The sequence below is a fragment of the Notamacropus eugenii genome, chromosome 5, assembly GCF_028372415.1.
Source record: "Notamacropus eugenii isolate mMacEug1 chromosome 5, mMacEug1.pri_v2, whole genome shotgun sequence".
Lineage (NCBI taxonomy): Eukaryota > Metazoa > Chordata > Mammalia > Diprotodontia > Macropodidae > Notamacropus > Notamacropus eugenii.
Window position 1 is genome coordinate 4,256,760 of NC_092876.1, and position 144,179 is coordinate 4,400,938.

General features: G+C 41.2%; 3 protein-coding genes, 1 long non-coding RNA gene and 3 pseudogenes across 5 annotated transcripts in view; 3 read left to right on the forward strand and 4 right to left on the reverse strand.

Annotated features, from left to right (window-relative positions):
- Positions 1-2,441: 2,441 nt before the first annotated feature.
- Positions 2,442-5,203, forward strand: LOC140508169 (uncharacterized; annotated as a pseudogene).
- Positions 5,204-16,609: 11,406 nt separating this feature from the next.
- Positions 16,610-33,088, reverse strand: LOC140504790 (ubiquitin-conjugating enzyme E2 Q1 pseudogene; annotated as a pseudogene).
- Positions 33,089-34,459: 1,371 nt separating this feature from the next.
- Positions 34,460-63,024, forward strand: LOC140508150 (uncharacterized). Of its 2 annotated transcripts, XM_072615917.1 has the most exons (6): positions 34,460-34,528; positions 35,287-35,363; positions 37,816-37,968; positions 51,313-51,439; positions 52,772-52,867; positions 60,989-63,024. In XM_072615917.1, exons 1-6 carry the CDS (start codon positions 34,522-34,524, stop codon positions 62,656-62,658), a joined length of 2,130 nt encoding a protein of 709 aa, XP_072472018.1. In that variant the 5' UTR covers positions 34,460-34,521; the 3' UTR covers positions 62,659-63,024. The 2 variants fall into 2 exon arrangements, with proteins under 2 accessions (XP_072472018.1, XP_072472019.1); XM_072615918.1 differs by lacking the exon at positions 37,816-37,968.
- A 286-nt stretch (positions 63,025-63,310) lies between these two features.
- On the reverse strand, positions 63,311-64,478 carry LOC140508177 (protein MEMO1-like; annotated as a pseudogene).
- Positions 64,479-74,179: 9,701 nt separating this feature from the next.
- Positions 74,180-77,383, forward strand: LOC140508198 (uncharacterized). The gene is made up of 2 exons (XR_011968330.1): positions 74,180-74,345; positions 74,471-77,383. It is a non-coding gene; the product is annotated as an uncharacterized lncRNA (long non-coding RNA).
- A 10,945-nt stretch (positions 77,384-88,328) lies between these two features.
- Positions 88,329-117,544, reverse strand: LOC140508151 (uncharacterized). The gene is made up of 5 exons (XM_072615919.1): positions 117,435-117,544; positions 116,148-116,299; positions 100,159-100,285; positions 98,711-98,806; positions 88,329-90,601 (listed from the first exon to the last, which is right to left on the reverse strand). Exons 1-5 carry the CDS (start codon positions 117,439-117,441, stop codon positions 88,854-88,856), a joined length of 2,130 nt encoding a protein of 709 aa, XP_072472020.1. The 5' UTR covers positions 117,442-117,544; the 3' UTR covers positions 88,329-88,853.
- A 14,779-nt stretch (positions 117,545-132,323) lies between these two features.
- LOC140508144 (uncharacterized) overlaps positions 132,324-144,179 on the reverse strand; it is a 24,111-nt gene continuing 12,255 nt past the window's right edge. Inside the window, exon 5 of the mRNA XM_072615907.1 lies at positions 132,324-138,234. Coding sequence (XP_072472008.1) covers positions 135,764-138,234 — 2,471 coding nt within the window. The 3' untranslated portion in view covers positions 132,324-135,763. The remainder of the gene's footprint in view (positions 138,235-144,179) is intronic.

The window sequence follows — 144,179 nt, forward strand, 5'->3', positions numbered from 1 at the left end:
CTATTAAAGAAAACGGTAACATAATGCATTATGGAGCCAGAAATGTTCTGGCTACCCAGTGCAGAAATCTTCTGGCTTATATACATTTTGCTGTGAGAAAGGAACTCTCCTAGTTGAACAAATCATAAATTTAGTAAGACAAGACAATTAACAAAGTAATGTTGGTCAGGCCTTGGGATTCCAGCTGGGTAAACACATGTCTCGGTGATAAAGAAGGAAATCCCACCACTAGTGAGTGGCAGGCTTCCTGCCCTAAACAGATAACTGACATAGGAAAGGGTAAACAAAGTTCAATAGAAATTACGACCTAAGATGTCTATACTTTCTTCACCATTAATATGCCATAACATAGTATATGTCTATAGATAATAAGATACAAAAGAAAGTCTCATTATTCAAGATATAGTGTCTTAGGTTAAAGGTCTCCTTAAGGAGTGTAGAGTCGGCCTTGGCTGGCTTTTGCTGACATAGGAAGAGGCACTCTCTGAGTTTACTTCAGAGAGAACAAAGAGATTATTCCAAAATTTTATATTAAACATTATCACTGCTTAGTACAGAAATTGACTGTCTTAAGTACATTTTGCCAGGAGAAAGGAGTTCTCATATTGTAAACACATTATAATTAGGTTTTGTGATCCCAGGCTATGGGCATCTTCCTTTCGTAGCATGCCTTGGTGATTCAAGGTAAGGAAAAGTCCCATCACCCAGATTGCAGACATCCTGTCCTAAACAGGCCTTTGAAATTGTTTATTCACAACCCAAGGTGTAGGCATCCTCTAAACAAAGGAGACTATTAGGTCCAGACTCTTCTTAATTCAAACTTTAGCCCTTATTAAAGTCTAAAAATTATATTAAATATTAACAAGGGACATGCAATTGTGCCCTTAGAAAAGGAATGGGACCATCCGAGGGCCTCCCCAAACCCTCTGGAGCCCCCCTCACCTGAGAAAGGCCTGAAGCCTTCATTGGGCAATCAGGAGACACATTGTTGCCTCTCTGAGCTTAACCTTCCACAATGCCTTGTGTTCTCTGGCATAACAGACAGTGAACTCCCCTGCATGTCTCTACATGCATGATCCACCAGCTTTGAGGGAAATAAACACGTACATGCCACCTAATTTTGTTTCTCCCTCACACTGTTGACTCTGATACAAGAGGATGCCCTTCTGCCGAGTTTTCACATTTTTTTCTCCCCTCTGTCTTGGGAGGCTGAGACAAAGGGGGAGAGGCTGCTAGGAGACTGCTAGGATGGGAAATTCAGGGGAGGAGATCTTAAGGACAAGCCTCTAGTGTTGTGTTGTAACACAGCCTGGACTCAACATAATCTAGAAAAGTGATTTGTGAAAGGATTTCTAAACCAGACAAGCTTAGTGAGAAATTGGGCTTCAAGCAAAATGAAAGACATTGTCATTGACAAAGGTAATGAACAAGTTTCCCTATTGGTCAACTTGGAAAATTCCAGGGAACCTGTGAAGAAATAGATTAGGGTGATTAACAGCTTCAGTAAAGTAGTGAGATACAAAGTAAGTCGAGGGAAACCATCAGCATTTCTGTACACTATTTAAGAAAACCAGGTGGAAGAGATTGGAGGAATTCCATTCTAAGACTTCACTTACCACGGGAAAAGAAAGACAATCAAATGTAACTACACAACATTTTTAATTGAATTAAAGGAAGACAAGTAATTACAGAGACTCAGTGCTTTTCCAGATTGTGTGGCTTGTGCTGAACAATTTTCCACCACTGTGTGGCCTTGAGCAAGTCACTTATGTACTCTTATGTCACCTTTTACATCCCTAAAATGAAAGATGATCTCCAAGATCTTTTCAAACTGTAACCTTGTTCTAAGATTTCATGCCTCACAGTGCTCAGACTTTAAACTGCATTTCTTTTATTCTTTCTGTTCAAATGCCCTTGACTAGGAGCTAGAACATTCCTTCCAGAGGTTCAAGTTAGACATAGCTAGTGTACATAAGAGGAAATTTACCAGAATGCAATGAATGGACATTTCATATCTCATTTTCCTTGAATATTGTTGATCTGAAAACTTTGTTAGAGAAAAGGCAACAGGCTAAATGCATATATTTTAGGATTTAATTAATTAAACAATTTCCTTTAAAGTAACAGTTACATAATATTATGGAGCTAGATATTATCTGAGTGACTCAGTATAGAAATCGATTGTTTTAAATACATTTTACCATGAGAAAGGAACTCTCTTAGTTGAACAAATTGTAAATTTTATAAGACAAGACAATTAACAAAGTAGTGGTGACTGGGATTTATAATTCCAAGCTGTGTGAATTTCCTCCCTGTAGCATATGTCTCTGTGACATACAATAAGGAGAAAATCCCACCCCTCTGATGACAGGCAGCCTGTCCTAAACAACTCCTTGATGGAGGAGACAAAAATCTAAGACATTTTGAAGCATGTTCTTTTTCCCAGTTCAGAGGACCATGAATATTGACACTTGTTTGTTTCTTTCAGATTCACTTAGTTTGGAGATTAGGTGTGAAACAAAGGACTCAGCAGCAAATCAGGGTGATTGTGCTGAGGTTCAGGGGTGCTGGGGACCCTGAAATACTGACATGCCAGATTCTGCTCAAATGAATTCGACTCAAGTCTTCTTAAAGCCAAAGATAAACAAAGTTTATTAAAGATTTGCCATATTGGGTTAGCTCTTAAGGAGCCTAAGCATTTGTAATACTTGTATTCACAAATGGGCCAGATAGAATCTGAGGTAGACAGAGTCTGAGCTGGATTAAATCTGAGTGCATTTGTGAAGGCAAGATGGAACTTAAATGCAGAAAAAACTATAGGAGGGATCTGAGGGTGGTCTGGGAGTCTAGGGTGATGGGAGAAAGGGTTTAGGAAGGGTCTTGAGAAGTCCAAAAAGGACCTCAATGGGACTGGGGTGACTGGTCAAGGGTTGGAAACAGCTGGAGGCAATCAGGAGATATCAGGCAATAGAGGGTTTGTGTGGGAAGCAAATGGGGCAATCCAGAGGTAACAGACAATGGAAGGCCAGGCTAGGCCAAGGGCAACAGATTTAAATATGAAAGGCTAGATTAAGTGGGAAGATTCAAGGGAAGTTCAGGGAGGTTCCCAGAGTCTGAACTCCATCAATTGTACAAGGGTATCCTCTAAGAAGAAATTCACAAAAGAGGGTCCTTGAGATTTCAAGATAGAAGAAACTTGGGAATTTGATGTCAGATTAGAGAAAGAGAAGGACATGGGGGAGAAGCAATACAGACAAATAGCAGTTTCTGACAGAGAATCTTCTTAGGTTAATGCCCAGGAATGTAAAATATTTGAGGAAAGTTTCAGTCTGGTCTCAGTCTTTGTACCACAAAAGTACTTCTACAGAAATTAATCAGAGTAAACACTTCATGCAGTTTTCGGACCTAACGATTCATAATGTAACATCCTTAGGATTCAGAAAGCCCTTCAGTTACCATTCAGATCTTATTGAATTCTATACAGTATACTTTGGAGACCAACTATATGTATGTAAAGAATGTGGGAAAACATTCAGGTACAGGGGAAGCCTTAACAAACATCAGAGAGTTCCTACTGGAGGGAAACCTTTTGAGTGTACTGAATGTAGAGATACCTTTAGCCAGAGGAGAAATGCACAAGAGAAAATTCATACTGGAGAGAAACCACATGAATGTAATGAACGTGGGAAAAGCTTCACCCAAAGATCACATCTTACTCAAAATCAGAGAATTCATTCTGGAGAGAAACCCTATAAATGCAATGAATGTGGGAAAGCCTTCATCCACAAGGGAAAACTTAATAGACATCAGAGCACTCATACTGGAGAGAAATCACAGGAATGTGTGTGGGTTAAAAAGACCCTTACCCAAAATTTTAAATAAATTAAGAGGCTTCTCAAGGGAAGAACAGAAAATATTTTATTCATTTCTCACAAGAAAGAGGCATCCCTCCACCAGGATGGGGCTGATGGAAGGAGGCCACTTACAGAGGAAAAAACACCATTATATATCCTAACGCAGAGAATCCCACCTCCCCACTATCCCACCTCTCCATTGGCTAGGAGGCTGCCTTACAGTCTAAGTGCGAAAAACTAGACAAACCCCAGGAAATAATCACCTATCTCAACACATTTCCTTATTTAATACATAACTAACTGCTGATGTGACTATTCTATAACTAAAGTAAAAAGGAGGGGAGGGGGAAAAGGGGAGCTTGTACTGTCGATGTGGCAACAGTATAACAAATGAAGGGGAGATCAGAGTAACTTCCAAATTTTGACTACAATCCACAGCACTTTCACATAGAGAAGGGAAGGGAAGGGCTCAATTGCCCACAAGGCTGGATTCCTGGACATCAGGTATCCAGAAAGAGAGGCCTTATGGAAAAGAAATTTTATTTAGAAAATACAATATTCCTCATATTTTATTTTGAAAAGTCTTCACAGTTTCCTTATTTCACTCAAATATAATGAATGGGAGAAAGCCTTCACCTGAATACACACCAAAGAATTCATACTGGAGAGAAACCCTTCGAATGTACTAAGTGTGGGAAAGCCTTCAAGCACCAGGGAAGACTTAATCAGCACCACAGCATACATACAGGAGAAAAACCCTTTGAATGTAGTGAATGTGGGAAAGCTTTCAGACAGAGGGAATATCTTATCATAAGACAATTCATACTGGAGGATAACCCTATAAATGCAATCAACACAGGAAAGCCTTCAGACACGAGGGGAAACTTAGGGAACATAAGAAAATCCATATGGGAGAGAAAACCTTTGAATGTAATCTTTGCATGAAAGCCTTGCCAAATGCCTCATGCCTTTCTCAGCATCACAGAAGTCATACTAGAGAGAAACCCTTTGCTTGCAATGAGTGTGGGAAAGCCTTCAACCATAGGAAAAACCTTAATGGATATCAGAGTGTTCATACTGGAGAGAAAAATTTTGAATGCAATGAATGTGGAAAAGCTTTCAGCCACAGAGGAGACCTCAATGTAAATCAGAGAATTCATACTGGAGTGAAACCTTTTGCATGTAATGACTGTGGTAAAACCTTCAACCAGAGGGGACACCTTAGTGTACATCAGAGAACTGAAACTGGAGAAAAGTCCTTCAAATGTAAAGAATGTGGGAAAGCTTTCAGGCATAGGGTAAGCCATAACCAACACCACATAAGTCACACCAGAGAGAAGCTCTTTTGAGTGCAATGAATGTAGAAAAGCTTTCATATGTACAAATATATTAATGAACATCAGAGAATTCATCATGAAGAAAACATCAAAGTAACGAACTGGGGAAAGGCTTCATTTGAAACCTTAGGAAGCATCAAATGATTCATATGAATAAAAAGCTTTATGAATGTAATATTCTTTGGAAAAAAAACTTAGGGTACTCTATCCCTTTTCAAACACCAGAGATTCCATAATGTGAACCAACAGTGGGGATGTAACAATGTGGCTTCTACTTGATAAAGACTTGTTGCTCTCTTGTCTCTCTTATGATTTGGATCTCAGGACCATTTCTATCTCAGCAGGTATTTCATAAGATGCCTCTATTTTCATTTTTGTATATAGTTTATGTCATATGGAGTCTAATTGTTCTTTAAGTATTTGATAGAATTCACTTGTATGTGTACCTGACATTGTTCTTGTACCTTCTCACCCTCACTTTGGGAGTTAGTTTATGGTTTATTCAAATTCTGCTTTTGAGATCAAATTTTTCTAAGTTCTCAGCATCTTGTTCTGTTAATCGGAGTATATTATATTTTTTGCAAGTATGATTTCATATGTTTTCAGGTTTTTATCAAACAAGTAGATATAATAGTTTCTGAAACTGTGTTTTATTTGTTGTGAATTCCTCCTGATATATTTTTTAAAAAATGTGATGTGGTTTTTCTCTTTTATCAGTTTAGCTAATGGTTTCTGTTTTATTCATCCTTCAGAAAACGTGGTGTACTTACTATCTCAATAGTTGTTTTTATCTGCAGTTTTGTTCTTCTGTTTTCAGAATTTCAGTTTTTGTGTTCATATAAGGATTTTTACTTTGCAGTTTTCCTAAAATACTGTTCTGAGTCACTCCCCTAATCAATGAGCCCCAGGGGCTCTCTGTTGCCTCTGGGATAACATCTAAACACCTCTGGCCTGCCTTCCCATCTTTCCTGTCACTCCCCTTCCCTCCTGGCCCCCTGCTTGTTCCTTACTTAGAACTTGTCCCCTCCCTTATTTGTGCTTTTCCCCCTACCCCAAAGGTGCTCCTGCTTTGCCATCACCTCTGCCTTGTGGGAGACTTTACTTCCCTCCAAACTACTGCAGACATGTCTCTACTTGGAGCCTTTCCTGATCCCCTCAGTCACTGAGGCTCTCTCCATCTGCCATGTACTCTCTACTTATTTATGTAATTTGTGTCTCTCTGATAGAATGTAAGTTCCTTGAGGACAGGGATGGTTTTGTTCTTGTCTTTGTGTTCCCAGTACCTAGCATAGTGTCTGGCAGTTGGTAGGCAATCACTAAAGACTGTTGATTGATGAATGTGTTTCTAGTGTAGTTCCATGCTCAATTCATTTGATTTTCTTTTCTTTCTTTTGTGCTGATGAGAGTATATCTTTATCTCTACATATATTTATATCTGTCTCCCCCTAGGGACCACCTTGGCTTCATCTCAGAAGTTTTACTATATTGTGTTTTTTCATCATTTTCTTTGGTATAATTACTATTCCTATCATTTGTTTTTGACCCACTTATTTGTTAGTACTATATTATTGAAGTCGGAATACTTTCTTTAGATTTCCCTCACTAATTACAATTTTTTATTGGATTGTAGTGTATACCAATTTTTTTAAGTCAACCTTTTAAATTTTGTTTATGGGGCAGAGCGAAGATGTTGGAATCGAAAGGTGGACCTGTAGAAGTTCCCGCACATAGCCCATAAAATATCTGTAAAAAATGACTCTAAACAAATTGTACAGGAGCAGAAGCCACAAAATGACAGAGTGAAAGAGATTTCCAACCCAAGGCAGCCTGGAAAGCTGGCAGGAAAGCTCTATCACACTAGGCACAGAGCAGAGCCCAGCATGGACTGCACAGCAGGGACAGGACCCAGAACAGGCTTCAGGGAACCACTGGCAGTAGTTCCCAGATTGCTCAACCCCAAAATGCAAAAGACAGCTTGAAAAGTTAATGAGAAAACTCCTTCACACAGGGGAAGAGAATGTGGTCTAGACTGCTGGCAGCAGTCACTGCAGCAGCAACAGCGTCCATTTTTGGAGCACTCCTCCTAAAGCCTCTGGGGAAACTGAGCAGCTGATCTGAATCTCAACCCTGAGCTTGTCCCTGGAGTGAGGAGGAGCAATGACAGTGGTGGAGCTGGAGGCAGTTGGGCAGAGGGAATCCTACTCACAGATTCTGGGCAGAAAAGTATTTGGTTGCTCCCAGATCACAGCACAGGCCAGGAAGGAGCAAATTCCTCTCCCTTCATTGTGCCACCTTGGAGGAACCAAAGACTTACAGGTCCTTAGAGTACAGGGACCTCCTCTTGACAAAGGACTCAAAGTCAAGTAACTGGCTAGGAAAATGTTGAAAAGGGGGGAAAAATAAGAATGTTAAAGGTTACTTTCTTGGTGAAGGTGTATTTTCTTCCACCCTTTTGGATGAGGAAGAACAATGCATACCATCAGAAGAAATTGAGACTTCTGCATGCAAAACCTCCAAAATAAATATGCAATTGTCTTAGGCCATGGAAGAGCTCAAAAAGGACTTTGAAAATCAAGTAAGAGAGGTGGAGGAAAAACTGGGAAGAGAAATGGGAGTGATGCAAGAAAATCATGAAAAGTATGTCAATACCTTGCCAAAGGAGACCTCCCCCCCCCCCAAAATGCTGAAGGAAATATCACCTTCAAAAATAGGCTAACTCAATTGGCAAAAGAGGTCCAAAAAGTCAATGAGGAGAAGAATGCTTTAAAAAGCAGAATTAGTCAAATGGAAAAGGAGGTTCAAAAACTCACTGAAGAAAATAGTTCTTTAAAAATTAGAATGGAGGAGATGGAAGCTAATGACTTTGTGAGAAATCAAGAAATTACAAAACAAAACCAAAAGAATGAAGAAAGAGAAGATAATGTGAAATATCTCTTTGGAAAAACAACAGATCTGGAAAATAGATACAGGAGAGACAATTTAAAAATTATGGGGCTACCTGAAAGCCATGATAAAAAAAAAAAAAGCCTAGATATCATCTATCAAGAAATTTTTCATGAAAATTGCCCTAATATTCTAGAATCAGAGGGCAAAATAAATATTGAAAGAATCCACTAATCACCTCCTCAAAGAGATCTGAAAAGAGAAACTCCTAGGAATACTGTAGTCAAATTCCAGAGTTCCCAGGTCAAGGAGAAAATATTGTAAGTGGCTAGAAAGGAACAATTCTAGGATTGTGAAAATACAATCAGGATAACACAATATCTAGCAGTTTCTACATTAAAGGACTGAAGGGCTTGGAATATGATATTCCAGAAGTCAAATGAACTAGGATTAAAAACAAGAATCACCTACCCAGCAAAACTGAGTATAATACTTCAGGGGAAAAAATAGTCATTGAATGAAATAGAGGACTTTCAAACATTCTTGATGAAAAGACCAGAAGTGAATAGAAAATAGAAAATCTGACTTTCAAACACAAAAATCAAGAGAAGCATGAAAAGGTAAGCAGCAAAGAAAAATCATAAGGGACTTTCTAAAGTTGAAATCTTTCATTCCTGCATGGAAAAAGATAATATTTGTAACTCTTGAGACTTTTCTCGGTATTTGAGTAGTTGGAGGGATTATACACACACACACACACGCATATACATATATGTATGTATATATACATACATGTATATATACTTACATGTATATATACATATACATATATGTATGTATATATACATACATGTATATATACTTACATGTATATATACATATACATATATATGACAGAGACAGAGAGCATAGCATGAGTTGAATCAGAAGGGATGACATCAAAAAAATAAAATTAAGGGGTGACAGAGGAATATATTGTGAGGACAAAGGGAGAAATGGAATGAGGTAAATTATCTCTCATAAAAGAGGCAAGAAAAAGCTTTTTTAATGGAGGAGAAAAGGGAGGAGGTGAGAGGAGAAAAAGTGAAGCTTACTCTTTTCACATTTGGCTTAAGGAAGGAATAACATGCACACTCAATTTGGTATGAAAATTGAAAGCAGGGGAGAAGGGGACAAGTGGAGTGAGGAGAATGAGAAGGGAGGCCAAATTGGAGGAGGGAGTAACTGGAAGTAAACATTTTTGAGGAGGGACAAGGTCAAAAGAGAGAACAGAATAAATGGGGGGCAGGATAGGATGAAGAGAAATATAGTTAGTCTTAAACAACATGACTATTATGGAAATTTTTTGCAAAAATAAACATATATAGCCTATATTGAATTTCTTGCCTTCTCTATGGGGATGGGTGAGGAGGGAGTTCCTGGGAGATAAGCTGGAACTCAAAATTTTAGGTATGAATGTTGAGAACAGTTTTTGCCTACAACTGGGAAATAAGAAATACAGGCAATGGGGTATAGAAATCTATCTTGCCCTACAAGAAAAGAGAGAAGATGGTGATAAGGGAAGGGAGGAGTGTGACAGAAGGGAGGGCAGATTGAAGGAAGGGGTAATCAGAATACAAGGTATTATGGGAGGAAGGGAGAGATGGGGAGAAATTTGGAACTTGAAATTTTGTGTAAATGAATGTTGAAAACTAAAAATAAATAAATAAACATTTAAAAAATTAAAAGAGAGAAATGGTAAACCACTCCAGTACCTTTGCCAAAAAAGCCCAAATGGGGTAAGGATGTGTTGGCTGTGACAGAAATGACTCAATCATAACAAATGTTTTCTTCACTTGCACAGAAACAGTTTTATACCACTTAGTTCAGTTGAGATTGTGATTAATATTGGGTAAGAATCATCCTCCTGTTTTCATGTAGATAAGACTTTACTTCTGACTTTAATAAATTAATTAGAAGACTCCTTGATGAAACAAAAGATTAGGGTTTGCAGAAGACAAAACAAGTAATTTTGATTACATAAAATGTAAATGGTTTAATGTAAACAAAATAAAATGGAGCCAGAATGAAAATAAAATCAGGAAACTGGAATTTTAAGTTTCTTCAAGAAAGTCTCATTTCTCAAATATATAAAGAACTGAGTCTAACTTACTCATTCCCTAGTTGATAGATGGTTAAAATACACAAAGAGGGATTTTTTGAAGGAAGAAATCTAAGACAGTAATAGTCATGTGAAGAATTTATCTAAATCACTAATAGAGAAATGTAAATGAAAAACCACTGAGGTTCCACTTCCCATTCATGAGACAGGGTAAGATGGGAGAAAAGGAAAATGACAAATGCTGGGAGTGGAGGTGGGAAAGTAGCTGCAGTAATATGTTATGGTGGAGTTGTGAACTACTCTATCCAATCTGAAACAAAATGTGGCTTTTTGCCCAAAGGGCTACGTAACTTTGCTTTCCTTTGGACCAGCAAGGCTGTTACATGATCTTTTCTCAAAGGAGATAACAAGAAAAGGAAAAAGCTCTAGATGTACAGAAGTATTTCTAGCAGCTCTTCTTGTGGTTTCAGAGAATTGGAAATGGAGGAGATACCAATCAATTGTGGAATGACTGTGTTATGGTATGAGAATGTGAGGGCATGTTATTATGCTGTAAGAAATGACAAAGAGGAGGTTTAAAAATTACCTGGGAGGAATGATGTGAACTGCTGCAATGTGAAGTGAGCAGAACCAGGAGGACAATGAAGACAGGAAGAGCAGTCTTGTAAGGAAACACAAAGGGAAAGGACTGTTTAATCTTACTTTGTATCCTCAGCAGTGAGCATAGCACTTGGCACATAGTAGGTGCCTAAAAATGTTTATTGATGGATGTGTAAATGCTTCTTGAATGAACGTCATCAAATCCCCCAGTTCAAAAAAATGTGAGGCAATCTCTTATTTTCTGCCCCTCAAGATCTGACAATACCACCTCTAGTGAGGGAAGAAGGCCCTTTTGGAATCAAAGTTCAGGTTTGTTGAGAGTAAGATGACTCAAAGATGTCAGTTCAATACATAGTGTTCCAAATGAGATTTATACTTTTCAAAATCAGTGGACCAATAGATAGTCCATCAGATAAAAGTCCCTTCTATATTAGATACAAACTTGTAAATGACAGCGGGGAGGTTTAAAGTAAAGCCTCTTTCCTCTGGAGGTGGTATGTCTCTGCCCTCCTCCCCTGGGCCACAGCTCCCTCTGCCTTCCTTTGGAGCTGAGATATCTCAGCCTTCTGGAAATCAGCTCTGCTGATGTAGGAACCAGCATGGGACCCTGAACCACACACAGTTCCTGCCTTTACTTATTGCCCTTTCCACCAGGTCTCTCCTGCCACTCTGCTCCCCCTTCCCCGCCTTGAGCTGTGAGAGGTCTTGGTTACTCAGTGGAGCACTTCATCACTTTAGAACTGGATGCCCACTTTTCAGCAGCTTCTTCTTGAGGACCAATAAGATTTAATGAGCTTACCCAAACAGAAGGGGCCAAAGCCCTTGCTAAGTTCCCCTAAAGCTTTACAAAAAAGAAAAATTGACTTTGTACTTTTCTCAAACAGTAAGTTCATATTATTAGTTGTTTTAAAGTAAAATATGCCCAGTTAAATACTTCAGATTGCTCTTCAACTTCAGGTTACATATTGTAACCTCCTTCTCTCACAGCTTAATTCATAATTTCACAGCATCCAGACCAAGAGAGGAGTTCATGATGTAAGGACACATTGTGTCAGCCTCTAGCACTCATTTTTCAAATTAGCATTTTTATACCAGAGTTTCCCCAAAATCCCAATCTGAGAAAAATTAGATTCATAATAATAGTAACATAAACAAAGTTATAGATTTAAAACATGAAAAGAAATTCCCACAGAATGACATCCATTCATTTCTGAGCAATCTTCCATAGAAAAATCATTTTATTCTTCTGTCCATTTGACACTCAAGAGTGTTTGCATTCAGAGAGTAGAATAGAGTAATTCTCATTCAATGCCTTTTAGTTCTTGTTCTTACAGTTCCTAAGCATATCACCTTAATGCTAAATTCTAAGTGTCTGATCTACCTGTGGAGGGTCAGCCATTCCAGTTGTGGCTTTGGTAGAACACAGCACTCATCATAAGGAGAAACAGTGCAATCAAATCTGGATTTACAGTTGCAGCTGCCATATAGAATTTCAAGTTTCCTAAGGGCCATTTGCCTCCAGCACCTCAAAAGTATAGCGCCAGCTACTTTCTTTTTTTGTGATTTTATATTTTTTAAATTTAATTTATTTATTTTTAGTTTTCAACATTCACTTTCATTAGATTTCCAGTTCCAAATTTTCTCCCCATTGCTCATCTCTCTGAACCCCAAGTCAGCATGTAAATTGATATTGGCTCAACATGCACACTCATATTAAGTCTATTTTCACATGTCATATTGTACAGAGGAAATTAGAATCAATGGGAGAGACCAAGACAAAGAATAAATTTTCAAAAAGAGAGAGACAAAATTATATGCTTCAATCAGCATTCCCATTCCATAGTTCTTTCTCTGGAAGTTGTAGTGCCAACATGATATTCACTGTGGTTACAGCTATGAATATGCTGCCACAATTCTGAAGCATGAAATAAAAGACTCTTCACATGGAACACAGAGCCAAAACTTTTATTTAGAAATCAGAAAGCCAAATCCACTATAGTAACAAAGAAATCTGTACACAATAATCATGCAGAGGGCAACACCATCCCCTAGCCTTCCTTCTAATAAGTTTCCCACAAACCACCTCCATTATACCAGTCATAAACAAGCTCTCCCACTCATGCTAATCAGCTGCCTTCCCCAGCTGTGTGGGCTCTCTGACCAACTTCCTCTCAGTTCTGCTCCACTCTTCTTTCTCCACCCCTTCCTGTTCCACTCATTCAGCAAGTTCCTCCCACCACAGACTCATGTGACTCAGACTTCCATGTGAACCAGGCAGGTCACATGGGCTTATTAATGAATGGGAAAAATCTTCCCATTTAAATTACTATTATATTCTTTAAATTACCATTACAGATGTGGAAAGCATTTTCCATCATGAGCCTTTTGGAGTTGTCTTAGAACCTTTCATTGCTGAGAAGAGCCAAGTCTAGGAAATTTAGCCATCTCACAATGTAACTGTAACTTTACAATGTTTCATGACTCTGCTCACTTCACTCAGCATCACTTAATATAAGTCTTTATAGGTTTTTCTGAAGTTTGTCTGCTCATCATTTCTTATAACACTATTACATTTCATTCATATACCACAATTTGTCTAGCCATTTCCCAACTGATAGACATCCCCTCAATTTCTGATTCTTTGCCACCACAAAAAGAGCTGCTCTAAGTATTTTTGTACACTTGGGTCCTTTTTCCATTTGTATGATCTCTTTATGATACAGACCTAGAAGTAGTATGGATGAGTAAAGGGTATGCACAGTTGTATAGCCCTTTGTGTATAGTTCTAAATTGCTCTCCAGAATGATTGGATCATTTCACAATTCCACCAACAATGCATTAGTGTTCCAATTTTCCCACATCTTCTCCAGCATTTATCATTTTCCTGTCTTATCATGTTAGCCACTCTGATAGATGTGATGTGGTATCTAAGAGTTGTTTTGATTTGCATTTCTCTCATCAATAGTGATTTACAGCATTTTTGCATATGACTATGTAGATAGCTTTAATTTCTTCATCTGAAAACTGCCTGTTCATATCATTTGACCATTTATCAATTGGGGAATGACTTGTATTCTTATAAATTTGACTCAAGTCTCTATATATTTTATAAGCGAGGACTTTATCAGAGACACTGGTTTCTTTCCCAGTTTTCTGTTTCCCTCCTAGTCTTGAATGGATTGATTTGTTTGTGCATCTGAAAGAACAAAAGGTCCAGAATATCAAGGGAACTAATGAAAAGAAATGCTAGGGAAGGTGGCATAGCTCTACCAGATCTCAAATTGTGTTGTAAAGCAGCAATTGTCAAATGCACTTGGTACAGGCTAAGAAACAGAAAGGTAGACAAGTGGAATATGCTAGGTACTCAAGACACAGTCTCAATGAATATAGCAATCTATTGTTTGATAAACCCAAAGACCCCAGCTTCTGGGATAAGAACTAACTACTTGACAAAAATTGCTGGGAAAAGTGGATAACAGCGTAGTGGATGCTAGGCATAGACCGAAGCCTGACACCATATACAAGAATCAAGTCCAAATGGGTACATGATCTAGGTATAAAGATTGATACTGTAAACAAATTAGTGGAGCCAGGAATAGTGTATTTATCAGATTTATGGAGAAGGGAGAAATTTAATTTATTTTAAGTTTTCAACATTCATTTCCACAAAATTTTGAGTTCCAAATTTTCTCCCCATCTCTTCCCTCTGCTCACGCCTAAATGCCTTGCATTCTCATTACCCCTTCCACCAATGTGAAGGGAAGAATTTTCGACTAAACAAGAGATAGAAAGCATTATGAAGTGCAAAATGGATAATTTTGATTACATTAAACTCAAAAGTTTTTGCACAACCAAACCCAATGCAACCAAGATTAGAAGGGAAGCAGAAAAGTGGGAAAGAATTTTTGCAACTAGTGTCTCTGATAAAGGCCTAATTTCTAAAATATATAGAGAACTGAGTCAAATGTACAAGAATTCAAGTAATTCCCCATTTGATAAATGGTTAAAGCATATGAATAGGCAGTTTCAGAGGAAGAAATTAAAGCTATCGATAGTCACATAAAAAATGCTCTAACTCACTATTGATTAGAGAGATGCAAATAAAAACAAATTTGAGGTACCACATCACACCATATTGACTAACATGACCAAACAGGAAGAGGATAAATGTTGAAGAAGATGTGGGAGAGTTGGAACACTAATTCATTTTTGGTGGAGCTGTGAGTTGATCTAACCATTCTGGAGAGCAATTTGGAACTATGCCCAAAAGGGCTACAAAATGTGCATACTCTTTGACCCAGCAACTGTTTCTAGGACTGTATCCCCAAGAAATCATAAAAATGGGAAAGGGTCCCACATACACAAAAATATTTATAGCAGCACTGTTTGTGGTGGCCAAAAACTGGAAATCAAGGGGATGCCCATCAATTGGGGAATGGCTGAATAAATTATGGTATATGAATGTAATGGAATACTATTGTGCTAAAAGAAATGATGAACAGGAAGACTTCAGAGAGGCCTGGAAAGACTTATATTATCTGATGCTGAGCAAAAGGAGCAGAACCAGGAGAACTTTGTACAACAACCATAGTATATGAGGATTTTTTCTGGTCGACTAGAAGAAATGACAAACAGGAGGACTTCAGAAAAGCCTGGAAAGACTTATATGAATTGATGCTGAGTAAAATAAGCTTGGCATGCTCTGGCATAACAGACATGCTTTGCTTTGCTCTCTGAGTGAAACAAAAATGTCCTTTCCTGTGTCAGCAACTACAAGGCCAGATGAGGCCAGACCAGGAGCATTCTTCTGTTTGTGAGTGTGTTGAACTGGACACTATCTTGAATAATCAGGCTTTTTGTTATCTTTGTATTTTATGGAAACGTTATGCTATCCATCTATCTATATCTATATACATTGTCATGTTAATGATAAAAGAAACACAGACATCCTGGATCTATAATTTCAATTGATAGTTTGCAACTTATTTTATTTGTAATCTATACTATTAAAAAATTCCTTCCTCATATTTTGGCTAACACATAAGGAAAGTATAACTTTGGGTTGACACAGGCATCCTGATCTGGAATTGCCCTAAGCGTAAAAAGGGTCTTTTTCGGCTTGTTTACTGTGAGTTGAGAATCATTTTCTGACTCTGATGCAAAGCATGATTCTCTGGTTTAACGAGAATACATAAGGACATTAAAGCCCATGTACAGCCTGATTCTGTTTGTTCCTTGGTCAAACTTTTGGTAAGGTGAATCCAATTCTGTTTGTTCTTGAACAAACCCTTGGTAATGGGGAGTCACATTATTTTTATTCTTAGGACAAACTTTTACTTAACAGAGAAACTGATTCTGTTTCTTTTTTCCATATTTATAAACTGTAATTGTTTTCCCAAAGATACATTTTTTCCCCACACACATCCACCGTAAACTGTAACCAAAAGCAACAGTGTACATGAAAGAAGAGAAAACAAATTAAAAATCCCTAGCATAGGTGAGGAGGCTGCTCTAATTTGGAGCACAACTGAGTTCTAGGAATAGGAGAAGGCTCAAAAGTTTTTTCATAAGGAAACCTGCCCTCAAGGGTTCCAGCAAGGTGGTTGGTTGGTTTGTAAGTCAGCCTTGAATATCTGAAACATCTATGTTTTCTTTTATTGTTGTTTTTACCTCAGAGTTTAGAATAGCCATCATTCTCCTGCAATTAGCAGACCTATACTATCCAGAAAATGAGTGAAGTAGAGAACCACAGAGGCAGCATAAGATCCAAATACACCATTCTAACATCATTGATCCAGTGGTGCCTGGTGAGGAAGGAGGGAGAAACTCTGGGGTCAGCAATATTCTTTGGGGATAGGGGATGTACCAGTCATTTTTTCCTGGATCTACACCAGGGACTTGTAGCACTACTGAGCTCTTGTCAGACTGTATTGAGTTGTGTTGATTCCAAACCATACTCATGCTTTTCCTTTCACCAGGGTGGCACTGACTTGCACAATCGCAGACTCTATGGAGTAGGTACTGCTTCAGCCTTGCTTGGTGAGAAGTTCCATGATGTTGGCACACCCACCCAGAACATACCCTCCTGAGAGGACTAAAGAGACAAAACTGACAAATGGTGTGTCAAAAGGAAAACTGCCTTTAAAAGAAAAGTCAAGGAGAATTAAGTCAGCTTCTTCCTTCTCTTTGAGGATCTGGAGATCACTGTGCAAAATGCTGTCCTGGTCAGCCTTGAGGAGTTTAATGTTCCAGTCATATAGGCTAGCATTTACTAATTTGACTACATAGTTTCTGCCTTTGAAATTCTGTGATTGGTAAATATCCCTGAGCTGCTTCATCAGTCAGTCCATGGCCTGCACCAAGTCAGACCCTGCACCACTTAAGTAATCTTGCCTTGGGTTCTTTTTAATTTTCTCTAATATGGCCAAGTTCTCCTTCCAAAGGTCATCATCTTCAGATGTTTCCCCCTCAGCTGGCTCTTCTTTCATTACATAGTGATCTGGGTCCTCTGTATCCTCAGGCATCTCATCATCTTCACCTTCAGAAGAAAAATCTTGTGTGCACTTCCCTGCTGTTAGGGGCTGGCCCAGCATCTCAGCATCTGGATTCTGATGGAGGTTGTACAGTTTGCACAACTCTGAGATGATCCTTTTCAGATGCTGCAACATTAGAGTATTCCCTGTCTTTATGTCCACAAGTCTCTCCAGAATGGCAGCCAAGTTAGGGCCATCAGAGTACACAGAACAGATTGGGGGCACTACAGGATAAGAGTGTGTGATGTTGCAGTGGATGTGGATGGGCTTCCTGGGCATGAGATACTGTGAGTGGAGTGGGGAGGAAGGTGCTGCCCCTGCCATCCACCACCGTGGGCCCCAGCCCTGGCTAGCAGGAACTCACAGCTTAGCTCCCCTAGGCAAGTGATGGCAATGCAGAAGCTTCTGTTTCTTTCTTTGGGCCAAACCTTTGATAAATGGCTGACAAAGGTTAGGAGGAGATGTCTGTCTCACCTGGGGAAAAGTAGAGCACAGTCCAGTGCAGGCCATTCCAGCTCAGCCCCAGCCCCAGCAAACCAGGAGCAGGCCTTGGGAGTGACTGAATGAGGGCCAGCCATGGAAGCACCAGCAGCTGCCTCCAAAGCTATCAGCCCACAGATGGCAAGGGGCTTGAAAAACTTGTCAGAAGGAGATTGCAAGGGTCCTTTTGCTGCCACTGAGGCAGGACTCTGTTGCTTTGCCAGCACTCACACCTGGGTCACAGTTCTGGGTGGCAGTCCTGGGGCAAGGAGGACCACTGGCATAGTAGAGCTTATGGTCACAGGGGAGTGGGACCCTTCTTACATGTCCAGAGCAGAAGAGAATGCTTATGGGTCCTCACAGAGCAGAACACAGGCCAGGAGAGGAGTAGCACCTCTCCTCATACCACCTTGGAAGAACTGAAAATTACAGGTCCCTAGAAGTATCTCTGAAAACAGCTGCACAAAGGCCCTGAAGCTTGGAACAGTGAGCCCTCCACCCTAGAAGCAAAGCCTTACTTTAATGAGGGGTTTAAAATCCCATAATAGGTTGGGAAAATAAAGAAACAACAGAAAAAAAATTACTACAGAAAGTTACTATGGTGGCAAGGAAGATGAAAACACATTTAGAAGAAGATGACCAATTCAAACTTGTACATCCAAAGCCTCCAACACCATGGAAGAGATCAAAAAGGAATTTGAAAATCAAGTAAGAGAGGTAGAAGAAAAATTGGGAAAAGAAATGACAGTGATACAAGAAAATCATGAAAAACACATCACCTGAAGATAAAAATAACTCCTTAAAAAAAAGAATTGTCTAAATGGAAAAGGAGGTCCAAAAGCCCAGTGAAGAAATTAATTCCTTAAAACTTAGAGTGGAGCAAATAGAAGCTAATGACTTTATGAGAAATAAAGAAACAATAAAACAAAGCAAAAGAATAAAAAAGAGAAGACAATGTGGAATATCTCATTGGAAAAATAACCTGGAGAATAGGTCCTGGAGAAAGAATTTAAAAATTACTGGACTACCTGAGAGACAGCATGAAAAAGAACCTAGACATCATCTTTCAAGAAATTATCAAGGAAAACTGCCCTAATATTCTAGAACCAGAAGGTAAAATGGAAAGAATCCACCAATCACCTCCTGAAAGAGATCCCCAAATGAAAACTTGCAGTGAAATTCCAGAGTTCCTAGGTCAAGGAGCCAGAGGAGCTATAATGAGCCAGAAACAATTCATGTATCATAGAGCCACAGTCAGAATAATACATGATTTAATAGCTTCTACATTAAAGAATCCAAAGCCTTGGAATTTGACATTCCAGAGGACAAAGGTGCCAAGATTATAACCAAGAATCACCTACTCAGCTGAACCAAGTATTATCTTTGAGGGGATAAAATTGAAACTCAATGAGATAGAGGCTTTTCAAGAATTCTTGAGAAAAGACCAGAGCTGAATAAAAATTTGACTTTCAAACATAACACTCAAGAGAAGCATGAAAAGGTAAACAGGAAAAGAGACATCATAAGGGACTTAATTCCTAGATGGGAAGATAATATTTCTAACTCATAAGACCCTTGTCATTATTAGGGTAGTTAGAAGCGGTATATATAGACAGAGGGCCTAGGTATGCATTGAATATGAGGGGATGATGTCTAAAAAATAAAATTAAGGGATGCGGGAGAGGAATGTACTTGGAGAAAGAGGAAAGGGAGAGGTAGAATGGGGAAAATTTTCTCACCTGAAAGAGGCAAGAAAAAGCTTATACAGTGGAGGGAAAGAGAGGGAAGTGAGGGGGAAAGAATGAACTTTACTTTCATCAGGATTGGCTCAATGAGAGAATAACACACATACTCAATTAGATATAGAAATCTATCTTACACTACCAGGAAAGTTGGAGGGAAGGGGATAAGAGAAGCGTGGATGGTGATAAAAGGGAGGGCAGGTGAGGAGTGGTAATCAAAAGCAAAATACTTTGAAGGAGGGACAGGATGAAAGGAGAGAAAGAGAATAGAATAAATGGAGTTATGATGAAGGGAAATACAGGAAGCAATAGTAACTATGAAATAAATTTGAAGTAAGTTTCTCTGATAAAGTCCTCATTTCTCAAACATACAGAGAATGTAGTCAAATGTATAAAAGTAAGAGCCATTGCCAATTGATAAATGATCAAAAGATATAAACAGTTTGAAGATGAAGTAATCACAGCTATCTATAGGCATATGGATAAACATTCTAACTCAATATTGATTGGAGAAATGCAAATTTGAAGAATTCTGAGGCACTACCTCATCAGCTTGGTTAACAGGACAGAAGAGGAAATTGATGAATGATGGAGGGGTTGTGGGAAAAAAATGAGACTTTAATGCATTGTTGGTGGAGTTGTGAACTGATTCAATCATTCTGTAGAGCAATTTGGAACTATGTACAAAGGGCAATAATACCACACATATTCTTTGACCAAACAATACCACTTCTAGGTTTGTGTTCCAAAGAGATAAAAAACAAAAATGAAAAGGACCTATACGTACAAAAATATTTATAGCAGCTCTTTTCTAGAGGCAAAGAATCAGAAATCGAGGGGATGCCCATCAGTTATCTAAGGGCTGAACAATTTGTAGTATTTGAATATGATGGAATACTATTGCACTATAAGAAGTGATGCATATATTTATAGTGAGCCATATAATGACAGCCATTGTATCATAATGTTTAGAGAGCTAGCCTTTGGGTCTGTAAGACCTGGGTTTACATTCCATTATGACATATGACATTATGTGACCCTGGGCTAGTGAATTAACTGCTCATTGCTTTAGGTAACTCTTTATACTAAACTACAAAACAGTTTATTGGTTGAGTAAGTTCCTCTCTAGGAGCTTTCTACCCTGATAAAATTGCAGGTCAAATTAAAAAACAAAACAAAGCCCCAGGTTGCCCAGAACCCGTGGTCTGTGTTCTCTAGGATTTCCCCCAAAATCTTAGTTTTGTTTTAAGCTTTAGTATCATAAGATTGAGCAATAACTTTTGGAACACACTGTATAAATGACTTAAGAAAGGCCAGATGTTCAAATGTGTTCTGGTAATTTTGAGACATCAGACAAGGCATAACTTTTACCTACTCTGCCTTCAAGTACTGAACTTTTTTAATAAAAAGCACTGAAAAAATAGTATGGAAGTAATTTCTGGAGAAAACTGCCATGGATTTAATTTTGATTTTATTTATTGCATTCCTACTATATGCAAACCACAGTATTAGGTGTTATTGGGAATACAGAAAATTATGTTGCTCAGAATATATAGCTTTCCCCTTAAACCTGCCCTTTGTTTTGATTTCACGATTTATGGCCATGGCAATACCAATTCACTCAGTTCTCCCATGACTAAAATTTGGTGGTGTCTTTGACTTTTCCCTTTCCCTCACTTTTCCTATCCAATTCCAAGTCTGATTGATGTTACTTCTTTAATTTTCTACCCTCAGATAGTGTAAACTTTGGACTTACCTGCCATATTCCTGCCTCATATTTTCTCTCCTTTCAAACCATTGTAGCTAGATTTACTTAAATAATAGATCTTCCATTGGTTTCCTTTTGTCTATTTAAAGTTATCTTCTTTCATCCTCTATCTAATTCAAGACCCTCTATGATCTGATACTGTTCTTTTGCAGCCCTATCTCATATTATTTCCCTGTGCATTTGGTGTTCCAGTTAAACTGAATTACATGCTGTCTCTGCAATTAATTCCTGCAAATAATTTTGAAGTTTTTTTATTTCTTTAACTTTTAAACAGCAGCCATTCCTGGATTTGCTGCCTGGTGGGAGATGAGACCACCTGTTCTTCCTCCATTGAGCTCTCCTTTATAACATTCCATCTCCCCATAATTAAAAACCCCAAACCTATCAGTTAAGCACAACAAACCAAACCAGCAATTATTATGAGAGTTATGCAACAGTCTGCACCCATACTTCTTCCACCTCTCTATGTGGAGGAGAGATATTCATTTGTCATCTGTTCGGTACCAAGTTTCATCATTACAATTATTATTTCCTTTCAATGTCATTTTCACTTACACTGCTGTAATCATATGAATATTGTTCTGTTTATTTTACTCTGTATTTTTTCATACAAGTTTTCCCATTTTTCTGTGAATTTCTCTTTCATCATATCTTGTTGAACAATAATACTGCATTTCTCTTAGCAGTTTTTCCTCTAATTCTAGCTGCATTGATTTTGTTTCCCAAAAGAACCTTTAAAATTTTACATAATCTGAGTTGTCTGTTTTATGTTTTATAATTTCTTCTTTTTTCATGTCCTGTACTGTCCTGCCTTCTGACTTTGTTCATATTTTGCAAGTCTCTTTTAATTTTACCCATTCTTTAAAGATCTTACCTATCAGTCAGACTCAGTTTCCTCCTCTTTAAAATATCCTTCCTGACTCAAAGCAGTGTCAAGATCATATAAAATTATATATGCCCAAGCACTTTTTTTGTTTTGTTTTTAAAATTAAATTAGTGGGTCAAGTCTCATTCAAGTTAGAGCCAGAAAAAGGTACCTTCTTATAGGTGAGAGGAGGAGACAAAAAACATGACTCAGACCAGGGCCTGCAGCTGACCACTGGGAGAGAGACTAGATTCCATGAAATGGGGTATGAGTTAGGGCCTGGTATTGGCCCTGGGTTTAGACAGTCAATCGATAAACATTAAGTGTCTACTATGTTCTAGGCACCATACCAAACTGTGGGGATTGGGAGAAAGCCATAACACAGTTCCTGTTGTCAAGGGCTTTAAAATTGATATAAAAACAGGAAAATAGTTTGAGAAGAAGCAACAAATCATGAGCCTCAGTCTGAACTGATTTAGGTAAAAAGGGGTTTTTTGGTATGGAGGAACATTAAGTTCAACAGGGATATAAGTAAATTGGTTGGTTGTTGTCCTTCATCTTCGAAAAGGACCAAAATGACATCACCATTTTAAAGTGAAATTTCAGTGTGTCCAACTGTGGCTGATCAAACCAATAAGAAAATACAGGGAAAGAAGAAGATGGCAATTCAAGAAGGGGAGCAGAGTTCAGGAGGAAATAGTCAAAATAATAACAATATTAAAAATAATAGCTCTGTTGCTCATGACCCAGTTCCCAGTCAGAATTTCAAGTTGGGAAGGAGTGGTCAAAGTTGTGATGGAGGAGAGGACTGAGCTGTATAAGTGATGGGTTATGAGCCCAAGCCGAGGCCTTTGTCACTTGGCCCAGGAAAGTTTTGGGCCCATTTGTCTAGGGGGCCCTGAAGAGCCTCACCTTGAAGGCTCCTTGGATTCCCCTTATTTGATCTAGCATTCTCTTCAGGTTCATATCGCCATAGCCAGATACTCCCAACCCTTGATCCTATCAAAATCCTGTTCTCAGGCAACTGGTCACTCCCATCAGGATCCTCCCTAGATTTGATCTTTATACTAGTCATTTGGATCAAGATTATATCTCTAGACATTCCAGGCTGACCTCCCCTATCAGGGACATCCCTGGAGCCCCAGACTACTTGACGACACTTGGATTCTTCCTTCAGTCTTTTTGTATATAAATTCCTTTTTGTCCCCATGAAGGTGCTCAGATTCAATCTAGCTCAGATTCAGTCTAGCTTAGATTTATCTGGCCTGCTTGTTAATACAAGTGTTACAAATGCTTAGGCTTTTTAAGAGTCAACTTAATATGGTGAATCTTTAATAAGCTTTGTTTTACTTTGGCTGAAAGAAGCTTGTGTTGAATTCATTTTAGAAGGACCCAACGTGTAGGTATTTTGGGATCCTCAGCACAAGGACCAGAGTGCAGACCAAGAGAACAACGTCCAGACCTTTTCCTAGACCACAGCATTTTGGAAGCACCCCAACGTAGAGGCCCATAGATCTAACATAAAAGAAGCAGAATATAAAATTCTGAAAGTCAGACCAGATGTTCCCTCCTCCTTGCCCCCTCCAGTGGTGCCCAGACTTCAACTCTAATATGCAGTACAAAGTCAGAAATAGTCTGGGAAATGAGAAAACAATATCAACAACATAGAACCTGACCATAAGGAGCTACGTTGGTGACAAGGAAGCTCAGGACTCAAATACAGAAGATGACAATGACTTGAAAACGTCTAAAAGCAAAGCCTTAAAGGGAGTGGGTGGGGATGCAAGATTGGACACAAATCCAGAACATCTGAAGAGCTAAAGAAAGAGATTTTTTCAAAAGAGTACAAAATCGTTCTTTAAATTAAAATGAGTGTTACAGGAAAAATTGGGGAAAGAAATAAGGGCAGCGGGAGAACATGATGTTAAAAAATAACAGCTTAGCAAAAGAGTCATAAAAAATACTTAGAAATATCCCTTAAACATTATAATTGGCCAAATGGTAAAAGATGTAAAAAAAAAAATTCACTGAAGAAATAACTCCTTTAAAATTAGAATTTGTCAAGTTGAACTGAGTGAGTTTTTCAGAAATCCAGAAATAACAATAGAAATTTGTTCGACCTAGAGGCCGAGGGCTACCTGAGTCTTCTTACCTTTCGCACGTCTTTGGTGATCAGCTGGATAAACGTATTGAGAGAAGAGACTTTCCAGAGTCAAACAAGGGTTAGGCTTTATTCAGGGTCTTTGTTATATATCCACATGCAGGGCGAGTTCTTCCCCAGGAGAAAGGAACCCTCCTCCTCCCAAGGGGCAAGGATCATACAGCAAGAGGATGGGAGTGGAAGAGGGGAGGAACCCTCTTCCCTCCAAGGGCCCCGCATCAAGAAGAGGGCCTTCAGGCTTTCCTGTCCCTACTTAAGCTCCCCCAGCCGCATAGTTTGCATGTGAATACCATGCATGCTCCCAGCCCCTAGCTAATTAACAACAGGTGTGCTCAGACCATGGACCAATCTCAAGGGTGGGATGCTCTCCCCAGCAAGTTTCCCACTGAGAAGAGGTGGAAAGACACAAGATATCTCGTGTTTCATGCCTCAGTCCCCAGCTGTTCCCTGGGGAGCCTCGTGAGAACTCTGAGGTTTAGAAGTCCTCACTTTTTACCTGCCTGAGACTGTTCACGTGAAAACTGAGCTTACACCCCCAACAGAAATTCAAAACACTAAAAAAACAAAAACAAAAAAAAAAGAAAAAATATGAAATATCTTCTAGAAAAATGTACTGACCTGGAAAAGAGATTAAGGAGAGATATTTTAAGAATTCTTAGGTGAACTGAATGCCACAATAAAAGAAAAAGAGCCCAGACATTCTATATCAAGAAATTATAAAGCAAAACTGCCCACATATCTTATAACTTAAAGGAAAAGTAGAATTTCAAAGAATTTATGGGTCAGCACCTGAAAAAAAATCTCAAAATGAAAACTCCCAGGAATATTATAGGCAAGATTCAGAGTTCTTAGGTCAAAGAGAAAGTATTGTAAATATCTAGAAAGAAAGAATTCAAATATCATATATATGTGTGTGTGTATCTATATGTACTTATATATATAAATACCCACATATATGCATACGTGTATAAATTTGTGTCTGTGTGTCTGTGTGTGTACACACACACAGTTGAATGTAGAAATTCATATTACCCAACAAAGAAGTAATGGAGGAAAGGACCAAGAAAAGATAGGGTAAGAGAGGTTAAATTCAGGGAGGTTACCAAAACAGACTTTTGAGGAGGGAATAGAGTAAGAACAATTGAAGGATAAATAGAAAAGAAGATGGAAGGAAATGCACATTTAGCAGTTATAATTGTGAATGTAAGTGGGATGAACTCACCCATAAAATAGATGAGGGTAACAGAATGGATTAGAAACCAGAATCCAAGAACGTGTTGTTTATAAGATAGATACTACAAATGAAAAGAAACTCAGAGTTAAAATAGGAGAGTGGAATAAAATCTATTATGCTTCAGCTGAAATAAAAAAGGCAGGGGTATCCATCATGATCTCAGACAAAGCAAAGGCAAAAAGAACCCTAATTAAAAGAGATAATCAAGGAAAATATATTTTGCTAAAATGAACTATACTAAACATTTATGCATCAAAAGACAGAGCATCCAAAATGATGAGGCAAATGAATTGCAGGAGGAAATATAGTGTAACAATGCTAGTTTTAGTGTGTGTACACACACACACACACACACACACACACACAAAACTAAATTCTTTTAGCAAATTTAGGGATCTTCAATTTACACCTCTCAGGCCTAGATAAATCTAACCATAAAATAAAGAATAAAGAAACAGAATGGAATTTTAGAAAAGTTAGATAAGATAGACTCCTGAAGAAAGTGAAATGAGAAAAGGATGGAGTATACCTATTACTCAGCTGTGTCCAGCACCTTCACAAAAATTGACCATATATTAGGGCATAGAAACCTCACAAGGAATGCAGAAAATAAATGTATAAAATGCACTTTTTCAGGTCCATAAGGCAATCAGTGTGGGGGAAGGCATCACCCAGTCCACTACTTTGGCACTCCCTGCTATTCTCACATCATAAATGTTGAGGAATGTTGAAGAGTCCCTTGAATTTGTCTTTTTGAGTTGCCATATCCCAAGTCATCCCCTATCTGTTTGTACCCATTAGCTCTCATGTGTTGGTGATTGTTCCGGTTCTGAGATGCAACACCTGTTTTGCTGATGTGGGGCTATTCAAATTGTCTTTTATTTCTGTTCCAAAAGTACCAGTTAAAGCTGGCTCCATCTTGAATCCCTTGCTGATCTGCCATGATAAGCCCCTCAATGAGTCGCCACCTTGACATGTTCTAATAAACTTTTAATTCTCTTAGTTGTAATGTTTCTCTAGTTAATCTGGGTGAAAGCCTGAATGAAGAACTGTCCTTTTAACAACGCAGGGAATTTTCAAGGTCCTTTGGACTTTCCTTGAAGAGTAAGTTGTTGTTCTTGTTCATTTTATCATTTAAAAAAATAATTTAATTAATTTATGGACTAAAACAAACATTTCCATAGCACAGTACAACACAAAAGATGATTGTGGATGAAACTGCGAATCTACTGCAAAGAACTGCAAATGGCACAACTTACTATTCCTTTCAAATACACAACAAAATTATCGTGTAAATTTCTTTTTTTTCTTCCCTCAACCCTCAGGCCTAGAAATGGCTACCATTAGACACAAATGTACATATGTATGTATGCAAAATTATTCTATATTTAATTCTATTTCTCAGTTCTTTCTCTGGGTGTAGACAGCATCTTCCTTCATATGTCCTTAAAGCTAATTTGGGTATTTATAATGGAGAAAATAACTTAGTTGCTTAAAGTCATTTTTTAAAATAACATTGCTGTTACTGTATACTGTGTTCCCTTGGTTACACTCTTCATTATGTTGTACAAATCTTTCCGTTTTTCTCAAATCATTGAATTCATCATTTCTTAATGCAGAGTAGTGCTCCATCACAATCATATACCACGACTTTTTCAGCCATTCCCCAAGTGATGGGTGTCCCTGTAATGTCCAGTTCTTGGACACCACAAAGATTGCTGCTATAAACATTTGAGCACATATAGGTTCTTTTCCCTAATTATCTTTGGAAATAGCCCAAGTACTGGTAGTGCAGAGTCAAAGGGTACAGGTAGTTTAATAGTTATTTGGGCATAATTTCAGATTGTTCTCCAAAATGGTTGGATCATTTTACAGTTCCACCAACCATACATTAGTGTCCCAGTTTTCCCACATCCTCTCCAACATTTATCACTTTCTTCTTTTGACATTTTAGCCAGTTTTTAAAAATTTTATTTATTTTCAGTGTTCTACAGTCACTACCATATAACTTAGACATTCCCTCTCCCTCCCTTCTTCTTCCTCCCTCCCTCCCTCCCTGAGACAGCATACAATTTTTTACAGGTTCTACACATACATTTCTATTAAATACATTTTCACTATACTCATGCCACATAGAAGAATTAAAATGAATATGAGAAATCATATAACAAACCAAAAGATAATACACACACACAAAAATGATCTGCTACACTTTGGGATTGAATTCCATAGTTCTTTCTCTGCATGTGGAGACATTTTGCCTTAAAAGACCATTGGGAATTTTTTTAAGTCCTTGCATTGCAATGAAGCTCCAAGTCTACCAGAAAAAACTCTTGCACACTGGGTCGTTGCTATGCACAAAGTTCTCCTGGCTCTGCTCCTTTCACTCAGCATAAGATCATATAAGTCTTTCCAGGCTCTCTGAAGTCATCCTGTTCATCATTTCTTATAGCACAATAGTATTCCATTACATTCATATACCATAATTTAGTCAGCCATTCCCCAATTAAAGGGCATCCCCTTGATTTCCAGTTTTTGGCCACCACAAACAGTGCTGCTATAAATATTTTTGTACATGTGGGACCCTTTCCCATTTTAATGATCTCTTGGGGATACAGTCCTAGAAGCAATATTGCTGGGTCAAAGGGTATGTACATTTTTGTAACCCTTTGGGCATAGTTCCAAATTGCTCTCCAGAATGGCGGGATCAGCTCACAGCTCCACCAACAATGAATTAGTGTTCCAACTCTCCCACATCTTCTCCAACATTTATCATCTTCCTGTTTTGTCATATTTGCCAATCTGATAGGTGTGATGTGGTATCTCAGAGTTGTTTTGATTTGCATCTCTCTAATCAATAGTGATTTAGAGCATTTTTTTATATGACTATAGATAGCTTTAATTTCTTCCTCTGAAAACTGCCTGTTCATAACTTTTGACCATTTATCAATTGAGGAATGACTTGTATTCTTGTACATTTCACTCAGTTCTCTATATATTTTAGAAATGAGGCCTTTATCACAGACACCAATTCCAAAAATTCTTTCCCAGTTTTCTGCATCCCTCCAAATCTTGGTTGCATTGGGTTTAGTTGTGCAAAAACTTTTATGTAATCAAAATTATCCATCTTGCACTTCATCATACTTTCTGTCTCTTCTTTAGTTAAAAATTCTTCCCTTCTCCATAAATCTGATAAATATACCATTCCTTGCTCCTCCAATTTGTCTATGGTATCAATCTTTATACCTAGATCATGTACTCATTTGGACTTTATTCTTGTGTACAGTATCAGGCATTGGTCTATGCCTAGTTTCCGCCATACTGTTATCTACTTTTCCCAGCAATTTTTGTTGAACAGTGAGTTCTTATCCCAGAAGCTGGGGTCCTTAGGTTTATCAAACAGTAGATCGCTATATTCACTGAGTACTGTGGTTTTGCTAATTGCTACTTTACAATTTGAGATCTGGTAGTGCTAGGCCACCTTCCCTAGCATTTCTTTTCATTAGTTCCCTTGATATTCTGGACCTTTTGTCCTTCAGCCAGTTTTTTTAATCTGCCTTTTTCTAATCAACAGTGATTTAGAACATTTTTTTATCTGACTATAAATTGTTCTGATTTCTTTACTGGATAACTTCATATCCTTTGATTTGGGGAATGACTTATTCTTGCAGATTTGACAAAGCTCTTTCCATACTTTAGATATGACTTTTATCTAATAAACTGTCTATAAATTTTCCTTCTACCTTTTTGCTTTCCTTCTGATCTTGGCTAATTTTTTCTTTGTAGAAAAACCTTTTGACGTAATTGAAATTATCCATTATACATCTGATTTTCCTCTGTATCACTTATTTGTTCATAAGTTGTTCACCTATCCATGTCTGATAAATAATATGCTCCATGTTCTTTTAATTTTCTTGTAAGAATCTCTGTTTTTATCTTTGTAGGTCATGTATCCATTTTGAGCTCATCTTGGTAAATGGTGTGAGATACCAAATAAATGCAATAACTTTATATTTGACAAGTGTAAAGACTTAACATTTTGGGATAAGAATTCATTATGTGGTAAAAAAAAAAAATATTCATTTCAAAGCAAAATATGCCCACTTAAATATGTAAGTTTTAAACATTGTAAGTACATGTTTACAGTAAGTCCAATTCTCTCAATTCTCTTGTCACTAGGGAACCAAGAAAACTGTGGATGATCCCTTTCCACTGCACCCCAATACTCCATGTCCCCATGCCCATGCCTGCAGGATCTCCCTTCTCTCCCAGCCTGCTGGCCACCTGATCCTTGCAGCTGGACTCAGCAGGACTTCCTTGAGTTTCCCTTACGTTAGCAAAAAAAAGGTGAATTTATAGATAATAATCTTTTCTTTTAAATTGCTGAGAGTATTGGGCCTTAGTGATTATGAATCCAGATCTGATTTGCTCATTCAGCTAAGTTACAATCACCTGACTGGTAATTAATTGGTTCTGTTTCAAGTTTTACATACATGATATTTGCTTGTGCTATCGTTATATTGCTAAATGTTCTTATATAGTGCAATTTGGTTAGTGATTGTATTACCTATGTTGTTAGAAAAGCAATTTCTCTTATAATCTAGATTATAAGATTATAATAATGCTAATTAAGAATTGTACTATCAGATTATGAAGTTGTTAACTAAAACAAGGATTTTTGGAACCATCTACTCATAAATTCTTATCAAGCCCGTGTAAAGTCTTCTGTGTAGTAGAATTACTACTAAGTAAATTTTTTAACGTTTTTATTGTGATAAGGCTAGTTTAATTGGGTATGTTCTTGCCCTAGGAAAAAAAAAAAACTGAACTTCCTCCCCAAGGTCAAAACCTTTTTCTTTAAGGTTTCCAGCTAATTAATAAGTTTAGTCATTATCCCTTTTAGCATCAGGATGAATGTGAGCTTTTTTGGAAAGGGAAATATTTTACAAAGAAATGCTTTGCAAAATCTTTTTTTGTGTGTGAGTCTAAAAGCCTACTAAATTTCCATTTGCTAATTTGTTGCAATAATTTAATACTGATAACAATTATATCCAAACCTTTCTAAGTTTCACTCCTAAGTCTGTTGTGTTCTTGCATTAGCCTTAAATAGGTGCTTTCAGAGAAACAGTCATTGGTTCATGGTTCCTAAGAAAGGGCATTCTCATAAAGGTCGGTCTGAAAGGTTCAATGTCCCACTCTAAATTTTAAGGGGTGGACATAGAAGTGAAAAATTAGAATCTTAACAGATTCTGGAAATTTTGACACTGATCATTAAGGAGTTTTGAAACACCTCCTTACAATCCTAGTCACTCTTTTCCCTGAGTCAAGAGGGCGAAGGGGGATGGGTCAAGATAAAGAAGCCAGCCAGTCACTGTCTACACTTGGTAAGACAGCACATTCTTCTGTCAATAGTTTTATATCATCTGGAAATGCAACTGATGTCATGTGAAGTTTATTGTTTGTGATTACAGCTAAAACAATTTGGTTATCACATGAAAATTGTAAGATTGCTGGTTACGTTTTAATGATAAATAATCTGTAATTGATTACTGTGTTTGTGCGTATGTGGAAAGGAGCAGTCCTTAGGCTAGTTAAAAAGTACAGCCCCAGCAGTTCTAAGGAACTTGTCTGAGTCATGGAGTTCCTAAAGACGGAATCTGTTTTGGTGAGAATTTGAAAATATATAGAAATGATCTCTAGTAATTGGCATTTGCACAAGGACAAATTTGAAATTTGAGATGTGAGTCCAAGTAAATTTTTTATTAGTGAGACTTGCCATCTGAGGTAAAAGCTGTTAGGACTATAATGAACTATGTTTTGAATTATCTGATGGATTGTAAAAAATCCATCAGTAGTCAATAGTAACCCATCATCTAAGAAAAATGCCACAAGCTACTCAGAGAAAATGTGACTATTACAGGTGGAGAACTTCTTCTACAAAAGCCGAGGGAACAATCCTATTCTCTGCCTACAATGGGATCCTCCTGGCTGTTTCCCCTTTGTGTTCCTTTGGAAGGGAATGCTTCCCACCTGACTATTCCTGAGTCTGGCTATGGGGTGGAATCGATACTATGTCTTTGCAAAACGGTGATGTTTTATCTGGTCATGTCCTGCTTTTCCTTTCCATGGCAAATTTCTGTAATCAAGGCAAGAGGCCAATCTGAATGGGTAATTATTCTATACTCCGGTTGGGTAAATTAGTACTCCTGCATAGCCATGTGAAAGATTATATCTCTGGAATAGAACATTCCTTCTGAATGATATGGAAACAATTAGACAAAGGGAAAAGAAAACAGTGAAACAAAGGTACAAACACAATGTGGAATCTTTATCCTAGACTAAGGCTGGGATACATCTGAGCTACTACATTAAAGTGTGTCCTTAAGATCTGAGCTATTCAGACTAAGATTATATTCCTTTTTATACCTGAAACAACTTAGTAAATGTGTACTTGGCCTAGTCATCTGCCTGTTACTAGATACATGTCTGTATGGAAGAAGGTCTTTAAATGTTTTACAATGATGTTAGAATAACTGGGTACTGGTCCAACTGCTTGAGGCATCTACCTGCTATTCTATTAATTACTGAAACCAGATCAGAAACATCTTCAGTTTGAGGAAAAGAATTTCAATGCAATCTTCTTAGAGGGAGGTAACATGGAATATTTGTGCATTAATGGAAAAGTTAACTTCATTCAAAGTTGGTTATAAGCAGGTAACCTGCTTATATACCTGCTAATACTGTGTGTTCTGTAGTACAAAATTATGTTGTTATAAGCAGCTTGTTGATATGCAGATTTGGAATTAATTACTTATGGATCCTCCCAAGTCTTTTATGGTAACTGGAGTAAAAGTCAGTCTCTTACAAGTAAATTCATCTGTGTAACTACTGAACTCCAGGGTAGAAAGCTTCCACCTGCAAAGCGTTGTTACTTATATTTACATGTACAGAGCTGGATCTTCAATAGCATCGGATCCTCCAAAAGGAGTTGGAATCAGTGGAAATTTTTGAGAAAATAACAATATCAGAAAATCCTGTATGTCAAAGGTAAAGAATACCATCACAGGGTTCTTGGCTTCTTTGTGACATCACTTCTAATGCTCCTTCAATATGGGTCCTACATATTGAACTTGTCCTATTGGTGTCCCTAGACTACGCTGTCCACCTGCAGATGGTCATGCCAGGACAGGCCACACCTGTTCTCTACTCTCCTCACCCCTGGACTCTGCTTCAGCCTCATTTGACTCTCCTCTCCCTCCTCACTCCGCAGGGACACTGCCTTTGTCCCTCTCCCGAAAGCGTTTGGGTGGATGGTGAGGCAGACAGAGCAGCTCGCAGGAGCCGGGTGGGAGATGGGAGGTAAGAGCCAGGAAAGGCTATGCTTGGAAGCCCTCCCCATGGGGCTTGCCTGTGTGCTGTATTGGGGGCCCCTCCTTGAACCACCTGTTTCCCACCCTGTGCCCAGGCTTGGAGCTGCTTCCCCAGGACTGGGAGCCTAATACCTCCGTGGGGTGGTGGACGTGTCACCATCACGCCCAGAACACTCGCTTACTTCCCACAGCTCTCTGCCCCTTTGCTGAAGACCACGAGTGGGATTTTCTCGAGCACGGAAAGGCTATCGGGGCGGATGGAAGGCGTCCTCTGCAGCCCGGCATCTCCCCACCCTCCTCCCGGGTCCTGGTTTCTCTCCCTCCTTCCTCACTCCGACCCTGTCACTGGTCACTCTACCCCTCCCAGACGTGGTCGGTGCCCGCTTAGCCTCTCCCACGGTGACGTTCCGGCTGCCAGCCCTGCCCCTGACGCCGCCCTGGGCTCGGCTGCCCCGCATTCCGCACCCCAGCCGGTCACCCCAACCTGCTCCGGGCCCGTGGGCAGGAAGCGGTGACTGCAGCCCACGGCCTTCGCCCCTGGTCCCCGACATGCTCCTACCTGGTGGTGGAGGGGGACGACGTGGCCACGAACGGCGCCCTAAGAGTTACGATGACCCCAAGGGCTGGCTCGGGGGGCCCTGGAGTATTCTCTAACCTCAAGTCTGTCCCCCCATTTTGAAACACCCTGAAACTTCCCCCTTATCCTGGACCCGAAGATTCCTTGTCTCCCCCTCCCGCGTCGGGACGTTTCCCCTGCCCCCTTGTCCTGTGGGGTCCATGGTCCTCCTCCCCGGGCTGCGGGTACAAGTGCGGCCCTTGTGCCCATCCCGGGGCCTCCTTCACCTCCGGCCGGCTTCCCCGTGCCCCCCTCAGAACCCACAGGCCGGCTCCATGGCCGGGGCTGGGGCGCTAAGGGTCCCCCGATGTCTGGGGCGGACGAACGAAATACACGGCCAGAGCACCGGGCTGCGGGGCAGGGACTCGCTGCCGTCCTGGCTCTTGCCCCGCTCCAGGTCACCCGCCAGGCCGTCCATCGGGCACCACGAGGCGCGATCCCCCGCTCCGGCCCCCGAGGGTGCCCGGTGCCCGATGCCCCCCGGACTGGGCACGATGAGATGACCGTGTCCCCACGGAGCGCTCTAGGGCTTCCTGAGGAAAGGCCACGTCTTCCCCTACCCTGGGCGACCTCAGCCATGGAAAAGGGACCAGGGCCAGCATCCTCCCAGCAGGAGAGTCCGCGACTTCCCGTAAAGGGACCAGATAATGGAGAACCGACCAATCAGGAGCTTGGGCTGGGGGAGGGGATAGGAAGTTCCGCCCCTTCTGAGAGAAAGGACAGAGGGAGCGAGGCGTTCTGGGAAAGAGCCTAGGAGACCAATGACCAGGCGGATCTGGTAGACGCAGGGGCCGCCGGGAAATGGAGTTCGAAAGTGCCGCCGGCGAGGGCACGCCCTGAAAGGGAAGGTGTAGGGAACCAATGGGCAAGTGGAGACGGCGGGGCAGGGGGCGGGACTTCCTGGTACGGTCTGGTTGTCCGGAAGCGGCCTGGCTGACGGGAGGCTGGGCAGGGACTCCGGGAGCCGAAGCTCGGGGATGGCAGGTGAGCTGTGACCCCCTCGGAGGGAGGGAAGGGCCCCGGCTCGGGACGCGGGGAACGTGTGGAAACGGCCCTTCCCGGGGCGGCCCAGGAGGGGGTAGTGAGGACCCAGCTGCCCCTGGGGCGGGGCAGCAGGGGGGGAGGCCGGGGCGGGGGGCGGGGAGGGAAGGAGGGCGCAGCTGTCCTGGGCACGGCCCGGCCCCGCTCTGCCCCATTCCCCAGCACATCCAGGAGCCCGATCCCGTCCAAGTCAGGCCCCTGAAATGGCCAGCCTGGCCCGGGGTGGCCACGGCCTCCACTGGGAGGCCTTCCCAGGACACCCCCATTCCTGCCTCTCCTCATTCCTCCCCCTAAAGTCCCTACTCTTTCCTCCAATAAGGAATCTGGTGGTGGTGATGACCAGGAGGGGCTCAGAGAGATGCCCAGCCTGGTGGGTGGTGCCCAGGTGGAATAGGAGCCCGGGGTGGGAGGGGTCTGGGGCAGGGGAGGGGTCATCCCATGGAGGAAGGTAATTGACATGACGGAGGCGGGGCTTGGGGCGGAGCTCCTGGCTCTGGGTGTGATTGGAGGAAAAGGCCCATCCTTGGGTCTCGGAGGGCAGAGGGTGTGTGTGTGGTGGGGGGAATCCTCCCCAGGGGGCTGGGCAGAGGGTGGGGGGACCCTCCCCAGGGGGCGGGGGCAGAGGGTGGGGGGATCCTCACCAGGGGCCTGGCTGAGAACACGAACTTGGACTGACATCGGTCTGCTTTCTTCCTCCCCAGCTGAACTATCTCTACCTTCCCTGGGAGCTGAGATCTCTCTGCCTTCTGGACACCACCTCTGTGGGCGCAGGGCCCAGGTAGGTCTGAGTCGTTATTTGTTGTGTTCCTCCTTTGTTGTAAAGAAGACCATGCAGTCAGAGAAATGATGACGACTTGCACTGGACTTTGCTTTGAGTGAGGGAGGGCTGTGCACATCACCAGCCTCACTTTCTCCTCCTGAGCCATCTGGTTCCAGTGACCAGATATTCATCAGGATGACTGGAGATGGCCCAGCATGCAATGGGAGACTTTGGCCTTTTAGGCTAAGGCCTATTCAGGTACTCACAGAAAGTGTAACACCTATTCAGTGAATAGACCTCTTCAAGAAGTAGTCAGGGAATGACCCCTTTAATGAGCAAAGGAAAAAAACATAACTAAGTCAAAGGAGACATCTGGAAGAAGCATTAGGAGCACTGAAGAGAGGTCACCCCCAGAATCTGAGAGTACATGTGGGGAGAAGTGGTGACATCAAGGAGGCCTTCAGGGAGAACATGGCCCAACTGAGGTGAGGCATGAGAGAAAGATGGTCAAGAGATAGTACTGAAAAGGCTATTGAGGGGGTGGAGGGAGGGGAATAAACAATTCCAGGCTCACAGTGGTGGAGAATCTTGAAAGCATGTGGGAGGTGGCACCCAAAAAGGAGAATGCTATTTCTGCCCACAGTTCAGTCTTCTGCTGGGTTCAGAGCTCCCCTGGAGTACCGAGTTTGTCAGGCCTAGAGGCCTAAGGGCTACCCGAGTCTTTCCTTACCTGTCGCAGGTCTTCGGTTGGCCAAACCAGATAAACGTATGAGAGAAGAGACTTTCCAGAGTCGAACAAGGGTTAGGCTTTATTCAGGGTCTTGGTTACATGTGCAGGGGGAATTCTTCCTGAGGAGAGAGGAATCTCCCAAGGAGGCAAAGATCTTACAGTAAGAGAATGGAAGCGGAAGTGGAAGTGGGAGAGGGGAGAGGGAAAAGAGAAGAGAGGAGAGAGGGAAGAGGGGCCTTCTGTCCTCTAAGGGCCCCTCAGCGCTAAGAGCACCTTCAGGCTTTCCTGACCCTACTTAAGCTCTCCCACCATGCCTGTTAGACAACAATAGGTGTGCTCAGACCCCGGGCCAATCTCGAGGGTGGGGATGCTCTCTCCTAGCACGTTTCCCACAGGAAGAGGTGGAAATGCACGAGATAGCCCAGTCTCACACCTCAATTCCCTGCTGTTCCCTGGGGGGCCTCATGAGAACTCTAAGGTTTAGAAGTCCTCACCTTTACCTGCCCGAGACTGTCCACATGGAACTGAGCTTACTCCCCCAACATGTGTTGAAGGCTGGGAGACATGGTTGAGGAAAGAGAAAGTGTCCTGAGATCAGAACATTAAGGGACCCCAGTTCGTGCTGTATGAGGAGGAATTAAAGCAGTGAAGCTCAAGCATTTTGGTCTCAGCACCCCTTTATGCTCTTAAAAATGATCAAGTCCCATCCACAGAAGAGCTTCCCAACCTGTTCCCCACCTCCTGGCTTCTATGCTGCTCTCCCCATGGGATCTCATTCTCCTCATCTAACCCCATGGTAAGTGTCCTCCAGGTCTACCTGGAATAATCCTCCCACCAAAGCCTGGCTACTGGACAAGCTTCCCTCTGCAGAATCTTGCCAGACATGTAATTGCTTCCCAAGTGTCGGTACTTACCCTCCCCAGACCCCAGAGCTCCTGTCTGACCTTCCCTTACCTGGACCCTCCACTCCTGGGCTGCTTTCCTATCAGACCCCACCCACTGGCTCCCTGTGTCTGGCCTCCCTGGGGGGATTCCAGCCCTGAGCTCTCCCAGAGTCCTCCCTAGCTCCTAGTTAGACCCCGGGACACAGGCCTCCTGCTCTCCCAGGCTCAGTATCCCCCTGGAGCCCTTCTGTCCCTGCAGTGTCCCTGACCTCCCTGCCATGAGCTGGGGTAGAATGTCTTCCTGCCAGACCCTGCCTGGGCTCCCCTTCCCCAGGCCTCCTGTTTCCCTGCCCCCTCTTCTTTCAGAGCCCTCATGGTCTGAATTGGGTGTCCCAACCTTAGACTTCCCCTGGACATTCCCTGGGGTCTCCATCCCAGAGCCCTCCCCAGTCCCCACCTTCCTAAGCTTTCCTCCTCCCTCAATCAAGTAGTCAGTCTGTTGTCTGGATAATGTGTGTGTGTTAGTTGGGGAGAGGGGGTACAGGGAGGGCAGAGGACCAGCTGAAGGGAGATCTGTGATTCAAGAGCCACTGAGGCTCTGACATGTCTCATCCCCCCTGGGATCCCAAGCCCCTTCTGACTCCTGGTTCTCTGAAGGAGATTGGGTGAGGGGAAGAGGATAGAAGAGAAGGAGTAGGAGAGGGAGGGAAGTAGTCTTCATGTTCGGACCACCTTCATTTCCAAACTGCCCCTGCCTGCTTTTTCCCTGCCTCTGTATGTTGGGATCTCTGTCCTGAGGGCAGAACCAAGCTCATTGTAACTCCTAGGGGACCTCACCCTCTGTAAATCCCTGTAGGCCAGCCTCCTGCCCAGGAAGAGAAAGGAAGGACCTCTGCACCTCTGGGATCCTCCCTTCCCAGCTCAGCCTGCAGAGGACCAAGGCCTGACCCAAGCAGTGAGCCTGGAGCCTGAGGGAATGTCCCCTGGGAGCCACAGACCCCCAGCCCAGGTAGACCATTCACAGACTTGGCCATCATCAACCAAAGAGACCTTTTTCCACAGACCTAGAGGATTGTCTATAAGACTGGCAATAACTTACCTTAGGATTGCTTCATTATAAAAACAGGCAGGAAATTGAAAACAGTAGTAACAACACTGTCCTGCTTCCTCCTTTGGGGAGGGAGCTGATACATTAAACTGATACGTTGATACTTTGGCATCTCGTCCCCAATCACCCTCCCACCCTAAATTGCTGCCCGGCCATGTTCATGTTTTAAGTTTTCCCTCATGATCCCTGAGTCACAAGGATGACCACTTCACTCATTCCTCTTTATTCCGTAGGGGTCACGTTTCTGTATCACTCCCTTCCCCCACACCTCCATGGAACTTCCCCCTCCCCCTGCTTTGTTCCTTTCCAAGCTCTTCCTGGTACCAGCTGAAGGGATGGGACACCCATTGACCCTGAATCTTGCCTGGCCAGGACTGGAGCAGAGCCCTGAGGCTCCCCCAGCTCTGGTCCTTTGCAGGGCTGTCAGCAGAGCAGAAATTGTCCTCCTGGTGCTGCTCCCATCCTCCTGCCTTGGGTCACACGCCTTCCCAGGTCTCTCTGCATCCTTCCCACTTCTTATGTCTTATAAACATTCAGAAAGGGTAGTCACATTGTGCTAGCCTGCTGTATATGTAAAGGAAGGAAAACCCCATCCCTGCCCAGTCTGATGGGGGAGAAAACCTGTAAGCAGCTTTGTCCAAACAAGCTCTCTACTGTACAGAAGGGAGATGTCTTAGAGGCCGACAGAGGAAAACTCATTTATAAGAAGGTGAGATTTTAGTTAATACTTGAAGCCAGAAGGCCCAGGTGATGAGGAAGGACATTCCAAGCGTGAGAGATGGCCACTGGAAAGGCACAGAGTCAGGGGATGACAGGCAGGGGGCTGGTGTCCCTGGGTCAGAGAGGTGGGGAGGAAGGTAGAAGAAGACTGGAAAGAGGTTTGGGGCTGGTTACCTGTGTCTACTATGTTCAGAGGCGGCTAGGTGGTGCGGTGGATAGAGTACCAGTGCAGGAGTCAGGAGGATCTGAGTTCAAATCTCACCTCAGACACTTGACACTCACTAGCTGTGTGACCTTGGGCAAGTCACTTAACCCCAACTGCCTCATCCTGGGTCATCTCCAGTCATCCTGATGAATTTCTGGTCACTGGATTCAGCTGGCTCTGGAGGAGAAGTGAGGCTGGTGACCTGCACAGCCTTCCCTCACTCAAAACAAAGTCAAGTGCAAGTCATGTCATCATTTCTCTGATGGCATGGTCCTCTTAGGCAACAAAGAATGAACACACATCCACTATGTTCAGGTAACTGAGGCAGACAGAGGTTCAGTGACTTGCCAGCCAGGGTCACATAACTAGTAAGTGTCTGAGGCTGGATTTGAACTCAGACCTTCATGACCTTCTACCATTTCCTAGCCCCCCCAACATTGCCTTAGTGTGCCCATCTTCCCACACGCCTCCAACATGGACTGCTGCCAGTTTTTGTCATTTTTGTCAATTTTGCAGACTATGAGATGAAGCCTCCAGGTTGTTTGGTTTACCTTTCCCTTATTAGTGGTTTGAAGCATTTTTTCCTGTGGTTGGGAATATGTGACAGTTTTTTTTTTTTTGAGAATTCTTGGTTTATGTCCTTTGACCACTTATCAGTTGGGCAATGGCTGTTAGTCTTATGTCTGTTAGTTGTTTACGTATCTTGGACACTAAACCCTTATCTTAGAAATTTCATACCAAAGTGTTCGGTTTTGGTTTTGTTTCCCATTCAACCATTTTATTACCCTGGTTGCATAATGTTGTCTGTGCAAAAGAAGCTTCTCATTTTTATTTTTATAATTGCAAGACTTTCTAGGTGTGTCTGAAGTAATCCTGTTTATCATTTCTTGTAGCACAATATTATTCCATTGCAATCGTATACCACACCTTGTAAAGACCTCTCTCAATTAATCGGTATCTCCTCAATTTCCAGTTCTTTGCCACCACAAAAAGCTGTTATGAATAGCCTAGTATAAATTGATCTTTTCCCTTTAAAAAAAAAAATCTTTGCTATACCAACTTAGTTGTGGTATTGTTAGGTAAAAGAGTATGCAGTTTTATAGCCCATGAAGTATACTTCCAAGTTGCTCTCCAGAATGGCTGGATCAGTTCACAACTCCACCACTGGTGTATTAGTATCCCACTTTTCCTACACCCCTCCAGTATTTATCATTTTCCTTTTTTGATTTATTAGCCAATTTAATAGGTATGAGGTAGTACCTCAGAGTTGTTTTAATTTGTATTTCTCCCGTTGGTACAGATTTAGAACATTTTTATGGTATTGTAAATAGCTTTGATTTCTTCACCTGGAATCTGCCTGTTCCTATCCTTTGACCATTTACCAGTTGGGTTATGACTTGTATTCTTATACATTTGGCTCAGTTCACTGTGTAGTTGAGATGAGACTTTTGTCAGAGATACTTGCTGTGAATTTTTTTCAGTTATCAGCTTTCTTTCTAATCTTGGTTGCATTGTTTTTGTTTCTGCAAAAAACCCTTTTTAATTTAATTTAACACAATCAAAATGATCCATTTTATATGTGGTAATGTGTTCTGTCTTTTCTCTGGTGCTAAATTCTTCACCTATCTGTAGATCTGACAGGTCAATATTGCATGATTCCTCAATCTGCGTATGGGATCACCTGTTACGTCTAAATCATGTCCCCGTTTTGACCTTATCCTAGCAGAGTATGTGAGGTTTTGGTCCATACCAAGTTTCTGCTACACGGTTTTCTAGGTTGCCTAACAGTTTTTGTGCCAAAAGGTTGGGAATTGATGTAGCACCGAATGCATACATTAATTTAGGAAGAATTGTCAGATTATTTTATTGGCTCAGCCTACCCTTGAGCAGTTCATAACTTTCCACTTGTTTAGATCTGCCTTCGTTTGTGTGAACATGTTTTGTGATTGAGTTCTTATAGTTCCTGGGTTTGTCTTGGAAAGTAGACTCCAGGAATTTGTCCACAGTTACTTTAAGTGGAATTTCTCCTTCTGTCTTTTGTTGGTAACATATAGAAATGTTGATGAATTCTATGGGTTTATTTTATATCTTGTAACTTTATTAAAGTTGTTAATTATTTTAAGTGGCTTTTAGATGATTCTGCAGGCGTAGGGTCATATCATCTGCAGAGAGTGAGAGACTTGTTTTCTCCTTGCTTATTCAAATTCTTCCATTTCTTTTTTTCCCTCTTATTGCTGTAGGGAGCATTTCTAGTACAAGAGTGTGTAGTAGTGGTGACACTGGGCAGCCTTGCTGCACCCTGATCTTACTGGGAAGGTCTCTGGCTTACCCCCAGCACAGACAATGCTTGGTGACAGTTTTAGATAGGTGTTACTTATTGTTTCATTAAAAGCTCCATTTTTTCCTGTGCTTTTAAGAGGAATGGACTTTGTATTTTATCAAAGGCTTTTTCTGCATCTGTTGAGATAATCACATGATTTCTTTTGGTTTTGTTATTGACGTGGTCAGTTAGGCTGATTATTTCCTAATACTGAACTAACCCTCCATTCCTGGCATAACTCTCACCTGGTCTTATCGTTGGGATACTTTTTGCTGTAATCTCCTTGCTGGTATTTTATTTAGTTTTTTTCTATCAGTATTCAAGGGAAATTTGTATTTTCCTTCTCTGATTTTCTTCTTCCTGGTTTAAGTCTCAGCAACATATTTATTGGATAAAAGGAATCTCTTTGCCAGTTTTTCCAAATAGTTCGTGTAATATTGGAATTGATTGTTTTTTAAATGTTTGGTAAAATTCTCTTGTGAATCCATCTAGTCTTACAGATTTTTTTTTTTTTACAGAGTCCATTGATAGCTTGTTCAATTTCATTTCTCTGAGATTGAGTTAGTTAAGTGTTGTATTTCCTCTTCTGCTAATCTGGACAATTTATATTTTTGTAAATATTCATCCACTTCAGTTAGATTATCAGATTTATTGGTGTATATTTGGTCAAATTAGGTCCTAATAATTGCTTTAATTTTCTCTTCATTCCTTTCATTTTTGATACTAGGTATTTGTTTTCTTTTCTTTTTTAATCATTGGTTCATCTATTTTATTGGCTTTTTTCCTAAAACCAGCTGCTGGTTTTATTAGCTCAGTGGGTTTCTTTTTAATTTTATTAAACTCTGTTTTGATTTTCACAATTTCCATTTTGGTGTTCAGTTGGGAGTTTTTAATTTATTCTTTTCCTTGTCTTTTTAGCAGCATGTCCAAATTATTGATCTGCTCTTTCTCTGTTTGATTGAGGTAACTGTTTGGATACACACATTTTCCCCCAAGTACTGCCTTCACTGTTATGTTGTCTTATTGTTGTCATTATCTTAATGAAATTATTGATTTCTGTGATGTATTCTTTATTCTTTTGGATTAGATGAATAAATTTACAATTAATTTTTAATCTATCTTTTCACTGCCCTTTATTGAATGTAATTTTTATGGTCTTATCATCTGAATAGGATGCATTTTATATTTCTGCTTCTCTGCATTTGATTCTGAGGTTTTCATGCTCTAATTTGTGGGCAGTTTTTTGTGTAAATGCCATGTACTGCTGAGAAAAACGGTTTATTCTGTTCTCCAAAGGCCTAGCCATCTGTGTTTTCTAAAATTTGCCTCCTTAACTTCTTTCTTGTTTGTTTTTTTAGTTAGATTTATCTAGTTCTGAGAGGGGAAAATTGAGGTCCCACTCTAGTATAGTTTATTGTCTGTTTCCTTCTATAACTCATTAACGTTGCTCTTTCAAACTTAGATGCTGTACCATTTGGTGTCTATGTTTCTGTTCCAGCCCTTACCTTTTACTCTGCTTATCTCTGCTTTAAATATTTCTGGAAAACAGCCTGTTGTAGGATTCTGGTTTTACTTCATTCTGCTCTCCACTTCCCTTTATGGGTAAGTGCACTAAATTCATTTTTATAGTGATGATCAATAACTGTGTGTTTCCCTTCCTCACATTCTCTCACCTTTCATGCTCTCTGTCTTCACCAGTGTTTTATTTCTGACCAATGCCTCCCTAACCTGCCCTTCCTTCTGTCAGTCCCTGCCTCCCATTCCTGTCCCTTTGTATTTCCACATAGGATGAGATGGATCTCTGTCCCCAGCTCAGCAGATACGTTGTTCCCTCTTGGAGCCAATTTGGATTAGAGTAAGGAACACACCCTCCCTTCCCACCTCCCCCACCTCCCCTTCACTGTCATTGCTCTTCTCTGCTTCTTTGATGTGAGATAGGTTTCCCTCTTCAGCCTCTCTTAATGGTAGAGTATTCCTTACTTCTTCTTGGAATGCACTTCTCTTTCTTGCACCTTAGTTTTGTTTTCTAGAGTGTCATGTCAGCGTGTGCTGTCAGTGACAGTCCTCCTATTCTTCCCAATGGTCATGAGCACCATGACGTCATCTCTCTGGTGAGCGCAGCTTCACACTGGATGTTGTGGTGTGGATGCACCATCAGGCCTTTTTATGGAAGGTCTTTCTTCTTTCATTCCTCTCAGATATCGCCTTCATACCTTTGTTGTTGTTGTTATTCATGTTCCATCACGTCCAGCTCTTTGTGGCCCGTGTGGGATTCTCTTGGCCAAGATTGGGGTGGTTTTCTTTTTCTCCAGCTCATTTTACATAGGAGGAAACTGAGGCAGAGTCAAGTGACTTATCCAGGATCACTCAGCCAGTAAGGGTCTGAGGCCATATATGAACTCAAATTTTCCTGACTTGAGACATCATATTCTATTCACTCTGCCGCCTCGCTGCCCCCTTAATTTTATTAGTATTGTATGAAAAGTGAAAATATCAATGTCTCCATTTGGATTTGAATCTGTTGTGGTCTCTGAACTAATTTCCATTCTTATTTTATTATAGAGAAAAAAGATACATTGATAATTTCTGCATTTTTTTACATTTGTTTACAGTACCTTTTGGCCCTAGACCATGGTTAATTTTTGGAAAAGTTAAATGGAGTGCAAAAAAACCAATTCTCTTCAGTTCTGATTTTCTTTCTAAATATATTTGTCTCTCTCTTTTTTCTTTTTATCATTGAGCATCCACTTTTTGTCCCACTTTACTAAGCTCACATTTGCAGGATAGGTCTCCCTGGGCTGCATACTGAGCATCACTGCTCTTTCTTCCATTCTCTCCTCATTTGTAGTGGCTTTGGAATAGTCTTGCATATTTCAGTGTCCTTTGCATGGTATTTGAAAGTCTTTCTCCTGCTGGCTTTCAGAAGTCACTTAGCCTCAGGGACCTGGCAGTCTAACAGAGGAAGACAACACACAAAAAAATCATGAAAACAGGTTGGAGAGAGGAGAAGGTACCCCATTTAAAGGGCACGGTGGAGCAGTCAGAGAAGTCCCAAAGATGTTGAGCCAGATGAGAAACGAGATGTCTGAAATGAGCTTTCTCCTCCCACGGAGGTTTGGAGTTCATAACCCTATCCCATGGTGGGGAGTGATGGATGTGGGAGACCTGCAAAGGAAAGGGATTTGGAATAGCTTTTTGGGGTATAAGTTAGGGAATCAGAGATCAGTTATCAGTAAGAGGATTGCCTTCCTGCAGTGAAAGCCCACATGATGACTACTGTGCAATGAAGGACAGTGACTCAGGAGACCCCAGTTGCGGGAAAAAAGGGAATTCTAAATTTTTGTTAATCACAAAAAGTGTAAAATATCAATAAATACCTTAATTGTTCCAAAATAAAATAGAGTAAAGAAAGTGAAAGGTGATCTATGGGTTAAAAATGGAGTGTGAGTAAGGTGTTTTTAAGAAGGAATCACAATGATAAAACAGACCGTTTTATACATGAACGGAGAATTATTGCCAAATGTCAAAATCTCCAATAAAGTGACCAATACCCTAGTGAAAATGGAAGACCGTGGCATTCTGTGCTCATTGGCCATGCAGACGTCCTGCATGTGGAAGGCTGGAAATACAGATGACTCTTGCCATGTATCAAGGTGTTTTTGGGTGTTGCCAGCCTCTCCTGTATATGGTCAGTCAGTAGGCTTCGTAACTCACTCTCTTGACTTGTTCTCCCAATTTCCAGAGTCGTAGAGGTGTGTTTAGGTCCTAAATTTCTCTTGAGGAATCTCAATGACTTTCTCATGAATTAGCTGAAATACAGCCTAAATTTATTAGATTTTGCTTTTTTATTGTACGAAGGAACCCTCCACAATTACTCTTATTGCCATGTAACTGGATAACAGAAGGCAGACTGATTCTCTGGTGCTTGTGCTAATTTTGGCCTGACACTAATAACAAAACAATAGAGGCTCTCCAAGAAGTCCAGGACATCAGGGGTACTCAGGGAATCAGACTCTGAAGGAAAGCGGTCCAGCCGTATTAGATCTCAGACTGTATTAGAAAGTGGTCATTAGAGAAAGGATTTGGTACTGGCTGTGCCGTAGAGTGATGAGTCAATGGGATACATCAGTTACAGTTACCTTATAGTATGTAACCCTAGTAAACTGGTGTGTGATAAACCCAAATATCCAAGCTTTTGGAACAAAAAACTCATTATTTTACCAAAAAATGCTGGGAAAGACAGAATGGCAGAAGCTACATAGAGATCAACATCTCTCACTGTATACCAACATAAAGGGGGACACCACGAGTGTTCTAGGAGAGCGTGAGATCATTTCTCTGTCAGCTTTCTGGGTAAAGGAAGGACATCTGACCAAACAAGAGACAGAGGACGTTATAAAATGCAAAGTCAGCCCTTTTATTCCTGTAAAATTAAAACACATACAAAACCAATGCAACCAAAATTATAAGGAATGCTGAAAAGTAGGGGAAATTTTTTTTCTGAAAAGTATCCCTCATAAAGGCCTAATTTCTTAAATATGTAGAGAACTCAGTCTAATTTTAAAAAAAAAGAAGTCATTCCACAATTGATAAATGGCCAAAGGATATGAATAGGAAATTTTTAGACAAAGAAGTCAAAACTATCTGTGGTCATAGAAAAATGTTCTGAATCACCATCAATTAGAGAAATGCTGATCTACACAATTCTGAGGTACTACCTCCCACCTCTCAGATTGGTGTTATGGTAAGAAAAGAAAATAATGAATCTTGGAAGGGAGGTGGGAAAACTGTGATACCCATGCACTGTTGGTGGAGTTATGAACTCATCCTGGAGAAGAATTTGAAACTATGCCCAAAGAGTTATGAAACTCTACATACCCTTTGATCCAGCAGTATCACTGCTAGGTGTGTATTTCAAAGACATAAAAAATGGGGGGGGGGGGGGGATAGGGAAGCATATATTTGTACAAAAATATTTATAGGAGTTCTTTTTGTGGTGTCTGAGCAGAGGAAACCAAAGGAATGCCCTTTAACTTGGGAATGATTGTAATGAAATACTATTGTGGTATAAGAAATGACAGGCAGGGTGATTTCAGAAAAACCTGGAGAGACTTCCATGAATGAGGCAAGATGAAGTGAAGACCCCGCAGAATGTTGTACCCGGCAGCAGCAGGACTGTTCATCGAAGAACTGGGAATGATTCGGTATTTTCAAGAAGAAAGAGATCCCAGAAATGTCGAAGGACAAATGAGACCTGCTGCCCCCCCCCCCCCCCCCCCCCCCCCAGAGGAAGAGCCGATGGGAGCGGAGGAGAGACTGAAGCATGGCGTCTTTCACTTTATCTCAGGCTTTTTGTTTTTAAAGTCTTCCTCTACCAAATGACTAACATGGAAATGTTTCACATGATTGCGTACAGATAACATGCATCTGATTGTTCACTGTCTAAGTGAAGGGGGAGGAAAAGAAGGAATGAGGGATAGAATTTGGAACTGAAAACAAACCAAGAAACCAAATGTGTATTTTTTCTTTTTTTAACGGTTAATTTATTTAATTTCAGTTTTCAAATTCACTTCCATAAATTTTAAATTGTCAACCGCTCCCTCCCCAGCCTCTCAAAGATAGCATGCAATCAAAAATAGGCTCTGTATATACATTCCTCTTAAACGTATTTTCATATTAGTCATGTTGTATAGAATTAGAACGAATTGGAGTATCCGTGAGAAAAGCATAAAACAGCATGAAGAAAGAAAGTAACCTGCTTTGGTCTGCGTTCAGAATCCATATTTCTTTGTCTGTGGATGTCATTTGCCATCATGAGTCTTTTGGAATTGTTTTAGGTCCTTGCGTTGCTGAGAAGAGCCAGTTCTCTCACAGTCGGTCATCAGACACCGTGGCTGTTACTCTCTGCAGTGTTCTCCTGGTTCTGCTCAGCTCACTCAGCGTCATTTCCTAGAAGTCCTCCTGCTCATCATTTCTTGTAGCACAACAGTATTCCCTTACATTCATGCACCACAGCTTGTTCAGCCATGCCCTACTTGATGGGCACCCCCTCATTTCCAGTTCTTAGCCACCACAAGAAGAGCTGCTATAAATATTTTTCTACATGTGGGTCCTTTTCCCGTTTTGACGATCTCTTTGGGATAAAATATTTTTTAAAATCTTAACATGTAATTGGGAAGAAAATAAAGTGTTTTTTTCAAATGTTAAAAAAAAATCGAAATTTTCCACTATTCAGCACAGTGCCATCTATTGGTTACAGCAAATGGAGAAATTTTAAACCTGTGAATAAGTTCACATTTCTTAACAGTACATGTTCCATCATGTACACACAGCTGATGAGGTTTTGAAAAGAAATACCTTTAAATCAGTAGGCATATAATTACTTTGATTCATTTTTTAGTTTGATCGTATGATTAAGTTCCCTTCTTTGGGAAAAGTTATCCCTAACAGCTAAGCCAGACTAATACACACACACACACACACACACACACATGCACGCACACACATACACATACACACACACACATATATATATTCTCTTATATCTAAGTTTCCTATAGATTCAGTGAATACACCGACCGATAAGATGTTTATTATTTAGTAGCAGATTATTTGGAGTAAGACACATATCTTTGTAGGCCTAAAATAATTATTGGATTATACAGCTGTTTTCAAAGACTAAGTTCCCCTTTGTGGCTGCTGGAGAAAGGGTGTTGATGGAAGGCTAAGTTCCTCTTTCCAGTTTTAGTGGATTAACTCCTTTTCATTTTTGCTTCAACTGGATATTAAGTCTAAGTTGACTAGTATAGTCTAAGGTCATGTTTCCCTTTCTGGCAGCTGGAGGATGGGGTGTGACTGCTTACTGCAAACCACAAGCTCCTCTTTTCTAGTCTTTCTTCAGACATTAGCCTCCTTTAAAGTAATTCTTTTGGTTGCAAAATTCATCAGCTGCAGAGCAAGGACTTCTAGGGTAATCTCACTTTGAAAGACAGGTTGATAGACACAGGATGAATCTGGGTTAAGAAAACCCAGGAGGAGTAAGTTGTCAGATTACCTGCCTTGTACAGTGGAATTATATTCCAGACATGTTTCCTAAGATTGATGTATTTTTTTCTTCCTCTTCTGTTATAAAAATAAACTATAAATCACTCCTTTGTCACAAATTACTGAGAAATGACCTACGTATAAAGATTGATACTATAAACAAATTAGTGGAGTAAGGAATAGTGTGTTTATCAGATTTATGGAGAAGGGAAGAATTTTTAACTAAAGAGATAGAGAACATTATGAAGTGCAAAAAGATAATTTTGATTACATTAAACTGACAAGTTTTTGCACAACCAAACCCAGTGCAACCAAGATTTGGAGGGAAGCAGAAAACAGGGAAAGATTTTTTGCAACTAGTATCTGTGATAAAAACCTCATTTCTAGAATATATAGAGAACTGAGTCAAATGTACAAGAATACAAGTCATTCCCTAATTGATAAATGGTCAAAGGATATGAACAGGCAGTTTTCAGAGGAAGAAATTAAAGCTATCTATAGTCATATAAAAAAATGCTCTAAATCACTATTGATTAGAGAGATGCAAATCAAAACAACTCTGAGATACCACATCACACCTATCAGATTGGCAAATATGACAAAACAGGAAGATGATAAATGTTGGAGAAGATGTGGGAGAGTTGGAACACTAATTCATTGTTGGTGGAGCTGTGAGCTGATCCCGCCATTCTGGAGAGCAATTTGGAACTATGCCCAAAGGGTTACAAAAATGTACATACCCTTTGACCCAGCAATATTGCTTCTAGGACTGTATCCCCAAGAGATCATAAAAATGGGCAAGGGTCCCACATGTACAAAATATTTATAGCAGCTCTCTATGATGTCCAAAAACTGGAAATCATGGGGATGCCCATCAACTGGGGAATGGCTGAATAAATTATGGTATATGAATGTAATGGAATACTATTGTGCTATAAGAAAGGATGAACAGGAAGACTTCAGAGAGGCCTGGAAAGACTTATATGATCTGATGCTGAGTGAAAGAAGCAGAACCAGGAGAACTTTGTGCACAGCAGTGACCACAGTGCACAAGAGTTTTCCTGGTAGACTTGCAACTTCTTTGCAATGCAGGGACTTAAAAAAATCCACAATGGTCTTTTAAGGCAAAATGCCTTCCACATCCAGAGAAAGAACTATGGAATTCAATCCCAGAGTGTAGCAGATCATTTTCTTTTGTATTGTATTTTGGTTTGTTTTGTGATTTCTACCATTCATTTTAATTTTTCTACACAACATGACTATAGTGAACATGTATTTAATAGGAATGTATGTGTAGAACCTATATAAAATTGTGTGCTGTCTTGGAGAGGGAGGGGGGAAGGAGGGGAAAAAGAAAATCTAAGTTATATGGTAGTGATTGTAGAACACTGAAAATAAATAAAATTTAAAAAAATAAAAAATTTTTAAAAATTACTGAGAAATTAGTTGACCTGATTTAAAGGTAACCTGTCAACTATTACAAGTTAATCATTATTTACTAGCAAATTTTGTTCCTCAGATTATTTTCTGTGGCAGATAACTAATTCTAACAGTTGACACCTTATTTGATAGAGACAGCTCACTGCTTGGGGGACTCTGAAGGAAAGTGGAAAGAAAAGATTTTTTTTTTTGCACACTACACTGAAGGTCTACAGAAAACTATTGTCCCAACCTCACTGTTGTATGCCTGCGATAGCTGGACAGTATACTAGCACTGTAGGAAACTGAATCCCTTCCACTTTGATTAACTTAGAAAGATTCTGAAGCTCGCCTGGCAGGTTAAGGTACTGGACCCTGAGGTCCTTCCTCAAGTTAGATGGCCAAGCATTCACATTCAAGCTTCCAATGCACTGCCCATGTTGTTCAAATGCCAAAACTGTATTTGCTTAAAGACTATTGTATGGAGAAAGCATGCAAGTAAGGCTCTCACATGGTGGTTAAAAGTGATGAAAAGACATTTCCCAAGTATCTCTGAAGAATTCTGTAATCGTTTGTGAGACATGGGAGACGCTGGCAGAGGACCATCCTGCATGGTGTGTCGGCATCAAAGAACATGCTGTGCTATGCGGGCCAAGCAGAATTGCAGTAACTCAAAAGAATGGAGAGATGGACAGATTTAGAGCCACCTCCACCCCAAATGTTCACATGGACTATTTGTGCCTGACTTGTGGTTGAGTCCTTTGGGCCCCATAGTCAGACACACCTTGACCCTGACAAGGGGATGTCACTTGGTCCTCTCTGAGCACAAAGAACCACAAAAATGACCAACTCTTGTAACTAAATCTTATAATAAATATGTGCTATTGATGAGTAGAAGCAGTCCTAAAGCAAAGGCATAAGATGTTTGAGCCATGACACGAACCCAGACGAGTCTGAAGCCCTCAAAGTAACAGCAGAGAATTCTCCTTTACTTGACTGGAAAGTCTCATACCCCTCAATTCAGTCTAGATTTAATTAGTACGTCTTATATATTCTTTTCATGGTTGATGTAGAGAAGACTTTGTTTTAAGTTCTCAGGAAATAAAGTACATCTTTTCTTTTTCTTTCCTCTTCTGTAATCACACAGAAATTCCTGCCCTTTCCCAGAATACCCTATACTTGTGAACTTCTCACAAACTTGTCACAGAATCTGATGAGGGAATTTCACATCATCTTCTCTCTTTCTCCTCCCCAGATCCTCCTGCCTCCCAGTTTGGATACATACTTTCACACACATTCCATAGTAAGACCTTTCTCAGCTTTATTCCATCTGGTCACATCAACTGCTTTTCTCAGTATTCCATTGGGCTCTTAGTGACTTTGGTTTCAAGTGTTGACTCTGACACTCATCAAGGGTATGACCTTTGGATAAATCCCCTTTCTCTGCTTCAGTTTCCTCCTCTCACTTGATGAGGGTTAGACTGCAGGAATTCTGGAGTCTCTTCTGCTCTAAGTCTTGTGACTTTTGATGGTTTAGGAGTTGGTGACATTCCAGGATGTGGCTGTGGACTTCACCCCAGAGGAGTGGGGCCTCTTGGACCATCCTCAGAAGGAGTTGTACAAAGAGGTCATGCTGGAGAATGCTGGGAACTTGCTCTCCCTGGGTAAGGACACTTCCCCTGGCCTCTCTGAGTCTTCTGTAAGAGGGAATATGTCCATTGCTGAGTATGCTCGCTTTGGAGCATTTATCACTTACTAGAAAGGGAAAAGCATTGGTCTCCTGTGTCCCAGAAACAGTGTCCTCCTGCTGCCTGGGTTTCCTTTGAAAGATCAGTACACTGTGTGAAGAGAACGGGGAGGTTTCCTGGCTGCTCCTGTCTCCTGCCAATTGTAGGGAGCTTGAGGTCCAAGATCACATCAGTGTTAAAGCATCTCAGGTGTGGAAGTCATCCCCCATCAGGTAATCCAGCCTCTCCCTGGACATGAATTGTGTCTGCCCAATGTCTGCACGCTGCTCAGGAGGCTTGGCCCTGCACCCCTTTCCTCTTTGGGAGGGGCCAAGTGAGCAGCCTCAGTTTGTAGCTCCCAGCTCCCAGCTGTGCCTGGTAGGGCATGTTTGTCCTTCCTCTTCCCTTCCATTGCCCCCAATTCCAGCCCAGATGGTGGGAAAGGAAGGAAGGGAATCGGCATTGCTGTTCTGCTGCTGTTCCCCAGCTGTTGTGCTCAGTGCTTTCTTCACCATATGATGTCATTAGGTGATATAATTATCCTCATTTGACATTTGAGAAACCTGAAGCAAACAGAGGTTAAGTGACTTGTTTAGCAGCACAAAGCTGCTAACGGTTGGAGGCTGGATTTAAACCCTGGCCTTCTGACTCCAGGCCCAGGGCTGTCTCCACTGCACTACCAGCTACCTCTAATTTCTAGATAGTGCAGACTATGCAGTGAGCCCCCCCTCCTATGAAGAAGGGGCACCAAGACCAAATTTCCTGACTCCACATTGGCTCCATGATCTTCTCCCCACCTTTCCTCAAAGCTCCCAAAAATCAGTGCTTTGGAAACCTTGCTTGAGGACTTCTGGGAACCACCCTGTGACCTTGCTTGCAGGCCCCTCACTGGCAGGAAAAACAAACTGGCCCAGAATCAGAATTTGACTGACTGAGGTTCATTGAGTACCCCAGCAGGAGAATGTCACCAGCAGAGGCAAAGACTCCCTGAACGAACAGGAGCAAGGTTTTTGTAGGTTTCAGGGAGTGAGGAGCGGGGTAGGGGCCAGGGACAAAGCTGACTCATCAAGGTCCCTTTTACTGATGCCCAAGGCTGATCTGGCACATCCTATTCTGGGTTACTTGCTTTACAAACATTAATGGGGGAATAAGCCAGATCTGTGTGAACATGATGGAGCGATTCTCTAGCTTTGCATGGACACTTTTTTCCCTAAACAGAACTAAATTACAAGTTTTTCTCCATCCTTATCCCTGATTCCCCATGCCCAGGGCTGCCAGTTCCCAGAGAAGATCTGATCTTTTATTTGGAGGAAAAGGAAGCACCCTGGCTGCTGGAGCAAGAAGGACTGAGGAGTTATTATCCAGGTGAGTGAGGGGAAAGCAGGTATGAGAGCTGTGATTAGAAGAGGATTCTGGAGTTGGGAGTGAAGCAAGTGATAGATCTAGGGGCAGGAAGACCTGACTTGAAATTCTTTTTGAGACACTTTTTACCAATGGCATCCTGTTCAAGTCATTGAACCAGTGAACCTCAGTTTCCCCATCTGTAAAATGAGTGTCATCAATACCATGGCCTTCAAGCTCTCTTCCAGCAATAAATCTAACAACCTACAAAAAGTCATTTTTTGGTATTTGTGGGCATGGAACTCCCCTGAAAGTGGAAAAGAGGTGAGTGTTCCAATATGAACTCTTTCTAAGGCCTTTTTCAAGTCAGTGAGCATTTACTAAGTGCCTGCTATGTGCCAGATCCTCTGCTAAGCACCAGGAGTATAAGAGATACGAGAAACATCCCCTGCTCTGCCGGAAGTCACAGACACCATACCAACAACAGTGTAGAAACCTGTCATGGACAGGAAAATTGGAGCTCATTGAGAGAGAGAAGGCCCTAAAGTGAAGGAGGGCTCCAGCTAGGGCTTCATGGTATGCATGGCGATGGTGAGGACAGCCCACAGAGTGAGGCAATGGAGTGTCCTGTTCACAGAACAGAGGACAGCACTGGACCACTGAAATATAGTATATTTGGTGGGAAATTAAGGTGAAAGTAAGCTAGAAGAGTAGGCGAAGGGTAGATGATGAAGGGGTAGGTTCTTAACAGATCTGGAGAGGATTTTGTATTTGATCCTTTTGCTAGGGAGCCACAGGAGGTTGGTGAGTACATGGTGACATGGCCAGTACAGAACTTTAGGAAAATGAACTTTGATATATGGATGGAGGAGTAACTGGAGCCAGGGTAGACTTGAGGCAGCTAAAGCAAGCAGCAGGTTCTTGCAGTACCTCTGGTGTGAGGCGATTGGGGCCTGAACCAAGACAGTGCCAGTATTGTTAGAGAAGAGGGTGTATGGGAGAGATGTTACCAAGGTGGAATCCCAGGAGTTTGCAGCAAATTAAATATGGGGATCAGAAGTGTGAATGTGTGAGAGTCAGTGGGTTCATGACACCTCATTTGTGAGCCTGTACTAGTAGGAGGATGCCTTGAAGAGAATTAGGAAAGTTGGAAGAGGAGTCAGAGCCAAGGTGGCAGAGTGAAAGCAGCAACTCACTTGAGCTCTCCCACTAACTCCTTCAGGTACCTCTAAGGAGTGGGTCTGAACAAATTATAGAGTGGCAGAGTCCATTGGAAGACTGAGTATGGCAAATTTCCTGCCCAGGAGAGCCAGGAAGGTTGATGGGAAGGACAGAACGCACAGGCTGCACCAGCGCTGACTCACTTATAGTGGAACAGGAACAGCCCCAGTAGGGCTAAATCACAGGTAGTTGTGGGGATTCCCAATCCTCCCAGCACAGTCCTGTAGTTCCAGTAGAACTGAGTAAGAGAGAAGCAGCAGTCGCTCCTGGGCCTATCAGCCCTCAGACTAAATGTTTAACAGTTACCTACTTGAACTTATGGGAACCGAGATGGGGGAATAAACTTTAAGTGCTCTCGCCCTCCCTTTGTTGACCTTGAAAAACCCAGAGAACATTGCCCCAGGAAAAATCCCTGAATAGTGGAGCCAGCAGAAGGGACACAGAAGTCTTTCAGCTTGGGAGCCTAGGAAAATCGACGGGAAGGTTCCTTCTTGCTGTGGCTGAAAGGGACCAGTGCAGGACTGGAAGTGACTCAACAAGCCCCACCTCAGAGGACCAGCAAGAGATCATGAGCGCTAGCAGTGTGGAGCAGGGAAGTGCCAGATGTTCCTTAGCTCAGCCAGGGGAATTGTGCAGACACCAGCACAGACAGGGGTTCACCAGCTACTGAGCCTGCCTGTACTCTAGTGCAGCCGTAGGGAAGGAAGAGACCTTCCATGACCAGATCACCTCTCCCCAATACCTCACACCAGGAGCTTAAGTGTAAATCTGGGGAAACTCAGAAAGACTTCACCTGGCCTTGGCCTTGGCACACACCAGCCAGCTCAGCACCAGGTAAGCTGCAACACTGTGTAGATTCTAGCTAAAAAAACCAGAGGCCACAACACAGAAAACCAGCAACCAGACCCCAAGCTCCCAGCACAAGAAATATGGGACCAAGCTCCCTGTGCCCCAGAAGCAGAGATCCACTTTAAAAGCAAGGAAAAAGGCAATCACCATGAGGAAGAAGCAACTTAGAAAAGCAAAGACCCTAGGATCTTACAAACAAGGACAGGATACAAAGGGATTGTCATGAGAGAAGAGGAAAGGAGGAGGCAGAAAAGGGTAAATTACATCACAGCAAGAGGCACAAAAACATATTGTAGTAGAGGGAAAGAAGGGAGGGAGATGAGCATTGTTTGAGCTTTACTGTCATTGAATTTGGTTCAAGGAGGAAATAACGTACTCAGTTAATTACAGAAATCTAACTTACCCTATATCCAGTAGGAGGGGAAAGGGGAAAAAAAGGAGGGAAGAAGTAGCAAGGATAAAGGGGAGTAAAAGGGAGTGGGGCTGAAAGAAGGGAGGGAAGACTGAAGGAGACAATGGTCAAAAGCAAACCTTTTGAGAAAGGGAAGGGAGGAGGGAGAAATACAAGCATGGGCGGGGAAGGGAAGGGATAGGATGGAGAGAAAGTCACAGATAGTAATCGTAACTGTGAATGGGAATGGGATGAACTCTCCCATAAAATGGAAGTGGATAGCAGAATGGATTAAAAACCATAATCCTACAGTATGTTGTTTACAGGAAACATATTTGAAACAGAGGGATACACACTAAAGGCAAAAGGTAAAGGCAAAAGGCTGGAATAGAATATATTATGCTTCAGCTGAAGTAAAAAAAAAAAGTAGGGATAGCAATCCTAATCTCAGACAAAGCAAAAGCAAAAATAGATCTAATCGAAAGAGATACAGAAGGAAACTATAGCTTGCTAAAAGGCACCATAAACAAGGAAATAACATCATTACTAAACATATTACACCAAGTGATAGCATCCAGATTCTTAGAAGAGAAGTTAAGGAAGCTACAGGAGAAAGTGGACAGTAAAACTATACTAGTGGGGGACCTCAGCTTCCCCGTCTCTGAACTTGATAAATCTAACTTCAAAATAAACAAGAAAGAAGTTAAGGAGGTAAGTAGAATTCTGTGAAAGGAAGATATGATAGACCTCTGGAAAAAACTGAATGAGAATAGAAAGGAATATGCCTTTTTCTCAGTGGTATATGGCACATACACAAAAATTGACTGTGTACTAGGGCATTAAAACCTCATAATCCAGTGCAGAAAGTCAGAAAAAGAAATAGTCAATGCAACTTTTTCAGATCATGATGCAATAAAAATTAAATGTAATAAAGGGGCGTGGAAAGATAGACTAAAAATTGGAAACTAAATAATGTAATCTTAAAGAATGAGTGGTTCAAACAAGAAATCATAGAAACAATAACTTCATTCAAGAGAATGACGATAACGAGACAACATATCAAAACTTAAGGGATGCAGTGAAAGCAGTGCTTAGGGGAGGTTTTATATCTCTGAGTGCTTACATGAATAAAATAGAGAAAGAGGAGATCAGTGAATTGGGCATGCAACTGAAAAAGCTAGAAAAAGAACAAGTAAATACCAAATTAGAAATACTGAAAACCAAAGGAGAGATTAATAAAATTGAAATTAAGAAAACTATTACTAAACTAAAACTCCTAAATAAAACTTAGAGCTGGTTTTATCAAAAAGCCAATAAAATTGATAAACCTTTGGTCAATTTGATTAAAGAAAAAGAAAGAAGAAAACCAAATTACCAATTACAAGAGTGAAAAGGGTGAACTCCCCTCCAATGAGGAGGAAATTGAAACAGTAGTTAGAAATTACTTTGCCCAACTGTATGCCCATAAATTTGACAATCTTAGTGAAATGGATGAATGTTTACAAAAATATAAATTGCCCAGATTAAGAAAAGATGAAGTAAAATACTTAACCCCATCTCAGAAAAAGAAATTGAAGAAGTCATCAGTGAACTCCCTAGGAAAAAATATCCAGGGCCAGATGGATTTACAAGTGAATTCTATTAAACATTTAAAGAAGAGTTCATTCCTGTACTATATAGACTATTTGAGAAACATGACAAATTCTTTTTATGATACAAATATGATTCTGATACCTAAACAAGGAAGAGTCAAAACAGAGAAAGAAAATTATAGACCAGTTTCTCTAATGAATATAAATACAAAAATTTTAAATAAAATATTAGCAAAAAGATTGTAGCAACGTATCAAGAGAATAATACACTTTGATCAGGTAGGATTTACACCAGGAATGCAGGGCTGGTTCAATATTAGGAAAACTATCAGCATAATTCATCATACCAGCAACAAAACTAACGACAACCATATGATTAGCCCAGTAGATGCAGAAAAAGCTTTTGATAAAATATAACACCCATTCTTATTGAAAACACTAGAGAACATAGGAATAATTGAAGCTTTCCTTAGAAGAATAAGTAGTATCTGCCTAAAACTATCAGCTAGCATTATATGTAATGAGGATAAGCTAGATGCATTTCCATTAAGATTGGGGGGTGAAACAAGGATGTCCATTATCACCACTGTTATTCAGTATGGTATTAGAAATGCTAGCTGTAGCAATAAGAGAAGAAAAAGAAACTGAAGGAATTAGAATAGGCAAAGAAGAAACTAAGTTATCACTCTTTGCAGATGATATCATGATATACTTAGAGAATCCCAGAGAATCAAGTAAAAAACTACTTGAAATAATAAACAACTTTGGCAAAGTTGCAGGTTACAAAATGAACCCAGGTTAAATCATCTGCATTTCTACATATTACTAACAAAGTCCAGCAGCAAGAGATAGAAAGAGAAATCCATTTAAAGCTAGGGTAGACACTATAAAATATCTGGGAGTCTACCTGCCAAAACAAACCCAGGGGACTATATCAACACAATTACAGAACAATTTGTGCACAAATAAAATCAGATCTAAGTAGGTGAAAAAATATCAGTTGCTCACGGGTAGGCTGAGCTATTATGTTATGTTACTAGAAATGTTACCTTTAGCAACAAGAGAAGATAAAGAAATTGAAGGAATTAGAATAGGAAAAGAAACATGATATGATGATATGCATAGAGAATCAAGTAAAAATAAGTACTTGAAATAATAAATAACTTTGGCAAAGTTGCAGGATACAAAATAAACCCACATAAATCATCTGCATTCCTATGTATTACTAACAAAATAATTCCTGTATATTATTAACAACAGCAAGAAATAGAAAGAGAAATCTCATTTAAAGTTACTGTAAACACTATAAAATATTTGGGAGTCTACCTGCCAAAACAAACCCAGGGACTATATGAATACAATTACAAAATGCTTTTTGAACAAATAAAGTCAGATCTGAATAATTGGAAAAAGTACCAGTTGCTTGTGGGTAGGCCAAGTTAATATAATAAAAATGATAATTATACCTAAATTAATTTATTTATTCAGTGCCATACCAATCAAAGTACCAAAAAATTATTTTATAGAGCTAGAAAAAATAATATCAAAATTCCTCTGGAAGAACAAAAGTTCCAGAATATGAAGGGAATTAGCAAAAAGAAATGGTAGGGAAGGTGGCCTAGCCATACCAGATCTTAAATTATATTATAAAGTGGCAATCATCAAAACCACTTGTTACTGGCTGAGAAATAGAAGGATAGATCAGTAGAATAGGTTAGGTACACAAGACACAGTAGACAGTAATTGTAGCATCTATTGTTTGATAAACCCAAAGACCCCAGCTTCTGGGATAAGAACTCACTGTTTGACAAAAACTGCTGGTAAAACTGGAAAATAGTATTGCTGAAACATGGCAGAGACCAACGCTTGATACCATATAGCAGAATAATGTTGAAATGGGTACACAATCTAGGTATAAAGGCTAATATTATACATAGATTAGGAGAGCAAGGAATAGTTCATTTATCAGATTTATGGAGAATGGAGGAATTTATGACCAAACAAGAAATAGAGAACATTATGAAATGCAAAATGGATAATTTTGATTACATTAAATTGAAAAGTTTTTGCATAAATAAAGCCAATGCAATCAAGATTAAGAGGGAAGCAGAAAACTGGGAAAGAATTTTTATAACTAGTATCTGTGATAAAGTTCTCATTTCTAAAATATATAGAGAGAACTGAGTCAAATTTACAAGAGTACAAGTCATTCCCCAGTTGATGAGGAAGAAATTCAAGCCATCTATAGTCATATGAAAAAATGCTCTAAATCACTATTGATTAGAGAGATGCAAATCAAAACAGCTCTGAGGTATCACATCACACCTATAGGATTGGCTAACATGACAAAACAAGAAAATGATAAATGTTGGAGAAGATATGAGAGAGTTGGAACACTAATTCCTTGTTGGTGGAGCTGTGAGCTGACCCAGCCAATCTGGAGAGCAATTTGGAACTGTGCCCAAAGGGCTATAAAATTATTGCTTCCAGCATTGTACTCCAAAGAGAACATAAGAATGAGAAGGGGGCCCACATGTACAAAAATATTTATAGGAGTTATTGTGGGGTGGCCAAGATTTGAAATCTTAGTTTGGGGAAATTGGAGATAGAAACTCCCAGGTTTCCCATAGCATGTGATACTTGAGGAGCTAGAAAGAAGTCTTTGTGATCTCCACGGTGGGTCTGGTAAGGTCCCAGCAGGATCTGACCCAGAGAAAGGTCACTCAATGCAGGGGTATGGTGCAAGAGCCAGAAACAGATTTGGGGCTCAGAACCTGCATTTGCCAACTAAGAGAACAGAATACAGGAACTGAGGTAAAGGCTGGGGCCTGGTGTCAGCCATAGGCCCTATAAGTCAGCCAGTCCTCATGGATTAAGCACTTCTAGTTATTTAGGTACTTAACTAAGCTTTTGGAAGGAAAAAGCCAGTCCCTGCTTTCAAGGAGCTCCCAGTCTGGCGTAGAAACAAGGAGATGGTTTGAGAAGAAGCAACAGATTGGGAATCTCACTTTTAAGTGCTCCAGCGAAGAGAGGGTGTTTGAGAATGGAAAGAAATCTAGTGCAATGGGATGTATGAGAACTCAAGGAATGAGGCTAACAGTGGTTTAAGAAGGAGAGGAGAATTATGGAGAAGAGTCGAAGTCAAAATAAGAATGTTAAAAATCCAGGCTCACCTTGGAGATACTGGGAATTCGGTTCCAGAGCACTCAAGTAAAGCAGAAATAGCAAAAAAGCCAGTCACATGAATTGTTTTATTTCCCTGTGCATACAGACATTATGTTTACACTATGCTATTGTCTGTTACATTTGCAATACTGTTGTGTCTAAAATATCAATGTACATCCCTTAATGCAAAAATATTACTACAAAAATCTAACCTACCTCTGAGCCTTCACAGAGTCATAATCTTGTTCTTGGTGGAAGCTCTTGCCCAGTGTTGATGGCTGCTGAGTGATCAGCATGGAGGTTACTCAAGGTTGAGGGTGATGGTGGCAATTTATTAAAATAAGGTGATGGTGAAGTCTGCCATGCTGATTGATGCTTCTTTTCATGTGAACCCTTAGAGCTTATCGTGGGATTGTTAATTGGCTTATTTTCAATATCATGTGTCGGGAAAGAGAAGAAGGGAATAAGTCAACAGCGATAATAAAATGTTTTCTTAATAACAAAACAAAAGAAAGTTCAGTGGAGAAAAGCCATCTAGTATTGTGGACAGAGCCTGCCCACTTGCAGGGCTGGAGTTGTAGTCTCAGCTGCTGAGATGTTGGGCAGGTCACTCAGCCACTCTGAGCTCATGGCTTGACTTGTGAATGTAATGAGAATGTGGGTCCGGCCATTGTCATGGATGTTTGTAAGGATCCAATGTGATTGTGTGTGAAGATCTTTGTAAATCAAGTTATCCTGCAGATGTGAGCTAATGGCATTTTCAAATGATTGATTCTGTCCATTTAATTTTGAAGACTTTTCTCTTAGCCTGGATAAGTAGGATATAAATCATTTAGTTTACTTTATGCCAAAAGAGGGAAGGGATTATAATTCTATAAGTGTGTACGTGTGTCTCTGTATATATGTTTTATTGTTTGTTTCTTGCAGAAGGAGAGATTAGACCTGAAATGCAAGAGACTACTGGAAAGCCAATCACTTTTGTGAAAGAAATACACAAGGGAAGCTTCATGAGTGATGGTCCCTGTGACATCAGTGGGAAACAAATCTGTGATGTATTTCTCAGAATCCACAAAGGAGAGAAACCTTATGATTATCATTGTGAAAAGGACTTGAATCAACAGTCATTCCTTATTAACCATCAAAAAATTCAGACAGAGGAAAAACCACCTGAGAGTCCTGAATGGGGTAAAACTTTTAGAGAACACTCATCCTTCCTTATGCATCAGACACTCCATAGTGGAGAGAAACCTTATGAATGTAATCAATGTGGAAAGACTTTCACATGCAGCTCCAGTCTTGCTGTACATCAGAGAATCCATACCGGAGAAAAACCTTATAAATGTTATCAATGTGGAAAGGCTTTTAGAAGTAGCTCTCATCTTATTGTACATCAAAGAATTCACACTGGAGAGAAACCTTATGAATGTAATCAATGTGGAAAGGCTTTCTCATGCAGTTCCAGTCTTGCTGTACATCAGAGAATACACACTGGAGAGAAACCTTATGAATGTAGTCAGTGTGGAAAGACTTTTAGAAGAAGTTCTCATCTTGCCGTACATCAGAGAATCCACACTGGAGAGAAACCTTATGAATGTAATCAATGTGGAAAGACTTTCAGCTACAACTACAGCCTTACGTATCATCAGAGAGTCCACACTGGAGAGAAATTTTATAAAGATGATCAGTGGGAAAAGACTTTTATACAGAGCTCTAGCCTTGGTACACATCAGAGAATCCACACTGGAGAGAAACCTTATGAATGTAATCAATGTGGAAAGGCATTTAAACAGAGGTCACTTTTTAATTATGATCAGAGAAGCCACACTGGAGAGAAACCTTATAAATGTAATCAATGTGGAAAGGCGTTTAAACAGAAGTCACTTTTTAATTATGATCAGAGAAGCCACACTGGAGAGAAACCTTATGAATGTAATCAGTGTGAGAAAACTTTCACATGCATCTCTGGTCTTGCTGTACATCAGAGAATCCACACTGGAGAGAAGCCTTATGAATGTAATCAATGTGGAAAGACTTTTAGAAGAAGCTCTCATCTTGTTGTACATCAGAGAAGCCACACTGGAGAGAAACCTTATGAATGTAATCAGTGTGGAAAGGCTTTCACTTGCAGCTCCAGTCTTGCTGTACATCAGAGAATTCACACTGGAGAGAAACCTTATGAATGTAATCAATGTGGAAAGACTTTTGGAAGAAGCTCTCATCTTCTTGTACATCAGAGGAGCCACACCAGAGAGAAACCTTATGAATGTAATCAATGTGGAAAGGCTTTCAGCTCCAACTACAGCCTTATTTATCATCAGAGAATCCACACTGGAGAGAAACCTTATGAATGTGCTCATTGTGGAAAGACTTTCACACAGAGCTCCAGTCTTGCTACACATCAGAGAATCCACACTGGAGAGAAACCTTATAAATGTAATCAATGTGGAAAGGCTTTTATACAGAGATCCCATTTTACTTATCATCAGAGAAGCCACACTGGAGAGAAACCTTATAAATGTAATCAATGTGGAAAGGCATTTAAACAGAGGTCCCATTTTACTTATCATCAGAGAAAACACACTGGTGAGAAACCTTAGGAATGTAATCAATACAGAAAGGCTTTCACCTCCAATTACAACCTTACTTATCATCAGAGCATCCATACTGGAAAGAAATCTTATGAATGTAATCACTATGGAAAGCCTTTCATACAGAAGGCCAATTTTGCTGTACATTAGAAAATTCACACGGGAGAGAAACGTTATAAATGTAATCAATATGGAAAGGCTTTCACACACAACTCCACTCTTTTTTTTTTTTGATTGTGTAGCCCTTTATTAGCAACTAAAATAGAAGATATTGTTGTACAACATGGGTAGTAGTTGGTTATACTGGCGATTTATTATATTCTAATGCAGATAATTTATAAATGCAATTTTCATTATTAAAAAGCTTCTACCCTTTTTTGTTTGTTTATAATTTGCAAAACTATTCTGAAAGCTGAATATGTGTGTACAGGTCTGCAAATTTAGAATATGGTAAATGCTTTACAGGTTGTATTTGAAGAGCCATCTGCCACCGTGACTTTACATCCATCGTCACTTTTAAATAATATTTTGAGGCCAGCCTTCCTTCCATTGTCCTAAACAAGAAAGCATCTTATAATGAGTTGCAATTAAAGAATGACTACAGTTACTAAAAAGAAGAGAAGAAAGTTCTATTACTTTTGAGATTTCTATGTCCCTAAAGACCAGGAACTGTTTCTTTGTAAGGGCTAGGCTGGGACCTCATTTAGAGAATGAGTATGTGCAGGTGGTATACCTGAGTATTCAGAGCTTCAGTGGACTGTAAGTGCTCCAGCCGCATAACTCATTGAACTGTCTTGCCAGTTTCTACACTGGCTTGACTGGGCATAATTCAAAAATGAAAAGCTCATATTCATTCTATTCTTCTGGAGCTCTGGGATAGCATTTAGTAACATCCCAACGGGACATCTTCCCCATATTGTGTTATAGTATTTCTTCAAGTAATTGCTAAAAGATACGGGGTCTAGTTGTTCTATAATACTCATACCCACAGTGGCAGAAGTCAGAAGAAACCACAAAGAAATTACTAGGATCTGCTAGATATTTGCTAAAGAGTTTTCTGAATTCCTGTTCTTTTGACTCAGAGCTCCCACCAATATAGGAATAATGGTAAACTCATCCTTATGACTTTCCATGGCTTTAGCAGTATAAGGCAAATCCATTTCAATGCTGTGTTCATCTTCATCTGTCTGCAGAGATGCGCTCCAACATTCCTGTCTTCCATAGCTCTCTGTAAGTCTTTTGATCAATATGAAGGTCCATACAGAGGTATTCTATATATACCCGTACTGGAAAGTGCACCTTGAGATAGGGGCACATGATGGAAAGGCCCAAGAATGAATATTCTCTGGGTAATAGATGGATCCACTTGTTTGTAAGCATGAGCAGCACAAGACTCACAATAAGTACATCCTGCATGGCGGGCAATAATGACTCTATGAGGTCTTTTTGTGTACTGTACTTGTGAAAGCCAATCTTCTAATTGTGCATTCATTTGAGGACCTGAAGCTGTGGACCAGCTCCCAGCATGGCTGGCTTCCCAGCAGATCACTCGGTTGCACATCTTGAAATCTGTGCCACCCATGGTGCAAGAGGATGAATGAAGAGGTGGCATTGGTTGCAGAAATGGCTTGAGGGGGGGACGAGGCACCACAGGGAGAGAACTAGTCAACCCAGGAGGAGGAGGAAGAAGAGGAGGAGATGGCAGCAGCGGCCCTGTCCTTCATCACCATACATGCTGATGGCAACCAGAAGAAGGGGTCCTTGACAGCCCCAGCACTGGCCCCCTGAGTTGCCACTTCTCCTTGGGGCAGGGCCCACCACCTAGCCACCCCAATACCATTCGACCCCACCCCCACCCCCATATCTCTCAGACTCAGAACTCCAGTCTTACTGCACATGAGAGAATCCACACTGGAGAGAAATCTTATGAATGTGTTCAGTGTGGAAAGAATTTGCAAGAGTACAGCAGATTTGTTGGCCATCAACAGATCCGCGCTGCAGAGAAACCTTATCAATGTCAGCAATGTGGAAAGGCTTTTAGAAGAAGCTCTTGTCTTGCTAAACTTTAGATCATCCCACAAGACAAAACTTATGAAACTCATGTATGTGATAAATATGGAAAGACTTTCACACAGAAGGCAACTCTTACTGTATATGAAAGAATCCAGACTGGAGAGAAACCTTTTGAATGTCATAAATGTGGAAAGGCTTTCACCCTTTGTTCCATTCTGGAAGATCATCAGAGAATCCCCACTGAGGACAAACCTTTTGAAGGTGATAAATGGGGAAAGACATTCACATAGTCCTCCAGTCTGCTGAACATCATAAAAGCCATAATGAAGAAAGAGCTTTTGAATGTAATCAGTCTGGATAGGCGTTCAAGTATCGTTCTGTTCTTACTCTTCAGAGAAGCCATACTGGAGAGAAACCTTGTGAGTGCCTAGAATCTGGTAAAGCTTTTATTGTACTCTCTTCCTTTACTAAGCACCAGAGAATCCATCAATAGAGGGTAATTCTCATTCATGTAATCAACATGGAAAATCATTCAGGCTAACATCATTCCTTATTTCTCATCTATCTTCTATCACAGAAAATAGAAATCATTCTTGTAATGAATGTGGAAAGCCATACAAATAGAGTTCTGAGCTTGTTAGACATCAGAAAATTCATCTTGGGCACAAGCCCAGTAAGAACTCAATGTGGGAAGGCCTTCAGCCAGAGAGCTTCTCTTCCTTTTCATCAAGGATTCTTTGTGCAGAGAAGAGTTAGGAATGTGTTCAATGAGGTCCTGCCTTTCCCTGGAAGATGGAGGTCCCTAGACATTATGCCTGGCTTCCTGGTGGGAGTCATCCTTCTCTTGTTCTGACACTTCCTGGGTGATCTATCCCTTGAGGCTGTCTGTGGCACACAATGGAGCATATCAAGGGACCTCAATGATACTTGGTCCTCCCCATCCCCAAAGTGAATCTCCACAAAGACCCAGAAGTGTTCATCCAGCTTCTACTGAGCTTCCTGAACTTCTTGAAGCAGCGCCCACCCTCCACCCCCAGGGACAGCCTCTTTGCTGGGAGGTCTTTAGTTTTGGTTTGGTTTGGTGCTTTTTTTTTTTTAAATTAAGCTGAAATTGGTTTCTCTATAAAATTTGTGCTTGATTTTCCTCTCTGGAGACCAAGCAAATATGTTCATGTATGAGTCCTCCTTTATATGATTGCCCTAAACTTTCTGATAATTAACTGGACAGTTTCATACTTTTAGTGTCATCCTCTCATTCTGGTTCTTGCTTCCCTCATCTCTTCATTTTGTTTTCTAAACCAAGTTTGGTGGGGAGCTCTGTCTAATTCCATATTAGTCTCTTAAGACAGTAATTTTATAGTGTTGAAATTACTTTCCTTTGTGTCTTCAGGATTACCTACTTAAATATCACTTGTTATTCTTGGGCTAACTTTTACTGTAGAATATGAGGCCCTGGAGCCTACCTGTCCTTCCTCTGAGCCCTTTGTAACTTACTCCTTCCAAAATCTATGGTGCCAATCCCCCATCTTTAGATATCTCATTGTCTATGCCTCATTCTAGAAGGGGTGGTCACTTCCCTCCAGGGTCCCATCATTTCCAAGCCAATGCCAAATTCCTTCATTTTGGTGAAAAGCTGATGGAGAATAGATTTTCCCCCATGGGTTCCTGTACCTTTTGAAAGATTAATTTATCTTGAAGAGCAGTCGATGTGTTTTTGGCTCCTGTACTATTGAGAGAAATAGGAGAGACAAGGGAGAGGGAGAAATGAGAGGAGAAGGAAAGGAGAAAGAGACCTAATGGAGTTTTTCCAGCATTACTGTCTGTTCCAGGCTTTGTTCCTTTTTCCTGCAGGACTAGCAGGTGCTTTCTCCCTGCATGGTTTTAGTGGATCTGGCTCCTGTTGAATTAATTCTTTTGTGCTTTCCACCAGCTAATGCCTAAAACCCAGCAAGAATCAGAGAAAGACATTTTATTCCACCTAGAATGTGGCAAACCCCATCTGGCATTCACATTTAGCTAGCAGGGTTTATACAATACTGGAGACAAAGAATAACAGGTGGCTATCCATTATGGTGAAGCTGGTTATACCAGTACCAAAAGGTTTGCTTGTAGTCCCACACTGCAAGTCATGTCACCACCTCCCTGATGTCATCATCCTCTTGGAAACAAAAGGCAACCAACTTGTGAATAGTCTGAGGTGCCTGAATGGGGACCGAGCCATTTGGGTCACTCAGCTTGTTCTCTCCCTCTGACTGTGCTTGTGCCTAAGCCTTACCTCTTCAAAGGAAGGTAAATTTTGTGTAAATATGAATAAGTGTGTATATATAAATATATCCACACTATTGTAACCTTTGGAGGATGGAGAGTAAGGGGGAAAAAGAACCAAGTAAACAGTGCACAGTAGAGAACAAAGAAACTTCCAAAGAAGCAAAGAAAAGATGTGTAGTGTTTATCATACAGGCTTTCTTGAAATGAAAATTCATTGATATGCATTTGGAATCCTCTTAGGTTCTGCTGTGCACATGATATGCTATTTGTCTTTTGTATTTAAGTTTATGATACTTTTTTGTCTTTATTCTGCATTTGTGTTCTGGTGTTTGAATCTAAAATTAAATGGAAAAAAAAAAAAAGACCCAGTCAGTCATTAGTGTTTTTGAAGGGCGTCCTATGCTCCATGCCCTCCACTAGGCATGAAGAACAAGGGTGTATAAAATAAAATCAGTCGTACTCAGATGAGTTTAGAAACTCATGGAGGAGAAAACGAGTGCTTAAATAAGTCTATAAAGCTAGAAATCACAAAAACTTAATTGAAATAACACAATAAACACAAAAGGACAAATTATAGGATGGCTTAACAAGGAGGAGGCCAGCAGGTAGGATTTCTTGGAAACCATAGCCTGTGTCTTATGAGGTGAGAGAGATTCCAAGGTAGAGGGGAAGGACCCCCTAGGCAAGGGGGTCAAGCAGTACCTAGAATCCTCTGTACGAGAAACCAAAGTTCCAGGGGAGTGAGGAGTGTCTCATATGCCTGGAAAGAGACATTGGGGCCAAGATGTATAGGATTTCAGAGCTTTAGGAGAGGAGTTTGTATTTGATCCTAGATGCAAGAAAGAGTCATCAGGATTGGTCAATCTGAGTGGTCACATGGTCATATCTGCACTTAAGGAAAATTAATTGGGCAGGAGTGTGGAGTAAGGATTATGTGGGGAAAGACCTGAGGCTGGGCAACCAATTATGAAAGTGGAGTGAGAAGGGAAGAGGAGGTTAAGAATTTATATAGCACTCACTGTGTGCCAAGTCATGTGCACTGTGCTTACAAACAAAATTTCATTTGATCCAACAACACTGTTCTCCCCATTTTCCACATTTTACCCTTCCTGGGTAAGGAAACCCAGGCAAACAGTTTACTGACTTAGAGATAGTCATACAACTAGTAAATCTGTGAAGCTAGATTTGATTCAGATTTCCTCACTCTAGCCCCAGACTACCTCTATTCACTTTGCTACCTCTGTCTTAATATCTCATATACCAGAAATTGTATAGTTTTCTCCTAAAAATGTGCTGAGATCATCCTCTAGTTGTCTCAGGAGTCTAAAGCTTCAGGCTATTAATTTCCTGTTCTCATGAGTACCAGTACCCACAAGAAGCTCCAGGTGTGTCCAGATGTTTGACTGAAGTGATGGAGCCTGGTGAGAGTTGACTGAGCTGAGTCAGTGATCTGTGTCCTCAGTGTTGATTCTTCCAGAATATTCTCTGCTGGATGAGCACCTTTGCTGTTAACTGTTGAAATATGTAGGAGGATCTGATGTTTTTCAGTCACCTAAACTTGCAGAGATCATCTTGAGTCAGTCCCATCCCAGAGCAGGGGCTGTTGTACCAACCTGGAGAAGATGTGATGAAGTCCTGAAAGATGGTGGTTGCTGTGAGAGTGGAGAGGAGGGCTCAGATTTGAGAGATTAAGTGAAAGTAGCAAAGGTGAGGTTTGGCAGCTGACTGGATATGAGATATGAAAGAGTGCAGGACAGTTGACAGTCCTTTGAAGCTGGGAGGCTGGGAGATGGTGGTGCCTTCCATAGAAAGAGGGAAGTTAGTAAGAGAAGGGAGGTGCAGGGTTAAAAACTTGGTGTTCATGTTTTAGATGTGTTGATGGTAAGTGGTCTTTGAGATAGTGAGTTGGAAATTTCCAAAAGGCAATGGGAGATAGACCTGAAACAGAGGAAGGATTAAGGTTTCTGGATCACAGTCATTTGAATAGTGATGATAATTCAGTCCAAGAGGGAGAATAACAAAGGACTCAAGATGGAGCCTTGGGGAACATGTACTGGTTAGGTTGTATGGGCTGTCAAAGAAAACTGAAAAAGTGTGGTCAGACAGGTAGGAGGTAAAGCAATAGAGAAAACCCCCAGAGGAGTGAGAATTCAGGAGAAGAGAGTGGTCGATAGTGTACAGTACAGAGAAAAGGCCACCAGTCTGGCCTAGTTAGAGTTCATTTAGATGGGATTTCTCTTTTTATCTCTTGCTGTTGGACTTTGTTAGTAATATAAAGAAATGCAGATGGTTTACGCGTGTTTATTTTGTAACCTGCAACTTTGCCAAAGTTGTTTATTATTTCAAGTAGTTCTTTACTTGATTGTCTGGGATTCTCTAAGTATATTATCATATCATCTGCAATGAGTGATAATTTACTTTCTTCTTTGCCTATTCTTATTCCTTCAATTTCTTTTTCTTATTGCTAAAGCTAACATTTCTAGTACTATATCGAATAACAGTGGTGATAATGGACATCCTTGTTTCACCTCTGATCTTATTGGAAGTGCTTCTAGCTTCTCTCTATTGCATATAATGCTTGCTGATAGTTTTAGGTAGATACTGCTTATTATTTTATGAAAGGCTTCATTTATTCCTGTGCTCTACATTGTTTTCAATAGGAATGGGTGTTGTATTTTGTCAGAAGCTTTTTCTACATCTGTTGAGATAATCATATGGTTTCTGTTAGTTTTGTTGTTGATATGATCAACAATGCTGATAGTTTTCCTAATATTGAACCAGCCCTGCATTCCTGGTGTAAATCCTACCTCCTCATAATGTATTATTCTCATGATAAGTTGCTGTATTCTTTTTGCTAGTATCTTATTTAAATTTTTTCATCTATATTCATTAGAGAAATTGGTCTATAATTTTCTTTCTCTGTTTTGGCTCTTCCTGTTTTAGATATCAGAACCATATTTGTATCATAAATAGAATTTGGTAGGACTCCACCAATTTTCCCAAATAGTCTACATAGTATTGGAATTAACTGTTCTTTAAATATTTGATAGAATTCACTTGTAAATCCATCTGTCCCTGGAGATTTTTTCCTAGGGAGTTCATTGATGGTTTGTTCAATTTCTTTTTATGAGATGGGGTTATTTAAGTATTCAACTGCCTGTTCTGTTAATCTGGGCAATTCATATTTTTTAAAGTATTCATCCATTTCATTTAGATTGTCAAATTTATGGGCATACAGTTGGGCAAAGTAATTTGTAATTACTGTTTTAATTTCCTCCTTGTTGGAGGTGAGTTCACCCTTTTCATTTTTGATATTGGTAATTTTGTTTTCTTTCTTTTTGTTTTAATCAAATTGACCAAAGGTTTATGTTTTATTGTTGCTTTTTCCCCCATAAAACCAACTCTTAGTTTTATTTATTAGTTCAATAGATTTCTTAATTTCAATTTTACTAATCTCTCCTTTGGTTTTCAGTATTTCTAATTTGGTATTTACTTAGGGATTTTCAATTTGTTCTTTTTCTAGCTTTTTCAGCTGCATGCCCAATTCATTGACCTCCTCTTTCTCTATATTATTCATGTAGGCATTCAATGCTATAAAACTTCCCTAAGAACTGCTTTTGCAGTATCCCATAAGATCCGGTAGGTTGTCTCATTGTTGTCATTCTCTTGAATGAAGTTGTTGATTATTTCTATGATTTGTTGTTTAACCCACTCATTCTTTAGGATTAGATTATTTAGTTTCCAATTAATTTTTGGTTTATCTTTCCATATCTTTTATTACATATAATTTTTATTGCATTATGATCTGAAAAGGATGCATTGACTACCTTTGCCTTTCTGCACTGGATTGTAAGGTTTTTATGCCCTAGTACATGGTCAACTGAGTATGTTTACTTTAGAGAGCAATTTTATCACAGTGAGGGAGAGAGCAGAGATGGGTTTCAGTGGGTTCAGAGTAATTTTTCAAGGAGTTTGGCTAAGAAAAGGAGGTGAGAGGGATAGCTCAAGGGCTACAGAGGGTCTGGCAAAGGGTTCCTTATGGATGGACTGGGCAAGTTCATTTGAAGGCAGCGGGAAAGAAACCAGCTAGTAGAGCAAAGATGAAAACTTGAGAGATTAGGAAGATGAGTGAGGCTGCAAACTGTTGGAGAAGACAGGATAATTTGGGATAAAATGCCCATGTAGAGGGCTGACTTTGGCAAAGAGAAGGATAACATCTTGAGAGCCTGGAGGAAAAAGCTACTAGAAGATTACATGCAGTTGTTTTGATACAAAGAGAATGGGAGTATTTAGCATTCAATAAACAGTTCTAAAATGCCTACTATGGGCCAGTCACTTTGCTTCATGCTTGGATACAAAAAAAGGTAAATAAAGGTCTGTCCCCTCAAGGAGCTCCCATAATAATTCAAGAAACCACAAACAAATAACTTACAAACAAGATATGGACAGGATAAACTTAAAAGAGGGAAGAGGCTGGGATGAAGAAAGGTTGGGAAAGGTTTCCTGTGGAGATTTTAGTCGGGACTTGAAGTTAACTGGAGACAGAAATGAGAAGGAGCATATTGTCCGTGGAGGATGGTGGAGAATTGTCTTGGAGATTAGAGAAGGTGACTCTTCCTGGAATAGCAAGGAAACCAGTGTCATCAGATCTATTAAAAATAAGGTGTAAGAAGAATGCAAAAGGAAATGTTGCTTAGCTCACAAATGGCTGTGAATGCCAAAGGATTTCGTATTTGATCCCGGAGTTTATTGAGTAGGGAAATGACATGGTTGAATCTTTCATTTAGGTACGTTACTGTGTTGGAAAATTGGAACATGTACTGGAGTGGGACAGTCTTGAACCAGGCCAACCAGCAGGCTATTGTAGAAGTTCAGGGGCAGGGAGATCAGGATCTGCACCTGCATCCGTGGAAAGGAGGGGATGTATTTCAGAGATGTTGCAAAGGTAAAAGTGGATAAGATTGGATGAGAGAGAGGAGTCATGGAGGACATCTTGATTGTGAACCTGAGGGACTCAGAGGATGGTGTGGCCCTTGACAGGAAGAGGGCCAAGAAGGAGAAAGAAAATGAGTTCAGTTTCACACATGTAGATAGTAAGACATCTTGCATTAATCATCTAGTTCAAGTTGTCTACAAGGTAGTTGAGAGAAGAAGGGGTTCACATTTTAAAGTAAGAGACAAGGTACTCAGATGAGAGCATTGGGTGGAATTATCAATAAATATTGCCTTCTTCCCCAGGGCCATAGCTCACTTGGCCTTCCTTTGGAGCTGAGATAGCTCTGCCTCCTGGAAGCCAGCTCTGCTGGTGCAGGACCCAGGAAGGTTGGACCCTAAGTCTCATACAATTCCAGACTTTTTACTCACTGCTCTTTCCACTTGGCCCCTCTCCCTCCCCTTCTCCCCCCCTTCAGCTGTGAGAGGTCTTGGTTACTCAATAGAGGACTTCATCACTTTAGAATTGGATACCCTTTGTTCAACAGCTTCTTTCACAGGATTCCTAATGATGGCGTGCTTCGGTGCTTGTGCTTGGATCCTGGGTTCAAGATCACATTTCTTGCTGCTTCAAAACACTACCTCTGGTCATTTTCTCCCAATCCAAGGACACTGTGCCCAGCAATACCTCATGAGTGGACTCAGTAAGACAAACTATCTGTCCCTGTTACATGAACAAGCTGACCTCTGGAGAATTTCCCTTGTAAAAACATCTCTATCTTATACCTGCAGAATTATCATGTATAGATTCCCACAGTTATCATATACAATTCAGAGGTTAAGCTACAGACAGACACCAACTCTCAAAGCTACCTTCCTAGAGAACACCAAAAATATACCCCTTAGCAGCCCCTTCCCCCAGTTTCCAGTAGTGAATGATGCCAGTGACTAAGGTAGTACATTATCACCTAATTAGCATATCTGCCAGATAATCCACTACTTTTCCTGTATGGATTTTAGAATCATTCCTGTTCAAGTGGCAAGTTCCTTGAGGAGCTCTGCGCACCCTATTGGCATTGTGATAAACCTTTGCCAACTTGACTTAAAGAACACTTGAGTCTTTGAATTCATTCCAGATGACCCTCTCCAGTACTTCAGTCCTTAAGCAGTCCCTGAACCCCTTAAACCACATCACTAAGATGCTGTCTTCTGCTGGCTGTTCCTCTCATTGGTCTTCTCTGACCACGTGGTAAGTGCCCTCTTGGTCCTCCTGGAGCAATCCTCCCTCCCAGACCTGCCTACTACACAAGGTTCCCTCTTGCTAACTTTTTTTTCCAGACTCCTAATAATTTCCCAAATGCCCGGGGTCACCCTCCCCAGACATACCACTGGGTCACCTTTTCCCCAATTTCAGACTTACACCCTGGGGACCAACGAATCCTGCTTGATGGCTTCCCATCAGGACCAGGAATCCTGGCTCGCTGCCTCCACCTTTTGGATAGAGATTGAATTATTCTTCCTTCAGACCAAGCCCACTGTAAGGACCTAAAAGTTATGAATACCCTGAGGACCTCACTTTGAATGCAGGAACCAAAGCTTCTGCATGACCCCCCTTACTTAAAACCACAGCTCCTGGGTTGCTTCCCACTAGCTCCCTGTGTCTGGTCTCCCTGTTGGGATTCCAGGCCTAAGCTCTCCCAGAGGTTCCCAGGAGTCCTCCCTAACCCTAGTTAGACCCCAGGACACAGGCCTCATGCTTTCCCAGGCTCAATGCCCACCTGGAGCCCTCTGTCACTACAGTGTCATTGACCTCCCTATCATGAGCTGAAAATGTCTTCCTCTCAGACCCTACCTGGGCTCCCCTTCCCCAGGCCTCCTGCTTCCCTGCCCCTCTTCTTGTAGAGCACTCAAGTTCTGAGTTGGGTCTCCCAGCCTCAGGCTTCCCCTGGACATTCCCTGGGGGCTCCATCCCAGAGCCCTCCCCACCCCTCACCTTCCTAAACTTCCCTCCTCCCTAGATCAAAGCAGTCTGTTGTCTAGATAATGTGTGTGTTAGCTGGGGAGAGGGGGTTCAGGGAGGGCAGAGGACCAGCTGGAGGGAGATCTCTCATTCAGGAGCCAGTGAGGCTCTGACTGATCTCATCCCACCTGAGAACCCAATCAGTGTGGAAAGGCTTTAATGCAAAGGGCCAATTTTCCTCTACATCAGAGAATCTATACTAGAGAGAAACCTTATGAATGTAATAAGTGTGGAAAGGCTTTTAAAAGAAGGTGTCATGTAACTAAACATCAGAGAATCCACACTGGAGAGAAACCTTGAGTGATAAAAGTGGAAAGGCTTTCACACAGAGGGCTGGTCTTCCTGCACATCAGAGAAGTCACACTGGAGAGAAACCTTATGAATGTGATAAATGCATAAAAGGCTTTCAAGTCCAACTTCATTCTTGCTGTACATCTGAGAAACCACACTGGAACAGAATGTGGTAAGGCTTTTAATGTATGCTCTTCCATTACTAAGCATTAGACAATCCATACTAGAGGATAACCTCATTAATATGATCAGTGTGGAAAGTCATGCAGGCTAAAGTCATCTCTTCTTTCTCCCCAGAGCTTTCACAAGATATAGACATCTTACAGCTGCCATGAATGTGGAAAGGAATGCAAATGGAATCCAGAGCTTTAGACATCAGAAAATTCAACCTGGGAAAAACCCTATAAGGACTCAATGTGGGAAGTCCATCAGCCAGAGATCGTCTCTTCCTTTACTACAAGGATTCAGAGTGGAGAGACTTAGGAATGTGCTCAATGAGGTTCTGCCTTTCCCTGAAGAGGGAGGTTACTAGACATCACAGTATTCCCTACTGACAGAAGTTTTATAAAAGCAGTGATTGTTGCAAGGCTTTCACCTGAGTTCATACATGCATCTGTATTGGAAAAATCTTGCTAGAGTTAAAACTTCTGACTCTTATTAATGAGGGAAGGCCTCTTTCTGCAGCACAGACCTCATTAGACATCACATATTTTATACTGTGCATGAAGACCTGAAAATGAATTAAATTTTTCTCTGAAATCCTAAGGTTTTTAATGATTCATCTCCAATATTCCATGGCATTCTTCTGCTGTTCCCAAATGATTGGTACTAACTTTGTCTCCTGATGTTGGCTGGCACAAAAAGTTCCCATATAAGTACTTTTATATTTATTGGACATTCACTTTTCTAATGATGTTTTAGTCTGCTGGATGACACAACGATTAGAGGGCTCTCTCTGAGTCCATAAGACCTCAGTTCAAATTCAGTCTCTGCTTGTTACTGGCTGTGTGACCCTGGACATGGCACTTACCCCATTCCTGGAGGAATTTCTCCATCTCTAAAATGGAAATAATAATAGCACCTTCCTAACATGGTCAATGAGAGGATTAGATGAGGTAATATCTGTCAAGCGCTTTGGAAGCATTAACTCACTATGTAACGTGAATAGCTGTAAGTTCATTGTTATTATTTTTCTCACCTGGGCTCATAATTCGGATAGCAACATCACCAGCCTTAAAAGGTTTGAATTTGCCCATTCATTGGAGAATGGCTGAACGAGTTGTGGCGTATGAATGTAATAAAATAGTATTTTGCTATTATAAATGATAAGCAGGTAGATTTCAGAAAAACCTGGGAAGACTTACATGAACTGATGCAAAGTGAAGTGAGCAGAACCAGGAGAACATTCTACAGTGCTGTGCAGTGGTCGATTTAGCTCTTTTCATCAGTACAATGATCTAATACGATTCCAAGAGACTCTTGATGGATAATGCGCTCTACATCCAGATAACAAACTATGGACTCTAAATGCAGATTGAACTATGCTTTTTTCACTTTGTTTTGCTTTTTTGTGTTTGTGTCCATTTCTTCTTTCACAACATGACTAATTTACAAATATGTTTACCATCTTATGGACATGGGATAGGACGAGGGAGAAAAAATTTGAAACTCAAAAATCTTATAAAAAATGAATGTTGAAAACTAAAAAAGAAAAGAAATAGGTAGGGAAGGGAGGGAGGAAGATAGTCCAGAACCCAAAATGAAACAAAAAAATAAATGTAAAATGGGGAAATTGGACTAAGTGCCTTCTATTGTCCATTCTAACTCAAAATTTGTTTTCTTTTCAGAAGTATATTCCAAAGACTCCTCTGGTATTTCAGGAGAGAGACCTAGTCAGGACCAAGTTGGTAGTCACTGAAACTGTCCTGTACTATGTACTAATTAAATGTATAATATACAAGAGAAAATGAATGTACTGGCCCTGTGCTCAGCACATCCCAAGACCTCACATGCTCGAACTGGATTGACTAATCACTACAAAATACTGGGAAAATTGACAAGTAGTCTGGCAGAAACTAGGTATAGACCAACATCTCAGTGCAGAACAGGATTAGCTCCAAATAGATACATGCTTGTGATGTGAAAGATCACCTCAAACAAATCAGAGAAACGATAATGAAGATTCATTTTGTAATTAGGAAGTGGGGGGGGAAAGTGCATCCCCAGAGAAGAGGTGGAGAAGAGCATATGGAATAAAATGGGGGATTTTTTATCACATGAAGAAACTAATGTACTGGAGTATAAAAGGGAAGCAAATGGGGAAATGATTTGCTACAAGTTTTTCCAATAAAGGTCTCATTTTCAAGTATTTAAAGAATGGATCCAGATGTATAAAAATGAGTCATTGCCTAGTAGAGCTCTGCTCAAAAAGTATGAATAGTTTTCCAAGAAAGAAAGTCATTTTCAATGACTATATTTTTTTAATGGCCCACATCTGTACCCACTAATCCACATCAGTAATAATTAGGTTTTCAGATTGGTAGAGGTTATGAGAAAATAACAATCATCAATATTAGAGGGAATTCACAAATGTTTATGGAAGGACAGTGTTCTTGCATTGTCCATGTGAAGGAAAAAAATGATGTGTCTCATCCTATACCATGAGTCTTTCACCTCTTATCAGGACATAGATAACATTTTCCATCTTTTTGTCCTCTGCACATAGTGATCATTCTTAAGTCTTTAAGACTTATTTTTCATTAAAGTATTGTTGAGTTTTTTTTCCTAAAGTGTTCTGGTTCCACTCATTTCTCTTTATAGTAGTTGATATAAGCCTCCCCGGGTTCTTTCCCAACCCTCATCATAATTTCTTACACCATACCTTCTTTCATTTGTCATTTATGGAAATGACAAATATTTGGGGGAATCTTTTTCCCTTGAGTATGTATCTGCTTCCAAAGCCTGGGAACATCAGGTGAAAGGGAGAAAAATGAATGTAAACTCAGAACTTAAAAATAAAACCAAGCCAAAACACGTATGCTCAAGATCATGAATAATTAGTAGACACATTATTAATTCACTGTTGATGAATTTGTGAAGCTCCCAAAATGACCAACATGAGGGTGATCAGAAGGAATCAGGGCAGATTTGAAAGTGCCATATTGAACTTTTTAATATCTCAAAAAGAAAATCAATAAAGGATAGAAATTACTTCAGGTAGAATCCTCTTTTTTGAATTATATGTGTGTAAAAGTGTGTGTATGTGTGTGTGTTTGTGTGTGTGTGTGTGTGTATAATTGGTTATTTCCCTTCATTCTCAAAGAGGACCAAAATGACATCACTGTGTTAGAGTCAAGTTACAATGTGTCTGGGCTGATCAGACCAATATGAACTTGGAATGCTCTACTGCAGGTCAGGCACAAATAGGCTTTGTAAGCATTTGGGGTGGATTCTATCAATTTTTGTATATCTCCCCCTTTGAGCTACTTCAATTTTGCCTTGCTTATAGAGCACAGCACCTTCTCTGAGGAGGACGTCTTTCTGGGTGCATATGTGCCAGTGCGTCTCCCATGACTTGCAATCAATTCTGAAGTTCTTAATCCAAGGCCATCTCTAGTCATCCTGATGAATATCTGGTCATTGAACCCAGATGGCTCTGGAGGAGAAAGTGAGGCTGGTGACTTTGCAGAGCCCTCCCTCACTCAATTCAAAGTCAATTGTAATCATGTAATTACCTCTCTGATATCGTGGTCTTCGCTGAGAATGAAGGACAAATCACCACCACAATCACAAGACAGACCTTGAGATTGTCCTACCATTATTTTCTCTGATCATGAGAGCTGTTGCCCCATGTGAGTTCTCCATTAAAAGTCTTTTGGGGAAGTTTAAATTTGACATTCAAACAATGTGGCCACCCCTTTGGAGTTGCACTCTCTGCAGTAGTGTTTGAATGCCTGGAAGTTCAGTTCGAGAAAGGACCTCAGTGTCTTGGTACCTTATCCTGCCAGGTGACCTTCAGAATCTTCCTAAGATAATTCAAATGGAAGTGATTCACTTTCCTGGTATGGGACTGACAGACTCTCCAAGTTTCGCAGGCATTCAACAATGAGGTTAGCATAACAACTCTGTAGACCTTCAGTTTGGTAGTCATTCTATCACCTCTTATCTCCCACATTTTTCTTTTAGAGCCTCATAAATACTGAGCTAGCTCTGACAATGCCTGTGTCAACCTCATTTTCAATATGTACATCCCTGGAAAGTATCCTGCCAAGGTAAGTGAACTTATTCACAACATTCAAAACTTTTCCATTTCTATAACTGATGGTTCCACATATGGATGGTGTGATGCTAGCTGATGGAATACCTGTATTTTCTTGGCATTAATGGTTAGGCCAAAATTAGCACAAGTAACAGAATCAATTCATAGTTTGTTGCATCTCAATTTCAGAGGTTGCATTGAGTGCACAATCATCTGCCCCATGTCCCCCCAAAATGCACCAATACTCCCTGCCCTTTAGTCTTGGCTTGTAGCCTTTTCAAGTTGAAGGTTTTGCATTGGTGCAGTACCTGACCTGAATGTCATGTCTCAAATGAAGGCATTTGACAACATTGCTGAAAACATCATGCTAAAAAGCATGGGAACAGGCACATAGCCTTGTTTCACTCCATTGGTGACTGGGAAAATATGACAGCATCATCCGTTATCCAGAACACAGGCAAGCATGCTGAAGTAAAAGTGACATACAATACTGATGAACTTCTTTGGGCAACTACATTTTGACATAATTTTCCTTAAGTATCAAAAAACATTGATCAGATCTCCAAATGTTGTGTGTAGACCTCTGTTCTGCTCCTAGCATTACTCCTGGAGTTGTTGGGGAGTAAATACCATATAGATCATTACCCTCAGCCATTTCTGAAGCGACACTGGCTCTCAGGTAGATGATGATTTTCCAGGTGAAGGATCAGCCTATTAAGGAGGACTCTAGCAAGAATCTTGTCAGTAGTGACAAGAGAGAACCCTCTGTAATTTCCACACAAAATCTATTTCCTTTGCCTTTATAGAGATGAACAATGGATGTGTCCTTGAACTCCTGGGGGATAACCTCAGTCACAGAAATGTCAGTCAGCTTTGGCATGAGCAATAGAACTCCACATTGTAAATCTCAGCTGAAGCAGAATGAACACCAGGTGCTTTGCCATGTGAGAGGAGCCTAATGGCATTCAAAACTTCGTTTTCAGTTGGAACTTTAGCTAGGGAGGGGTTGACTTCAACCTGAGGTAAATGGTCAATGGTTTCCACATTGATTGATGATGGTCTGTTGAGAACACTATGGAAGTGTTCAGTCCATCGCTCCAGGCTCATGTCTTGATCACTAATCAATGTGGCACCATCAGCACTGAGTACTTGAGATGCACCATAGGTATTTGGCCCAGAAATAGCCTTCAGCTCATCACAAAAGCACTTTGGATTGTTACTATCAGCATAAGACTGAATTTTGTCTGCCTTCTCACTGAGCTAAGAATCCCGCATCTGTCCAAGTTTTCCTTGTTCTTTACTTTTGATGAAATTAAATGCTGCCTCAGTAGGGCACTGGATGAACTATTCTGCTGGTAAACCCTGTGGAGTTCTCATTTTTCATTTAGCAGCTTCTGAGTTTCCCCATCATTTTCATCAAACCAGTTTTGGTGTTTGCAAATGTTCTGATCTAGATGAGCAAATGCAGTGCTACACACCAAATCTCTGAAAGCTGCCCACTCCTTTTCTGATCTGCTGTTGCCAACTGTGTTTGGCTCAATTTTCTGTCCAAGTTAGCAACACACTTCCCAATTAGGAGACAGCTCTAATCTGTTGACATTAATTCTTCTGTTAGTGATTTTGCCTTGGGGATGCTGCTTTTGTTGAAAGAGAGTATTTAGCATAGAGAGGATCAGTCTATGATCAGTCCAGCACTCTGCACTGCACATTGTCTTTGTCACTCTTATATCCTGTCTACTTCCTCTCCTTACAATCACCATAGTCTATTGAATGCCAGTGTTTCCTGGGAGGGTGCATCCATGAATCTTTATTGCCTTTAGGTAAATGGAAAACAGTATTGGTGTAGAGAAGGTCATGAGATGCACAAGTCTTCAGTAGTAAGTGACCATTGCTGTTGCTGTTTCCAACTCCATTTTGCCCTAGGACTTCCTACCAGATCTGGTATTCTGAGCCTATTCTAGCTTTAATGTGACCCAGAATTATAAACTTGTCCTCTTTTGGCACATTGATGATAAGGGTCTCTAGGTCTTCATAAAATTTTTCTTTGACCTCATCAGGGTTCATCATGGTGGGAGCATAGGCACTGATGATAGTGGCATAGCGTTTTCCTGAGTGGCAATTGCATTGTCATGAGCCTGTCATTCACTTTCTTTGGCAGGAATACCAGCTTGCTCACTAGATTAGTTCTGATTGCAAAACCTACTCCAACTTCACGGCACTCCCCTTAACTGTGACCATCCCAGAAAAATGTGTATCCAGCTCCAACTTCAGTAAGCTGGTCTTCATTTACCAGCCTTGTTTCCCTCAGAGCTGCCACTTGGATATGATAGCTCCTGAGTTCTCTTGCAACAAGAGCATTGTGTTGAATATAAGTGTGCATGCATTCCATATACCGAGTGGAATCATCTTTGTAGAAGTTTTTGTACATTGTGTGTGGGGGGGGGGCGGGGAGTAGGGGTGACCACAGGGAAGATTCCTGCCTGCTTTAGTAATCAGACCAAGTTTGAGTAAGCAGTCAATTTTTAGGGCACCTTTTCTAGACCCCTTCCTCACAGCAAGAGGTGAGCAGTGAGATCCTTAAAAGGCTACTCAGACACCCAGGGGGCTGCTGAATACCAGTGTGGCTTGCAGTGAGAAACAACCCTATGTCCTGGGCCACCTGTGTGCAGGGTTGTGACTACAGCAACCAGTGTATGTATACCAGCATTTTTATCATTTATCTGTCACCACAGGACTTTGAGATAGGTAGAAATGGTAAAATGGTATGGGTGATGTCTTGATTTCTGGATAAATCGGATTTAAGTCAGGCAGAACTGCATGAAGTCATTGGCCTCACTCTCTTTCGGAGTCACCACAATCCTACGGCTGGATAGAGTCAAGATGACTGGTGGTGGCTTATGATGCAGTGGATGGCTCTGGCATCTTCAGTGTCTAACCAAGATGTGAGCACTCCACAGCACCTGCTTCAGCTGCCTTCATGGCCCTTGGAACAAATTGTTCTCATCCACCCATTCCACCAGGGGAAGTCTTCAGTTGCTTGGGGTAGACCCTCCCCCCCAACTCAGTTACCTGAAACCTAGTTTAGCCTGTCTGCCAAAATGGATTACAGGGGTTTGGCTGCTGTGTATGCTACAACATCTTGGAGCCACAGTTGAGAGGTAGACAACGTGGACGTCAAAGTTGGAAAGCAGCCCTGAAAAGGGCTCAGCCACCTTCACACCAGAGGTATTAGTCTTCCCTGAACTTATCCTACACCCCATATATGTATATGTATGTATATATGTTTATATGTACATACATAGACATACACACGCATACATAGAAAGCTTGTGTGTTCACTTTCATGATTTTTAATTTTAAAATAAAAAAATCTAACACTGATACTATTAAAGAATATTATCTCTTCAGTGTCAATGCTATGGAAATCTTTGTTTCAAAAATATTTCTTATACAGAATATTTTTAGTTCTGCTTTCTAATGCATTCTACTAGCCCCTCGTTTTTGTTAGTGAATTCATGACTTTTATATTGATTCATGATATTTAATTATGTTTTCTTCATCATCTTTCCTCTTTGCCCTTACCTCTAACTTTAGGAAAAATAAGTGGGAGAAGGGAGTGGGACCAACAGTTATCATCTATAATTGAAATGTCATTATCCCCACTCCTAATCCCACGTTGTCTTCCATCCAATACAGCCCCAGATGACCAATTGTAACACCATCTTAAAAGTCTCTTATCTTTTTAATCTCTCCAATTTGAAACATCTATAGTTTAGACTTATTTTCTACCAGGAGGTAGCTGAGTGGTGCAGTTGGTTGACAGAGTTCTGAGCATCATGTCAGGAAGACTTGAATTCAGATACAGACTCAGACCTTTACTAATGGTGTGACACTGGGCAAATCACAATGCCTCCATTTGCCTAATAATTTTTATATCTGTAAAATAAGGATAATATCAGCATGACTTTCCCAGGATTGTGTGAGGATGAAGTCAGATAATATAAGTAAAGCACTTGACCCATAGTAGGTGCTTTATAAATGTTTAGCTATTGCTGTTATTCTGATTTTCACTATTTCTGTGAAAAATAATTCATTTGGACCCTTACTCTATTCCAGTCAGTATTAATCAATGTGCTGTGATTCCATCAGGGTTGTAATGATAAGTTCTGGATATTAGGCCCCAGAACTGTGAACTGCAGATTTTAAGTTTTCTTGCTTAATCATAGGAAGCTAACAAGAGGCCCTCCACCCTTATGTTTTCTTGACCAGTGTGTCAGAGTTGACTCAATTACATGGAAAGTCCTCATAATTATTTTTGTGCCTCTGGACCTTTCTGTGTTGTCCAACATGAGCAGGTGACCATCTTATGACCACTTAGTCAGTGGAGATGTCCCATGCTTATACCTTTCTCATCACTGTGGGGTGTTCTTTTGATACAGTGCAGATGCGTGTTGTGAGCTCCAGGTGAAGGCTTTCTTTTGATACCATGGAAGTTCCCTGAGGTAGCTCTATACTACAGTGCCTAAGGTTTTTTCTAGGTACGGTCCAGATGGTCTCAGTAAGCAACTAAAAACTCTCTACAGGGTGCCTATCTCAACCCCTCTTCATTCCAGTGTCTTCCCTCTTTTAATTTTATTCTGTCTAGAGTGTGTTTGCAAGTTGTTTGGTTGTTGTTTTCCCCATTATTTTGAGAGCTCCTTGAAGGCACAAACCTTTACCTTTGTTTTATCCATAGCATGAAGCACAGTGCCTGACACTTAGTAGGTACTTAAATGTTTATTGAATGACTAAATACTCCCTTTCTCTTCATATCAAAACCCGTTCATGTAATCTGGTAGCTTCTTTCGTCCAACCTCTCAGGAGGTTACCCGTCTTTGCCAAGGCCAGCCTTCTAAATGGGCATTTGATTCCAGCCTCATTCATCTCCCCAATCTTCACCCTTGCTCTACCAACTGGTTCCCTTCCTGCTGCCTTCAAATACACTTGCCTCCTCCATCCACAAGAGACCCTTTACCAGACTTCTCCAATCCCTGAGTTATCATTCTCTCATCTTCTTTTCTTAGCCAAACTCCTTGAAAAATCACTATGAACCCACTGAACTCTCTGCTCTCTCCCTCACTCTAAAATCTCTTGCAAACAGGCTTTCATCCTCACTTTCCTAAATGGTTCCCTTGAAATTTACCAGGGAACTCTTAATGGCTCGATCTGGTGGTCTTTTCTCAGTACTGGCACTGCGGACCACTCTTTCCTCCTGGATTCTCATTGCTCTGGCGGTTTTCTCTATTGCTTTACCTCTGATCTGTCTGACCACACTTTTTGGGTTTTCTTTGACAGCCTATGGACCACATATACTTCAACCAATGCATGTTTCCCAAAGCTCTATCCTGGTTCCTTGCTATTCTCCCTCTTGGATTGGCCTAATTATCATCACTATACTATATTATCATCTAGGAACCTCAATCCCTCCTCTATGCTTCGGTCCCATTTTGGAAGCCTTTTGGAAATTGCCAAGTCACTGAGTCAAGGACTAATTAACCCCAACATATCTAAGCCTGAACACCAAATTTTTGGCCCTGCACCTCCCCTTACTATAACTTCCCTCTTTCCTTGGAAGGCACCACCATGTTCCAGCCTCCCAGCTTCATAGGGCTGCACTGTCCCGCACTCTCTTTCATAGCACATATTCAGTCAGCTGCCAAATCTCACCTCTGCTACCTTCACTTTATCTCTCAAATCTGAGCCCTCCTCTCCACTCTCACAGCAACCACCATCTTTCAGGACTTCATCACATCTTCCCCAAGTTGGTACAACAGCCTCTGCTCTGGGATGGGACTGACTTAAGATGGTTTCTGGGAGTTTAGGTGATAGATTGAAAAACATCAGACCCTCCCACATATTTCAACAGTTAAGAGCAGTTGTGATCAGCCACCAGAGAATATTCTGGAAGAATCAGCACTGAGGACACCAACCACTGATTCAACTCAGTCAACTCTCAATAGGCTTCATCACTTCAGCTGAACACCTGGGCACATTTGGAACTCCCTGTGGCTAATGGTGCTCATGAGAACAGGAAATTAATAGCCTGAACCTTTAGAACCCTGAGACAACTAGAGGATGGTTTCAATACATTTTTAGGTGAAAACTATTCAATTTCTGGTATAAGATAGGGCAGGTAGTTGGCAAAGTGGATAGAGCCAGTATGGGACTGGAGGAAGACCTCAGTTCAAATCCAGCCTCAGAGATCCACTAGCTGTATGACCTTCTGTAAGTCACTGAACTCTTTCCTTACCTGAAAAATTGTGGAAATGACAGGACTGTTGGATCAAATGAAACTTTGTTTGTAAAGGACAGAGCACTGTTCCTGACACACAGTGAGTACTATATAAATTCTTAATCTCTTCTCTTCCCTTCCCACTCCACCTTCAAAATTGGTTGCCCAGCCTCAGGTCTTCCCCATATAATTCATCCTCCACACTCCTGCCAAATTCATTTTCCTCAAGTAGATTTGACATTGAGACCATCCTAATCAACCAATCCCATTGACTCTTTGTCTCTAGGATCAAATACCAACCCCTCTCCTAAAGCTCTAAAGCCTTACACATCCTGGCTGCAATGTCTCTTTCCAGGCATATGAGACACTCCTCATCCCCCATTTTTTGAGATCCAGACCCCTGGAACTTCGGTTTTTCACATAGAAGATTCTGAGCACTGTCTGACTCCCTTGTCTGGAAATTCATCCTTCCCTCCACCATGGAATTCCTGTCATCCCATAAGACACAGGTCATGGACTATGTTTTCCTTGAAATTCCACCTACTGGCCCCTTCCTTATCAAAACACCCTGCATTTTGTCCCTTTGTGTTATTTCAATTAAATTTTTGTGATTTCTAGTTTTATGAACTTATTTAAGAACTTGTTTTTCTCCTGCATTAGTTTTGAAACTCATTTTTTAAACTCCACTTTTGTACCCTTTTTATTTTATTCTTTCTACCCTTGTTCCTCATGCCTAGTGGAGGATATGGAGCATAGGAGGCCCTTCAAAAACACTTGTTGAGTGATTGAATCTGTTTTTTCATTTTATTTCAGACTCAAACACCAGAACACAAATGAGAAAAGAAATAAAAACATCATAAACTTAAATACAAAAGAAGAAAAAAGCATGTCATGTGCATAGCAGAAACTAAGAGGATCCAAAATATGTAGCAATGCATTTTCACTTCAAGAAAGGCTGCATGATAAACACTACATATTGTGCTGAGAGCTGTCAATCTTTTCTTTGCTTCCTTCTAAATTTCTTGTGTTTTCTGCTGTGCACTGTTGACTTGGTTCTTTCTCCCCCTTACTCCCCATCCACAAAGGTTATAATTATGTCGATGTATTTATAGATAGATTATACATAGTTATTCACACATAAACAAAATTTACCTTCCTTTGGAGAGGAAAGGCTTAAGAACAAACACAGGCACAGGCAGAGGACGAGCTCAGTGACCCAAATGGTTGGGTCCCCTTTATGGTACCTCAGACTACTCACAAGTTGGTTGCCTTTTGTTTTCAAGAGGACCATGACATCAGGGACATGATGACATGACTTGAAACTGACTTTTGTTTGAGTGATGGAGGCTGTGCAAAGTCACCAGCAAAATATACTTTTACATTTTCTGTTCACTGAGATCATCATTTTCTTATGTTTAGAAAATCAACAAAACCATCAACATCTGACTTTAGGCTTTTGCTGATTTTTTTGAACTAGGTACCAACATGAAACCTTTAACAACTAGCCCATCCTAGCTGGTTCTAGCTGGCTCCAGCACATCTCTGGGGTGTTGAAAGTAAATTTCTAGGAGAATATGACTGACTCCATGTTGTTCCATAACCTAACTTTTGCTTTGTATGACCCCTGCACAAACCTCAGGATCAGCTGCTACAACAACAGGTTTACTTCAGGATCAACTTTTCAAACTGGGGGAAAAAAAATCTCAACATTCCCTGGAACGCCCTTTCTCCATTATCTCCCATGACAAATAATTCCCTTGGATTTAGGGTAAATATTTATACTCACAAGGACCATCCCTCCTTTACCACTGGTAGTTAAAGATTCACAAGAGCCATTACAAGCACACCTTTTGGTGTTGGTACAATCAGCTTCACCATAATGGATAGTCACATCTTCTCCTAAACACTGCTAGCTGAATTGTGATTGCCACACTTCCTTTCAAGGCCAGGTGGGGTTTGCCACATTCTGGGTGGAATAAAAGCTCTTTCTCTGATTCTTGCTGGGGTTTAGGCATTAGCTTGTGGAAAGGATAAAACAATTCAACAGGAGCCAGATCCACCAAAACCATCCAAGGGAGAAGCATCTGCTGGTCCCGTAGGGAAAAGGAGCAAAGCCTGGAACAGATACATGAGATATTTTTGCAAAGAAAACTCCATTTGGTCTATTTCTCCTTCTTGTTTCTCACTCTCCTCATCTCTCCTCCTATTTCTCTCAACTGCTTTTCAAAATAATCTTTCAAAAGGTACAGTAACCTACAGCGGAAAAAATGTATTCTCTATCAGATTATCACCAAAAAGAAGGAATTTGATGTTGTCTTGGAAATGATGGGACCATAGGGGGAAGTGATCACCCCTTCTGGAATGTGGCACAGACAAGGGGATATCTAAGGATAGGCTGTTGGGCACCAGAGATTTGGAAAAAGCAGGTTACAAAGAGCTCAAAGGAAGTACAAGTAGGCTCCAGGGCCTCATATTCTATTGGGGAAATCAGCCACAAAACAACAAATGACATTCAAGTAGCTTTTCCTGAAGACAAAGAGGAAAATAACTTCAATAATAAGATAAAACTATTGTCCCAAGAAATCAACATGGGATCAGAGGGAGATCACCACCAAATTGAGTTCAGAAAACAAAATATAGGGATGAGGGAAGCAAGAACAGGCATAAGAGGATGACACTAAAAGTGTACAACTGTCCAGTTAATTATGAGAAATTCTAGGGCAGTTATAAAGCAGGACTCATACTTGAACTAATTTGCTTGGTCAAGCATAGATGTTATAGAGAAACCAATTTCAGCTTAATTTAAAAAAACCCCTCACCCAAATACTTCCCAAAAATGAGAGCCCTCCCCAAGTGGGGTGCACTGCTTCAAGAGGTGCAGGGAGCTCAGTAGAGACTGGATGACCAGTTCTGTGTCTTTGTGGAGATTCACTTTGGGGATGGGGAGGACCAGGTGTCACTGAGATCCCTTGATATGCTCGATTGTGTGCCACAGACAGCCTCAAGGGATAGATCACCCAGGAAGTGTCAGAACAAGAGAAGGATGACTCCCACCAGGAAGCCAGGCATGATGTCTAGTGACCTCCATCTTCCAGGGAAAGGCAGGACCTCATTGAACATTTTCCTAATTCTTCTCTGCACAAAGAATCCTTGATGAAAAGGAAGAGAAGCTCTCTGGCTGAAGGCCTTCCCACATTGAGTCCTTATTGGACTTGTGCCCAAGATGAATTTCTGATGTCTAACAAGCTCTGAACTCTATTTGTATGGCTATCCACATTCATTACAAGAATGATTTCTATTTTCTGTGATAGAAGATAGATGAGAAATCTCTGATGAGAAATAAGGAATGATGTTAGCCTGAATGAACTTCCATGGTGATCACATGAATGCGAATTACCCTCTATTGATGGATTCTCTGGTGCTTAGTAAAGGAAGAGAGTACAATAAAAGCTTTACCAGATTCTAGGCACTCACAAGGTTTCTCTCCAGTATGGCTTCTCTGAAGAGTAAGAACAGAACGATACTTAAACGCCTATCCAGATTGATTACACTCAAAAGCTCTTTCTTCATTATGGCTTTTATGATGTTCAGCAGACTGGAGGGCTATGTGAATGTCTTTCCCCATTTATCACCTTCAAAAGGTTTGTCCTCAGTGGGGATTCTCTGACGATCTTCCAGAATGGAGCACAGGGTGAAAGCCTTTCCACATTTATGACATTCAAAAGGTTTCTCTCTAGTATGTATTCTTTCATATACAGCAAGAGTGGCCTCCTATGTGAAAGTCTTTCCATATTTGTCACATTCATGAATTTCATAAGGTTTGTCTTGTGGGATGATCAAAAGTTTAGCAAAAAAGAGCTTCTTCTAAAATCCTTTCCACATTGCTGACACTGATATGATTTTTCTGCAGTGTGGATTTGATGGCCATCAAATCTGCTGTACTCTTGCAAATTCTTTCTACATTGAACACATTCATAAGGCTTCTCTTCAGTGTGGATATTCTCATGAGCAGTAAGACTGAAGTTCTGTGTGAAAGCCTTTCCATACTGATTATATTCATAATGTTTCTTTACAGTGTGGCTTCTTCGATGTTGAGCAAAGTGGGCACTCTGTTTAAATGCCTTTCCACCATGATTACATTCATAATATTTCTATCCAGTGTGGATTTTCTGATGTACAGCAAAATGGGCCCTCTGTTTGAAAGCCTTTCCACATTGTTTACACTCATAAGGTTTCTTGCCAGTGTGGATGCTCTGATGATAAGTAAGGCCGTAGTGGGAGCTGAAAGCCTTTCCACATTGATCACATTTATAAGGTTTCTCTCCAGTGTGGCTTCTCTGATGATAAGTAAAATGGGACCTCTGTTTAAAGGCCTTTCCACATTGATTGCATTCATAAGGTTTCTCTCCAGTGTGGCTTCTCTGATGATAAGTAAGGCTATAGTTGGAGCTGAAAGCCTTTCCACACTGATTGCATTCATAAGGTTTCTCTCCTGTGTGGATTCTCTGATGTGTAGCAAGACTGGAGCTCTGTGTGAAAGTCTTTCCACATTGATCACATTCATAAGGTTTCTCTCCAGTGTGGATTCTCTGGTGATAAGTAAGGCTGTAGTTGGAGCTGAAAGCCTTTCCACACTGATTACATATATAAGGTTTCTCCCCAGTGTGGCTTCTCTGATGTTCAATAAGATGAGAGCTTCTTCTAAAAGCCTTTCCACATTGATTACATTCATAATGTTTCTCTCCAGTGTGGATTCTCTGATGTAAAGCAAGACTGGAGCTGCATGAGAAAGCCTTTCCACATTGATTACATTCATAAGGTTTCTCTCCTGTGTGGCTTCTCTGGTGTACAACAAGATGAGAGCTTCTTCTAAAAGCCTTTCCACATTGCTTACATTCATAAGGTTTCTCTCCAGTATGGATTCTCTGATGTACAGCAAGACCAGAGCTGCCTGTGAAAGTTTTCCCACATTGATTACATTCATAAACTTTCTCTCCAGTGTGGCTTCTCTGATCATAATTAAAAAGGGACCTGTGTTTAAATGCCTTTCCACATTGATTATACACATAAAGTTTCTCTCCAGTGTGGATTGTCTGATGTGTAGCAGGACTGGAGCTCTGGATAAAACTCTTTCTCCACTGATCATACTGATACAGTTTCTCTCCAGTGTGGATTCTCTGATGATAAGTAAGGCTGTAGTTGTAGCTGAAAGCCTTTCCACATTGATTACATTCATAAGGTTTCTCGCCAGTGTGGATTCTCTGATGTACAGCAAGATGAGAGCTTCTTCTAAAAGCCTTTCCACACTGATTACATTCATAAGGTTTCTCCCCAGTGTGGATTCTCTGATGTACAGCAAGACTGGAGCTGCATGAGAAAGCCTTTCCACATTGATTACATTCATAAGGTTTCTCTCCAGTGTGGATTCTTTGATGTACAGTAAGATGAGAGCTACTTCTAAAAGCCTTTCCACATTGATAACATTCATAAGGTTTTTCTCCCGTGTGGATTCTTTGATGTACAGCAAGACTGGAGCTGCATGTGAAAGTCTTTCCACATTGATTACATTCATAAGGTTTCTCCCCACTCTGGATTCTCTGATGTATAAGGAAGGATGAGTGTTCACTAAAAGCTTCACCCCATTCAAGACTCTCATGTGGTTTCTCGCCAGTCTGAATTTTTTGATGGTTACTAAGGGATGACTGTTGACTCAAGTTCTTCCCACAAGGATGACAATCATAAGGTTTCTCTCCTTTGAGGATTCTGAGAAATACATCACAGATTTGTTTCCCACTGATGTCACAGGGAACATCACTCATGAAGCTTCTCTCATGCATTTCTTTCACAAAAGTGATTGGCTTTCCAGTAGTCTCTTGCATTTCAGGTCTAATCTCTCCTTCTGCAAGAAACAAACAATAAAACATATATACAGAGACACACGTACACACTTATAGAATTATAATCCCTTCCCTCTTTTGGCATAAAGTAAACTAAATGATTTATATCCTACTTACCCAGGCTAAGAGAAAAGTCTTCAAAATTAAATGGACAGAATCAATCATTTGAAAATACCATTAGCTCACATCTGCAGGATAACTTGATTTACAAAGACCTTCACACACAGTCACACTGGATCCTTACAAACATTTGTGACAATGGCAGGATCCACATTCTCATTATATTCCCAAGTGAGGCCATGAGCTCAGAGTGGCTGAGTGACCTGCCCAACATCTCAGCAGCTGAGACTAGAACTCCAACCCTGCAAGTGGGCAGGCTCTGTCTACAATACTAGATGGCTTTTCTCCACTGAACTTTCTTTTGTTTTGTTATTAAGAAAACTTATTTCATTACTGTTGTTGACTTATTCCCTTTTTCTCTTTCCCTGACACATGATTTTGAAAATAAGCCAATTAATAATCCCGTGATAAGCTCTAAGGGTTCATGTGAAAAGAAGTATCAATCAGCATGGCAGACTTCACCATCACCTTATTTTAATAAATTGCCACAGTCACCCCCAACTTTGAGTAACCTCCTGCTGATCACTCAGCAGCCATCAACACTGGGCAAGAGCTTCCACTAAGAACGAGATGATGACTCTGTGAAGGCTCAGATGACGGTTAGATTTCTGTAGTAATATTTTTGCATTAAGGGATGTACATTGATGCTTCAGACACAACAGTACTGTAGATGTACCAGACAACAGTATGGTGCACTATGGGAAACAGAACAATCCATGTGACTTTAATGCTATATCCGCCTGACTTGGGTGCTCTGAAATCACTCACATTATTTCCGAGGAGTGACTGGACTTTTCCTTAATTCTCCTCTCCGTCTTTCTCAAATCATTATTAGCCTTACTCCTTCCGCTCCTATATATCCCACTGAACTAGACTTCCTTCCATTTCCCAACACCCTCTTTTCTCTGGAGCACCTAAAATGGAAGTTCCCCATCTGTTGCTTCTTCTGAAAACATCTCCATGTTTCTATGCCAGCATATTCTATGCCTTGACAGCAGGTACTGGCTTTTCCCTTCCAAAAGCTTAGTTAAGTGCCTAGAGAACTGGAGGTGTTTAGTGCAAGTACATTGGCTGACTGACTGCACCCAGGGCCGACACCAGGCCCTGGTCTCTGCCTCAATCCTTGTCTTCTGGTCTCTTTGTTGGCAAATGCAGGTTCTGACCCCAACCCTGTTTCTGGCTCTGGCACTATAACCCCTATATTGAATGACCTTTCTCTGGTTCAAATACTGCTGGGACCTGACCAGACCCATAGTGAAGATCACAGAGACTTCTTTCCAGTTCCTCAAGTGTCACATGCTTTGAGAAACTGTCGAGTTTCTACCTCCCATTTCCCCTAAGATGGACTGAAACCTCAAAGAATCTGGCCAATGATTCTCCAAGAATGGGCCAAAAATTGAGTCTCAGAAATTAAGAGAGGGGCACAGAGTGATGATTTATGTAAAGCAGAGTCTTGGATTAATTCTAAGTAAAGCAACAACCTTTGCTGCTACTTAGATGCTACTGAATGGAGAGAGAGAAAATCATAAAACCAGGCTTTCTGGGTCTGCTATACATTTAGGCTACACAATCTCATTGGAGCAAGGCTATACTTTCACAACTCCCTGACTCCCTTGGGGCAGCTAGGAAATTTTTTGTAAAAATGAATTTGTTTTCAATTTTCAACAAGGACTTCCACTAGTTTTAAATTTTCTCTCCCTCCCTCCCCAAGATGGCAACTAATGTTATATAGGTTCTACACATACATTTTTATTAAACACATTTTCACATCAGACATGTTGCAAAGAAGAATTAAAACGAATGGGAGATACCATGAGAAAAACAAAAACAAAACATAACAAAAGAGAAAACTGTCTGCTTCATTCGACATTCCAACTCAATAGTTCTTTCTCGGAATGAATATGGCATTTTGCATCATAAATCCTTTGGAAATGTTTCAGGTCTTTGTACTGAAGTAAAGGTGCTAAGTCTATCAGAAACAGTCCTCACACACTATGGCTCTTCCTGTGTATAATGTTCTCCTGGTTCTGCTCACTTCACTCCAAGTTTTTTTGAACTCCTCCTGTTCATCATTTCTTATAGCACAATAGTATTCTGTTACATTCATATTCCACAACTTGTTCAACCATTTCAATTGATGGGCATGCCCTCAATTTCCAGTTCTTGGTCACCACAAAAAGAGCTGCTATAACTATTTTTGTACATGTGGGTTCCCTTTCCATTCTTATGATTTATTTGTAGTACAGTCCTAGAAGGGGCATTGCTGGATCAAAGGGTACGTACATTTTTATAGTCCTTTGGACATAGTTCCAAATTGTTCTCAACAATGACTGGATCAGCCCTACAGCTCCACCAACAATGAATCAGTGTTCCAACCCTCCTGCATCTTTTTCAACATTTACCATTTTCCTGTTTTGTCATTTTAGCCAATCCAATAGGTGTGATGTGGTACCTCAGAGTTGTTTTGATTTACATCTTTCTAATCCATTGTAATTTAGAGCATATGACTATGGATAGCTTTAATTTATTCCTCTGAAAATTGTTCAGTCAGCACTGGTGCAACCTATGTGCTCTGTTCTCCCCAGCCCCATGCAACAGATCCTTCCCTCCCCATTGACGTTCAGGGTATAGTCCTGGGCTGGAAATCTGCCACACTCAGTTCAGGGGTGGAGCCAAGATGGTGGAGTAGAAAGATAGGCTAGCTCTTACCCCACAGCCCATAAAATACCTGTAAAGAACTCTCAACAAATTCTAGAGCAGCAGAAGCCACAGAACAATGGAGTGGGGGAGATTTCTAGCCCAGAGTGAACTGAAAGACCGACAGGAAAGGTCTGTCCCACTGGACCTGGAGCAGAGCCCAGCTCAGCCTTGGCCACGTGGCACCAAGAGGAACAGATCCGAGCAGGCTTCAGGGACAGAATCTCCAGCAGCAGCACAGATCCCTCAACCCACAGGCGCCAAAGGTCAGTGACAGGGTCTTTTCAGATGGCCGAGAAGGGAGCAGGGTGTCCCCATAACTTGGGCCTCCTCAGGTGGCAGCAGTAGAGGCACCAGCAGATGGGGTTCCCAAAGCAGGCAGTAACCCCCATCCACTGTTGAAGGTCTCATGGTAAACTCCCTGAGGGAACTGAGCCCTGCATGGTGGCCCTGCCCCCTCCTAAGCAGCTGACCTTAATCTCACACTGAATAGCAGCCCTGAGGCTTTGGAGCAGCTCATCTGAATCTCAGTCCCCCAGTGCTGGCTTGGTGGAACTGGAGGCGAGGTGGTGGTGGAGAGGAAACTCAGAAACCAAGTAACTGGCTGGGAAAATGCCCAAAAAAGGGAAAAAAATAAGACCACAGAAGGTTACTTTCTTGGAGAACAGGTGTCTCCCCCCACCCTTTCAGATGAGGAAGAACAAGGCAAACTGTCAGAGGAAGTTAAGGCCTCTGCCTCCAGGGCCTCCAAAGGGAACTTAAACTGGACTCAGGCAACAGCAGACCTTAAAAAACAGGTTCGCAGCTTACTAAAGGAGAACCAAAAAAATGCTGAGGAAAATAACAGCTTTAAAAAGAGGCTAACTCAATTGTAAAAAGAGATCCAAAAAGCTAATGAGGAGAAGGGGGTTTTAAAAAGCTGAATTAGTCAAATGGAGGAGAAGGTTCAAAAGCTCACTGAACAAAATAATTCGTTGAAAGAGAGAATTGAGTTCAGGGAAATGAATGACTATGAGTTAAACCAAGCAGTTAGTAAACAAAACCAAAAATTTGAAAAAATAGAAGATAATGTTTTCACATCTCATTGGAAAAACAACTGACCTGGAAAATAGGTCCAGGAGAACCAATTTAAAAATTATGGAACTACCTGAAAGCCAGGATCAAAAAAAGAGCCTAGACATTATCTTCCATGAAATTATCAAGGAAAACTGCTCTGATGTTCTAGAATCAGAAGGCAAAATAAATATTGAAAGAATCCACTGATCACCTCCCGAAAGAGACTCGAACAGAGGTTGGAATATTGTGGCCAAATTTCAGAGTTCCCAGATCAAGGAGAAAATACTGCAAGCAGCTAGAAAGAAACAATTTGAGGACTGTGGAAATACAATTAGGATAACACAGGATTGGCAGCTTCGACATTAAGGGATAGAAGGGCTTGGAATGAGATATTTCAGAGGTCAAAGGAACTGGGATTGAAACCAAGAATCACCTACCCAGCAAATCTGAGTATAATACTTCAAGGGAATAAATGATCATTCAATGATATAGAGGACTTTCAATCACTCATATTGAGGAAAAGACCAGATCTGTATAGAAAATTTGACTTCCCAAGACAAGAATCAAGAGAAGCATGAAAAGGTAAACAGGAAAGAAAAATCATACAAGACTCTCTAAAGCTGAATTGTTTACATTACTACATGGAAGAGAAAATATTTATAACTCTTGAATCTTTTCTCAGTATTTGGGTAGATAGAGAGATTGTACATAAATACATACATACACACACACCTATACACATATATAGATAGAGAGTATAAGGTGTGTTGAATCAGAAGAGATGTATCCACACACAAAAAATAAAGTAAAATAAAATAAAAATTAAGGGGTGAAGGAGGAAAATACTGGGAAGAGAAGGGAGAAATGGAACGGGACAGGCTATAACTTATAAAAGAGATAAAAATCTTGTTCAATGGAAGAGAAAAGGGAGAAGGGGAGAGGGAAAAAATGAAGCTATTCTCTCCACATGTGGCTGAAGGAATAACATGCTCACTAAATTTGATTTGAAAATTTATATTACACCACAGGAAAGTAGGAGAAGAGGTGACAAGTGGGGTGAGGGGAATGTTAGAAGGGAGGACAAATGGGAGAAGGGAGTCGCTAGAAATAAACACTTTTGAGAAGGGACAAGGTCAATTGTGAGGGAAAAAATAAGGGGGGATAGAGTAGGACAGAGGGCAATATAATTAGCATTATGCAACATGATTATTATGGAAGTCTTTTGCAAAACAACACATGTTTAGTCTGTACTGAATTGCTTGCCTTCTCAGTGGGGCTGGGGAGGGAGAGAAGTTGGAATTCAAAGTATTAGCAACGAATGCTGACAATTTTTATTGCATATAATTGGGAAAAAAGAAATACAGGGAATGGGGTATAGAAATTTATCTTGCCCTACAAGAAAAGAGAGAAGATGGGGATAAGGGAAGGGTGGGGTGTGATAGAAGGGAGGGTACATTGAGGGAAGGAGTAATCAGAACGCAAGGTATTAGGAAGCAGAGGGAGGGGAATGATGGAGAGAAAAATTGGACGTTACAAAGTGAGGTAAAAGCAATTAGTATTAAAACAACTGACTGAATTAATGACTGAGAATAAATCAATGACATCTTTAGTTTGGGGAAAAGAATTTTAGTCTAAATTTCCTAGAGGAAGGTAACCTCGAGTAAAATTTGGCATTGATGGAAAAGTTAAGGTTTTAATGGTAAATTTGATTTTATGATTGCTATTTAATCAGGATCTAGAATATGTATAGAAAGGCACGTAAGCCACTTAAGACTTGCCTCAAAAGATGTTCCTTAGCCAAAGTGAAATTATAATCATATTTGAAAACTGGTTATTGGAACTTGCCATTTTTAGATGCGATGGGACTATTAAGTGACTGCTCTTCTGAGTCTAACTCCAGGTATGGATAGCAAGAAAGGTGGTCTGAGCCTCCAATCCATGATTCCAGTAAGCTGATGAGATGTTGGTATGAACTGTAAAAGGTGATCTCATGGGAAGGGTGGGAGAGCTGCTGTTCAGCCTGGGCTGAAGTAGGATTCTCCTGATTCAATTTCCCCACTGACACCTGGCAGACTTTAAGTCTGACTGAATGCAAGTGGACAATCTAATCCTGCCTGGAACTGACATGAAGTTGGGGAGATATTGTATCCCTGCAGTGTCCCTACTCTTGGTGGCAGTTTCCTATAGTCAAAAGGTTTGCAAGCTTAATACCAGATCTATTAAATTATAGATGATTAGTAGGGGAACATAGGAGGTGAAGTCTAAAATTAAGCTATTAGGCATAGGACTTTAGACCAACAACAATAAGTTAGGGCCCTTTAATTCTTAGTAATACTGTGGAGACAATTAGGTCAAGAGTTTGTGAAGTTAGTAACATAAATATTATTTGTGTCTCAGTTGGTTAATGTTTAAAAAAAAAATTCTTTTGTGGTCCATAGTGTAAATGCTTTAAAAAGAAGTATCACCTGACCAAAAGTCTGAATTGTTTTATCTGTTATAAACTGTGTTAAAAATGAAAAATTAAATTAAAAAAAAAAGGAAGAAATCTGCCATACTCTACCTCCCAGTGGCCTGTACACCTCTCAAATTTGTTCCCACTCTTCTGAGGTATCTGAAGGAGTTTGGGGAAGAGCTCAGTGTAATGTTAATTAAATCTTCTCTGCCCATTAACAGGTCTCAAGTACCTTTTGTTAATTTCTATTGAGGCACTGCATCAGAGGGTCCTGCTCTCTGGCTCTGAAAAGTGTATAAATATTCTTAGGTGAGGTTTTACTTTGGGGCTTAGTTTTTGAAAGGTTTGTGTGCCAGATGAGACTCTGGGAAGCAGTCCCCAGCTTTGAAAACCCAGATGTTGGTGCTTCTCTCTCTGTTAATGATGTACGTACTGCTTATGGTCAGACAGTTGGAAAGCCTGTTTCTTGATCTTAATTTCTCTGCTTGTACTTTCTCTGAAGTTTAGGGTGTTGACTTTTTCATATATACTTTTTCATATATATATATATGAACCCTCAAAGTTGCCTTTCCTTTTAGAAAAGCAGATCAAAGAACCTGTGACAGCAGGCCATCTTGGATGTGTAAGGGTGCTTGCTTTTACAGTCAGGTGAGTGCCTCCTTTTACTCTGCCATCTTGGCTCCGCCTCCTCTTCCTACTTTCCTACTGCTCTTCAAGGGATCCTCCCACTAGTGCAGCCTCACAAATGAGGTCACTGACCCTCACACATTCACACTCCTGACCCCCACATTCAATCTGCTGCAGTCCTGTGATTCCACCTTGTTAACGTCTCTCCCATATACCCACTTCTCTCAACACAGCCCCCAATCACCTCACATCTGAGGTAATGAAAGAACCTGCTGCTTATTTCATCTGCATCAAGCCTCTCTGCCTCGCTCCAGTCATTCCTCCACCCACTTATCAAAATTCATTTTGCTAAAGTTCTCTACTGGTCATGACACCATGTACTCAACAACCTCCTGTGGCTCCCTAGCAAAAAGATCAAATATAAAATCCACTTAGGGCTGTTAATCACCTACCCCTTGATCATCTACCCTTCTCCAACTCTTCTAATTTTCTTTCACCTTATTTATGTTCCCCAAATATGCTCTACTTCAGTGGTAAAGGTCTCCCCTCTACTCTACCTCCTGCATCCACAGGCTTTCCTCATCAACCCTGTGCCTAGAATGCTCTCCCTGGCTTCCCTAGCCCCAGCTAAAGCCCCTTCCACAATGAGCCTTTCCAATCCTCCTTTACTTTAGGGCCTTCCCTGTCTCAATGAGCTCCAATTTGTCCTGTCCTTGACAGGTCTGTATATTTTTATTGGCATGTTGTCTGCCCCCGCAGTGTGTGAGCTCCAGGAGAGCAGTGGAAGTTTCCTGTATCTCTTATGCTTGGCAAAGGGTCTGGCACACAGTAGGCACTTAATAAATGCTCACTGAACTGAAGGTGTAAGAAAGAGCCAAAATGGGAAAACCTAATTCATTTTTGCCCTTCCAGGGGAGTTCCTACATCTAAATTGCAAACAATGACTTTTATTTATCGCTGGAAGCCAGCTTCAGCCATCATGGCTAACTCCTTTATTTCACAGTGGGGATCAATGACTTGCCCAGGATCACACTACGAAAAGTGTCTCAAAAAGAATTCCAAGTCAGGCCTTCCTGCCCCAGATCTAGCACTTGCTTCACCCCTACACCTAGTAGCCTCTTGTAACCACACTTCTCACACCTGCTTTCCCCTCACTCACCTGGATGGCAGCTCCTCAGGCCTTCTGGCTCCAGCAGCCAGGGTGCTTCCCTTCCCTCCAAATAAGAGATCAGATCTTCTCTGGGAACTGGCAGCCCTGGGCATGGGGAATCAGGGATGAGGATGGAGAAAACCCTGTAATTTAGTTCCCTTTGGGGAAAAGAGTGTGCATGCAAAGCTAGAGAATCACTCCATCATGTTCACACAGATCTAGCTTATTCTCCCACTAATGTTTGTAATGCAAGTAACCCAGAATAGGATGTGCCAGATCAGCCTTGAGCACCAGTAAAACAGACCTTGATGAGTCAGCTTTGGCCCTGGCCCCTCCCCTACTCCTCACTCCCTGAAACCCATGAAAACCTTGGTCCTGTTCATTCAGGGAGTCTTTGCCTCTGCTAGTGACATTCTCCTGCTGAGGAACACAATAAATCTCAGTTAGTAAGATTCTGATTCTGGGACAGTCTGTTTTTCCTGCCAGTGACAGAGACCTGCAAGCAAGGCCAGAGGATGGTGCCCAGAAGTCCTCAAGCAAGGTTCCATAGCACTGATTTTGGGAGCATTGGGGAGAGATGGGGAGAAGATTATGGAACCAGTTTGGAGTCAGAAAACTTGGTCTTGGAGCCCCGTCTTCATAGGAGGATGGACTCATTGCATAGATTCCACTATCTAGAAATCAGAGGAAGCTGGAAGAGCAGTGGAAGGAGGCCAGTGCCTGGAGTGAGGAAAGGGTTTCAATCCAGCCTCAGACAGTTAGGAGCTGTGTGCTCCTGGATAAGTCACTTAACCTCTATTTGTTTTAGTTTTCTCAAATGTCAAAGAGGGACATTAATATCACCTAATAACATCATATTGTAAAGAAAGCACTTAGCACAACAGCTGGGGAACAGCAGCTGAACAGAAATGCTGATTCCCTTCCTTCCCCACAATCTGGGCTGGAAATTGGAGGAATATAAAAGAAGAGGAAGGACAAACGTGCCCTACCAGGCACAGCTAGAAGCTGTGAACTATAAACTGAGGATTGTCACAAAGAAGAATGTCCTAAACACTTGGCCCCCTCCCAAAGAGGAAGGGGGTGCAGGGCAAAGCCTTCCAAGCAGTGTGCAGACATTGGGCAGACACAATTCATGTCCAGGGAAAGGCTGGACTACATGATGGAGGATTGCTTCCACATCTGACATGTTTCAACACTCATCTGACCTTGGACCTAAAGTTCCCTAGAATTGCAAAAGATAGCTTCAGGAGAAACCAGGAAACCTCCACCTTCTCTTCACCCAATGTACTGATCTTTTATAGGAAACCCAGGCAGCAGGAGAACCCTGTCTGTAGGACACAGGAGACCAGCACTTTGTTCTTTCTTGTAGTTGATAAACGCTCCAAAGCCAGCACACTCAGGAATGAAGACATTCCCTCTTACAGCAGACTCAGAGTGACCAGGGGAAGTGTGCTTACCCAAGGAAAGCAAGTTCCCTGCATTCTCCAGCATGACCTCCTTGTACAACTCCTTCTGAAGATGGTCCAAGAGGTCCCACTCCTCTGGGGTGAAGTCCACAGCCACATCCTGGAATGTCACCAACTCCTAAACCATCAAAAGTCACAGGATTTACAGCTGAAGAGACTCCAGAATTCCTGCAGTCTAACCCTCATCAAGTGAGAGGAGGAAATTGAAGCAGAGAAAGGGGATTTACCCTAAGCTCATACCCCTTGATGAGTGTCAGAGCCAACACTTGAAACCACAGTCATTAAGAGCCCAATGGAATGTTGAGAAAAAGCAGCTGATGTGATCAGTTGTAATAACGTTGAGAAAGGTCTTACTATTGAATGTGTTTCCCTATGGAATATGTGTGAAAGTATGTAGTCAAACTGCAAGGCACAAGGAATTAGGGAGGGAAAAGAGAGATGATGATATGAAATTCCTTCATCAGATTCTGTGAGGAGTTTGTTAGAAGCTCACAAGTATGGAGTATTCTCAGAAGGGGAAGGAATTTCTGTGTGATTTAGGAAAGAGAGGAAAGAAAAAGAAAGGATCTACTTCATTTCCTGAGAAGCTGAAGCAAAGTCTTCTCTAGATCAAACCTGAAAAGGATTCAAAGACATACTAATTATCTGGACTAAACTGAATATGAGAATTTCCAGCCAAGTGAAAGAGAATTATCTGTTGTTACTTTGAGGGCCTGAGGCTACTATGAGTATGATGTGTCATGGCAAAAACATCTTATAGCTTTGCTTTATGATTCCTTTCATTCATCAGTAGCATATATTTATTTAATAAAGAATTGTTTACCATAGCTGATCATTTTTGTTGTTCTTTGTGCTCAAAGAGAACTAAATGGCATCCCTGTGTCAGGGTCAAGGCAGGTATGACCAAGGATAATCAGACTTATGGAGCCTAGAAGGCTCTACCACAGGTCAGGCATAGAGTCCTTGTAAACATTTGGGGTGGAGATGCCTCTAACTTTGCACATCAGACCATTCTTTTTAGTTACTGAAATTCTGCTGTGCTCACACAGCATAGCATATTCCTTGACATGGGCACACCATGCAGGGTGGTTCTTTGCCAGTGTTTCCCATGTCTCACAAAGGATTAGAGTTCTTCAGAGAGACCCCGGAAATGTTGTTTTATCACTTCTACCCACCATGTGAGAGCCTTCCTTGCATGCTTTCCCCATAAAATAGTCTTTATGCAAACATAGTTTTGGCATTTGACCAACATGGCCAGCCCATCAGAGTTGTGCTCTCTGTAGAAGAATGTGAACACTTGGTCATCTAACTTGAGCAAGGACCTCGGTGTCTGCAACCTTATTCTACCAGGTGATCTTCAGAGTCTTCCTAAGACAATTCAAATGGAAGAGATTCAGTTTCCTATATGGTGCTGGTGGACTGTCCAGCTTTCACAGGCATACAACAATGAGGTCAATACAACAGCTCTGTAGACCTTCAGTTTGCTATGCAGTCCGACCTTCTCTTTCCACTTTCCTTCAGAGCCCCCCAAAGTACTGAGCTGTCTCTGGCAAATCAGCTGTCAACTGTCAGAATTAGTTATCTGACATAGAAAATAATCTGAGGTCCAAAATTTGCTAGCATATAATGATTAACTTGTAATAGTTGACAGGTTACCTTTAAGTTAGGTCAACTAATTTCTCAGTTAATTTTTGACAAAGGAGTGATTTACGGAGTTTATTTTTATAACAGAAAAGGAAGAAAAAAATACATCAGTCTTAGGAAACCTGTTTTGAACATGATTCAACTGGACAAGGCACGTCATCTAACCACTTGCTCCTCCTGAGTTTTCTTAACCCAGATTTATCCTGCATCTATCAACCTGTCTGTCAAAGAGAAATTACCCCAGAAGTTCTTGTTCTGCAACTGAAGAGTTTTGCAACCAAAAGGATTACTTTAAAGGAGCCTACAGTTTGAAGAAAGACTGGAAAAGAGGAGCTTGTGGTTTGCAGTGAGCAATCACAGCCCATCCTCCAGGTGCCAGAAAAAGGCAACCTTAGAAGATTGCACTACTCAGACTTAACCTCCAGTTGAAAAAATGAAAAGGAGCTAATCCACTGAGACTGGAAAGAGGAACTTAGCCTTCCATCAACCCCCTTTCTCCAGCAGCCACAAAGGGGCACTTAAGCCTTTGAAAACAGCCTTACAATTCAATGATTATTTTAGTCTCATGAAGATATGTCTTACTCTAAATAATCTGCTACTAAGAGATAAAAGTCTTATCAGTCTGTGTAGTCACTAAATCTATAGGTAATTTAGACATAAGAGAATATCTACATTAGTCTGGCTTAACTATTAGGGCTAGCTTTTCCTCCACAGAAGGGAACTTAATCGTATAATCAAAGTAATTATATACTTACTGGTTTAAAGGTTATTTCTTTTTACAACCTCATCAGCTGTGTGTACATGTTGGAACATGTACTGTCAAGAAAAGTGAACTTATTCACAACTTTAAAATTTCTCCATTTTAAGTAACCAATAGGTGGCACCATGCTGAATGGTGGAGAACTTCTATGTTGTTTTTTTTAACATTTTGAAAAAACATTTTATTTTTTTCCCAATTATATACTAAAATTTTTAAACATTTTATCCCAAAGAGATCATCAAAATGGGAAAAAGACCCACATGTACAAAAATATTTATAGTAGCTCTTCTTGTGGTGGACAAGAACTGGAAATTAAGGGGTTGCCCATCAATTGGGGAATGAGTGAACAAGTTGTGGCATATGGATGTAAGGGAATACTATTGTGCTACAAGAAATGATGAGCAGGAGGACTTCAGAAAAATCTAAAAAGACTTCTGGGAACTTATGCTGAGTGCAGTGAGCAGAGTCAGGAGAAAGCCGTACAAAGTAATAGCTATGGTATTTGATGACTGACTTTGAGAGAATCGGCTCTTCTCAGCAATACAAGGACCAAAAACAATTCCAAAAGACTCATGATGGCAAATGACATCCACAAACAAAAAATATGGAGTCTGAATGCAGAAAGAAGGAGGTTGTTTTCTTTTTTGTTTTGTTTTATGTTTTTCCCAAGGTTACTCCACTTCATTCCAATTCTATACAACATGACTACTATGAAAATATGTTTAAGAGGAATGTATACATACAGCCTATATCCAATTGCATGGTATCTTTTAGAAGCTGGGGAGGGAGCAGTTGAAAATTTAAAATTTATGGAAGTGAGGGTTGAAATCTAAAAATAAATAAGCTTTTTAAAAAAGGAAAATATAAACATTTGGTTTTTTTGCTTGTTTCCAGTTCCAAATTCTATCCTTCATCCCCTTCCTCCCCTGAGACAGAAAACAATCAGATATATGTTACCTGCGCACAATCATGTAAAACATTTCCATATTAGTCATTTGGTAGAGGAAGACTTTAAAAAAAAAAAACAATGAAAGAACACAAAAAATACCATGTTTCAGTCTCTACTAAGACAATGTCAGTTCTTTCTCTGGAGGTGGACAGTATGCTTCCTTTGTCCTTTGAGATTTTCTGGGATCACTGTATTGCTGAGAATAATTAAATCATTCAAAGTTCTTCAATGAATAATATTGGTTACTGTGTATAATGTTCTGCTGGATCTGTTCACTTCATTTTGCATCAGTTCATGTAAATCTTTCCAAATTTTTCTGAAATCACCAGTCATTTCTTATACCACAATAATATTTCATTACAATCATATACCACAGATTACTCAGTCATTCCCAAATCAATGGGCATCCCTTTGATTTCCTACGCTCAGCTGCCAAAAAAAGAGCTGCAATATTTTTGCATAAATAGATGCTTACAGACACACCCACACCCACCCAAAATTTTTAAGTCTTTCGGATGTAAATCTAGCAGTGGCATAGCTGGATGAAAGGCTACGCAGACTTTCATAGCTCTTTGGGCATAGTTCCAAATTCCTCTCCAGAATGGCTGGATCAGTTCATAAGTTCAAAAACAGTGCATTGGTGTCACAGTTTTCCCACATCGCCTTCAACATTCATCATTTTCCTTTTATCATAACAGTCAATCTGATAGGTATGAGGCCATAACTTAGAGTGGTGTAAATTTGCATTTCTCTAATCAATAGTGATTTAGAATATTTTTATATGACCATAGATAGTTTTGATTTCCTTCTCTAAAAACTGCCTGTTCATATCCTTTGATCATTTGTCAACTGTGGAATGACTTCTACTTTTTTTTTTTATAAATTAGACTCAGTTCTCTATATATTTAAGAAATTAGGCCTTTGAGATCCTTGTTAGAAAAAAAAATTCTGCTAGTTTTCAGCCTTCCTTATAATTTTGGTTGCACTGCTTTTGTTTGTGTTAAAATGCTTTTATTTTATATGACCAAAATCATTGATTTTACATTTTATAATGTTCCCTCTCTCTTACTTGGTCATAAATCCTTCTTTTTTCCATATATCTGACAGATAAATGATTCCATGCCCTCCTAATGTGCTCATGGTATCACTCCTTATGGGTAAATCATGTACCCATTTTGAACTTATCTTGGTATACAGTGTGAGATGTTAATCTCTTCCTACTTTCTGTTATTCTGATTTTCTGTTTTCCCAGTAGTTTTTGTGAAATGATTTTTTTGTTACAAAAGCCTGTATATTTGGGTTTGTCATATAACAGTTTACTAGGGCGATATACTATATAATTTGTAAGTAATGTGTTCCACTGATTCATCATGCTATTTCTTATCCAGTATCATATTGTTTTGATAATTACCACTTTCTAATACAGTTTGAAAACTGATATGGCTAAGCCAGCTTCCCTCGTATTTTGTTTCATTGATCCCCTTGATATCTTGAAGTTTTGGAGAACCATTATATTCTTGGTGTTAGGATCAGGCCCAAATTATCAGAAGCATCAGAAAATCGATCTACACTCTGTTATTCAGTTACATATCAATAAGAGTAATCGTGGAGGGTTCCTTCAAACAATAAAGAAGCAAAATTTAATAAATTAAGGTTGTATTTCAGCTAATTCATGAGAAAGACATTGACAGATTCCTCAAGAGAAATTAAGGATCTAAACACACTTCTACAACTCTGGAAACCTGAGAGAACAAAAGCCAAGAGAATGAGTTAAGAAGCCTACTTATGGATCACACACAAGAGACTCAGTTGGCAAAACATGAAAATATCTTGATATTTAGGAGAAGTAAAATATCTTGATATTTAGAAGAAGTCATCTATATTTCCAATCTGCTACACGCACAATGTCTGTATGGCCAATGTGCATTGAATGTGATGGTCTTCCATTTTCATTATTAGGATATGATTCACTTTATCAGAGATTTTGATATTTGGGAATAATTCTCCATCTTATGTATAAAAGTATCTTTTTTTACTTTTTGATCATTGTGATTTCTTCTTAAAAACACCTGATTTATGGTTTATTGTTACCCATGTATCACCTTTCACTTTATTCTACTATTTTACTGTGGAACAATTAAGGTATTTATTGATCTTTTACATTTTTTTGAGATTCCCAAAAAATTAGAATTTTTTTTCTCCCCCATTGGGGTCTCTTGAGTCACTATATTCCATGCATAGTACTCACCATGTGGGGTTTCACTGAAGGAAGGAAGTACTCTTATTTACTGATAAATGATCTGTGATTCCCTAACTTATACCCCCAAAAAGCTATTCCAACTCTCTTTCCTTTGCAAGTCTCCCATATCCATTTCTTACCACCATGGGTTGGGGTTATGGAATCTAAACTTGAAGTAAGGAGAAAGCTCATTTAAGACATCTCGTTTCTCACCTGGATCAACATCTTTGAGACTTCTCTGACTAATTGCTTCATTGTGCCCCTCACCTGGGGTACCTTCTCATCTCTCCAACCCATTTTCATGATTTTTCATGTGTTGTCGTCTTCTGTTAGAATTAGATTAGGATTAGATTAGATTAAGATTAGATTATTTAGTTTCCAATTGATTTTTGGTTTATCTTTCCATGGCTTTTGATTACATATAATTTTTATTGCATTATAATCTGAGAAGGATACATTGGCTATCTCTGCCTTTCTGCATTGGATTGTGAGGTTTATATGCCCTAGTACAAGGTCTATGTTTATATACGTGCCATGTACCATTGAGAAAAAGGTATATTCCTTTCTATCCCCATTCAATTTTCTCAAGAGATCTATCATGGCTACCTTATGCAGAGTTTTATTCACCTCCTTAACTTCTTTCTTGTTTGTTTTGAGGTTAGATTTATCAAGTTCAGACAGGGGGAGGTTGAGGTCCCCCATTAGTATAGTTTTGCTATTTCTTCCTGTAACTCCCTTAACTTCTCCTCTAAGAATTTAGATGCTATACCACTTGGAGAATATATGTTTAGTAATGATATTGCTTTGTTGTCTATGGTGCCTTTTAGCAGGATACAGTTTCCTTCCTTATGTCTTTTGATTAGATCTATTTCTTCTTTTGCTTTGTCTGAGACTAGGATTGCTACCCCTGCTTTTTTACATCAGCTGAAGCATAATATACTCTGCTCCAACCTTTTACCTTTACCCTGCGTGTATCTCTATTTCAAATGTGTTTCTTGTAAACATATTGTTGGATTATGGTTTTTAATTCATTCTGGTATCTGATTCTGTTTTATGAGAGAGTTCATCCCATTCACATTCACAGTTATGATTACTGTGTCTTTCCCTCCATCCTCTTTGCCCTCGTTTATGCTTTTAGTTCTCCCTTCTTCTTTCCCCTCCACAAGAGTTTTAATGTTTGACCACTGGCTCCCTCAGTCTTCCCTCCCTTCTTTCAGCCTCCCTCTCTCTTACTCCCCTTTCCCCTTACTACTTCTTCCCTCCCTCTTAGCCTCCCCTCCCTTATCTTTCCCCTTTCCCCTCCTGCTGCCTATAGAGCTAGTTAGATGTCTATACTTAACTGAGTTTGTTGTTCCCTCCTTGAACTAAATCAGATGAAAGTAAATCTCAAACAGTACTCTTCTCCATCACTATTTCCCTCTACTGTAATATGTGTTTGTGCCTCTTCCTGTGATGTAATTTATCTTTTTCTGCCTCCTCCTTTTCATATCTCCCATTACAATCCCTTTGTACCCTTAAATACATTTTTATCATCACATCATTTAATTTACACCCACTCCCTCTATCTATGTATATCCCTTTTCAATATCATACTAAATATACAATTCTCAAGATTAAAAAGCATCATCTTTCCTTATAGGGATGTAAACAGTTTGCCCATATTGAATAACATGTTTGCTTTCCCCCCAGCTGTTCACCTTTTTATGCCTCTCTTGAGACTGGTTTTTGAAGACTGAATTTTTTATTGAGCTCTGGCCTTCTCATCAGGAAGGTCTGGAAATCCCTTATTTCATTGAATGACCAGTTCCTTGTCTGAGGGGCACGTAGGTGGTGCAGTGGATAGAGCACCAGTGTTGGAGTCAGGAGGACCTGAGTTCAAATCTCACCTCAGACACTTGACACTCACTAACTGTTTGACCTTGGGCAAGTCACTAAACCCCAATTGCCTCATCCTGTGTCATCTCTAGTCATCCTGATGAATATCTGGTCACTGGATTCACATGGCTCTGGAGGAGAAGTGAGGCTGGTGACCCGCACAGCCCTCCCTCACTCAAAACAAAGTCAAGTGCAAGTCATGTCATTATTTCTCTGATGGTATGGTCTTCTTTGACAACGAAGGACGAACACACACACACATCTCCCTGCCTAAAATATTATGCTCAGTTTTGCTGGGTAATTGATCCGTGGTTGTAGTCCCAGCTCCTTTGCCTTATGGAAATCATATTCCAAACCCTCCAATCTTTTAATGTAAAAGCTGCAAAGTCCTGTGCGATCCTGACTGTAGTTCCTTGATATTTGAATTATTTCTTTCCGGTTGCCTGCAGTATTTTCTCCTTCACTTGATAGTTCTGGAATTTGGAAACAATATTCCTTGGTGTTTTCAGTTTGGGATCCTTTTCAGGAGATGTTTGGTGAATTCTTTTGATGACTGTTTTGCCTTCTGGATCTAGGACCTCTGGGCAGTTTTCCTTGATTTCTTGGAAGATATTGTCCAGACTCTTTTTTTCGTCATGGCTTCCTGGTAGACCAATAATTCTTAGACTTTCTCTTCTGGATCTATTTTCCAGGACAGTTGTTTTTCCAATGGGACATTTTACATTTTCTTCTATCTTTTCATTCTTTAGATTCTGTTTGACTGATTCTTAATGTCTCATAGAGTCATTAGCTTCTACTTGCCCAATTCTAATTTTTAATAGATTGTTTTCTTCAGTTAACTTTTGCATCTCCTTTTCCATCTGTCCAATTGTTCTTTTTAAGGAGTTATTTTCTCCAGTTAGTTTTCGTACTTCCTTTTCCATTTGTCTAATTTTCCCAGTTAGGTTTTGTGCTTCCTTTTCTATTTATCCAGTTTTCCTTTTAAATTCTTCTATGGTTTGTTTTTTCATATTTTTGAAATCATTGGCCAGTTTTTCTTCTACTTCTCTAATTTGGCTTTTAAAATCTTTCTTGAGCTGTTCCAAGAATGCTCTTTGGGCATGAGACCAGTTCATATTCCCTTCTGACGTTTCAGATCGTAGTACAGTCTCAATGCTGATCTCTTGGGTATTCCTGTTTTGTTCCTCGTCCCCACAGAAGGATTCTACGGTCTTTTCTTTTCTGGTTTGCTTCTTGCTCAAGATGATCACCCTTTTCCTGGCTTTTAAAGTGGATCTCTGCTTCTGGGGCACAGGGGACTCTGTCCCACAGTTCTTGTGCTTAGACCTTGAGGCTTTCTATATTGTGGCCTCTGGTTCTTTCAGCTAGAAGCTAAAATGCTGCAGCTTAGTTGGTGCTGAGCTGGCTGGTGTGCCAAAGCAGAGGCCAGGTGAAGTCTTTCTGAGTTTCCCACAGTTACCTTGGAGCCTGCTGCATTAAGTGTGGGGGAGGGCTGGTCTGGCCACAAGAGGTCTCCTCTCCTGAGTTACAGCACAGGTCAGCTCAGTGGTTGGTGAACCCCTTCTGGACAGTGTCTTCCCTCTTCCCCGGCCTGTGCTGAGGCATTCCTGGAGTTCTGGTGTTGGTGATTACAGGTTCTACCCCCCCCAACCCCCTGCCAGGGCTCAGGATTTCCTCCCCATTCACTGAGGTGGGGCTGTCTGGTTCAGCTCTGGTCCTGCACTGATCCCCTTCAGCCACAGCAAGAGGGATCCCCCTTTGTGGTTTTCCTAGCCTCACAGGCTAAGAGACTGTTTATTCCTTAGGCTGATCCCCATTGTTCCAGGATTTTTCCTGGGGAAATATTTTCTGGGTTTTTCAAGGTCAACAAGGGTAGGGGTAGAGTATTTATCGATCACTTTGCCATCTTGTCTCCTGGAAGTTCAAGCAGGTGACTTACAGACATTTAATCTGAGTGCTGATAGTCTCAGGAGCAGTTTTTGCTGTTGCCTGGGGTGCTGTGCTTCTCTCTTGCTCACTTCCACTAGATTCCCATCCTGGGCTGATATGTCTGAGAGTCTACAATACTGCTGCTGCTTTGGACTGCCCATGGCTTCCTGCTTGGCTTTACTATGGTGGGGTCTGTGCTGGTACAGCCTGTGCTCTGTGACTTCTCCAGCCCCATGCAACAGATCCTTCCTGTTTACCTTCCAGGCTGTCCTGGGTTGGAAATCTGCCACACTCTGTCTCCTATTGTATTCTGCCACTATAAAATTTGTTCAGATTTTCTTTTTAGAGGTATCTGAAGGAGTTTGTCTTAGAGCTGTTCTCGCTCCACCCTCTTGGCTCCACCCCTCCATTTGGTATTTTCTTGGCAGAGAAATTATCAAGAAAAACAGCCCTGACACCTAAGTGCCAGAGGGTAAAATAGAAATTAAAAGAATCTACCAATCACCTCCTGTAAATGATCCCCAAATGAAACCTCCCAGGAATATTAAAGCTAAATTCTAGAGCTTTGAGCTCTAGACTCTAGGCTCAAGGTCAAGGAGAAGGAGTACAAGGAGAAGGTCAAGGAGAAAAAGAGTACAAGCACCCAGAAAGAAGCAATTCAAATGTCAGGAAGTCACAGTCAGGCTAACCAAAACTGAGTAGCTTTTACATTAAAAAATCAGAGATATAGAATATGATATTCAGCAAGACAAGGCAAATAGGATTACAACCAAGCATTACATACCCCGAAAAATGGATATTCAATAAATGGAGGGTAATCAAGCATTCCTAATGAAAGAGATCAGAACTGAACAAAAATTTTGACCTTCAAATACAAGACTAAAGAGAAGCATCAAAAGGTAAACAGGAAAGAGAAAACAGAAATTCTTTATATTCCTACATGGGATGATAACTCTTAAGACCTTTATGACTATTAGGAAAATTAGAAGGACTGTATACTGACAGCACACATTGACTGCGATGGGATGATATTCTAGAAAACAAATTTAAGGTGTAAAAAAGAGAACTGCATTCCAAAAAGAAGTAAGAAGTACCCTACCTGGAAGAGAGGTAGAAGGGCGAAAATTATCTCACATCAAAGAGGCAAAGAAGAGCAATTACAGTGACAGGGAACATGTGGGAGATGGGAAGGGAGGGCTTGATCCTTACTCTTATGCAAATTGGTTCAAAGAGGAATAATGTACATGCTCAGTTGGGTACAGAAATCTATCTCATCCTATATGGAAATAAAACGGGACAGGGATGGGCAGCAGGGACTGATAGAAGGAAGGGTATGTTAGGGCAAGCACTGGTCAGAAATAAAACGCTGATGAAGAAGCACAGTATAAAAGGTGAGAGAGAGGATTAAAAAAGGGGAAAATAGAGGGTGGAGCCAAGATGGTGGACTAGAAAGACACACTTACGCAGGGTCCTCCCCACAGCCCATAAAATACCTGTAGAGAGGGACTCTCAACAAATTTTGGAGCAGCAGAAGTGGAGAACAACAGAGTGGAGGAGATTTCCAGCTCATGGTGACCTGAAAGGCCCACGGAAACGTCGCTTGCGCCGGACACAGAGCCAAGCACGGAGCCCAGTGCAACCTCGGCCAAGCGGTGCCGAGACTCTGGGAGGACGACACCTCGGGGGCGGAATCTCCAGTCGCAGTAGCGGATCCTCATATCCCTTGGCCCACAGGCGCCAAAGGTCAGTGACGGGTTTTATCAGCTAGCCGGGAAGGGAGAAGGGCCTTCCTATAGCTCTGCCAGCAGGCAGCAGCCACAGAGCCTGCACAGCAGCCCATTATTGGAGCATAAAAACCCCTGGGGGCACTGAAGAGCTGAGTCTTACCTCAGCCCGGGATGGAGGCCCTGGTGGAGCTGGTCTTTGTCTTGAAATGAATGGCAGCCCTGCCCATCCAGCTTATCTGAAAATCAGCCCCCAGTGCTGACTTGGGAACTGGAGGCCAGGTGGCTGTGGAGAGGTAACTGCTAAAATTCTGGGCATAAAAATCCCTCTCTGTGGCCAGACCAGTATACGCTTCATTGTGCCACCTTGGAGGAACTGAGATCTCAACAGATTCCCAGAGTATATCCTACTCTTGACAAAGGACCCAAAAGTCAAGTAACTGGTTGGAAAAATGCCCAAAAAAGGGGAAAAAAATAAGACCACAGAAGGTTACTTTCTTGGTGAACAGATATCTCCTCCCATGCTTTCAGATGAGGAAGAACAATGCTTACCATCAGGGAAAGACATAGAAGTCAAGGCTTCTGTATCCCAAGCATACAAAATAAATATTCAATGGGCTCAGGCCATGGAAGAGCTCAAAAAGTATTTTGAAAATCAAGTTAGAGAGGTGGAGGAAAAACTGGGAAGAGAAATGAGAGAGATGCAAGAAAAGCATGAAAAGCAGGTCAACACCTTGCTAAAAGAGACCCAAAAAAATGCTGAAGAAAATAACACCTTGAAAAATAGGCTAACTCAATTGGCAAAAGAGGTTCAAAAAGTCAATGAGGAGAAGAATGCTTTAAATAGCAGAATTAGTCAAATGGAAAAGGAGATTCAAAAGCTCACTGAAGAAAGTAGTTCTTTCAAAATTAGAATGGAACAGATGGAGGCTAATGACTTTATGAGAAACCAAGAAATCACAAAACAAAAGCAAAAGAATGAAAAAATGGAAGATGATGTGAAATATCTCATTGGAAAAACAACTGACCTGGAAAATAGATCCAGGAGAGACCATTTAAAAATTATGGGACTACCTGAAAGCCATGATCAAAAAAAGAGCCTAGACATCATCTTTCATGAAATTATCAAGGAAAACTGCCCAGATATTCTAGAACCAAAAGGCAAAATAAATACTGAAAGAATCCACCGATCCCCTCCTGAAAGAGATCCAAAAAGAGAAACTCCTAGGAACATTGTGGCCAAATTCCAGAGTTCCCTGGTCAAGGAGAAAATATTGCAAGCAGCTAGAAAGAAACAATTCAAGTATTGTGGAAATACAATCAGGATAACACAAGATCTAGCAGCTTCTACATTAAGGGATCGAAGGGTGTGGAATATGATATTCCAGAAGTCAAAGGATCTAGGACTAAAACCAAGAATCACCTACCCAGCAAAAGTGAGTATAATACTTCAGGGGAAAAAATGGTCTTTCAATGAAATTGGGGACTTTCAAGCATTCTTAATGAAAAGACCAGAGCTGAAAAGAAAATTTGACTTTCAAACACAAGAATGAAGAGAAGTATGAAAAGGTAAACAGCAAAGAGAAGTCATAAGGGACTTTACTAAAGTTGAACTGTTTACATTCCTACATGGAAAGACAATATTTGTAACTCTTGAAACTTTTCAGTACCTGGGTAGTTGGTGGGATTACACACACACACACACACACACACACACACACACACACACACACAGCACAGAGTGAGCTGAATAGGATGGGGGATCATATCTTAAAAAAATGAAATTAAGCAGTGAGAGAGAAATATATTGGGAGGAGAAAGGGAGAAATGGAATGGGGCAAATTATCTCTCATAAAAGAGGCAAGCAAAAGACTTTTTAGTGGAGGGATAAAGAGGGGAGGTGAGAGAAAAACATGAAGCTTACTCTCATCACATTCGACTAAAGGAAGAAATAAAATGCACAATCATTTTGGTATGAAAACCCATCTTACAATACAGGAAAGTGGGGGAGAAGGGGATAGGTGGGGTGGGGGGGATGATGGAGGGGAGGGCAGTGGGAGGAGGGAGCAATTTGAGGTCAACACTCTTGGGGAGGGACAATGTCAAAAGAGAGAAGAGAAGCAACGGGGGGCAGGATAGCATGGAGGGAAATATAGTTAGTCTTATACAACATGACTATTATGGAAGTCATTTGCAAAACTACACAGATATGGCCTATATTTAATTGCTTGCTTCCCAAAGGGAATGGGTGGGGAAGGAGGGATGAAGAGAAGTTGCAAGTCAAAGTTTTAGGAACAACTGTTGAGTATTGTTCTTACTACTACGAAATAAGAAATACAGGTAATGGGGTATAGAAAGTTATCTGGCCCTACAGGACAAAAGAGAAAATGGGGACAAGGGAAGGGAGGGATGTTAGAAGAGAGGGCAGATTGGTGATAGGGGCAATTAGAATGCTCGGCGTTTTGGGTGGGGGAGGGGAGAAATGGGGAGAAAATTTGGAACTCAAAATTTTGTGAAAATGAATGTTAAAAGTTAAATAAATAAATTTTTAGAAAGGGGGGGAAATATGTTGAAATGAAACATACAGGTAGTGATCCTAAGTATAAAAATGAATTTATGAACTTACCCATAAAGGTAAGTGGATAGGAGAATGAATTAAAAACCAGAATCCTACAATATACTATTTACCAGAAATATTTGAAGCAGAGATATACACAGAGTAAAAGTGAAGGGGCTGGAGCAGAAACATATAGGCACTAAATGGTATAACATCTAAGTTTGAAAGGACAACTTAAATGAGTTACAGAAGGAAATAGATAATAAACTATACTAATAGTGAACCTCAATTTTCCCCTCAGAAGTAGATAAATTTCACAAAAAAATAAACAAGAAAGAAGCGAAGGAAGTAAATAAATTTTAAAAAATTTAGATTGCTAGGCCTCTGGAGAACAGAATAAACCTTTTTTTCTCAGAAGGACATGACATTTACACAACTGCCCAAGGATTAGAGCATAAAAACCTCAGAATCAAATGCAGAGAAGCAGAAATATAAAATGCATCCTATTCAGATCATAAGACCACAAAAATTACATTCAATAAAGGGCAGTGAAAAGATAGACTGAAAATTAATTGTAAACTTCTTCATCTAATCCAAAAGAATAAATGCATCAAAGAACCAACCATGGAAATAATCAACAATTTCATTAAGATAATGACAACAATGAGACAACATAATAACTTTATGGGATGCAGTACGTGGGGAAAATTTTATATATCCAAACAGCTACATCAATCAAATAGAGCAGTCAATGAACTGGACGTGCAACTAAGAAGATGAGAAAAAGAATAAATTAAAAACAGCAAAATGGAAATTCTGAAAATCAAAAAAGAGACTAATAAAATGAAAAGAGGCAGGAAATGGTGGAAGATCATGAAGGTCCTCATTGGAATCCAGCTTTAGACACGTAATTGTGTGACCCTGGTAACTCACTGAACCTGTCTGCCTCAGTTTCCTGAACTGTAAAATAAAGATAATAAGAATACCTCCCACATAGTGTTGGTACAAGGATGGTCAAAAGTGGATTTCGGGAGGAAAACGAATCACCCCATTGTGTATTTGCCTTTGAGCCTGATGCCTCTGTGACAAGCACTGGGGGTCTCCTTCAGTATCCCCTTTCACTCCTTGGCAAAGAAAATTCCCAGGACTCTGAATAGCTCCTCAAACTCAGACCTTTTCCTAAATCCTTTCCAACAAGGGAAGTCCTAGGCCCTTCACAAATGCTAATACGCTAACAGCTAAAAAAGGCACTGTTTCCTTTGGCCTGGTTCAAACAGCTCTGTTAAGGGCCTGTGAACCTGTGAACATGACCCAGAAGCCAACCTAATCTGTTTTCTTGAGTTGTGTATTTTCCAAAAACACTGGACCAGAGTACACAGGAGGCCAGGACCCTAAAGCCCCAGCCCCAGCTCCTAGTATTTGCTCCTTTCAGCCTTTGCTGCCCTGTCAGTATGCCCTTGAGAGCCAAACCATTCAAAAGACAGGACCGTCAGTGTGCACCAGACAGATAAACTGTTCGTGTAGCTCAGACCCTGGGGGACAAGCAGAGCACCCTGTCTTCCAGGTCTGGCAGGGAGAGCCTGGCCAAAGGAGCAAAGGGGAGCGGGGAGCAGTTTTATAGATGTGGGGAGGGGTGCTAGCCCTGGATAAAGGGAGCAGAGACAAAACACCTACAGGACAGAGAGAAATGAGTGAAGTGGTCATCCTTGTGACTCAGTGATCATGAGGGAAAACTTTAAAAATGAACACAGGAAGGCAGCCATTGGGATGGGGGGAGTGCTTGTGATATCAAAGTGCCTCAAATCATTTCAGATCACAGGAGAGAGCAGGGCAGTGTTGTTACTACTGTTCTCAATTTCCTGCCTATTTTTGTACAGAAACACTCCATAGGGAGGGGATTGTGTGTTTGTCCTTCGTTGCCACGGAAGACCTTGCCATCAGAGAAATGACAACATGACTTGCACTTGACTTTGTTTTGAGTGAGGGAGGGCTGTGCAGGTCACCAGCCTCACTTCTCCAGAGTCATGTGAATCCAGTGACCAGATATTATCAAGATGACTGGAGATGACTCAGGATGAGGCAACTGGGGTTTAGTGACTTGCCCAAGGTCACACAGCTAGTGAGTGTCAAGTGCTGAGGTGAGATTTGAACTCAGGTCCTCTTGACTCCTGCACTGGTGCTCTATCCACTGTACCACCTAGCTGCCCCAGGGAGGGGATTACCAGCCTCACAGCCAACCCTCTGTGTCAGTGGAAATGGCCTCTGGCTGATGTTGGTCAAGTCTGAGGGCAAAGTGCACTCACCTGGGCTGGGGTGCTGGAGCTCCCAGGGGCCATTCCCTCTGGCTCCAGGCTCCCTGCTTGGGCCAGGCCTTGGTCTTCTGCAGGCTGGGCTGGGGAGGGAGGATCCCAGAGGGGCAGAGTCTTTCCCTTTTCTTCCAGGGCAGGAGGCCGGGCTACAGGGATTGACAGGTCAGGCTAGGCTCAGGCTGGGAAAAAATGATCCCTCCCTGTCCTCCTCCTTCTCTTCTGTCCCCTTCCCCTCCCCCAATCTCCTTCAGAGAACCAGGGTCAGAAGGGGCTGGGGATCCGGGGGGTGAGCCCCGTCAGCGCCTCAGGATCACAGACCTCCCTCCAGCTGCTCCTCCCCGCCCTGCACCCCCTCTCCCCAGCTAACACACACAGTATCCAGACAAGACTGACTGCTGGATCTAGGGAGGAGGGAGCTCGGGACGGTGGGGGGGGGGAGGGCTCTGGGATGGAGCCCCCCAGGGAATGTCCAGGGGAAGCCTGAGGCCGGGAGCCCCAATTCAGCCCCTGAGGGCCCTGCCAGAAGAGGGGGCAGGGCAGCAGGAGGCCTGGGGCTGGGGAGCCCAGGCAGGGTCTGGCAGGAGGACATTCTAGCCCAGCTCTTGGCAGGGAGGTCAGGGGCACTGCGGGGACCGAGGGGCTCCGGGGGGGGGGGGGCACTGAGCCTGGGGGAGCAGGAGGCCGGGGTCCTGGGGTCTGACTAGGAGCTGGGGAGGGCTCTGGGACCCTCCGGGAGAGCTTAGGGCTGGGGGGAGCCAGAGGCTGGGGTCTGGTAGGGAAGCAGCCCCGGAGGTGGGGGGCCAGGTAAGGGGGGGGGGGCCAGGTGGGGGGGGCGCTCTGGGGTCCGGGGTCTGAGAGCAGACATAGTGTTAGCGGAGGGAGCGTGTCCAGCGGCCAGGCCTGGGGCCGACCTGGAGGGCGCTGACCCCGGGGTCAGATGGGGGCGGGGAACCCCGTGGGGGGGCGGGGCTCCCTCCGACTCCCCGGGCCCACAGAGGGGGCGTGTCCTCCCACCCTCTGCCCGCCCCCCATTCCTGATTGGAGGAAAGAGTCTGGACTCGGGGAGGGGGAGAGGGAGGGCCCGGAATGGGGCTGAGGGGGCAGGGCTGTGCCCGGGACAGCTGCCCCCTCCCCCCTCCCTCCTTCCTCCCTCCCGCCCCGCCCCAGGGGCAGCTGTGTCCTCGCTGCCCCCTCCTGGGCCGCCCCGGAAGGGCTTTTTCCACACGTTCCCCGCGTCCGGAGCCGGGGCCCTTCCCTCCCGCCGAGGGGGTCACAGCGCACCTGCCATCCCCGAGCTTCGGCCCCCGGAGCCCCTGCCCAGCCTCACGTCAGCCCGGCCGCTCCGTGACAGCTGGACCTTACCAGAAAGTCCCGCCCCCTCCCCCGCCGGCGCCGCCTCCCCATTGGTTCCCTACACCTTCCCTTCCAGGGCGTGCCCCAGCTGGCGGCATTTCCGAACTCCATTTCCCGGCGGCCCCTGCGCCTACCGGATCCGCCTGGTCATGTGTCTCCTAGGCTCTGCGGCCGGACTCGCTTTCCCAGAATGCTTCGCTCCCTAGTCCTTCCCTCACACGGGGCGGAACTTCCTATAGCCTCCCAACCCAAGCTTCTGATTGGTCGGATCACCCGTCCCCTGGAGGAAGGATCCCACGCACGGTCCCTTTTTAATGGCTGAGGTCTCCCAAGTTGGGGGGAATCATGGCGTTCCTCAGGAAGTCCTAGAGCGTTTGCGGAGGGCTTCAGGCCCTGCCCTCAGGCGGCCCCCGCTTCCCAGGCTGCCCCGGGCCCAGGCCCAGCCGGCGGCCTCGTGTCCCCGTGTCTCCGGTGCCGCAGCCCGGCTCCCCAGCTGGGGCGGCCTCCCCCGCGTTTACGGTTTGGAGCGGCTGTGCTGGGCCGCCTCCCAACATCGGCACATCTGGCGCCCCCTGGGGCCCGAACCTTCGGACGAGACGCCGGAGCATGGCCCAGTACGGTGTAGAGCAAGGCTGTCCAGTGTGGAGGCAGAGTGAGGGATCCGAGTTCAGATCCCGCCCGAGACGCCCTCGCCGCGTGGCCTGTGCGGCTGTTGGATGGGCAGAGCTCGGGGCCTGGCACGTGCCCAGCGCCTCCTCTCCGCTCCACGCGGGACACCCAGGAGGTGTGGGGGATACCGTGTGCCAGCAGCGCTGGAGGAGCCGAGGACCTTGGCCTCCTCAGGAGTGGGGAGCCAGATGAGCCTGCTCCCCGAGGTCAACACGCCCGTGACGTGACCCCCTTCGTGGGACCCGTGATCAGAAATGGAGGGAGACCCTCGGGCGGGGTGTGTCTGCCTCACCAAGCAGGCCCTCTCCGGGGAGCTCCAGCCGCGTGCATTTGGCTCCTTTACCAAGAACTTCCTGATTCTCTGGAGGCCACCGCCTGTGTCCGGATCGGTCGAGTCCACCCGCGGTCTGCCGGCCTTCGTGTTATCTGACTTACTCTCAGTGACTTCATGGACTCTTCACTTCTGCTGTCTCTCACAACCCAGCCTCGGTCTTTCCCCACATAATCCATCCTCCGCACTCCTGCCCGATTCATGCTTCTCAAGTACAGAGTTGACCATGTGACTGCTCTAATCAACCCAATTCCAATGACTTCTTCTTGCCTCTAGGATCAAATACAAACGCCTCTCCTAAAGCTGTGTGCGTCCTGGCCTCAATGCCTCTTTTCAGGCACATGAAACGCTCCTCACCCCTCTGTTCTTTGAGATCCAGCCCTCTGGAGCTTCAGGTTCTCACACAGAGGATTCTGGGCACTGCCAGACCTTCATCCAGGAGCTTCATCCTTCCTTCCTCCTTGGAATCCCTCTCATCCTATAAGACACAGGCCATGGGCTATGTTTTCCTTGAAATCCTACCTGCTGGCCCTGCTTGTTAAGCTGCCCTGTATTTTGTCCCTTTGTGTTATTTCAGTTAATTTTTTGTGATTTCTAGTTTTATGGACCCCTTTAAGCATTCCTTTTCTCCTCCGTTGATTTCTAAACTCATCTGAGTCAAGCGGATTTTATTCTGTGTCCCCTTGTTCTTCATGCCTGGTGGCGTGGAGCATAGGAGGCCCTTCAGAAGCACTTGGTGATTGAATGGGTCTTTCTTTTTTTCTTTTTCTTTTATTTTAGACTGAAACACCAGAACACAGATGCAGAATACAGAAAAAGAAAAAAAAGTATCATAAACTTAAAACGGAAGAAAAAAAGGCACATTATGTGCATAGAAAAACCTAAGAGGATTCAAAATGTGTAGCAATGAATTTTCATTTCAAGAAAGCTTGTATGGTAAACACTGCTCATAGTGAGCTGTCCATCTTTTCTTCGCTTCCTTGGAAGTTTCTTTTGTCGTCTGCTGTGCACTGTTTACTTGGTTCTTTTTCCCCTTCCTCCCCATCCCCAAAGGTTATGACAAGCACAGGCAAAGTCAGAGGGAGAGGATGAGTTGAGTGACCCAAATGGCTGGGTCCCCATTCAGGCAGCTTGGATGACTCACAGATTGTGTTTGTCTTTTGTTTTGAAGAGGACCATGACATCAGGGAGATGCTGACATGACTTGCAGTTGACTTTTATTTAAGTGAGGGAGAGCCGTGCAAAGTCTAAATTTCTCCTCCAGAGCCATCTGGGTCCAGTGGCCAGATATCGGTCAAGATGACAGGAGGTAGCCCAGGATGCAATGGGACACCTTGGCCTTTATAGGCTAAGGTAAATTTTGATGACTGAAAGCTGCCAGTTAACTGGAGACTTACTGGCTATATTTCTTGCTCAAAGACCAAACCTTAAAACCATTTCACTCTGGAGCTCATGGATTGGACAATAGGTCCTTGCCCAAACACCACTTAATGGCTATTTTGGGGCCACCTGGCTCAGAGTGCATGTAAATAGTACCTGTTTCTCTTTTGGGCAGCAACCCTGGGGTCTTCCCCTCCCAGTTTGGGCAATGGGCACTACTTCTCAAGATTACCTCAAAAGACCTCAGCCTTAAAAGGCCAGGGTTTCTCATTAAATCCTAGGCCATCTCCAGTTTTGAATATCTGGTCACTAGACCAAGATGGCTCTGGAGGTGAAAGTGAGCCTGGTGACCTTGTACAGCCCTCCCTCACTCAAATCAAACTCAAGTGCAACTCATGTCATCATCTCCCTGATGTCATGATCCTCTTCAAGAATGATAACAACATTATATATACACACACATAAATATATATATAGACATATATACAAATATACACACATATACATGTACCTATATAAACATTCTTTTGCTAATAAATTCTGCTCCTGATCTGTTTTTATTTTTGTGCATATCTCTTATTTCCTATCCCTCCTGACTCCTCTGCTTCTACCCGCTGCCTTGCCCTCCAAGGATCCATTCCATCCTCCCATTCTTATGAATATAATCACCTTTCTATAACTTCCATAATCTATTCCTTCATTCCTTTTTCTCTAATTCCCATTTATCTAAATAACCTTCTATATCTCCTTTTAAACTATTCACTTTCCTTCTCCTCTAGAGATCCCTCTATTATCCTCTCCCCTTACCATTTTATCTTTTCTGAATTTAGAAAACTTTTATACTCTTCCAGTTATATATGTGTGGTTCCCTCTTTTTTATTTAATTTTAATTATTTTTTAATGTTTAACAATCACTGCCATACAATTGAGATTTTATCCCCCCCACACCTACCCCCCACTACCCCGCTCCCTCCCCACGACTGCATACAGTTCTGTATAGGTTCTACATATACTTTCCTATTGAGTACATTTTCACTGTAGTCATGCTATGTAGTCGAACTAAAATAAATGGAAGAAATCATATAACAAATCAAAACATGATACACAAAAACACACACACACACAAACATGATCTGCTACATTCTGCGAATGACTTCCATATTTCTTTCTCTGAGTGTGGAAGGCATTTTGCCTTAGAGAACCACCATTGGGATTTTATTATTTTTTTTTTTAAGAAGTTCTTGCGTTATTACAAAATTCCAAGTCTACCAGAAAAAACTCTCGCACACTGTGGTCGTTGCTGTGCACAAAGTTCTCCTGGTTCTGCTCCTTTCACTCAGCATCAGGTCATATAAGTCCTTCCAGGCCTCTCTGAAGTCTTTTTGTTCATCATTTCTTATGGCACAATAGTACTCCATTACATTCATATACCATAATTTATTCAGCCATTCCCCAATTGATGGACATCCCCTTGACTTCCAGTTTTTGGCAACTACAAAGAGTGCTGCTATAAATATTTTTGTACATGTGGGACCCTTTCCCATTTTTATGATCTCTTGGGGATACAGTCCTAGTAGCGATATTGCTGGGTCAAAGGGTATGCACATTTTTGTAGCCCTTTGGGCATAGTTCCAAATTGCTCTCCAGAATGGTTGGATGCGCTCGCAGCTCCACCAACAATGAATTAGTGTTCCAACTCTCCCACATCCTCTCCAGCATTTATCATTTTCTTGTTCTGTCATGTTTGCCAATCTTATAGGTGTGATGTGGTACCTCAGAGTTGTTTTGATTTGCATCTCTCTAATCAACAGTGATTTAGAACATTTTTTCATATGATTATAGATATCTTTAATTTCTTCTTCCGAAAATTGCCTGTTCATATCCTTTGACCATTTATCAATTGGGGAATGACTTGTATGATTATACATTTGAGTCAATTCTCTATATATTCTAGAAATGAGGCCTTTATCCCCGAGCTTAGCTGTAAGTGGTTCCCTCTTAAACCTATTCTTAAATCTGATGGAAATGAAGTTATTGGAACTCCTAGTCCTCCTGCCCCATCTAAGTTTTATGTGTCAAGTTTTTTTCTTGCTCTTCATTTGTATCAGGCAATTACTCTCTACTCATGTTTAAGAAATTCACATTAGAATCCAGTTTTGTTTTTATATTTTACACTAATCCACTAAGTTCCTAACAATTTAATTTTATAAATGAACCACTAAACTCCCAAAGTGATTCCATTATCTTACAGAAGGGCCCCCATTTTTGCAATTTTAAACACTTTGTCTGAAATCATATACGTTGATTTAATACAAACATAAAATACAGATTTTTTTCATCTTTAGGATCTAATTAAACTTTAAAACCCTGAGCTTTCTTTTTCCCTCCCAGCTCCTGCTCCCTCAGGGTTGGTTCTAAAAAGCTGCTAGCTACTTAGGTATTTAATATGAGTCTGGTATACCAAGGACACTCTCAAGGTTTCTCTTAAGAACTTTGTGATTGATTGTGTAACATGGGATACGCTGACACAGGACCACTCAGCATAGCATTTCCACCTCAGAGAAGGTGCTGTGCTCTGTGAGCAAAGCAGAATTGAAACAGCTCAAAGGAAATGCAAGATGTGCATATTTAGAGTATCCACCCCAAAGGTTCCCATGGACTATTGGTGCCTGACCTGTGGTAGAACATTTCAAGCTCAGATTGGTCTGATTAGTCACAGGTGGATGCATTGAAACTTGACTCTAGCATGGTGATATCATTTTGGTCCTCTTAGAGATCAAAGGAAAACAACCAACCAGGCCAGCTCCTTATCTAATAAGTCTCAAAGATAGGTAAAGGAGCCAAGACGTTGAGAATTGATCCAGCTCTTTAAGGAAGCTGAGGAAAAGATTTCCCCCAGCTGGGAATGGTCACCAGCATGGATTTAAGGATAGTAATCTTTTTTTTTTTTCTTTTGAAGGGCTAAGAGACTGGGCTTTGGAAATTAAAATATTACCATTAGTGATTATAAATCTGAGTGTGATTTATGCCAAAATCTGTCCTGAAGGAATAAAAAAAGGGTCTGAGTGTGTTCTCCTATCAGGATAATAATGGTAAGTTAGAACACAACACAAAATACATTTGTTATTTGACTTTAAGAAATTTATTCCCTTGTATTTTCTTTGTTTCTATTTTCTCCATATTCAGTGTGTTGACCTTTCCCCTGAACTACTAAATGCCTTATATTTGTTTAATTAAAGGATTGTTAACCCCTAAAAAAAAAAAAGAAAGAAATTTATTATCTATGTGACTAAGCAAGTTATCTTACATCTGTTTCCCTTAGTTTACTGTTCTGTAAGTGGATAATACTAGCATATACTTCCCAGGGTTGTTGTGAGGATTACATAATTGTAAAATGCTTAACAGCATGCCTGGCATAGGTAAACACTATTTAAATGTTAACTTTATTATTAATTATTATTTCTTCAGTTAGGTGTAATTGCTTCATCCTTGATAACCTCATTTGAAGCTTTAGATGTGATCAGTATGCACTGCCATGGTGATGAGATGAATGATTTTCTCTACAAGGTAATTCAGAAATGCGTTTAACTGAATTGAGGCCATCATAGGTGGTAATGGTTTTGACTGGAAATGGGCTTTGTTTCAAGTTTCAAACACATGATCTTTTTTGCGGTGTTGTTCTGTTTCTAAGTTTTCTGATATTGTGAAATTTGGCAAACTATCGTATCAGCTACGTTGGTAGAAAAGCACCTTATACTCTAGACGCTGTTAGATTAAGATTGTACTGTTAAAAGAAGGCTTAAAAAATTGGTTAGAATGCCATTAGGTCATTTTTATCAGCCCTGCTGAGCACGTTCTGGAATATTCTGAATTAGTGTGATTTAAGAACTTAGGAATTTCCAGTTAAGAGGAAGTTTTATTTCAAATTATTTGCCTTATGAAAATTATGAGACAGTTAATCAAATAATTTGGAGTTATTGTTATGATGTTGTGATGGTAATTATGAGAGTTAAAGATCTTCCCCACCCATTAATGGGCCTGCCCATTAAGGGCAGTTTGATTAGGGGAGATTTGTTTTGTAACTTTGGGGCCTTCTTTTCCATTTAACCAATTCTGCTTTTGAAGGCCTTCTTCTCCTCATTGGATTTTTGGATCTCTTTTGCCATTTGAGTTAGTCTGTTTTTAAAAGCATGTTTTTGGGTCTCCTTTAGTGAGTTGTTGACTTGTTTTTCATGACTGTCTTGCATCACTCTCATTTCTCTTCCCAATTTTTCCTCTGCTTCTGGTAGTTGATTTTTAAAATCTGTTTTTGAGCTCTTCCGTGGCCTAAAACCAGTTCATATTTTTCTTGGAGTCTTTGCATGAAGGAGCTTCACCTTTTTTGTCCTTTCTCTACCTCCCTTCCTCTCCCTCTCCCTCTTTCTCTGTCTCCTTCCCTCAACCCTCTCTATTTTAGTGACACTCTCCTTGTTCTCCTATCATATCCAATACCTGACTCATTTTTTTCCCCACCTCTCTTCTTCCTACTTTTCTAATGCTCTCCAAGGTATCCTCACAATAGTATAGGCTGATAAGTCCAGTGTCATGAACGCTTTAGTGAAACTCACACATTCACACTCCTGACCCCCATGTTCAATCTGCTGCAAAGTGCTGTGATGTCACCTTGATAACATCTCTCCCATATACCCCCTTCTTTCCCAACACTGCCCCTGTTTTGGTCAGGACCCAATCACCACGCACCTGAGATATTGCAAGAGACTTCTGGCTGGGCCAGCTTTCTCAAGTCTCCCTCACTCCAATCATTCCTCCACATACTTAATCAAGTTCATCCTCTTATAGCTTTCACCTATGTCACCACCTACTCAAAAACCTCCTGGGGCTCCCTAGGACAAGGATCAAATATGAAATCCCCTCCAGGGTTGTTAATCACCTCCCCCTTCATCCTTGCCCCTCTCCTACACTTTCCATCTTCTTTTACCCTATTTCCCCTCTGTATATGCTACCATCAAGTAGTAAGGGCCTCCCTTCTGTTCTGTGAACAGGACCTTCCACTTCCTGCCTCCACAGGTTTTCCTCACCATCCTCATGTGTACAATGCTCACCCTGGCTTCTCTGAAGCCCCAGCTACAGCCCACCTTCCACAATCGCAATGAGACTTTCTAGTCCTCCTTCACTTTAGGGACTTCCCTATCTCAATGAGCTCTAATTTGTCCTGTCCATGACAGGTTTGTACACTGTTGTTGGCATAGTGTCTGACCCCCAGTCTGTGAGCTCCAGGAGAGCAGGTGATGTCCCTTATATCTCATTATGTCACTGATGCTTAGGAGAGGGTCTGGAACACAGCAGGCATTTAATAAATGCTCACTGACTTGAAGGGGATCTAAGAAGGAAGCCATACTGGAACACCTAATGCCTTTTGCACTCTCAGGGGAGCTCCTGCCCCCAGATTCCAAACACTGACTTCTTATAGGATCAGAGATTTATCACTTGAAGAGAGCTTCAAGGCCATGGTGTCCAACTCCCTCACTTTACAGATAGGGAAACTGAGGCCCAGTGGCTCAGTGACTTGTCCAGGATCCTACTGCCAAAAAGTGTCTCAAAAAGAATTTCAAGTCAGGTCTTCCTGCCCCAGATCTAGCACTTGCTTCACCCCCATGGCTAGCAGCCTCTTGTAACCACACCTCTCATACCTGCTTTCCCCTCACTCACCTGGAGGGCAGATTCTCAGGCCTTCTTGCTCCAGCAGCCAGGGTATTTCCCTTACCTCCAAATAAAAAATCAGATGTTCTCTGGGAACTGGCAACCTTGGGCATGGGGAATCAGGGATGAAGATGGAGAAAACCTTGTAATTTAGTTCCCTTTAGGGAAAAGAGTGTGTGTGCAAAGCTGGAGAATCCCTGCATCGTGTTCACTCACATCTGGCTTATTCTCCCATTTAAGTATGTAATGAAAGTAACCCAGAATAGGATGTGCCAGATCAGCCTTGAGCTCCAGCAAAAGGGACCTCAATAAATCAGCTTTGGCTCTGGCCCCTCCTCTGCTCCTTATTCCCTGAAACCTATAGAAAGGTTGGTCCTGTTCATTCAGGGAGTCTTTGCCTGTGCTGGTGACATTCTCCTGCTGGGGAAATCAGTGAACCTCAGTTAGTCAAATTCTCATTCTGGGTCAGTCTGTGGTTCCTGCCAGTGACAGGGACTTGTAATCCAGGAGCACTGGACGGTTTCAGAAGTCATCAAGCAAGGTTGCCATAGCATTGATTTTTTAGGAGCTTTGGGGAGAGGTGGGGAGGTCATAGAGCCAACTTGGAGTCAGAAAAGTTGGTCTTGGTGCCTCTTCTTCATCGGAGGATGGACCCATTGCATAGCTTCCATTGTCTAGAAATTAGAGGCAGTTGGTAGAGCAGTGGAGAGAGTCCTGGGCCTGGAGTCAGAAGGCCAGGGTTTAAATCCAGCCTCAGACAGTTAGGAGCTGTGAGCTCCTGGACAAGTCACTTAAACTCTGTTTCCTTCAGGTTTCTCAAATGCCAAATGAGGCTAATATTATCACCCAATGACCTAATACTGTAAAGAAAGCATGTAGCACAACAGCTAAACAGCAGCTGAACAGAAATGCTGATGCCCTTCCTTCCTTTCCCACCATCAGGGCTGGAATTTGGGGCATGGAAAGGAAGAGGAAGGACAAACGTGTCCTACCAGGCACAGCTGGGAGCTGGGAGCTACAGACTGGGACTTCTCGCAAAGAGGAATGTCCTAAACACTTGGCCCCTCCCAAAGAGGAAGGGGGTGCAGGGCCAAGCCTCCTGAGCAGTGTACAGACATTGGGCAGACACAATTCATGTCCAGGGAGAGGCTGGATTACCTGATGAGGGATTACTTTCACACCTGACATGCTTCAACACTGATCTGATCTTGGACCTCAAGCTCCCTAGAATTGGCAAGAGACAGGAGCAGCCAGGAGACCTCCACATTTTCTTCATCCAATGTACTGACCTTTTATAGGAAAATCAGCCAACAGGAGGACCCTGTCTCTATGACGCAGAAGACCAGCACTTTTCCCTTTCTAGTAATTGATAAATGCTCCAAAGCGAGCATACTCAGGAATGGAGATATTCACTTTGACTACAGACTCAGAATGGCCAGGAGAAGTGTCTTTACCCAGGCAGAGCAGGTTCAGGGCATTCTCCAGCATGGTTGTTGTCCTTCATTCTAGAGGAGGACCAAAATGACATCCATATGCTAGAGTTGAATTTCAATGTGTCTGACTGTGACTGATCAGACCAATACAAACTCAGAATGCTTGAGCACAGACTGGACAGATAGTCCATGAGAACATTTGGGGTGGATTCTCTAAATTTGTGTATCCTGCATTTCCTTTGAGCTGTTTCAATTCTTCTTTGCTCATAGCGCACAGCACCTGCTCTGAGGTGGGTTCACCATGCTGAGTGGTTCTGTGCCAGTGTCTCCCATGTCACAGGGAATCAGGGATGAGGATGGAGAAAACCTTGTAATTTAGTTCCTTTTAGGGAAAAGAGTGTGTATGCAAAACTGGAGAATCACTGCATCATGTTCACACACATCTGGCTTATTCTCCCATTAATGTATGTAATGAAAGTAACCCAGAACAGGATGTGCCAGATCAACCTTGAGCTCCAGCAAAAGGGACCTTGATGAGTCAGCTTTGGCCCTGTCCTCTCCCCTGCTCCCCACTCCCTGAAACCTATGAAAACATTGGTCCTGTTCATTCAGGGAGTCAATCAATTCCAAAGTTCTTAAAAGAGACCTTGAGAGTGTCCTTGTATCACTTCTTCTGACCAACATGTGAACGCTTGCCTTAAGTTCTCCATGGTGGTAACTGATGGAGCACCTGTATTTTCTTGGTGTTAATTATTAGGTCAAAATTAGCACAGGCAGCAGAGAATTGATCCATATTTTGTTGCATCTCAGCTTCAGAGGCTGCACTGAGTGCACAATCATCTGCAAACGGAAAATCATACACAACACTCCCTCTACTTTGGTCTTGGCTGGTAGCCTTTTCAAATTGAAGAACTTACCATCATTATGGTAGTCGACCTTGATGCCATGTTCATCCTCATTGAAAGCATTTGTCAGCATGGCTGAAAACATCATGCTAAAAGGCCTGGGAGCAAGGACACAGCCCTGTTTCACTCCATTGGTGCGTGGGAAGGCACAGGAACATTATCCATTGCCCAGAACCCAGGCAAACATGCCATCATGAAATTGACGAATATTGATGAATTTCTCTGGGCAACCAAATTTTGACATAATTTTCCATAAGCCCTCATGTGTAACAGTAACAAAGACCATATTCAGATCTACAAATGTTGTGTACAGACCTCTGTTCTGCTTCTGGCATTTCTCCTGGAGTTGTCAGGCAGCAAACACCATATAGACAGTTCCTTGGCCCTTTCTGAAGCCGCATTGGCTCCCAGGTAGAAGACCATCTTCCAGGTGAAGGATCAGCCTATTAAGGACTCTGGCAAGAATCTTGCCAGCAGTGACTAGGAGAGAGACCTTCCTGGGATTGTCACATGAGAATCTATATCCTTTACCTTTATAGAGATGGACAATGGAGGCATCCTTGAACTCCTGGGGGATAACCTCCTCCTGCCATAAAACCTGGAAAAGCTCAGTCAGCTTTTGTAAGAGCAATGGACCTCTTACCTTGTCAATCTCAGCTGCAATAGAATCAGCACCATTAATTGTAACAATTGACAGGTTACCTTTTTGTAAAGTCAAATAATTCCTCCGTAATTTGTGACAAAGGAGTGATTTATAGTGTTTTTATACCAGAAGAGGAAGAAACAAAATCACAAGAATCTGAGGAAACATGAACAAGGTAGATCATCTGACCACTTACTCCTTCTGAGTTTTCTTAACCCAGATTCATCCTATTAACCTGTCTGTCAATGTGAGATTACCCCAGAAGTTCTTGCTCTGCAGCTGATGAGTTTTGCAACCAAAAGTATTACTTTAAAGGAGCCTATAGTTTGCAGAAAGATTGGAAAAAAGGAACTTGTGGTTTGTATTTACAGTCATATCCCATTCTCCAGCTGCTAGTAAAGGAAACCCAACCTTAGAAGATTATTCTACTCAACTTACACTTAACCCTTAGTGGCAGAAAAAATGAAAAGGAACTTACCTACTGAGCACCGTAGTTACAAACCTACACTCTGGTGCCCCAGACCATAGGGTCATCTTCTCACAGGAAGCCTCAGTGGGATTCAGCAACCCCTGGGTGTATGAGTAGCCTTTTAAGGATTGCACTGCTCACTTCCTGTTGTGAGGATGGGGCTAGAAAAGGTGCCTCCCAAACTGTCTGCTTACCCAATCCTGGCCTGATTACCATAGCAGGCAGGGATCAAACCCTGTGTTTGAAACACACGTACACAAAAAATCCAAAAACTTCTGCAAAGATGATTATGCTCACCATCAGTACATGGAAGTGTATGCACACTTAGAGACAACACAAAATCCAGTAGGCCAGAAGTTGCAAGAGAACTAAGCAGACATCACCTTCAAATAGCAGCCCTGAAAGAAATGAGGCTGGCAAGTGAAGATCAGCTTAGTGAAGTCAAAACTGGATACTTGGTTTTCTTCAGTCGCTGCAGTGAAGGGGAGTATTGTGAAGCTGGCATAGGTTGTGCAATCAAAATCAATCTAGTGAACAAGCTGGCATGCCTGCCAAAAGGAGTGAAAAACAGACTCATCACAGTGTGACTGCCACTTGCAGGAAAACATCACGCCACCACCATCAGTGCCTCTCCTCCCACCATGACGAACCCTGAGGAGGTCAAAGAAAAATTTTATGACCACCTGGAACTCTTATCATCAATGTGCCAAAAGAGGCCAAGCTTATCGTTCTGAGCAACTTTAATGCTAGAGTGAGCTCAGACTACCAGACTTGGCAGGAATGGAGTTGGAAAAAGCAACAGCAATGGTCATTTACTGCTGAAGGCTTGTGCATCACATGACCTCATCACCAACACTGTTTTCCATTTACCTAAATGCAATAAAACTTGGTGGATGCACCCTTGCAGCAAACACTGACATTTAGTAGACAATGTTATTATGAAATGAGATAGGATGTCGGAGTGACAAAGATAATCAGTGCCGGACTGATTATAGACTTATCCTTGCCAAGCTAAATATTCACATTCAACAAAAGTGGTGGCCCTAAGGTAAAATGATTACCAGAAGAATTAATGTCAACAAATTAGAGCTCTTCCCTGAGTGTGAACAGTTTGGTGCTGACTTGGAGGGAAAGTTGAGCCAACACACAGTTGGCAGCAGTGGAGCAGAAAAGCAGTGGGCAGCTCTCAGAGATCTGGTGTACAGCACTGTTATTTGCTCATCTGGGTCAGAACACTCACAAACACCAAGACTGGTTTGATGAAAATGATGAGAAAATTCAGAAGCTGCTAAATGAAAAATGAGAACTTCACAGGATATACCAGCAGGATCGTTCATCCACTTCTAAGAACACAGCATTTAATTCCACTGAAAATAATCAGTGCTTAGGGAGATGCAGGATTCCTGGCTCAGTAGATGAAATTCAGTTTTATGTACATAGTAAGAATCCAAAGCACCTTTAGGAAGGTTATTTATGGACCAAAGACCTGTGGTGCATCTCAACTACTCAGTGATGATGGAGTCACAAAAATTATTGATGTGTTCCTAGAGAGATGGGCTGAACACACTTCTATATGGTTCTCAACACACTGTCCTTAATCAATGCTGAGGCCATTAACCATTTACCTCAGGTTGAAATCAGTCCTTCCCTAGCTGAACTTCCCACTGAACAAGAGGTTTTGAGGGTCATTAGGCTCCTTTCATGTGGCAAAAAACCTGGTGCTGATTCTATTCCAGCTGAGATTTACAAGGTAGGGGGACCAGTGCTCATGGAAAAGCTGACTGAAATATTCCCAGTTATATGACACGAGGAAGTTATCCCCCAAGAGCTCAAGGATGCCTCCATTGTCCATCTCTATAAAGGTAAAGGATATAGATTGTTCTGTGACAATCACAAGAGGTGTGTGTTTGGGGGGGTTTCTCTCTTAGTCATTGCTGGCAATATTCTTGCCAGAGTCCTCCTTAATAGACTGATCCTTCACCTGGAAGATCATTATCTTCCTGAGAGTCAATGGGGCTTCAGGAAGGACTTACAGGAATGGTTGATGTGGTGTTTGCTGCCCAACAATTCCAGCAGATATATTAGGGGAAGAGCAGGGGTCTGTACACAACATTTGTAGATCTGACCAAGCCCTTTGATACTGCCAGTCATGAGGGTTTATGGAAATTAGGTCAAAATTTGGTTGCCCATAGAAGTTGATCAGTATTGAATGTTCATTTCATGACAGCATGCTTGCCCACATTCTGGATAACAGATGATGCTTATGCATGTTCCCAGTCACCAGTGTAGTGAAACAAAACTGTGTGCTTGCTCCCATGCTTTTTAGCATGTTTTTAGCCATGTTGTGAAATGCTTTCACTGAGGGTGAACATGGCATTAAGGTCAGCTACTACACTAATGGCAAATTCTTCAACTTAAAAAGGCTACAAGCCAAGACTAAAACGGAGGGAGGGTTGTTGCATGATTTTTTGTTTGCAGATGATTGTGCACTCAATAGTCTCTGAAGTTGAGCTGCAACAAATTATGGATTGATTCTTTGCTGCTTATGCTAATTTTGCCCTAACAATTAATACAGGTGCTCCATCAGTCAGCATCACACCATCCACATGTAGAGCCATAGGTTACAACAAATGGAGAAGTTTTGAATGCTGCAGATAAGTTCACTTACCTTGGTAGTGTACTTTCCAGGGATGTACACATTGGCAATGAGATTGGCACATGCACTGTCAGAACTAGCTCAGTATTTGGGAGGCTCCAAAGTACAGTATGGCAGAGAAGAGGTATTAGAATGACTACCAGACTGAAGGTGTACAGAGCCATTGTGCTGACCTCATTGTTGCATGCTTGTGAAAGCTGGACAGTGTACCAGCGCCATGCAGGAAACTGAATGTCTTCCATTAGAATTGTCTTAGGAAGATTCTGAAAATCACCTGGCAGGATGAGATACCAGACCCTGAGGTCCTTTCTCACACTAAACTGCCAACCATTCAAACTCAACTGCAGCGACACAGCTGATGGGTTGGCCACATTGTTCAAATGCCAACTATGCTGGCAGAGGACAAAAGATGGAATGTTACATGTCCTAATGGAGTTGAAGGATTCAAGAGTGTAGAAAGAGACACATCATTTTTTTCTTTGATGTGGACAATGCAAGAACGTTGTCCTTTCATAAATGTTTGTGAATTCCCTCAAAAATTGCTGATTGTAATTTTCTTCTCACTTTAACCAATCTGAAAAATCTTTCTAATTTTTTTAGTGGTGTGGATTAGGGGTTCAGATGTGCACCATTTGTTCCCACTTAGTAGTATTTTATTTTTTCCCATTACAGGTAAAGTTTTCCACATTTTTACATGATTTGAATTCCAAATTTTTTCTCCTTTCCTTCGCCCACCCCCAAGACAGCAAACAATCTGATATAAGCTTTATATGTACAATCCTATTAAACATATTTCCATATTAATCATGTTGTGAAAGAAGAATCAGAACAAAAGGGAAAAACCATGAGGAAAAAAAATAAAGAAAATAATGTGCTTCAATCTGCATTCAGACTCCCAGATCATTTTTAAAAATATGGTCACTGAAAACTTGGATTTCTTCCTTGGAAAACTATTCGTACCTTTTGACCAGAGGTCTTTCGAGGAATGGCTTATTTTTATATGTCTCTATCCATTCTTTAAATACTTGGAAATGAGACTTTTTTTTGGAGAAACTTGCTGCACCTCAATTTCCCACTTGCTTTCCTTTTACATTTTATATACAATGGCTTCTTCATGTGATGAAAACTCCCCTTTTTATTCCATATACTCTTTTCTACCCCTTCTCTGGGAATGCATTTTTCCTCACTTCTTAATTACAAAATGAATCTTCATTCTGGTTTCTCTGATTTGTTTCAGGGGACCTTTCAAATCTCAGACAAGTATCTGCGTGGAGCTAATCCTGGTCTAAACCGTAAGACACTGGTCTGTACCTAGCTTGTGCCAGACTGCTTGCCAATTTTCCCAGCATTTTGTAGTGATCAGTAAATCCAGTTCTAGCAAGTGAGGTCTTGGGATTCATTGAATACAGGGTCTACTCATTTTCTTTTGAGTATTACACTTCTAATTCACACAACGTCTCTGATTATAAATAACATAGGACAGTTTCAGTGACTACTGATTTAGTCCTATGAGGCCTCCTTCTGAAATCTCAAAGGAGGCTTTGGGAAGAGACGTATGAATGTAGTTCTGATAAGAAAACAAATGTTGAGTTGGAAGGGACCATAGAAGGCACTGAGTTCAACCTTCCCATTTTGTTATTTTTTTGTTGTTGTTATATTTTAAGTTTTGAACAATCTCACTCCCTCACTCCTTCCCCCAGCTATTTTTTTTTGCAGCTGTTTTCAATAAACTTTTTTATAATATTTTGAGTTTCAAATGTTTTTCTTCCCACCGTCTGTCTCCCTCTCCCAGATTGCAACTGATCTGATAGGTTATCCATGTGCAATCACATAAACATATTTCCCAATTAGCCATGTTGTGAAACAAAGGGAACAAAGGGGGATAGCCACACAGAAAGGAAAAACCAGTACGTTTCAATCTGCATTCAGACTCCATATTTCTTTCTCTGGATGTGGACAGCATTCTTTTGGAATTGTCCTGGACCACTGTGTTGCTGAGAGGAGCTAAGTCTATCGTGATTGATCATTGCGAAACATTACTGTTACTGTGCATAATAGTCTCAGTTCTGCTGACTTCACTTTGTATCAGTTCAGGTAAGTCTTTACACGTTTTTCTGAAATCTGCCTACTCATCATTCCTTGCAGCAAAATAGTATTCCATATTCATATACCACACCTTCTTCAGCCATTCCCCAATTAATGAGCATCACTTCAATTTCCAATCCTTGGCCACCACAAAAAGAGCTGCTATGAATATTTTTGTACATGTAGGTCCTTTTCCCTTTTGAATGATTTCCTTGGGATACAGACCTAGTAGTGGTATTGTTGGATCAAAGGGTATGCGCATTTTAATTGCCTTTTGGGCACAGCTCCTAATTGCTCTCTAGAATGGTTGGATCAGCTCACAACCCCACCAACAAGGCATTACCGTCCTAATTTTCCCACATCTTCTCCAACATTCATCGTTTTTATTTTCTGTCATATTAGCCAATCTGACACAATCTGCCCTTTTTAGAGATGAGTAAATGGAGGCACAGAGAGCTTGTTCCTCACCCAGAGTGACACAGTGAGAGTGCATTTGAGACAATATTTGACACCAAGTATCCCCCACTCTAAACCCTTCTCTCAATTCATTACGACATACTACTTTCACCTACATTCTTCTGAATGTCAATTTGAATGAAAAGAAAAAGTGACTGATCTATCCAGACCTCTTAGGCCACTGACATTGCTGTGAGATTTATGATTCCAGGGAAAAATCATAATAGTGAGCTAGTGATTTAATACTTGCAAAGCACTTGACAGACACTGTCTCATTGTCATTATCCCCATTCTATACATGGGAAAACTCATTCAGGAATAAATTAAGTAATTTTTCCAGGGTCACACAGCCAGTAACTATCATTGACTGAACTTGAACTGAGGTCTTCTGGAGTCAGGGATTGCCCTCTCTATAATGTGCCACCCAGCAGACTGAAACATAATTACAAAAATAAATTTCCAGTAGATACCAAAATATTTATACTAGGACTTTCTATTCAAGCCAACGTTATGAGGCAAAGCGAGTATCAGTCAATGGGGGAATGATGCAAGAATGCCATGGAATATTTTGGGGGAGTTATGAGAAACATTAGGATTTCAGAGAAAAATTCAATCCATTTTCAGGGCTTCATGCACTGTATAAAATATGTCATGTCTAATGAGGTCGGTGCTGTAGAAAGAAGCCTTCCCTCATAAATTAGATCCATAAGTTTTATCTCTAGTAAGATATTTCCAATGTAGATGCAGGCATGTGTCCCAGGTGAAGTCCTTGCTATAACTGTTGCTTTTATAAAGCTACTATTTTTAATATTGTGACATCTAGTGACCTCCATCTTCCACGGAAAGGCAAGACCTCCTTGAGCATATGGATGTCTTCTCTCCAGTACGAATCCTTGATGTAAAGGAAGAGATGATCTCTGGCTGAAGGCCTTCCCACAGTGAGTCCTTATAGGACTTGTTCCCAAGATGAATTTTCTGATGTTTAACAGGTTCTATACTTCATTTGAATGCCTTTCCATATTCATTACACGCATAAGATTTCTATCACCTGTGAATTATCTGATGAGAAATAAGGGATGACTTTAGCTTGAATGATTTTCTACATCAATCACATTAATGAAGTTTGTCCTTTAGTATGGATTCTGCTGTCTAGAAAGAAAGAGCATGCATTAAAAGGTTTACCATATTCTAGATACCCATAAGGTTTCTTTCCAATGTAGATCCTTGGATGAAGAGTAAGATCAGAGCAGTATTTGAAAGCCTTTCCACATTGATTATATTCAAAAGCATTCTCTTCATTGTGGCTTTTGTGATATTCAGCAAGACTGGACCTCTCTGTGCAAATTTTTCCACACTTACAGAATTCAAAAGGTTTCTCCCCGTGAGGACTCTCTGATATTCTTCGAGAGTAGAGCACTGTGTGAAAACCTTTGTACATTTCTAACATTCATAAGGTTTCTCTATAGTATGGCTTCTCTGATGTAGAGCGAGTGTGGAGTTCTGTCTGAAAGCCTTTCCACACTGATTACATCAATATGGTATCTCAATGTGGACTCTCTGGTGTACAGCAAAATTGGCCCTCTGTGTGAAAGTCTTTCCACACTGATTACATTCATAAGGTTTCTCTCCAGTGTGAATTCTCTGATGTACAGCAAGATTAGAGCTTCTTCTAAAAGCCTTTCCACACTGATTACATTCATAAGGTTTCTCTCCAGTGTGGATTCTATGATGTACGGCAAGATCAGAGCTTCTTCTAAAAGACTTTCCACATCGATTACATTCATAAGGTTTCTCTCCAGTGTGGATTCTCTGATGTAGTGCAAGTTTGTAGTTCAGTCTGAAAGCCTTTCCGCATTGATTACATTCATAAGGTTTCTCTCCAGTGTGGATTCTCCGATGTGCAGCAAGATGGGAGCTCTGTGTGAAAGCCTTTTCACATTGATCACATTCATAAGGTTTCTCTCCAGTATGGATTCTCTGATGTGCAAGAAGATGGGAGCTGCAACTGAAAGCATTTCCACATTGCTTACATTCATAAGGTTTCTCTCCAGTGTGGATTCTCTGATGTCCAGCAAGACTGGAGCTACAACTGAAAGACTTTCCACATTGATTACATTCATAAGGTTTCTCTCCAGTGTGGCTTCTCTGATGTACTGCAAGACTGGAGCTGAAACTGAAAACCTTTCCACATTGATTACATTCATAAGGTTTCTCTCCAGTGTGGATTCTCTGATGTAGAACAAAATGGGCCCTGTGTTTGAAAGCCTTTCCACATTGATTACATTCAAAAGGTTTCTCTCCAGTGTGGATTCTCTGATGCTTAGCAAGTTTGGAGTTCAGTCTGAAAGCCTTCCCACACTGATTACATTCAAAAGGTTTCTCTCCAGTATGGCTTCTCTGATGCAAAGCAAGTTTGGAGCTCTGCGTGAAAGACTTTCCACATTTATCACACTCATAAGGTTTCTCTCCAGTATGGATTCTCTTATGTACAGCAAGGCTGAAGTTGCAACGGAAAGCCTTTCCACACTGATTACATTCAAAAGGTTTCTCTCCAGTGTGGATTCTCTGATGTACAGCAAGACTGGAAGTGCAACGGAACGCCTTCCCACATTGATTACATTCATAAGGTTTCTCTCCAGTGTGAATTCTCTGATGTTTAGCAAGTTTGGAGTTCAGTCTGAAAGCCTTTCCACATTGATCACATTCATAAGGTTTTTCTCCCGTGTGGATTCGCTGATGTAGAGCAAAATGGGCCCTGTGCTTGAATGCCTTTCCACACTGATTACATTCATAAGGTTTCCCTCCAGCGTGGATTCTCTGATGTTTAGCACGTTTGGAGGTCAGTCTGAAAGCCTTCCCACACTGATTACATTTATAAGGTTTCATTCCAGTGTGGATTCTCTGATGTGCAGTAAGATCAGAGCTTCTTCTAAAAGCTTTTCCACACTGATTGCATTCATAAGGTTTCTCTCCAGTGTGGATTTTCTGATGTAGAGCAAGGTTGGAGTTCAGTCTGAAAGTTTTTCCACACTGATTACATTCATAAGGTTTCTCTCCCGTGTGGATTCTTTGATGTGCAACTAGATTGGTGCTGCAACTGAAAGCCTTTCCACATTGATTACATTCATAAGGTTTCTCTCCAGTGTGGATTCTCTCATGTACAGCAAGATCAGAGCTTCTTCTGAAAGTCTTTCCACACTGGTTACATTGATAAGGTTTTTCTCCAGTGTGAATTCTCTGATGTAGAGCAAGTTTGTAGTTCAGTCTGAAAGCCTTTCCACACTGATAACATTCATAAGGTTTCTCACCAGTGTGGATTCTCTGATGTGCAACAAGATTGGTGCTGCATCTGAAAGCCTTTTCACATTTATCACATTCATAAGGTTTCTCTCCAGTGTGGATTCTCTGATGTGCAGCAAGATTAGAGCTTCTTCTGAAAGCCTTTCCACACTGACTACATTCATAAGGTTTCTCTCCAGTGTGAATTCTCTGATGTACAGCAAGTTTGTAGTGCAGTCTGAAAGCCTTTCCACATTGATCACATTCATAAGGTTTCTCTCCGGTGTGGATTCTCTGATGTAGAGTAAGATGGCTTTTGAACCTGAAAGCATTTCCACACTGATTACATTCATAAGGTTTTTCAGCAGTGTGGATTCTCTGATGTTGAGTAAGTTTGGAGCTCTGTGGGAAAGCCTTTCCACATTTATCACATTCAAAAGTTTTCTCTCCAGTGTGGATCCTCTGATGTACAGCACTATATTTATGACCATGATGTGGTTTCACTCCAGGATGAATTTTTTGAAGGTAAATAAGGGATGACTGTTGACTAAAGTCTTTCCCACAAAGATGACAATCATAAGGTTTCTCTCTTGTATGTATTCTGTGAAGTCCAGCACTGATTTGGCTCTCAGTGAAGTCACAGGGACTTTTCTTGTCAGTTTCTTCCACAGAAATGCTTAGCTTTGCAGTAATCTCTTTCATTTCAGGTCTAATTTCTCCTTCTGCAAGAAACAAACAATAAAACATATACAGAGACACATGTACATACTTATATAATTATAATCCCTTCTCTACATTGGGATAAAGTAAACTACCTGATCCACATCCTATTTCCCCAGTCTAAGAGAAAAGTTAAATGGACAGAATCAATCACTTGAAACTGCCACTAGCTCATATCTGTAGGATTCTTGATTTACTAAGAGCTTCACACATAATTACAGTGGATCTTCACAACACACCTCCAACAAAGGCAGGCCAAGCACTTTCATTACATTCACAAGTCAGGCCATGAGCTCAGAATGGCTGAGTAGCCTACCCAACATCCCTGTAGTTAAGACTAGAACTCCAACCCTGGAAGTGAGCATACTCTGTCCATTGTACCCAATGGCCTTTGTCCACTGCACTTTCTTTTGGTTTTGTTCTTGTTTTCATGAAAAATGATTTTATTATTGCATGTTGACTTGTTCACTCTCTCTCTGTCTCTCTCTCTCTCTCTCTCTCCCATTCTTCCTATTCACTGAGACTCAACAATATTGAAATTAGGACAATTAATAACCCTACACTGCCAATCTTGAGCAACCACCACCCTGATCAGTCAGCAGCTATTAAAATTGAGCCATAGCTTCTACCAGGAATAAGATTAAGACCTAGTAAGGAAAGACAGAACCAGGATGGTGGAATAAAGGCAGGAACTTACCTAAACACTCCCCCAACTCCCCACCCCCACCTCACTTTAAGTGACTACCTGAATAGACCAAGGTCTCCCATTGCATTCTGGGACTTCTCCAGTCATCTTGATGAATATCTGATCATTGGATCCAGATGGTTCAGGAGGGGAAAGTAAGGCTGGTGACCTTGCACAGCCCTCACTTAAAACAAAGTCAAGTGCAAGTCATGTCATCATTTCTCTGATGTCATAGTCTTCTTGAAAAATGAAGGACAAACACAGACTCCCAAATCCCTCCAAATACCTTTCAAAATGACTCTGTACAAATTCTAGAACAGCAGGACCCAGAAAAGGATGGAATGAAACTGAGAGCAGGCCTCAAAGAGACTGAATCACTGGCAGCAGTGACCTCTCAGTCCACAGATGTCAACAACAATGTAGAAAGTCAGCTAGAAAAGTCTGTCACACTTAGGTGAGGGTGGAACATAGTCTAGTACAGGTCACATCAACACAGCCCCAGCCCTAGGAAACCAGGAGTAGGCCTTGTGAATGACTGAATCAGCAAGGGGGGGCAGCAGAGGCTGCTTCTGGAGCTCTTAGCACACAAATGGTAATGGGGTCAAACAACTGGTTGGAAGAAGATTATAGAGGTCTTCTTTGCTAGCACTGATATAGGACTCTGTTGCAACAGTCCTAGGTGGTGATCCCAGAGCAAGGAGGAGCAGTAGCATAGCAGAGTTTGCAGTCACACTACAGAGAGGACCCTCCTTACAGTTCCAGGGCAGAAAAGAGTGTTTGAGTTTGCTCAGAGACAAAACTACAGGCCAGGAGAGTAGTAAACACTTCTTAGCTCATACCACCTTGGAAGAACTGAAAACTTACAGATCCCTAGTAGTATCTCTGAAAACAACAGCACAAAACCCCTGAAGCTTGAGATGGCATACCCTCCACCCTGGAATCAGAGCCCTGTTTTAACAAAGAGTCAGAAGTGAAAAAAACAAATAGGCTGTGAAAATGAGCAAACAACAATCTACTGTGGTGACAAGGAAGATGAAAACATACAACCAGAAGAAGACAACGACGTCAAAGCTCCTACATCCAAAGCTTCCCAGAAAAATATTAAAGAGCTCAAAAAGGATTTTGAAAATCAAATAAGAAAAGTAGAGCAAAAATTCAAGAGAAATGAGAGTGATGCAAGAAAATCATGAAAAACAAGTCAACTGCGTGCTAATGGAGACCCAAAAAATGCTGAAGAAAATAACACCTTAACAAACAGACTAAGCCAAGTGGTAAAAGGTGTCCAAAAAGCCAATGAGGAGAAGAGTGCCTTAAAAAGTAGAATTGGTCAAGAGGAAAAAGAAGTCCAAAAGCTCCCTGAATAAAATAATTCCTTAAAAAGTAGAATGTAACAAATGGAAGCTAATGACTCTATGAGAAATCAAGAAGCAATAAAATAAAACCAAAAGAATGAAGAAATAGAAGACAATGTGAAATATCTTATTGGAAAAGCAACTAACCTGGAAAATAGATCTAGGAGAGATAATTTTAAAATTATTTGACTACCTGAAAGCCATGATCAAAAATATGGCTACACATCATCTTTCAAGAAATTATCAAGGAAAACAGCCCTGATATTCTAGAACGAGGGGGTGAAATAGAAATTAGAAGAATCCACCAATCACTTCCTGAAAGAGATCACAAAATGAAAATACCCAGGAATATTATAGCCAAATTTCAGATTTCCCAGGGCAAGAAGAAAATATTACAGGCAATCAGGAAGAAATAATTAAAGCATTGTGGAGTCACAGTCAGGATAACACATGATTTAGCACCTTCTACATTCAAAATGTGGAGGGCTTGTAATGTGATATTTCAGAGGGCAAAGAAGCTAGGATTACAACCAAGAATCAACTTCCCAGTAAAACTGAGCATAATCCTTCAGTAGTACTTTCAAGCATCCTAAATGAAAAGACCAAAACTGAACAGAAAATTTGAGTTTCGCATGCAAGACTCAAAAGAAGCATGAAAAAGCAAATAGGAAAGAGAAATCATAAAGGACTAGATAAAGTCAAAATGTTTACATTCCTACATGGTAAGATGACATTTGTAACTCATAAGACCTTTCTCATTATTAGGGTAGTTAACTGAATATGAAGGGATGATATCTAAAAAGTAAAATTAAGGGGTGAGAGAGGAATGTACTTGGAGAAAGAAAGGGAGAGATAGAATGGAGTAAACTGTCTCACAGAAAAGAGGCAAGAAAAAGCTTTTATGGTGGAAGGGAAGAGGGAAGGTAAAGAGTAGTGAGTGAACCTAATTCTGATCAGAAGTAGCTCAAAGAGGGAATGACATACATACATAATTGGGTATAGAAATCTATTTACCCTACAGGAAAACAGGAGGGGAAAGGAATAAGAGAAAGGTGGGAGTGATAAAAGGGAGGGCAGATTGGGGGAAGGGGTTGTCTCAATCAAAACACTTTTGAGAAGGAACAGGGTGAAAGGAGAAAGAATGGAATAAACAATGGGGGAAGAGGGGTGGGCTGGAGGGAAATATAATTAGCAATAGTAACTGTGAAAAAAGACATTTGAAGCAAGTTTCTCTGATAAAGACCTCATTTCTCAAACATATAGAACTGGGTCAAACATATAAAAATAAGAGCCATCCCCCAACTGATAAATAATCAAAGGATATGACCCATTTTCAGATGAAATAATTAGTCTGTAGCCATATCAAAAAATACTCTAGCTCACTACTGATTGGTGAAATTAAAACAATTCTGAGGTTCTACCTCATACCTATTAGATTGGTTATTAGGACAGAAAAAGGTTGATGACAAAGGTTGGAAAGGATGTGGGAAGAATGAGTTATTAATGCACTATTGGCACAGTTGTGAACTGATTCAACCATTCTGTAGAGCAATTTGGAACTATGCACAAAGGGCTATAAAACTATGCATATCCTTTGATCTAGCAATACCACTACTAGGTCTGTATCCCAAAAGAGATTTAGAAAAAACCAGAAAGGAAAAGGACTTAGATATATAAAAATATTTATAGCAGCTCATTTTGGGGTGCAAATATTTAGAAACTGAGGGGATGCCCATCAACTGGGAAATAGTTGAACTGTGGTATGGGATTATGATGAAATACTATCTTACCATAAGAAATTACGATGAACAGAATGCTCTCAGAAAAACCTGCAAAGCCCTCCATAGGCTGATGATGCAAAGTGAAACGTTCTGTGTAAAAATTAACAGCGATATTTTAAGATGATCAACTGTGAATGACTTAGCTATCCTTAGCAACACAATGATCCAAGACAACTCTGACCATTTCCAGAGAAAGAACTGATGGTATCTGGATACAGACTGAAGCATACATTCTTTAGGTTATTTTTCTTGACTTTTATCTATGTTTTCTTTCACAGCATAACTAATATGTTTACATTTTTTATGACTACACATGTATAACCTATATCGAACTGCTTGATTTCTCAGTGGGTGTGAGGGTCAGGGGGAGGATGAGAGAAAATCTGGAACTTAAAGTTTTAAAAAGAAATGTTAAAAATTGTTTTTACATGTAACTGGAGGGAAATAAAAATAAAATAATACTAAAGTGAAGGCTCAGATGATAGCTTTTATTAGCAAAAATATCTCTAAATTAAAGTAAGTACATTTTTTTAGACATAGTAGTATTGTACATGTAATAGACAACAGTATGTTGTAAATGAAACTTTTATATGCACCAAGAAACCAAACTTTCTGGTGACTCACTTGATTGTAATATTTGTTTTACTGTGGTGTCCAGAACAGATACCACAATATCTCAGAGCTGTGCCTGAAATTTTTCTCCTTCTCATCTTGATTTTGACTCTTTAAACTCTAATTCTCCTCTCCTTAAACTGTTCCTGGCCTCACTCACTGTGTTCCTTTCTACCACATTGGACTAGATATCTTTCCATTCCCAAACACTCTCTTTTCCCTAGTTCAGTTAAGAGCAAGGTTCCTGATCTATTGCTCCTTCTCAAATAATCTCCATGTTTGTGTGCCAGACTGGGAGCTCCTTCACAGCAGGGATGGACTGGCTTTTCCTTTGCTTTGTATTCCTAAAGTTTAGCAGAGAGCCTAGAAAACTGTAGGTGCTTAATCCATGCTTATTAACTAACTGACAGGACCCAATATTGACACTAGGCCCCAGGCTCTACCTTAGTTCCTCTATTCTGGTCTCTGGCCTAGTTGGCAAATGCAGGTTCTGGCCTTAGCCCTGTTTCTGGCTTTCTTACATATTATCCCTAGACAGAGTAATTCTGTCTGGTTCTAACCCTGATGGGACCTGACCGGACCCATAGTGAAGATCAAAGAGACTTCTTTCTAGACTCCTGAAGCACCTCATACTATGGACATCTGGGAGTTTCTACATCCCATTTCCCCAAGTTAAGAGTAGATGTCACCTCAATGAACCTGGCCAATGATTCTCCAAAAACAGGGCAGAGAATTAGCCTTAGAGATGAAGGGAGGGTCATAGGTTGATGATTTATGTAAATCAGAACTTTGAATTAGTTCTGAGTAAGGCAGCAACCTTTGCAACTACTTAGATGCTGCTGAATGGAGAGAGAAAATCAGTTTGCCTGGGTCTACTGCACATTTAAGCTACACAATCTCTGTGTGACTCTTCACTGTGGCAAGGCCATCCTTTGACACCTCCATAACTGACTCCTTTGGGGCAGCTGAGTTGTGCAGTGCAGAGAGATCATGAAGACTCCAGTTCAAATCCATCCTCAGACACTTACTAGCTGTGTGACCCTCGACAAGTCCCTTAGGCCTGCTGGCCTCAATTTCTTCATCTGAAAAATGAACCTGAAATGGAAGTGGCAAACCACTCCAGTATCTTTGCCAAGAAAACCCCAGATAGAATCATGAACAGGCAGAAATGACTGACTCCCTATCTCATTCAGCATGGCAACTTTTCCAGTTCTTTTTATTCCTTCCCACTGTCTTCCCCTATTGATTGCTCCCAGTATCCATACCCCACTTAACTTGTTAGTAGAGAAATTTGTCTCATATTTCATTGAAGAAATTGGATACTTGAAGGTGGAGCCAAAATGGCAGAGTAGAAAAATGCATATACTCTAGCGCTTCCACCACAGCCCACAAAATACTTATAAAAAAATGACTCTCAACAAATTCTAGAGCAGCAGAAGCCACAGAACAAGGGTGAAAGAGATTTCCAACCAAAGGTAACCTGGAAGGTCAACAGAAAAGGTCTATCTCATGGGATG

Excerpts from the sequence above, each read along its gene's own strand:
- LOC140508151 (XM_072615919.1), bottom strand. Across the intron at positions 100,286-116,147 it reads GCTCCAGCACCCCAGCCCAG|GAGTTGGTGACATTCCAGGA; the intron begins GTGAGTGCACTT and ends TTGATGGTTTAG. Across the intron at positions 98,807-100,158 it reads AGGGAACTTGCTTTCCTTGG|GGCTGCCAGTTCCCAGAGAA; the intron begins GTAAGCACACTT and ends CCCCATGCCCAG.
- LOC140508150 (XM_072615917.1), top strand. Across the intron at positions 35,364-37,815 it reads TCTGTGGGCGCAGGGCCCAG|GCCAGCCTCCTGCCCAGGAA; the intron begins GTAGGTCTGAGT and ends AAATCCCTGTAG. Across the intron at positions 51,440-52,771 it reads TGGGAACTTGCTCTCCCTGG|GGCTGCCAGTTCCCAGAGAA; the intron begins GTAAGGACACTT and ends CCCCATGCCCAG.